At 36.8% G+C, this 144,179-nt stretch overlaps 12 protein-coding genes, 1 long non-coding RNA gene, 1 other non-coding gene and 1 pseudogene across 16 annotated transcripts; 7 read left to right on the plus strand and 8 right to left on the minus strand.

The window, feature by feature from the left end:
- Window positions 1–13,995: 13,995 nt before the first annotated feature.
- LOC147502624 (uncharacterized) lies at window positions 13,996–19,474 on the plus strand. The gene is made up of 9 exons (XM_086607454.1): window positions 13,996–14,430; window positions 15,589–15,669; window positions 16,086–16,577; window positions 17,022–17,157; window positions 17,327–17,489; window positions 17,956–18,084; window positions 18,398–18,592; window positions 18,852–18,974; window positions 19,059–19,474. Exons 1-9 carry the CDS (start codon window positions 14,244–14,246, stop codon window positions 19,164–19,166), a joined length of 1,614 nt encoding a protein of 537 aa, XP_086463580.1. The 5' UTR covers window positions 13,996–14,243; the 3' UTR covers window positions 19,167–19,474.
- Window positions 19,475–23,225: 3,751 nt separating this feature from the next.
- On the plus strand, window positions 23,226–23,790 carry LOC147502625 (uncharacterized). Its single transcript, XM_086604576.1, has 2 exons — window positions 23,226–23,281; window positions 23,325–23,790. The coding sequence occupies exons 1-2, from the start codon at window positions 23,226–23,228 to the stop codon at window positions 23,788–23,790; spliced, it is 522 nt and encodes a 173-aa protein (XP_086460702.1).
- Window positions 23,791–30,452: 6,662 nt separating this feature from the next.
- On the minus strand, window positions 30,453–32,517 carry LOC147502626 (uncharacterized). Of its 2 annotated transcripts, XM_086603885.1 has the most exons (2): window positions 32,017–32,517; window positions 30,453–31,707 (listed from the first exon to the last, which is right to left on the minus strand). In XM_086603885.1, the coding sequence occupies exons 1-2, from the start codon at window positions 32,474–32,476 to the stop codon at window positions 30,554–30,556; spliced, it is 1,614 nt and encodes a 537-aa protein (XP_086460011.1). In that variant the 5' UTR covers window positions 32,477–32,517; the 3' UTR covers window positions 30,453–30,553. The 2 variants fall into 2 exon arrangements, with proteins under 2 accessions (XP_086460011.1, XP_086460010.1); XM_086603884.1 differs by having other exon boundaries at window positions 30,453–32,511.
- A 1,939-nt stretch (window positions 32,518–34,456) lies between these two features.
- LOC147502627 (exocyst complex component EXO84B-like) lies at window positions 34,457–38,786 on the minus strand. Its single transcript, XM_086607455.1, has 7 exons — window positions 38,497–38,786; window positions 38,238–38,335; window positions 36,870–37,923; window positions 36,028–36,543; window positions 35,537–35,725; window positions 35,326–35,462; window positions 34,457–35,188 (listed from the first exon to the last, which is right to left on the minus strand). Exons 1-7 carry the CDS (start codon window positions 38,647–38,649, stop codon window positions 35,026–35,028), a joined length of 2,310 nt encoding a protein of 769 aa, XP_086463581.1. The 5' UTR covers window positions 38,650–38,786; the 3' UTR covers window positions 34,457–35,025.
- A 251-nt stretch (window positions 38,787–39,037) lies between these two features.
- Window positions 39,038–43,096, minus strand: LOC147502628 (putative prolyl 4-hydroxylase 7). Its single transcript, XM_086607460.1, has 8 exons — window positions 42,872–43,096; window positions 42,703–42,789; window positions 42,568–42,625; window positions 42,369–42,473; window positions 40,346–40,403; window positions 40,082–40,257; window positions 39,909–39,969; window positions 39,038–39,447 (listed from the first exon to the last, which is right to left on the minus strand). The coding sequence occupies exons 1-8, from the start codon at window positions 42,973–42,975 to the stop codon at window positions 39,146–39,148; spliced, it is 951 nt and encodes a 316-aa protein (XP_086463586.1). The 5' UTR covers window positions 42,976–43,096; the 3' UTR covers window positions 39,038–39,145.
- Window positions 43,097–48,735: 5,639 nt separating this feature from the next.
- Window positions 48,736–51,816, minus strand: LOC147502629 (Protein kinase superfamily protein). The gene is made up of 2 exons (XM_086607458.1): window positions 50,931–51,816; window positions 48,736–49,708 (listed from the first exon to the last, which is right to left on the minus strand). The coding sequence occupies exons 1-2, from the start codon at window positions 51,674–51,676 to the stop codon at window positions 48,835–48,837; spliced, it is 1,620 nt and encodes a 539-aa protein (XP_086463584.1). The 5' UTR covers window positions 51,677–51,816; the 3' UTR covers window positions 48,736–48,834.
- A 1,680-nt stretch (window positions 51,817–53,496) lies between these two features.
- Window positions 53,497–53,568, minus strand: TRNAM-CAU (transfer RNA methionine (anticodon CAU)). Its single transcript has one exon. It is a non-coding gene; the product is annotated as a tRNA-Met (tRNA).
- Window positions 53,569–54,877: 1,309 nt separating this feature from the next.
- Window positions 54,878–58,087, plus strand: LOC147502631 (hydroxyproline O-galactosyltransferase GALT6-like). The gene is made up of 7 exons (XM_086607456.1): window positions 54,878–55,826; window positions 56,131–56,363; window positions 56,446–56,736; window positions 56,818–56,946; window positions 57,040–57,213; window positions 57,414–57,521; window positions 57,609–58,087. The coding sequence occupies exons 1-7, from the start codon at window positions 55,034–55,036 to the stop codon at window positions 57,816–57,818; spliced, it is 1,938 nt and encodes a 645-aa protein (XP_086463582.1). The 5' UTR covers window positions 54,878–55,033; the 3' UTR covers window positions 57,819–58,087.
- A 62-nt stretch (window positions 58,088–58,149) lies between these two features.
- LOC147502632 (Pentatricopeptide repeat (PPR) superfamily protein) lies at window positions 58,150–60,748 on the plus strand. Its single transcript, XM_086607459.1, has 2 exons — window positions 58,150–59,568; window positions 60,610–60,748. The coding sequence occupies exon 1, from the start codon at window positions 58,170–58,172 to the stop codon at window positions 59,505–59,507; it is 1,338 nt and encodes a 445-aa protein (XP_086463585.1). The 5' UTR covers window positions 58,150–58,169; the 3' UTR covers window positions 59,508–59,568; window positions 60,610–60,748.
- On the plus strand, window positions 60,243–61,419 carry LOC147502633 (Pathogenesis-related thaumatin superfamily protein). Its single transcript, XM_086607461.1, has 2 exons — window positions 60,243–60,429; window positions 60,610–61,419. The coding sequence occupies exons 1-2, from the start codon at window positions 60,366–60,368 to the stop codon at window positions 61,320–61,322; spliced, it is 777 nt and encodes a 258-aa protein (XP_086463587.1). The 5' UTR covers window positions 60,243–60,365; the 3' UTR covers window positions 61,323–61,419.
- An 8,437-nt stretch (window positions 61,420–69,856) lies between these two features.
- Window positions 69,857–71,164, minus strand: LOC147502634 (wall-associated receptor kinase-like 20). The gene is made up of 2 exons (XM_086603886.1): window positions 70,164–71,164; window positions 69,857–70,078 (listed from the first exon to the last, which is right to left on the minus strand). The coding sequence occupies exons 1-2, from the start codon at window positions 71,011–71,013 to the stop codon at window positions 70,029–70,031; spliced, it is 900 nt and encodes a 299-aa protein (XP_086460012.1). The 5' UTR covers window positions 71,014–71,164; the 3' UTR covers window positions 69,857–70,028.
- A 6,132-nt stretch (window positions 71,165–77,296) lies between these two features.
- Window positions 77,297–79,384, plus strand: LOC147502635 (AAA-ATPase At3g28540 pseudogene; annotated as a pseudogene). Its single transcript, XR_015221769.1, has one exon. The product of XR_015221769.1 is annotated as an AAA-ATPase At3g28540 pseudogene (transcript).
- Window positions 79,385–103,235: 23,851 nt separating this feature from the next.
- On the plus strand, window positions 103,236–103,754 carry LOC147502636 (uncharacterized). Its single transcript, XM_086604577.1, has one exon. The coding sequence runs from the start codon at window positions 103,236–103,238 to the stop codon at window positions 103,752–103,754; it is 519 nt and encodes a 172-aa protein (XP_086460703.1).
- A 14,694-nt stretch (window positions 103,755–118,448) lies between these two features.
- Window positions 118,449–120,321, minus strand: LOC147502637 (uncharacterized). The gene is made up of 3 exons (XR_015220030.1): window positions 120,200–120,321; window positions 118,734–119,139; window positions 118,449–118,658 (listed from the first exon to the last, which is right to left on the minus strand). It is a non-coding gene; the product is annotated as an uncharacterized LOC147502637 (long non-coding RNA).
- A 2,943-nt stretch (window positions 120,322–123,264) lies between these two features.
- LOC147502638 (uncharacterized) lies at window positions 123,265–125,774 on the minus strand. The gene is made up of 6 exons (XM_086604578.1): window positions 125,449–125,774; window positions 125,129–125,362; window positions 124,079–124,366; window positions 123,887–123,989; window positions 123,502–123,797; window positions 123,265–123,427 (listed from the first exon to the last, which is right to left on the minus strand). Exons 1-6 carry the CDS (start codon window positions 125,772–125,774, stop codon window positions 123,265–123,267), a joined length of 1,410 nt encoding a protein of 469 aa, XP_086460704.1.
- Between the last annotated feature and the right edge of the window lie 18,405 nt (window positions 125,775–144,179).

A 144,179-nucleotide genomic window follows, 5' to 3' on the forward strand; every position in this document is an offset into this window, starting at 1 on the left:
CCCTCACAATTCTACCGAAATTTCGGCAGAGTTTCCTTTGTTTAATCGACGCCCGTAAGCCCTAAAACTGTCATAAACTGAAATAACACGGAAATCCTAAACTACAAACTTCCAACAACCATATATATACAACCCAACCTTCTAAACAACATTATATACATCCACCCACTGTTTAAGTGTAACTACTACTCGAATACATCAAATAAATACATCAAAAGGAGCTGAGCTCTATAAATATACAACCAAAATGCCTAGACTATCTCTATACAACCCAACTACGAACTTGACTATGTCCTCGTCAAGCATAAGGGAATCCTCCCAAATCGCCATGACCATCATCGCTAGGGTTAGGAAAAACCTCCTCCATTGAATCGGCTCCTCGAGAAATGTTAAGTAGGATGAGCAACAACGATGCCCAATTAGAAACACACATAACCAATAAATAGTCTACTTATAGAAAACATTTAAAACATGCAGGGTTTCTATAATAGTATTCAAATATTGTGACTATGTATATATACATCACTAACTAGCGTAAATCATCTCGACATGCTTCATTGATATACAAAATAGAGTTTTCACAATCATCATACAACTATTGTGCGGCTGCATCCTATTAGAATGGTGAAGTAGGTACTCGACCCGATCCACCGAGGATCTCGATCGATTCAAGACTTTCGGTGTGAACCATACACCGTTGTTTTTCGATTTTTCGTGGGGAGCTAAAATGCCGTTGTTGTGTTCGACACACAAAATCCCCAAAGCTTTTAGGGCTCGGGTGGTGGGCGGGTGACCACGACCCCATACGGGCCGTCACCTAACTTACGGTGGTCGACCGTTCGACGACGCAGACCAGATTTCGGGATCGACACACATCCGGGGAGTGGACTAAACTCTCACTCCTCGCCTAAACCTCATCGAGGTAGCATGTAACCCCCACAAGCTAATCACCATACAAATGACGATTACAAAAGCATGGTTATCTAGAAAAGTAGAAAAGGAATTCCCGGACTACATCCGGTGATGCATCCCTTTAAAGGTGGCCCACCACCTTGAAAGGTGTACACCATGAGTTGGAATCTAGAGCGGCTAAGTCTCGAATTTTCGACACAACAGGTTCCTTCTTTTTAGGAATTCACAATTCCCTTTCTAAATCCCACCGTGATAAGCATAGTAATATCTATATATATACTCATTATTACGCTTGTTTTCCAAATAATTATAGATACATATTTAGTTTTTCTTTTAAAACTGTTGATTCAGATGTGTGAGTTTTGGATTTCCCCATCGATCACATACACCCTATGACTCCCAAACGGCCGGTCATAGTAAATGACAACCGATGATTCCTAAACGGCGAATCATAAAAATAACAACAAACTCTATCCCGGGGACAATCGAACCTCACACCTATTTACAAACAACCGGGTAATCCTCACCCGCATACAAAATCCATCTCTCTGTCTCCTTACTGAGACAAGAGACGCGAATCCTTCCCAAAACCAGTTTTTCTCTTTTAACCAAGAAACCAAATCTACGCTACCCGATTTTACCAAAAACTCATTTCACATTAAAGCTATCTATATATACGGTTTATATCGAGGAAATACAAATGCAAAACATGAATATCATATATACATGCATGGTTAATGCTAACTATCTATTTCCTATTTAAACAATTCAAATCATGCATGAAAATAAGCGGACCATATATTGGTATGTAGGTTCCTACCTTAGCAAGCTCCTTCTCCTCAAGCCCAACTTAACCAAATCGAGCCGCTTAACCGAATCAACTCGAATTCACTCCTATAACTTGGCATATACATAAGCGTCGGTTGTTAGAATTGATCGAACAACGAGGAATTATTATCTAAGCGTAAGCCGAAGAAATCTCGGCGTTAAGAAATTGGTTTTGGTATTTTTTTCTATAACTCATTGTCAGCAGAGCTCTGAGGCCATTTCGGACCTTTGTTACTCGGCCGGTCTCTATGGCTATTCGGGCCATGGCAGCCCTCATATCGACGTCAATCCTATCACATCTCAATTCAAATTCCAAATTTTAACTACAACCAATCCCGCCTTCGATTCATATTAAATCTCGAAATTCACATTAACAGTTATAAATCGACATGAATATCTCGAACTTCACATTAACAGTTGTAAATCGACATGAATCTCTCGAATTTGAAATGAATAACCAAAAAAAATTCTTACCAAGTCGGCAAAATCGCTCCTTAGCTTGCTTCTCCACAATTTCGCAGCTCTCCGTCTCCAAACCAGCTACTGCCGACATTAAACAACCAATTTCAATTATTATTATCATTTTTTTTCCAATACATCACAATCCCATCCAAATTTCAACACTCCAACCATAATAACTTCATCAAACAGAGTATAGAACTAGAGAATATCAAATCTCTTACCAAATCAATAAGAATGCTTCATTCAGCTTTCTTCTCGGCTGATTTCGTTAAGCCATTCCTCTCCAAATAGCTACTATCGAATTATACAACCACCCCATTCAATATCTCTCATCAAATACACCCTCAAGCTATTGAATTTGAATCTAAACATTAATTTGAAACGAATTTAACTTACCTTTCGCGGAACTACGATGAAATTCCACTCAATTTTTCGGCCGCACACTTGGGTTTATAGTTTCTAAGGATTGGGTGTTCTAATTCTTGGTTTGAATCACTGAATTTGGGGAGAAGGGAGTTTCTCTCTCCTAGGGTTTTAAAGAGGTGCGAATTGGGGAAGAAGAGGTGCGATTTGATTTCGCGATTTTTGTTTTTTTTTTTTTTTTCTTTGGTGCGATACGGTCAAGGCCCAAGCCCAATATGACCCAATTGGGCTTAAGGTCCTAAATACTTATAACCCCCACTAATTTGATGTCGCGTCGTAATTATTTTTCCGACCCATCCCGCTAAATTTAATCTTCTATATTCTATCTCACCGCAGGCTATAACAATGACCCACTCATGCGTGTAAGCTGTTAACTTCGTAAAAGCAAGACTTGAAAACCGCTTAACCGCATTTTGTCAAATTTTCGCATATGGGTCGCTTACCTAACGTGACTTATGAGTCGGAGTTAAGTTCCAGTAAGTTACGTACGGTTGAAATATAACCCGACGACCAATTTACATAAACGACCCTAGATTTAATATGAAATTTACGAAATACCCTTAATAATAATTCAGGACTTTACACAACTGCATTGAACTAACCTCAAAAAATAATTAACGAAAAACCAAAAACTGGATGCAACTGCATTAAACTAAAATAAGAAATTAACTAACGGGAAATCAGAAATTAGATGCAAATGCATTGAAATAATCTAAAAAAATAGTTAACTAGAAATCAGAAGTCGGATGTAGCGCATCGCGACCTCAAAGCATAAATGTCAACTTTTTTTAGCCTTCTCACATTAGCAATTCAAAGTAATTAGGAACACAAAACGAAAGTGAGTTTATAAAAACAGACTCTTACATGTATGCAAACAAATTATAAACTATCGAACTAACCTAGAAAAGCAATTAACGGGAAATCAGAAACTGGATGCAGATGTATTGAACTAACCTCAAAGAGTAATTAACGGGAGATTGGAACCTGGATGCAAATGCAATGAACTAATCTCAAAGACTAATTAACGAAACATCGAAAAACTTGATGCAACAGCATCTTGAATTAACCTTAATGGATAACTAACGGGAAATCATAAATAAGTAGATGCAATTGCACTAAACTAACCTCAAATAATAATTAACGGGAAATTGGAAACTTGATGCAATTGCATTAAACTAACCTCAAAGAATAATTAATGAGAAATTGGAAACTGGATGCAACGGACTACATTAAACTAACCTCAAAGAATAATTAATGGAAAATAAAAAACTTGATGCAAATGCATTGAACTAATAATCCTAAAACATATTTGTATTATATGTAGGGAGAATAAATGTCTCAACAAATATAGTTTTGCATTTGAAATAATATTTATTATAATTCTTTTATTGTAATTGGGAATGTCTTGCTATTCAAGTAGCTTCAATATTATCTTCGTCATATTGGACATTCTCACAAAACTTCAATCAAACTTCTATTATTAAACCTAACAATAAAAATAAGTTGATAAGTTTTATCAAGGGCTTGTGTCGACACCAATCACTAATTGCAATTGAGGAAAAACATTATTTGTCCCCGACTCCTTCGATCTCCGAGGTGTGACGCACTCTCCACTTCCAAAAACCCATAAACAGTTTAAAATATGCGGATAATTAAAAACCAATAAAAATTTTAACTTAAACAACAGTCATCTTCATTACCAAAAACAAATTATAAATGAAAATGCAAATAACCTTATCTCAACTGAAAATCTATATCACCTCAAGGGAAAAACAAAACGTATCCGGAGATGTAACGCTAATGCAAACCACAAGCAGCAGCTAACCTTCTTCAACACTAAACCTGTCAAAACTTATCAACTATGTTCATTGAATGAACACACCCGATAAGCAAACATGCAAATCGGGATTGACATTATAAAAATCTTTGGTGTGAGTAGCCCTAAAATACAACATATAATTATACATATACATACACAATCCATACGGCAGTTAGTTCCTCCATCGAGGCGCCTTAACTTTTAACGACTAATAAAACATCCTTAAGTTCAATAATCTAGGCAGGTAGTTCCTCCAATCGAGGCCTTAACTTCCCACTAACCACACAACAAACTATACACATCATAAATAAGGTATGTAGTTCCTCCATCGAGAGGCTTTAGGTTCTAACTAAACAAATAACCAACCAAACATATTACCATAATTAGATTATTTCGGACTTTCTTTGTGTGTCCCTAAAATCACGTCGTATCTATGTCTTACCTAGTTTCACTGGCTACCACAATCGCAGAACCAACGAACATGTACATCCACATGCCTCCCCTTACATAATGAGCCACTCCGTGCGTAACCACCCTGGAGCGGGATGCCGCGACACCGTAAATCCTCACACGGAAGCCAAATCTATGTAAGCACCGCCACTATTCGGCATAAAATATTTGCATCATCGTTCTATTTTGCGAACGGAATAATCAAGCCACTATTCTATTAACTCTGGGCAGAAGGCCGCCGAAGGCCATTCAAATTTTAATCGAACGCCCGGAAGAAGGGAAGGCCATTCAGATTAAGCGAAACGCCGGAAAGGGGGCCCGAAGGCCATTCGGGATAAGCTGAAGCGCCGGAAGGGCCAATCCGGGCCAAGTTGTGGTAGTCGGGGTTCTAGGATTTTCGTTATGTAATTTATTCAGGTGTCATACGTTAATGACTCATAAACATTTCTACTATATCACGTCGCGCAGGTCAATTACCTTATTGCACTAAGCCATAATATCTAGAAACATCTCAATTATATCTCATAGTCACTTTTCGTTTCTTTCACGTGCCAATATATTATTGCACTACACCACACTCCCGTGGGCAAATATTCACCAATACTATATTAGCATCTCACATATAAAATAATGGAGTGTATATACATTTCTCCAAGATATTGCATTAATATAATTATCCCAGCACATTATATCATGTCACAATGCTTCCACGTATCGCATACATCTTTATTATAGCGTATTAGGAATATAATGTCTCCTAACATCTCAATATCGTCACGTGTCAAAAATACACAACATCAAGGTCAAATCTTTCTTAGATAATGACAACCAAATATATACAAGCTTCCACAGCATTTTATTACTACATTTGTCCATATAATATACAATATAAATCGTAGCACAGTTAGACAGTCAAAAGTCCACAATCAAAGCCCAATATATATATGTTTTACACACTACTCACGTCAAATCTAAATTAGATAATGACAAACCAAGTTATACAATATCGACAATATTTTATTACTATATTTGTCCATATAAATCAAATATGTGAAAAACTGGAAAAGTCAACATTCCCAGTCAACGGTCAAAGTCAACGATCAACAGTCAAAGTCAACGGTAAACGGTCAAAGGTCAACACCTCATGGTCAAGGTCAAACTTAACATGTCATGGTCACAGTCAAACTGTCATCGTCAAAGTCAAAGGTAAAAGTCAACCGTCCATGGTCAAAGGTCAAAGGTCAAAGTCAACCTGTCCTAGTCAACGGTCGATGGTCAAAGTCAAACTGTCCTGATCAAAGTCAAACTGTTGTTTCCATGTTCGACAGGTTCATGGGCATAGCCATGGTTCATGGCTAAGGTCAATGTGCACGGCTCATGAGCTCATGGCTCTAAGGTCATGGTTCGGACCCAACTGGCCAAGCCCAAACCTTAGAACCCGAAAGTTTAAACATTTAGAGATCCACTTAGATCTATTTTAAGTCCTATGGACTGGTCCCAAGCAATATTAAAAACTGGCCCAAAAACTTTAGACTGAACTGGCCCAAAACACAACTGAGTTCGGCCCAAAAATTAAAATGAAACCGGTCCATAGGCTAAGCCAAATTGGTCCAAAACTTAATATAAAAACCGGCCCAAACAAAAACTTAATAAACTGGCCCAACTAACAAAACCAAAATAGCCCAACAACCAACCAAGGCCCAAGGCCCAACTAAGATGAACAGTGTCATCTTCACCAAATTCACCAATTTCTTGCACGGTTCGCTTGACAAGACCACCACCCTCACTCCAAACTAATAGAAATAGCTCGGTTTTAAACCCCAAAACAAACCCAACCTTCCAATACCAACAACACCGATTTCCCCTCTCTCACCCCAAGAAGATTAATTTCGCCACCACCACGCTCTCTCTCTGCAGCCACCACTCCCCAATTCATCAAATCGGTTTTACTCCTCTACACAAACCCTACAACTTTCACAAAGCCAATCACTCTCAATCATTCAATTCCGATTATCCCTCGACCTAGATCTAAAATTTTCGCCGCCATTAATGGCTTCTCTCCGAGCTCCAATCGACAGCGCACACCTCACTACACCACTCAATCCTACAACCACCAACCCATAACACAAACAAATCAGTTCACAACAACGAAAAATCCAAACAAAACCCAACCCAAAAAACAATGACCGTGAGCCATTAGCACCTCCAACAAGCTTTGGGCAAAGCACCTCTAATCTCCATCTCGACCACACGATTCCATCCCCACTAACCTCCAACAATACAAACCCACAACAACATAAAAACGAGTTCAAAACAGCCATAGAGCGGGGCCATTGATGCTCACAGCCGAAGCTTCGACGATTTACTAACTCACAAAGTTTGGACGGTTTAATACAAATCGAATTTAATAAAATTTAATAACACAAATAGCACGAATTCCAATACAGCGGGATAATAAAGCAATTATAAAAAGCGAAACAATATCGCGAGATGTGTAAACTACAAATCCGGTGAAATAGCAAAATAGCTACTCACCTGTATGAACAGCTCGACGAATCTCTCCGAGTCCGAGCTGTCGCGCTCCACCCTCCAGAAATCCAGCTTTCATCTCTTCCTCCATTTTTAATTATTTTATTATTCTCTGAACCCTATTTTCTAGAAAAATGTGTTTATATACTTGGGTCCGAAACCCAAGCCCAACACCGACTCGGGCCCAAAACCAGGCCCACGTATCCCGAGTCCAATCCGACGAATTTTGAAAATAAATAATTAAATTAATTAATTAATATAAAAATACGTATTTAAAAATACGGGCGTTACACTTGGTGTTTCCTTTTTATAGAGAGTGGTCAAGAAATTTAAATGAGTAATTAGTATAATTTTCATATCTCATAGCTATGCATAGTTGCTAATATTTTTTAGAATAATTTAATATAATGACACCCGTTCGTAGGACACGTTCATGTGAAAAATCTTTTCAAGTGGGAGTAGTGTATTCTTTGAGGATATGAAAACAATCAATCTGTTTTAGTGATTTGTACACATTACGTAAGCCGAATGGTGATGATTTCCCGCTAAATCACCATAAATCTAATAAAACTATTATACAAGCTAGATAGAGTTTAAAATAATTTTATTTGAAAATTACGGATTAATATTCTAAACCACAATGTGAAAAGGCTATCTCAATTTGATCCCTTAGTTTCCAAGTACTTATGCACTATAATCGTTGCTCACTAACGTATTTCGGTTTATTTTCAATAAAAATATATTCTTATTCGAAAATGTGCCGCTAAATCACCATAAATATAATAAAATTATTATACAAGCTAGATAGAGTTTAAGATAATTATATTTGAAAAATACGGATTAATATCCTAAACCACAAAGTGAAGAGGCTATCTCAATTTGATCCCTTAATTTCCAAGTACTTATGCACCATAATCGCTGGTCATTAACGTATTTATATTTATTTTTAATAAAAATATATTCTGATTCGAAAATTTGTGCGAGACATTTTATAAAGCCTTTTCAGCACACAAAATATTTAATAGATCCCGAGCGTATGCCCGGGTCTAAAATCTAGTCTATATACTAAAGCAGAGACTTCTAATGAAAGATTTTCTCTCTCCTATGTGGCACTCTAATATGAGAGTTAGTTTTTTCTATTTCTTGTGTGGCACTCTAATATGAAAAATAGTCTTTTCTAATAACCTACAATCTCATATACATGGAACCTCTTTGGAGAGTTTAAGTGTATTTATAATTCTTATATTTGGAGAGCTTGAGTGTATTTCCAATTCTTATATATTTTATCAAATAAAAAAAATGACTAAAAAATAGGTGATTTGTAAAAAGTAATTTATTCTTACGAATCAAACACTTTTAGTGTTCCAATTCTTATATATTTGATAAAATAAAAAAAATTACTAAAAAATACGTGATTTGTAGAAACTAATTCTCTATTACAAATGGATGAAAATGCATTAAACTAATCTCACAAAATAATTAACGGGAAATCAGAAACTATATGCAAATGCATCAAACTTACCTCAAAGAACAATTAACATGAAATTGGAAATTAGTTGCAAATGTATTGAACTAACCGAAAAGAGTAATCAACGATAAATCATAAACTAACTGGATGCAACTGCATAAAACTGATCTCAAAAAATAAATAATGGGAATTGAAAATTGGATGCAACTGCATTGAACTAACCTCAAAATATAAATAACGAAAAATCATAAACTAGAAGCAAATGCATTGAACTAACCGGTTTCAAAACATAGTTGAGTTATATGTTGTGGGAATGTCTCGATAAGTATAATTTTGTATTTAAAATGATGTATATCTTATCTCTTTCCGTATGATTGGGAACTCCTTGCTATTCAAGTAGCTTCAATATATATGAACTTCACCTTATTAAGCAATCTTACAAAACTTCAATCAAACTTCTATTATTAAACAACAAAATGAAGTTGAAGGGTTTTATCAAAGGTGAGTTATTTTTTTTTAATGAAGAGTGAGGTTTTCACATTATAAGAAATTTGGTTGAGTGATCAATATAATATTAATATATAATAGTTATGTATATTTGCAAATATTTTTAAGAATAATTAATATAACAACACCCGTTCGTAGATAATCTTTGAAGATTCCACATAGTGAGTCATGCATAATTTAAATAATAATTAATGGAAAATCAAGAACTGGATAATCTTCAATGATCCCACATAGTAAATCAAACATAATTTATTTTTTATATCATGTTTGCAAGGACACTACAGATGGATCAGTAGAAGTTGGTATTACACACCACATTGGATAATTAAAAGAAAATCGGAAACTGGATTCAAATACATAACTGAGCTCAAAAAGTAATTGACGGAAAATCGGAAATTTTATGCAAATGCAATAAACTAAACTCAAAAAGTAATTAACTAGAAATTGGAAACTATATGCAATTGCATTAAACTAACGTCAGATAATAACTAACAGGAAATTATAAATTGGATGCAAATCCTTGAAAAATATTTAACGGAAAATTGGAAACAGTATGCAAATACATCAAACAAACCTCAGATAATTAATTAATGGGAAACCAAAAACTGGATTCAAATGCATTAAACTAAACTCAAAAAATAATTAACATAAAATGAAAAACCGAATGCAACTGCATTGAACTAACCTCGTAGAATAATTGGTGGGAAATCAGAAACTAAATACAAATGTATTGAAATAATCTCAAAGGATAATTAACGGGAAATAAAAAATCGGATATAATTGCATTGAGCTAACCTCAAAGCATAAATAATCAGAAACTAGATGCAAATGTATTGAACTAACTTTAAAGAGTTATTAATGGAAAATCAGAAACTGAATCCAAATGTAACGAACTAATCTCAAAGACCAATTAACGAAACATTAAAAAATGGATGAAACTGCACTGAACTAACCTAAATGAATAATTAACGGAGAATTATAAATTTGATGTAACTGCATTGAACTAACCTCAAAAAATAATTAATGAGAAATTGAAAACTTGATGCAAATGCATTGAACTAACCTCAAAGAACAATTAACATAAAATCGGAAATTGGATGCAACTGCATTGAACTAACCTCCAAGAATAATTAATGAAAAACTAAAAACTATATGCAACTGCATTAAACTAAAATTAGGGATTAACTAACGAGAATTCAGAAATTGGATGCAAATGCATTGAAATAACCTAAAAAAAATAGTTAACTGGAAATCGAAGTCGGATGTAACTACACATCGCACTGACCTCAAAGCATAAATATCCGCTTTTTTAGCCTTCTCACATAAGTAATTATGAGTAATTAGGAACCAAAAACGAAAGTGAGTTTATAAAAACAGACTCTTACATGTATGCAAATTGTATAGAAATTGTAAACTATCGAGCTAACCTAGAAAAACAATTAACTTGAAATCAGAAACTGGATGCAGATGTATTGAACTAACCTCAAAGAGTAATTAATGGGAGATTGGAACCTGGATACAAATGCAATGAACTAATCTCAAATACTAATTAACGAAACATCAAAAACTGGATGCAACTGTACTGAATTAACCTTAATGAATAACTAACGGAAAATCATAAAGTGGATGCAATTGCACTGAACTAACCTCAAACAATAACTAACGCAAAATCAGAAACTTGATGCAACTGTATTAAACTAACCTCAAAGAATAATTAATAATAAATTGGAAACTGGATGCAACGTACTACATTAAACTAAACTCAAAAAATAATTAATGGAAAATTATAAACTTGATGCAAATGCATTGAACTAATAACCCTAAAATATTTTTGTATTATATGTAGGGGGAATAAATGTCTCGACAAATATAGTTTTGCATTTTAAGTAGTGTTTATCACAATTCTTTTATTGTGATTGGGAATGTCTTGCTATTCAAGTAACTTCAATATTATCTTCACCACATTGGACATTCTCACAAAACTTCAATCAAACTTCTATTGTTAAACCTAACAATAAAAAAAAGTCGATGAGTTTTATCAAGGTTTGATGTTTTCTTTTTATAGAGAGTGGTGTAAGAAATTTAAATGAGTAATTAATATAATTTTCATATCTCATAGCTATGTATAGTTGCTAATATTTTTTAGAATAATTTAATATAATGACACCCGTTTGTAGGACACATTCATGTGATAAATCTTTTCAAGTGGGAGTAGTATATTCTTTGAGGATATGAAAACAATCAATCTATTTTAGTGATTTGTACACATTAGTACGTAAGCCGAGCGGTGATGATTTACCGCTAAATCACCATAAATCTAATAAAATTATTATACAAACTAAGCTAGATCGAGTTTAAGAAAATTCCATTTGAAAATTACGGATTAATATCCTAAACCACAAAGTGAATAGGCTATCTCAATTTGATCTATTAGTTTCCAAGTACTTATGCACCATAATCGCTACTCATTAACGTATTTCGGTTTATTTTCAATAAAAATATATTATAATTTGAAAATTTGTCGCTAAATCACCATAAATCTAATAAAACTATTATACAAGCTAGATCGAGTTTAAGATAATTATATTTGAAAATTACGGATTAATATCCTAAACCACAAAGTAAAGAGGCTATCTCAATTTGATCCCTTAGTTTCCAAGTACTTATGCACCATAATCGCTACTCATTAATGTATTTCAGTTTATTTTCAATAAAAATATATTCTGATTCGAAAATTTGCCACTAAATCACCATAAATATAAGAAAACTATTATACAAGCTAGATCGAGTTTAAGATAATTTTATTTGAAAATTATAGATTAATATCCTAAACCACAAAGTGAATATGCTATTTCAATTTGATTAATTAGTTTTCAAGTACTTATGCACCATAATCGATGCTCATTAACGTATTTCGGTTTATTTTAAATAAAAATATATTTTGATTCGAAAATATGTGTGAGACATTTTGTAAAGCCTTTTCAGCATACAAAATATTTAATAGATCCCGAGCGTATGCTGGTCCAAAATCTAGTTTAACAACTAAATTGATGGTTAGTGATTATGGCACCAAATGATTATCAGTCTATATGAACCATGTATAATGAATGTTTACGTACAAATCATTGCTACAAGTTAAACAAACAAGAGTTTTCTTAACAACATATATCAACTTTCTAGATGCTTATTAATATATATGAGAGACAAAAGCTTTTTACTTTAGAATAAGAATAAATAAACAAGTGGAATGAAATATCTTCTTGGAATGACTATATAGTCTACACACTAATTTAAAGTCACAACCACAAAGTTACATTTTCATACAACAAGAAGCAATAATCAACAAGGTGATACCATTATATTGGTCCTACTAGCTCCTACCAGACTTGAAGTGTTCAGTCGACAGTATACATCAGCTTTGTTGGATAATTTGGTTGGTGTAACCATTCCACTCAAGGCCTTGCGTTCTTATTGGACTGCAATATTCACTAAAATTCATAATTTCAACTATTTGGAACCTAATCTTGGTTGAAGTTATCAACTATTTTGGTTGCATTTTGAATGTAAGTTTGTCCTAAACATACGTGTAGTGCACTGTGCACAACAATGCACGCGTTTTCATGTAAAATTAAGATCCGGAAAAATAGATAGAAATGAGTCCGGTTCCTATATAACCGGGTACAGATATTGATCTCTGTACCACACACACATATTTCATATCTCGGCGCACACACACACATCTCGGAACACACATACAGGTATCGAGACACACACACATTTCGGATTCGGATCAACCGCGAAATAACACGGTTATAGAGATGATCTTTGTAACCGGTTGTAGAGATCCCGAATCCGATAGAAATTGTTGTAATAGTCAATACCGTAGAATAAATTATCCCGAAATATTGGTTTGTTTTTATCTGTGTCATTATGTTTTCGAAAGAACCGCGTAGGATTTTTTATTAATCCCAAATCCCAATCTTTGCATCCGAACTACAGAACAAAGTCAATATTAATCCCAAAAAAAAAAAAAAAAATCAAAACAGACTTCCAAATTCGGTACATAGATCGCGTCATATGTACAGAAGACACCAATATTATGAAAATGCTGCAATATCACAAAAACTGGTTTTTGTAGAACTGAAATTCCTCACTAAAACGATATATGTAGTACAATTGTACTATTATGGTTACTACTTTGAGATGAACCCATATCCTTTGCCTTCACCACACGCTCAGTGGACCTGATTTATATAGACGAAAGGTACAGTTATATACACACTGCACTCATCATCATCTTTACACGCGAAGAAACTTCTTAAACATCCAAAACACGCTATTTTGTGACACAAAGATGTTATCGGTCTCTCGTGAGTCGTGACACACAGATATTTCAGTATTTACTATTTAGGATACAGCAAAAAGATGGAGACTGTACACAGGTGCACAATTATATATATATTTTTTTCCAACAAACAGCTTTTAACTCACGCACGTGTGCTACAAAAAACTATGTCTGCTACGACGTGTCAGTCATTAACACGATCTGGTCCCACAAGAAAAATAATAAATAAAAAGAAAAAAAGATGCCGTGTGCAGGCAACTGCCGTCACCCTTGTAGAAGAAAAGAGTTTGTAAACAAAAAACAAAGTCAAATAAATAGGTACATCCTCGTTTTTTTCTTCTCCCATCTCTCTCCCCTGTGCATTACTTACTGTACTCCTTTTTTTTTTTAAAGCTATACTCCCTGTACTCCTTGTTTGTTTAAAAAAAAGTTTTACGTGAGATTGAAAAAACAGGAGGGAGCTAGTTTTTTTGTTACAGAGGACAGAAGGAGAGAAGGGAATGGGAGTTTGTGTTTCAAGGCCAGAAGGGTGCGTTGGAAAAAGACAGAAGAAGAAACATAAATCTGGTGAGAAGAGAAAGAGAGGGATCAGAAGGAAGAAAGTTTCTTCTTCTGTTCAAAAAACTCAGATAACTGCTACATCTGCTGCTGATATTGATCGTTCTTTTAACAACCCCACTTTCCAAGGTAATTTTTTTTAGATTTTTTTGTTTGTTTGTGTGTTATATGAGATGAAATTTTAGTTTGGAATTAAAGTTTTGATTTTTATTAGTGCATTTTGGTTTTTTTGGTGATGGATTGAGTAGTTAGAATTGGTTTTTAACTTGGTACATTGTATTGGATAGAGTTGAATTTACATTTTGTGAGTTATTTTTGTGTGGATGGAATTGTTGTTTATGGTTGTCAGAGGGAGGTGGGCAAGGGGATCTTGACTTGGTTGGTTGTGCAATGGAGTTGACTGTCTAGGCTGTGATCTAAAGGGATCATGAGAATCATCCTTAAATGCCCATGTGAAATTAATTGTTACATTTTATTTAAAATCAGCTGTGACAGATAACATTTTCAAAGATATCACCATATTCAATCTACTCTTTAGATTGACGGATTATAAAACTTCAAATAAGCTGTGTTTGCATTTAGAATTATATTTTTGTTCAAATAAGTAGGGCCACTTTTAGTGTGGTGAGATAAGTCGTGGTGTTTGAATGTGACGAGTTCTCTTGGAATTCTGCTGTTGCAATTTCTACTGGAAAAGAATAATCCTGGTTTTTGTCTTCAGTTGAGGACCTATTAGCTGATTCTGGAACACAAACAACCTTATTATTCATTCATTGATGTAATTATGCCAATTATTCATTCCTTGTGATAATGTGTTAACTTCTGAACTGTCAACCTTTCGCGTTGAAGTGGCTTCCTGCAGAAAGTGGTTCTGATAGTGAAATGTCCGTCATTCTGTTATGCTACAATTGTTCTATTAAATTTTCTAGTTAGGACTTGGAGAACGATGGTAATTACACGAGATGGTAGAATAAAATGAAAAGGACAACTGGAATGGGAAACTTCAGTGTTACCTACTCACTAAATACGAGTATCTTATTGGCCATGGTGATGTTTAATATCTTTCTTAATACAACAATCAAACTCTTCTTTCATGTAATATCCAGTTCGGTTATTTTTTTCTGTAATGCCAGTAACGATTCTCTTTTCCCTTTTTATTTTAAGACTAATTCTATCTTGAAGTTTTTCAGTGAGACATGCGAATGTGGATCAACCATCTTGTGTTCTGAAGAAATTTCTTAGGCTGTTAATGTGATTTCTCTCATTCATGTATTTTGACTATTTCAGGTAGCACAGAAGAGGCATGGTTTGATAGTATTGCAGTCTTTGAGTCCGATTGTGAGGATGATTATCAAAGTGTCCCAGATGGTAAGTAGTATAAACTATATTATTTAAACATGTCATAATAACACTCAACCTTTTTGGGACTTTGTGTTGTTGAACACACAATAGATAGCAGAATCAAAGCCTGGTGTCTAGACTCTAGAACACATTAGACAGTCCAATACTAATTTTGTGAAACCTCTATTTAATATAAGAAAGTTACTATGTTAAGCAAGCCACAATATCTGTTTTACTTTATAAACATTTCCCATCTTTTAATTTTTAAGTTTTAAAAAACATGGCTTTTCTTTTTAAGTACACCTAAGTGACCGTGTCGCGCATCCTGTTAGTAGAATATGAAATCTTTTGGAGTTGGTAGAGCACATGAAACATGATCCTCTGTTTTTATGTTTGATGGTGGATAGATTTACTGTTTTTCACCTAACTAACCTTTTCTACAGATGCTGCATCCCTGAATGGCCTTGAAGGTGCATCAGTGTCTAGTTTATCATCGTCAGTGAGAGATTCTAACCACGGAGAATCTAATGACAACGTTCCATGCATCCCTTCTAGTGAACGAAGAAGCAATGTGGGGCAAGGAAATTCAGCACACAATTCTGTCAGTGAGGGTGTTAAAATTTCTAACACACGGGTCTTTCATTCAAGTGATGCCGATGTACAGTCTAAATCTGATGGTTTACTGAATGGTGCTAAACGTCCTGTATCACTTGATGAAGTATCTAGCGACTCAGTTACTGAAATTGCTGAAAGGGAGAGTGGAGTACTTGAAAATTGTGGCATTCTTCCTAATAATTGCTTGCCTTGTCTTGCCTCTACTGTTCCTTCTCTTGAGAAAAGAAGATCTTTAAGTCCTGGCCCGCCAAGCACAAGGAAAAAGGCAGCTTTAAAGCTCTCTTTCAAATGGAGAGAAGGACAAACAAATTCTTCATTAAGTGAGTGACAGAATTATTTATTTTGAAGCATTGATGGTTCATTAAAATATTAATTTCAGTCCTACATTATGCTTTATAAGGGAAATTTGATCTTGGTTGATAGCTGGTACTGAGGCATCATACTTGCTGGAGAAAATTTATTAGAGTTATTACAAAATTAATACTATGTAAGCTTCTATAAACGATAATTTTTTATCATCATTTTTCTTCATTTCTTAAGGAGTTCATGATATGTGTGGTGCTCACAGGGAAACTTTTTAGGAGATATATTTTATTTCAAATCTTGAGCCATAAAAAAATAATTATATCCTTATCAAGTAATCAATTTGTACTTTCCGCTATATATAATCATTTGTGTGGCACTAAGTACTGTATTAAGCTAGATATGCGTGAAGCAGTTGATCCTGGGAGGTTCGGCTTATTTTATTTTGTTTCCCCCAACAGGTTCTACAAGGATGGTTCTGCAAAGACCCATAGCAGGCTCCCAAGTTCCTTTTTGCCCGTTGGAAAAGAAAATGTTTGATTGTTGGTCGTCTATTGATCCCAGTACTTTCAAAGTTCGTGGAGAGTATTACTTGAGGCAAGCGACTCTGTTTCCAACTATTATATATTCCAATACAAATAAGCTGAAAATAATGATAACATGGAGTTAACTGAATTATCACATGTTTTTTTTTTCTTTGAATGAATTTTTACCTACCTTGCAAAGTTCAATTCTAACTCAGCTCCGTTGTTGATTTTGATGGCAGGGATAAAAAGAAAGAACCTGCCACAAATTTTTCTGCATACTATCCGTTTGGTGTCGACGTTTTCTTATCTCCACGAAAAATTAAACATATTGCTCAGTTTGTGGATCTTCCAGTAATAACTCCATTTGGGAAGTTGCCCACTATTCTTGTTGTAAATGTACAGGTATCTCTCATCTTTATTGTGGCATGTTGAGTTCACTCAAGTTTGATTGAAATCATTTGCTTGTATAAACGTGCAAGAAAATTGTACATGTGACAAGTCATCACACGTTTAGAAGTATGTCTGTAGGTTACCTTCATTTGCTGGAAGTACAAGTGATTTAGTTTGTGTAAAGTTTTTAGTGTTGTTTGAAGACTATTAAGCTTTCCCTCCCTATAGTTAATATGTGGAAAGCAATCTGCTTATCTGAAATATATTAGCACGTATAAAGATTAATGTTTGGGAATATCTATGTTAGGAAATGCGAAATTCATTAGTCTCCGTGTAGGGCTTCTTCCTTCTTTGTTTTTGTTTGTTGAAAATAAGCACCATACACGAAAGGGGGTAGGTCTTTGTGTTCTACATAATATCTGAGTTTTTATGATTTAACATTTGTAAGAGACTTCCTAACGTGCGTATGCTTCTGCAGATTCCACTATATCCTGCCACCATATTTCAGAATGAATTCGATGGGGAAGGGATGAGTTTTGTTTTGTACTTCAGACTTTCTGAAAACTACTCCAAAGAGCTTGCACCTCATTTCCTGGAAAATCTCAGAGTATGATGGAGCCATTGTAAATTTACGTTCTTTGCTTTGTTTGCTTAATATGATATACATAACCAGCAATGATTACTTCTCAAATGGTCGTGTTTGTGTTACTGGATGTTCCAAATGGTTTTCTTTGGTTTCTATCATGTATTCATGTCTTGCATCTCTCTGCTTTGATGATTGTCATCTGTCTGACTTGTATGCATGCAATTAAGGTTACAATGTTCTCTGGGTTTTGAATGTTTCTTCATGTTTAGTTACAGATTTGATTTGTATTCCCTGGTATAATTCTGATTAATGTCCAATTTTCACCCTGGAACAGAGGATTATCGATGATGAAGTTGAAAAGGTCAAGAATTTTCCTGTAGATACAATTCTACCTGTTCGTGACAGGTTAAAGATCTTAGGTCGTGTGGCAAATGTAGATGACCTTGGGTTAAGTGCCCCTGAGAGGAAACTTATGCATGCATACAATGAAAAGCCTGTTCTCTCGCGTCCTCAACATGAGTTTTATTTGGTAAGTTCCTTAACCATTCAACTAAGTGTGTGTTTTCCAGCTTATATACAATTGGTTGTCAATGAGCCGTGGCTTTGAGCCAGCTTGTTTCACTTTTCTTTGGATTTTATAATATATGCAATGTCAGCTCAACCATTAGATGGTTGAGACATTCACCTCAGTTGAGTTGACTTACTTTTTAGAGACGTTAAAAGATCGTATTATCTGTATCCCAAGGCCTATGATCTCAGAAAATGCTAATCATGAGTATTTCTTACAGGGAGAAAATTACCTCGAGATTGATATTGATATGCACAGATTTGGATATATATCTAGGAAAGGATTTGAGGTGTTCCATGACAAATTGAAGCTTTGTGTCTTAGATGTTGGTCTGACTATTCAGGTAATATGTCTTGCAAGAAAATAAAATTGTGCTTGCATATGTGAAACGTGGAAATTAGTAAACCTTGCGTTAATGGTGAAACAGGGAAACAAAGCGGAAGAGTTACCAGAGCAGGTCTTATGTTCCATCCGTTTAAATGGAATTGACTACATGAACTATCATCAACTCGGGCTGAGACAAGATACAGTATGAATGCTTATATGTCATAAGCATTTGATCCAATTGAAGCGGCTTATATGACTACAGGTCTTTTGACCATTTCTCATGAATCATGATTTTTGATTTATAAGAGATAATTATCGAACGGTCACATTATACATGGAGAGGATGGCTTCTATCAAGCTGAAGCTAAAAAGAAGATGAAAGTGTAACATAATTTATGTAACTAGTAACATTCAGCAAAATAAAAAGTCAAGTTCTTTGCTTCATTTATAACTTGGGATCTGTCCTGGTTGTATCATTTCTGAACATGCAAAATATAAAAAAAAGAGATTTTCTGACTTCGTCGTCTACTACGAGTTACTGACAATTTTTTGGTGAGTTAGATGCCCGTAGTATGCTAATTCTTGGGCAACTGTTTAATACTCTTCGTGTTTTGCTTAGCGAATCTGAATCCATTGTATTTCAAAAATTCTACCAGCCAAGGTTACTAGTATCAGTTAACACTGGCACTGGCGTCTTTCATGGGGTCTGGTGTTTCCGAGCATGTTTTTTAGAAATCATCTTCATGACTCCATTGCTTAACCCTTCTCATGACTATGAGTCTATGACCAACAATGAACTGTTCAACATTTTTGTGTCAAAAAGATCCCAAAGTGAGAGGTGTTAGAGCACTTTTATACCGCCTTTTATGGTAGTATATTTGGTAATTGTTTTTTGATATATAAACTTCAGTATTTCAATCCATACATGTCGCTATAATTTTATTTTGCTAAACTCAATTTAGCCAATTTCAATATTTCATTCCTTGCATAGAGAAATGAATTAGAGAATTTCTATGATGAACCTGGGCACTTGGCGTAACTGGTTCGAGGACCAGCAATTTCATCACTAGAGGTTTCGTTTACGACCCATTGGTAGGCCAAAAAAGTCAATGGGGATAATTGGTAGTCATTGAATTGCAAATATGTTAAGGGGTCATGACCCTTACAGTATTATCCAGAACGAAATTTTCTACTTACTGTTGTTGAGGCCAGACTCCAGGCGTATCTGGGCTTATCTCAACTCCATCCAATGATTACAAGATCACACCCACCAAGGCGCCAACTCGGTTGCATGACTTGCATCTATTGAAGAGTTAAAACTAAAAAGAGTAAAAGAAAGATAAAGCTTTGCAGCTACAGCCACTAAATCTAATTAGACGACTCACTGGTTATGAGTTAGTGAATTGTGTTGCAAGCCTATAACTATAACATGTTCATTCTACTTCAAACTTCAAATTTCAAATCACTACTACTGGGACTGCTATTACAATTCATCACTCTATCTCCCTTCTCCTTTCTATCCTAGAGTATTACTCTTCTGGGGGATGTCTTTAATTTTGGTATTTACTTTTGGTTTGGCTGCCCTTTTAGCCCTTTTTTCGTAGATCTACAATCCCCCCCCCCCTCCCCCCCTTCCCTTTCTTCTCTCTCGTCTCCTGGGGCCAACATGGAACCTTTGATAGGAGATTCATCTAGCAGGATGGAGACTAGTGACCCACCAAATTCTAAAATAGAAAAACTGCAAGCTGAAATGCAGAACCTATTCTGCTCCAAGGAAAAACGAGTGAGTGATATTGGATGCAAGAATGAGGATGCCAATGCAGAGGGACAAAACACTTTGTTGGGTAAGTTGTTTGGAGGAAAAACCATACCTCTCTTGCAGATGAGCTGCATCGATGCTGGCAAACGAGTGGCAACACTAAGATAGAATCTTTATCAAAAGGCTTGTACAAGATGGTGTTCGAAAACCCTGTGGAATACGACCATGTAAGAAAGAATGGACCCTGGATGATCCAAGGGTTCATTATCTCGATGAAAAAATGGAAGCCCTCTGAGCTAACAAACGAGGAATGGAAGTTTGATATGGTGGCTTTCTGGGTTCAGATATATGGGCTCCCTAGTAACAGGATAAATGAAGAAAATGTTAATAAGGTGGGGCTGAGTCTGGGTAAAGTCAAGGCTGTTGATTTGCTGTGCTCACCGGAGTTCAACAAACCGGTGGCAAGGGTCAGAGTGAGGATGGATATCAAGGAAAAGCTTCTCAAAGGCATAGATCTTAGAACGGAATTGGGGGAAACTTTCCCAGTCACCTTTAAATATGAGAAGCTGAACATTTTTTGTTATTTATGTGGATGTATTGGGCATGATATTCACTACTGTTACCAACGAGAAAAGTTTATTATGGACATGCGAAGGTATGGAGGTTCGCTCAAAGATGTCAAGAACAATTTCTCCTTTATGATGAGAGCAAATGTGTTCTATAATGGGGCGGCAAGTTCAAGCCATGTGTCAGTTACGTTCTCTGGTACACCAAAAAAACTGAGGTTTGATCAAATTCCAGCCAAAAATAGAGGCTCACCAGTGAGACGGAACTGGAAGGGGGCTAGGCTGCTGACAACACCGACAAGGAGAACATATGAGGGTAAACTAGATGACGTCAGACCTGTGGTTTCGGAGGAGAGAAAACCAGGCTTGAAAGTGATCATAACGGCTCTCTTTGAAACCTATGTGTCGGGGTCAGTGACCGTTACTGTACCTGATTTGGGGGCCCCATCTCTCTCTGAAATGGGGCATGGGTCAGGTCTGGATATCCAAGCCCAAGAGGAACAAGATATAGCAATGGGCCTCCAAAAAAAGATAGGACTTTTTGATGGGGCCTTGATAGGTTGGCACCCGGACAGAGATGGGTTGGGTATGGACCTGGATGGGAACATGGGTGTGGAATGTAGCCCGGAAGCAAGGGGCTTGGGTCAAGGTACTGATACAGATTATGATAGAGTGGAAAAGACCCAATGGATGGTGGGTGGCTTGGTGGACACAGGAGACCTAGGATTGGAGGGTACTAGCTTGGGAACTGAAAAAGCTTTAGGGAATGATTACCTCGCCGAAAAATAGTTCTCCTCACCTTACCGAGGCAATTATTCCTCTCCTTGATTATAATGCACAAGATGGGACTAAGCGTGCCTCAATCCAGACTGGAACTGAGACAACTAATTTTTGTTTCATTGGGCAACCAACACGAGGTAAGGGGGACAGATCCTTGGGAGCTTGAGGAACAAAAAAGAGGAGCTTTTTCAGATGCATTAGAAAGGTTTTAGAAGCGACGGGAGTGGGAAAGAAAAGAAAAGTGTTCAATCGGTCTGGAGAAGAGCTTGCAACAGATAATATGGGTGATCATGGGTGGGGAAGGATTAGCTTAAGACTGGCCATACAGAAATCAAAAAGGGCAAAACTCGAAGCTGATGATCTGAGGGCAAGGGGGCTGGGACATTATTTGATTCCAGACAATGCTCTGATTATCTCAGTCTCTAGTGACTCGATGGAATCAAGTGTACCATCAGAACATTCTTTGGATTCCAGTGAGCCGTCTGAAGCTTCAGGAGGAGACATCCCTGAAGAAGACATTCCTTCGGATGCTTTCTCAGAGGAAGAAGAGGCATATTCATCAGAGGAAGAAGATGATTATTCATCAGACGAGGAAGAAGGGGATCCATCAGAGGAAAATGAGCAAGGTATGGTGGTGTATAATGAGAATCAACAGGAAAAGGTCTCGATAGGGAATGCCCCTCGAGAACTGGTATATGAGTCTGAGGACAGTATCACCCAACCACAACCTCTGGCAGTTGATGACTCATCTGTGGTGAGACGTCTCAACCTCAAGTTCAAAGAACAACAGAAGAAGAAAGATAAGAGAAACAAGAAACAAAGTGGTTTATGTAGCAGGTATGGTGCTGATGCAAGCTCAAGGGTAACAATGGTGAGTCAAGTAGCAGTGGAGGTCTGTGTGGCCCTCCTCCAGGGTTCGCAGTGGCTGTCCCCAAATAGCTGCCTCTTTAGAAATGATACAAGCTTGGAATTGCCGAGGAATAGGTTCCTCCACGGCAATTCAAAATGTAAAGGATCTAGTAAGACAACACCAACCTGATATAGTTTGCTTGTCTGAAACAAAAGTAGGAGAAAATAGGATCAGTCAGTTAAGTAGGGAGATAAAGTATGATAATTCCTTTTGTGTTCCGGCTAATGGGCTGAGGGGTGGTCTGGCTATGTTATGGAAAATGAGAGTCAATCTGGAAGTGATGGGAGCAACGACAAATCAGATAACAGGTAAACTTTCAGATTATAATAGCTCTAATACTTGGTTTTTCAGTTTTGTTTATGGAGAACATAATGCTCATCTTAGACATAAGTTCTGGACTGAACTGAGGGAAATTGCCCCTGCTATACCTGGCCTTTGGATCATTTTTGGGGATTTTAACACTGTAAAATCCCTTGATGAGAAAGTTGGGGGCAAGTCTATTTTTACAAATTGCATGTTTGATTTTAACTCTTTGATAAATGATTTGGGTTTGATAGACCTGGGGTATAAAGGACCCAAGTTTACTTGGAACAACAATAGAAAGGTAAAGGATAACATCCTTGAAAGGCTTGATCATGATTTTTCCACTGCTGAATGGATGGACCAGTTTCCCAACATGGTGGTCAGAAATGTTGCAAATGCCACATCAGACCACCTATCCCTTATGATACATCTCAAGCCAAAAGTGGAGAAAACGGATAGGCCCTTCAGATTCTTTAATATGTGCTTCAAACTGAATCCTGTAAGCCTGTTATAGATCAGGCGTGGAATGAGGTAACTCATGACTTGCCTGATTGGAGAGTTATACTTAGGATAAAGAATACTAAAAAAAGCCTTAAAGCTTGGAATAAAAAAGAGTTTGGTAATATATTCCATAACATAAAGAAGATCCAACAGGATCTAGATAGAGTGCTCCAAAAGGACTTCAACCCTACCAATCATGAGAAAGCAAAGAAGCTGAAAGCTAACTTGTTTGATTGGTATGAAAGGGAAGAAACCTTTTGGAAATAAAAATCTAGCCAACACTGGATAAAAGAAGGAGGGAGGAACACTAAGTTCTTCCACCTATCCAATGTCTACAGAAGAAAAGACAGTGGGGGCAGCTGGAAGGAGGGAAGGCAGGAGGTGGGTATGGCAGTTAAAGAATACTTTGATGATATCTATGCTTCAGAGGAACCTGATATCAACGAAGATATTCTTACACTGTTCTCTCCTTGCATTACTGAGAGAGAAAATGAGATCCTCACTGGATGTCCTACGGGGGCAAAGATTTGGAATGTGGTAAAAAAGATGAGGGCTCTGAAAGCCCCTGGACTTGATGGTTTTCAGGGCTGTTTCTATCAGCAGTGTTGGGATGTTATTGGCAATTCCATTATTGAGTGTGTTAAGAACTTTTTTACTCAAGGCAGCATGAACCCTAGCTTCAATGAAACTTTTATTGCTTTAATTCTTAAGATATCTAACCCTGATCATATGTCTAAGTTCAGACCTATAAGCCTGTATAATTTCTGCTATAAGATTATAGCAAAAATTCTAGCTAATAGGCTCAAAGCTCATATAAATAAGATTGTCTCCCCTTTTTAAGGAGCCTTCATAAAAGGTAGGAGCATAGGGGATAATATTGGCTTAGCTAGTGAGATCTTTTATAATATGAATCATATGAAAACCAAAAAAGGTTTTATGGCCCTTAAGATGGATATGACTAAAGCTTATGATAGAGTAGAATGGACCTTTATAGATAATATCTTTCAAAGGTTGGGTTTTAGTGATAAGTGGAGACTCCTCATCTCCCAATGTATCTCCACAGTTTCTTATAGAGTGTTATTGAATGGTTCTCCCCTTAAGCAGTTTACTCCTGATAGAGGCCTGAGACAAGAAGATCCTCGATCTCTCCCCTTACCTGTTTATTCTTGTGTCTGAAGTGCTATCAAGGATGATAGCCAGAGCAGAAAGTAATAGAGACATCCATGATATTAAGATCAGGAGGAATGCTCCCCATATTACTCATCTCCTGTATGCGGATGATCTAATTTTATTCACTAAAGCTAATCTAGTAGAGAGTGGAAAGCTTAAGATCATCCTTGAGGATTACTGCAAAACTTCGGGACAAAAAATAAATTTTGATAAGTCCAGCATCTTCTGTAGTAAAAATGTCCATAAAATGCATAGTAAGATTTAAAAAAAATTCTGGAAGATGCGAGTCTTTGACAGAAAGGATAAATACTTGGGGGTCCCTATTGTTCTCTCCCAAAAGAAGAAAGAGGACTTTGACTTCCTGGTGGACAAAGTACATAATAAGGTTAAGGGGTGGAGGGCAAAAGTCCTATCTCAAGCTGGAAGGACTACCCTCATTCAAGCTGTAGCTCAGGCTACACCTCTCTTTGCCATGGCCACCTACAAGCTCCCTCGATCTACTTGCAAGAAGATTGATAAAGCTTGTAGGAATTTCTAGTGGCATGGGCAGGAAGATAGCAAAAGTATCCACACCACAGGGTGGGATAGTATATGCAAACCTAAGGCCTTGGGAGGCCTTGGGCTGAGAAAAGCTGGGAATATGAACAAGGCCATGCTTGCAAAGCTGGCATGGAAAGCTCTTACAGATGGCACTTCTATATGGGCTAAGACTTTCCTTGTTGTTTATGGGAACTGTTGGTTTGATGTTAAAGCTGAACCCCCACCTTAGGCCTCTTGGTTCTGGAAGGGAGTTCATAGGACTGCCAGGGACATCCTACCAGGGGTTGTTTGGAGCATTGGCAATGATGACAAGGTCAATATCATGAAACAACCTTGGATCCTCATAAATGATGCCCCAGCTAAACTGGAAGAGATGTTACCTAGCAGACCAGACCTTGAGAGTCTAAAGGTGAGGGACTTGATGGTAGGGGATGATGCTGGGTGGGATAACCAGAAGGTTGACAGGTTGTTCCCACCTAAAATAGCCACCCTCATTAAGCAAGTGGTGATCAGACCCTCCACTCTGGCAAGTGACTCAGCCAGATGGGGGGATACCAGGAATGGTAAACTTTCTGTAAAGTCTGCCTACCACTTCTTGAATAACTCTGACTGGCAAGGAGGCACATCCTCTTTTAACACAAAGAGTATCCTGACTCTCTGGAGAACAAAGTTGCCAACCAACATGCAACTTTTCATATGGAAACTGTAAATGGGCATCCTTCCCACAGGGGAAGTGCTGAATAGACACAATCTTAAGGGAGACTTCACTTGTCCTCTTTGTTGGACTGAACTAGAAGACCCAAACCATTTATTTTTCCAATGTGAATGGATAAAGATGGTATGGTTTACCTCCGAGTAGGGAGCAAGAGTGGAAAAGAGAGCAGCTCTGACTATCAGGGATTGGTTGGATGAATTTCTAGAGTGGACTAAGGGCAAGGATCCTGGTCTTGCTGAAAAGGGGATGCTTGCAATCATTCCCCTACAAGAGATATGGGATATAATAAGGAACAAAACCAAGTTTGAGGGTAAAGCACCCAATAGGGATGGGCTGTTGCGAAGGGTTTATGTTAAGAAGAGTAGATACAACCAAGCTTTTACTGATACTCAGGGAGTGAATACAACTAACTCAGACCCCTCTGCTCACTATTTTTTTTTTCACTAAACACTCCCTGCTCACTCATCAGGTATTCATTTTCCTTCCCCTCAAAACCCCATTTCCCATTCTTCATCTCAAATGTACCTTTTTTAGGGTTTCGATTTCGCTCTTACTTTGTTTAATAATCTCTCTATTTTTTCAGGTCGTTAGCACAATTCGCATCTCATTTTTTTTTTGCTGTCCAAGTAAGAAAACAACTCACTCACATTTCTCTATATATTTTGCTGTGTTGTGTTGTGTTTGTTTATTTCTCTAGTAGTCGTGGGAGTTTTGGAGCAAAACGATGAAAGTGAAGAAGAAGAAGGAAATGTTACCTTTGGAGCTAATTTTCTTGTCAACATCATCGCTTCAACTCAAGTCAAGTGTGAAATTGTGAACGATTCAAGGGAATAATAATGGTTCTGGGCCAATTATTTGGTTCAATAAATCAAAATGGTTTAAGGCCTACTTAATATAAAAAGCCCAAGTTTGTGTGTTGTACACTTGTACTATGGTCTATGGGAGACATAGTTTGGAACATTGTTCAATCCTTACTGCCATTCTAAGTCCCCAGGAAATATGGAAAGTGGTGAACAACCTTGGAAGTCTTAAGGCACCTGGATCAGATGGGTTCCAGGGGGTTTTCTTCAAATCTTTTTGGCCTACTATTTCCCTTGTGGTGTCTGAGGCTATTCATGATTTCTTCAACTTTGGGTGCTTACCTTTAACTCTCAATGAAACTTTCATAACTCTCATTTCCAAAATCCCAAATCCTGAGCACATCTCAAAATTCAGACCTATAAGTTTGAGTAACTTTATATACAAAATTATCTCTAAAATCCTTGTAAATAGGCTTATACCTTTACTTCACAAGCTGTTCCCCCCGCCCCCATCAAGCATCTTTTTTAAGGGCAGATCAATAGGGGATAATACTAGCATGGCCAGTGAGATCTTTCATGGCATGAAAAAGATGAAAAAGAAGAAGCAAGGTTGGATTACTATTAAACTTGACATGGCCAATGCTTTTGATAGAATGGAGTGGAGCTTTATAGACCTTATTCTTGATAAACTTGGTTTTTCTGCAAAGTGTAGGAGTCTGATCCAGAAATGTCTCTCCACTGTCACCTATAATGTGCTCCTCAATGGTTCACCACTCAGCAAAATTTATCCCTTCAGAGGGCTGAGACAAGGAGATCCCATCTCCCCCTATCTTTTCATCCTTGCATCTGAAGCTCTTTAAAAAATGCTCCTTAGAGAGGAAACCTTAGGTAATAACAGTGGCATCAAGCTTAAACCTAGGTCTATCCCCCTCACTCATCTTCTTTATGGAGATGATCTCATAGTTTTCTGCAAAACCACCTTCCAAGAAGCTAGCTCCATGAAAGCCATCATCAAAAGTTACTGTAAGGCATCAGGCCAAGCAGTAAACTGAGATAAATCCAGTGTTTTCTTCAGCACAAATGTCAATACCAAATAACAAAGTTTTATAAAAAAGCTTTGGAGAATAAAGAGCTTCAATGAGAATGAGAAGTACCTAGGTGTCCCTATTGCTCTTTCTGCCAAAAGGAGTAAAATTTTTGATTTTCTGATAGATAAAGTTCAGAGAAAGATGACTGGTTAGAAAGCTAGGGTTTTATCACAAGCTGGAAGGGGAGTTTTAGTTAAGATCGTGGCCCAAGCCATCCCCACCTATACTATGAGTACTTACCATGTCCCCATCAAAATTTGCAATAAGCTGGATCAACTTACAAGAGATTTCTGGTGGAATGGTACTGATTCATCCAAAACCATACACACTATCAACTGGGACAAGTTATGCTCTCCAAAAAGCCATGGAGGTATTGGGTTTAGGAAATCTAGAACTATGAACTCTGCCTTGCTGGGAAAGCAGTATTGGAATATGCTGCAGAATCATGAATCTCTTTGGTCCAATTTCTTCAAGTCCACCTATGGTAATTGGCGGAGAGCAAAGGATACTGAACACATGCCCTATGCCTGCTCCTACTATTGGAGGGGTATATGCAAACACTTGGCTGTCATTCAGGAAAACTCTTGCTTCTCTGTGGGGGCTGGTAATTCCATTTCTTTTTTTAATGATCCATGGATTTCTCTTAACAACAAACCTCTCAATCTACAAGACTTCAAACCACAAGACACTACCTTACATTCTCTTAAAGTCAACCACATCATCCGACCTGAGTCATTGACTTGGGATTTAAATAGGATTGGAGAATTGTTTCCAACCTACATAAAATATATCATCAGCCTTATTCATCTCAGGCCAAGTCATAGCCAGGACCATCTCATCTGGCTAGGACACAAGAAAGGCAAATATACTGTCAAATATGCGTACAATCTCTTATGTCATGAAACTGATATTGCTCACAGCTCTAGTTTCAATCCTAACACTCTGAAAAAGATTTGGAAGCTGAAGATTGAGGCAAATTTCCAAATTTTTCTCTGGAAATTGTACATGCATTATTTGCCTACTGGGGAGCTTCTTGCCCCAAGGAGGTTTAAGGGAGATTTATCTTGTTGTTTTTGTTCTAAGGAGATAGAGTCTGATCTCCACCTCTTTTTCAACTGTGAATGGACTAAATACCTCTGGTATGCCTCTGATGCTTCCATCAGAGTTGATTCCTTTCATTATTTATCTTGTAGACAATGGATTGAATTATTTATACTTTGGAATGAAAATGTTGATGAAGATCTTAGCAAGAGAGGGTTGTTCTGCCTTACTCTTTTATATAAGATATGGAAACATAGGAATTTGGTTAAGTTTAAAAATGGTACTGCAGTACATACTGTTATTTGGAATAATAATCATATTACTTGGAGCAACCATCTGGAGGCTTTCAAGATGGCTGACCAAACAAATCCTGTATACAGGGCTGCACATGTAGTACATAATCAGGATGATATCTAGCCTTCTTTTCATTTTGATGCGGCATATGATAGAAATAGTTCCAGAGGAGCAGCTGGAGTGATTAGTAAGGATGCTGATGGAAACAATCTCACTGCAGCTTTTACAAAGTTCATAGCCAACAATGCCTAGGAGGCTGAATTTTTTTCAGCGGAACTAGAATGCAAACTGCTGCATCATCTCTCTCCACAAGCTGCAAGATTTCTAGGAGACAACAAAGCAGTGATGGAAACTATTGCCCAGGATGGAGAAGCTACAGACTGGAACTGTATGCCAATTGTTCTGAACATTAGAAATTTTGTTAACTCTCTGCATTTTCCTCTTATATGTAATTGGATTAGTAGAACTTTGAATGGGGAGGCTCATATCTTAGCACAGTGGGATATGAAATTCTCAGGTGGAGAGCCTCCACCAAGTTTTTTGAACTGTAACCTTCTATATTTTGAAGTGTAATATATAAGAAGATTGGGTTATCGAAAAAAAAAAAAAAACAACTGGAGATTAGATGCTATTAGGTGCATGATTATGGGCTTATGTCAGCCTTTTACCTTTTGTAATTTTAACTGGATTAACAGAGGTTCAAATTTTGAAACCCGCGACCTAGCTAAGTGGGCCTTCAAAAAGCTTGATGTGAGCCTGCTGCCTAGACATCTTTTAGAGAGTAGCACTGTACTTTTGATGCTATAATATATGACATGTTTCTTTTGTAATTTTAACTGGATTAGCAGAGGTTCAAATTTTGAAACCCGCGACCTAGCTAAGTGGGCCTTCAAAAAGCTTGATGTGAGCCTGCTGCCTGGACATCTTTTAGAGAGTAGCACTGTACTTTTGATGCTATAATATATGACATGTTTCTACCAAAAAAAAAAAAAAAAAAAAAAAAAAAAAAAAAAAAAAAAACATGTTCATTCTGGCAATTAATATGAAATAACTAAAATGTTAATGTTTCATAGTCTTGTACATATAAATTCTGTGTTGTAATGCCAATAAATATGGACATATTCAACTTCAGCCCTTACATGGTGGAAGAGGGTTTCCACACAACCCCTCATTGCCAGAATATGAGCTCACTGGAAAGTCAGACAGAGGTTTTCCAAATGGTATTTCTCCCACCAAAAGATTATCTGATAAATCCAAGTCTCTCAATTTTGTCATCTTCAGAAAACCATTCGGTATCTCACCTGTAAATCTGTTCCTCTGAAGCTTTAAATTCGCTAACGAAGTCACATTGCCCAGAGATTCTGGCAAGTTGAAACTCAATCCATTGTAACTTAAATCTAAGCTTGTCATTGAGCCCAATCTTCCTATAGAAACTGGTAATCTACCTGTTAAATGATTATGGGATAAACTGAGGTACCCGAGCGAACTTTGTAAACCGACGTCAATCACCTCAAGACCACCAGAGAATCTGTTATTAGATAGATCAATGTATGTTAGTGGAAACATGCTTGCAATGTTGAATACCTGATCAATGGGTCCAGTTAACTGATTTGACTGAAGATCAAGCACACCCAAGTATTGCAAGTTTGTGATTGTGTCTGGTATCTTTGAAACAAGTGAGTTCCTTGATAGGTTCAACGAGTAGAGCGAAGTCATACTACCTAGCCATGGCGGTATACTACCAGTTAGATGATTTGCCGACAAGTCTAGGTATTGCAATGGACTATTCCGCAAGAATTCTGGAAATGCTCCAGTCATACCAGACTCTGCCAAAAAAAGCCGGCAGAGGGAAGACATGTTTCCTATCCATTTAGGAATGGACGACAAATTTAAACGATTAAAGGACATATCAAGTATTTGAAGATTTTGAAGGGAAGACATCTCATGTGGTAATGGACCTTCAATTAGATTGTAGGAAATAGTGAGAGATAATAGTTTAGAGAGTTGACTGATCGAAGTTGGTATCTGGCCAGTTAGCTGATTGCCATTGAGGTATAGCTCAGTCACAGACAACAAATTTCCAATGGTAGAAGGGATTGCTCCTTCAAGCATGTTGTTTGCAAGTGAAACTCTTTGGAGAGATGCAAGATTTCCAAATGCAGGAGGAATTGGTCCAGTTAAATGGTTATCGTGCAGCCTAAGGAATCCAAGCGATGGCATGTCACCATATCTTGATGGGAATGTGATCTCTCCCTCCAGCAAATTTGTGTCCAAGTACATTTCTGAAATGGAACTTAAGTTAGTTAAAGACATAGGTAGTTTTCCACTCAAAAGATTGCTTGAAAGATCAAGCTGTTCCAACTTTTGCAACGACCCTATGTCATCGGGTATATGACCTGTAAATGAATTGCTATGAAGATCCAGGTACACCAAACTTGTAAGGTTTGTAAATGAAACAGGTATTGGACCCGAAATTTGATTCGAACACACAAGAAATTTGCTAAGATTCAGTAGCATTCCAAGGCTCCTAGGAAGACGGCCACCTAGGTGATTCTCATATAATCCAAGTTCTTCAAGTTTTGAGAGCTTACCAATGCTTTCAGGTATAGGGCCACTGAGGTTGTTTCCATTTAGATAAAGCTTTCGGAGATTTGGGAGGTGGTAACCAATTAATGGTGGGATAGTTCCAGCAAGACTGATAAGCCCGCCGAGATCTAGAACTTCAAGAGATGTGAGAAGCGTTATCGATGGTGATAAACGGCCCTCCATCTCTGACTGAAAAGGCAAGCCTTCCTCGGTGACAAAGAGTCCTGGAAGTAGCAGCTCTGTCACCCTCCCGGTCTTATTGTTGCAAGAAACACCTTCCCAGTTGCAGCAGTCATGACCAACCCACTTCTTGAGTCTGTCCGAAGTGTCTACATGGATCCCTGCTTTGAAAGCAGTTAAACCCTTCAGGTCTTGGGGGTTGCATACTTCACTTGCTCTTGTCTTCATTTCTCCAACTGTTATGATGATGAACATAACAACAGTCCATGAGACCTTTCTACCCATTTTCTTTTCTATCTAGACAGTGTACTGTGATTGTATATGAATAGAGTTAAAAGTTGGAACACACAGTGAGGAATTTATATAGGAGGGTTTGTAGTTTTGTAGTTCACTGAAAAGAGATAAAAAGTAATGAACTAATTAATGACGGAAAACGATGGTCAAAGATTTTATTCTACTTTCCCTTTTTCTTTTTCCTTATACAGTTTTTAGACTGGACTCTGAACAGAAAAAAACTTGCGCTACTTTTTGTTCGTGGTTGAAAACTTGAAATCAACAGCCTTCTTTTGGAAATGAAACCATTAATAACTCAGTCATCCACTTTTAATGCTATGAAGACCACTCCGGCACTCCCCTCCTCATAGTTCACATTTGGGTTCTTGGTTCTCGTAAGCAATGCTAAACAAGCTATCAGAGTATGATATATGAATATATGATCAAGTGAGATTTGAGAAGCACCGTATCATTAGAGAAAGATTCTCACACTATATGAAAGCTGTATGGAAAATTATCAGAAGTTATATCTGGCTATTACTTTACTGCTGCTCTGCTACAGGCCACATGTCTCTCAGATTTAAACTTTTTCTTTTGCTCCTTTTGCAAAGATTCTACCAATAACATTTGTAAATATTACATGTTCAGAGAACAGGTCGATTCTCTCAGGGAACCTCTGATTAGTTTTGGAATACCAGTAAGGATCCCAAGACACTACACTACTGCTGTTTAATGCAAAACAAGGTTCTTTGTTGGACCCTAGGAACCTGCAAGTGATACAAATTTAAAGATAACATGCAAATTGCAATAATAGCAATGTTAAAAATAAATTTGTAGTTTCGTTTCAATGCCGTTGCATTACACTGATGGATCTGTTATGTGTCACATTTGCTTCCGATAAACATATAGACTGCTGTCCTAAATATAAACCTTAAACTAAGAGTTGTTCTTCACTTTCACCCACTTTACCTGGTTTCACTTTGTGAGCAAATTAAATTCTGTCACCAAGCCTACCCGGCTATACTAAGCAAGGTTTAAAGAGGCCAGTGCAAGTGCAGCAACACTGGAAAACTATGGGTGCATAAGCATTCAAAATAAGTTTTTCTACGCAAAATAAGAAAGGAATATTCGATAGAGTATGACCATGGACAAAACAGAAATATAGGCAATTATGAGGAAGGAAAGGATTGGGTAGAAATGTAGAATTTGACCAAAAAATATTCTCAACCAACAAATGTAACAACCTCAACATGAGCAGTATGGGCAGCCTATATTCCATGTCAATGGTGGCAAAAAAAGAGTTTGTCTACCCCGAGGACATCCTCATAGGGACGAGGTCCGCGACCGTTGGATGTGTAATCTAACGGTCGGAAAATACAAACTCATCTCATTTTCTCTCTCATCCTTTTTGCTTTTGATTTTCTAACCGTTAGATCACACATCCAACGGTCCGCGGACCCTCATCCCTATGAGGATATCCCCGGGATAGCCCAGGCCGCAAAAAATGTTTTGCCTATTTGAGCCAGCCACCTCAGTTGCCATGTCAGTATGTCACAACCAAAGTAATAGCTAGCTACATGGAAGAATGAAACACCAGCAGTATTCACGTGTAACAAAAGAAGCATACTTTTTTTTTTGACAAAGACAAACAAAAGAAGCATACTCAAAACCTTAAACATGAAATTGCAAATACTATGTACTGGTTATCATGGTGGTAAATCATGATACGAGGAGGGTGTTTCGAAACAAATTGTATCACCAGTTTGGAGCTGTCACCTCAACTTCCACATGACACTACGACCTACAGGTGTATCTCGAAAACACCCTTCCACAACCATAGGATACTTAGATGAGTAAAATTTCCGAAACCAGCAGAAATCGCACATAAAAGAAACAACCTCAATCAGTAGTATGGTCCTTTGTCACTGGAAGCTTCGCAATGTCATACAACACTCGTAAGCATACCACAAAAACAAATCGAATAGACATAGAAGAAGAAACAATTCTATTCACAATATCAGTTCAATGAATGGTCGTTAGAGATAACGAAATGTAACGGGACAAGCAGAATTTACAGTCCCAAAGAATAGTTAATAATCAATAGCGACAAACAGCAAAAATAAGATTTACAAAAATGAACTAAAATTGGGAAGACAATGTGGCACATGCAGTAGCCAACATCTGCCATGGGTCGATACCTTGTAGGAGAGCTACATAAGGATCTGGATCGACAATGGCAAAGCAAGAATTGTGGAGTGTGGACTGAGATCTCAATAACTGCCTTGTGGGGGAGTTCTTTTATTCTTCACGAGAAAAAAAGATAGTGTGGATGGGAGAGGGACAGGGCGAGAGAAGCTGCCTGTGTATTGCATAAATAGTGCATGCCCACAAAATCTGCACATACAAATGTTCAGACCTACGCATTCTTTCGGAAAATGAATATACTTATAGGTTATTCACGGATCTGTATGTTCTGGTCTCTGGAAGAAGATAAGTATGAGAGTAATTACTGAAAGATCCTGGCCAGGCCATCCATGTTTTCAACCTCGAAACTGAGTTAACTACGAACTCCCATGAGAGACAATTGAAGATACAGATTGTGCTGATATGGAAGCTGTTGGGCTTGTACTATCTCGATCCATGTTGCCAAACTTACTTTTATTCGACAGCATCTTGATTGCTATTTGAGACACTTCAGAAAACCAGTCATCTTCTGGCAATACACTGTCCAAACGAAATTAAGCAACTAAGTCAAAACTGACAACAGGATCAAGGGATCAGGGGGCTAATGTTAAGGGGAAACCAAAAAAGAAGATTTACTTTTGTCTTTTTTGCATAAAGTGAAGCACGAAAGCGATTACCTGTAGGGATCCATTCCTGTTGCAGCAAATGCATCAATAGCTCTAGCTATGATGTTTTTGATTACTTGGTGCAGATGCCGTGACAAGTAACGCCCTTGGGATGAAAAGAGAATTACAAACTCCATATCCAAATAGAACTACACAAATTAAGTAAATAACCTGTCATTTATTAGTATCAAACTTGAATAGGGTTGAAAAACGTAACAAGTACCTGTTGAAGGCCAAGGGGACCTAAAGGAGTTGGGCCCTCCTCAATATCTTCCCAAAAGCTCTGATCGTTTGAAATCCACATGATAACAGTTTCTGTTAGTCTCATTAAAAGAAGAGTTCCAACCCTTTCCCTTCCTACAAACATATCTGCTGCGATGCTTAACATCCTACTCAGTTTCCCAAAGAGTTCCTGAATAGATTTATCACTGATTAGTACAAGTGTACTAACACTGGATGCACTAACTTGTTCACCATACTTTGCATGGTCAGAGGCTCGGAGCTTAAGACTATGATCAGAATATAATAGACATAAATGATCCCTAAAATGGACACGCTCAAAGAAAAAAAACATGCTGTAAAATAAAATACCACATGCAGACAGAATGTGGTTCCATATATTTCCAACAAGGCACAGAAATGGATCACAGTACAGCACTAAAGAGCAAAACAGAGTTAATGAACATAATTACTATACTGCATTATAGTGAATACCTGAAATATTAAAGAAGGAAACCATTCAGGCTCTTCTACATTGCCATCCATTCTGATGTACATTTCTGCACTCAGTTGGGTATCACCATCTTCTGTGAAAATGAGATCAAGGGCATGCTGTCGACAGAAACTGTCTCTTAACCTATCAACAGCCCGTTGAAGCCTCCTCTTCCATTCTCTTTGTTCTGGAAGGCGGCTTTGTCTATCTGAAGCTCTTCTGTTGGATTCTTCTTTTCTTCCAGCATTGTTCGGCGAGACGAGCTTCATGGCTGCACGTGGGAGCAGCTCATCTGCTAATAAAGTTGTGTTTGCTAACAAACCTATCTGTTGCGCTTCAGTCTCAGCCATCCGAACAATCTTGTTTCCAAAACCTTCCATGTTCCCTTCATCCTCCATTGATCCAGGCAGTGCAGTTATCAGCAAGTTGACATAGGAGGTGAATACTTGTAACAAACCATTCAATGTAGTACCACCAAGTTGCATGCTTAAGAGTGGTCCCACATCCTCAAAGAACTCCTGCAGAAACATTGATAATAAGGATAAACTAAATGAGAAAAACATCAGCAGTTAAATGGATATAGTAGCTAGAGTCATGTATAATGAGATGAGAAATTCTGAAGCACATATTTTACCAAATAGCCCAATGTTTTTATCTTACTACTACTTACAAGATGGTGAATAACCAGACCACTTTTTAAATTGTAACGTCTTTCAATAGTAAAGCAGAAACACCTTTAATAGCTATAAAGTAAATACATTTACACAACGGCCATTAAAAGATATTAGATAATAAGATGATTGGAAACCTTCATGTTCATGTTCAAAGAAGATATGTTGATTACCTGAGCCATATTATTAAATCGATGAGCACTGCTTGAAAGCTTAGGTTGGGAGACAATCACGCTTCCAAGAGACGTAGATGTGGATCTCCCAGATGAGCGTGTACCAAAAGGAGGATAGGTGAGAACCCAATCATCTGCAGCAGCTAGTGCAGCACTGCTCTCTTCAATTCTTTTTAGATTGGCATCTAGTGCCTGTTCAACACAAGGCCTAAATAGTTTTAATAGGACAGGACAGAGGGCCAAGCCACGACTTTCCAACAGAGAACAATGACCCAAGGCTATTTGAACACACTCAGCTGCAGCTCTTAAGCCTCCAGCAGCTGCTGAGGAGGACAATGCATGTCTCTTCACAAGAAGTGCGAAAAATTCTGTCTGCTTAATCGACCAAGTTACAAGCTCTGACGCATATGCAGGCTCATCACCAAAAACAGCCAAGGAATCATCTGCTGCTTGGGCCACTGCAGAGAATACTAGTTGTGAGAGGGTAGCAGTATATGCTCCCCCATATGAAGTACTTGAAGGACGGAGACTTTGTGTGTTACTCTGCAACCTCTTGTAGTGAGCATTAACAAGCAATGAATGGGCACGAGGGCCATCCCCAAGGTTTTTCAGAGCTAAAATAGCAGAGCGGAGCTCAAGACCGCGAGTAGAGGGTTGGCAAGCAGTTTCAGCAAGCTGATCCGCTAAATGTTGTCTATTTTCAGTGATAGTAGTCTGTAAAGACAAGAGCGCAGCAGGGGTCAGAGTTTTCCTCATTTTCGCCTCTTCCACTCTAGATTCTCCATCGTCAAGGGCAGCTAAAGCTTCATCAAATTTCCTCTCAGCTAATAAGACTTCAAGGACATCAGGAAATTCTTCGGACCACTTCTCTATTTCGGATGGTTCTCTGTGCTCGAAGTTATTTATATCCTGTTCTGTTGAACTTTCATCATCCTTAGACAAGGTATCGACACGCACTCCCTCAGCTAAACTATGAACTAAAGCTGCTTTACTAGACATAAGATTTCTTATAGAAAGGAGCTCTCCTTCGAGATCTGAAATCTCCTTCGATGTACTGCAAGTGCAAGTTGTTATATGCCTCCATTTCTAAATAAAATAAAAACTACCCGACACACAATTTGACAAGAAAACAGGTACTAATTGATATCAATTACGTAAACAAGAAAGCTGTACCAAAATCTTATAAACAAAAAAAATGTTTATGTTCAAGTAATAACTTCAAGCAGATGCAACTACCACTATTATGTCGTAGTTGGATAGATATAGGTTTACTTGAAATTTACAAAGATGTAAAAAACAAAATTACCCAACACAAGTACTAGTTAATAGCCCCTAATACTAAAGGATGAAATGGATAGTGACACAAACCGTATGAAAGCTGCATAATTGGAATAAACACTTATACGCAATTCCTCAGCGGAAGCCTTCTTTAAATCACGAAGATGAGAACACAAATGCCTTATTTCCTGTTGAAACGTAAAACTCCACATATGAATTGAGCAAAATGGATAATAAGTAAACAAAAATGCGGATGAAGAGAAATCATATTTATTACATGTGATCAATATTTTTAATGAGACTAGAAACAACAAGTATTGATAAAATTGATAATCATGAGAATTAGAACCTTTTCACTCATGGATTGACATTTAGAGGTAACGTAACCTTCAGGATCAAAACTTGTCGTTTTGAAAACCTTTAGTTTATCACCACCAACATTAATATTATTATTCTCTTCAGCAGACATAAAAAAATCACTTGATTTCTTTGCCGTTGCCATTTTTCTTTTCTAAGATCTCAAAATATTACGTATGTATTTCATTCGAATGTTGACAAGTGGATATAATAGGTTATTTTAACACGTGGATTTTCACTCAAAAATATTTGATCATTATCACATTATTTTTTAGAATTATACACTGAGCCAGCTTAATCAATTGTTCGAGCTTGGTTTGGGTTTGATACAATTCCATACACGGTTAGACCTAATATTTTGACTAACTATTTGGATAACATTGATTTGCATTTCAATACACACAAACACGTATCTCTATGTTAATCAATGATTAAGACTTTTATGTCCAACGAATAAGTCAAATAAATGGGTCGGTCGTTTCCGTTTTGTAAGCATTGTTTGTTGCATGTAATGGAATTCTAAGTGCAACTAATGCTGAAAAAACCCATATTTGATAATTGATACATCCTAGTACAATATAATGTCAACGTATATATACAACTAACGATTCTCTTCTTGTTATTTGGGTCAAATTACATTGTCAACATAAATTACAGCTTTTTCGACAATAACCAATAGCACCTTTAGAGCCGCCCACCATATACACAGGGTTCTTCTGACACTCACCTGAGGCCGCCCACTGAGGGCAGTTTGCATTCTCATCAACACATTTACCTCTTTCTGCACGTGCTGGTTTCTCAAAATTTCTTACATGAATCCATTTCGTGGCAGACCATTTCTCACCCTCAATTACAGGGCAGCTCCCGTGCAAACTACTCGGATCTGTTGTTGCATTGGGGTGAAGACTGAAAAACAAAAGGGCATCACCCTTCCTGGGTTTCACTGCAAGTAAAAACATAAGTTAATTTAAAATTTGACATGAAAATTGAGATACCAATGAGCGTATGACACTTTCGTCTCTACATCAATGATGCACCAAGCTCTAAAACACGGAAACTGCATCCATTTCCCTCTACACAGTATATGATGATGACTATATGGAGATATGGACTCCTGACATCTGAACCATGTGCCAGATCTTTTCTTATTTTTAGTTATTACTTCTAATTTATTACATCTTTTACTTCCGGTAAACAAACATCTGCTCCAAAAGCAGTGAAAGAATGACAGTGAAGGGGGTGCGCACAGGGATAAACTGATAAACATAATTACAGTCACATTTTCAGTCGGACCACACTTAATCATATACAGTAGCTCTAGAAGTACATTACAACTATTAGTTTGCAAGATTTATTGTTCTGTATTACCTCAAAAAGTAACTTAAAAAGATTGCAATGTGATACCTGCATATCCCTTATGGGCACACTCAGACCATGTATCGTCCTTTGGTTGAGTTTCTATTCCCTGCAGAAAATGAGTAATTCTTAACATAAATTTCTATACTTGCAAAAAATTTCCGTAACATAAATTTCTTTTTCACAAAAAAATATACAAGTACAAAATGGAACCATTCTACCTCGAAATCAGGGAAGACTGTTTCCCCGCCCTTCCCAACATCAGAGAGATACATGAGTACTGTTGCAACCCGGTGGCCACCAAGTTTTTGATTCTTTTTGTCATGGAAATAGTCATAATGTGGTTCATACTTTTGACCATTTTCATAGTGCAGAATCTGCATGGCCTCTCCGTTTTCTGATTACAAGTCAAATAATATTAAAAGTGATAATATATTAACAAATTAACAAATAACCATTTAAGATGCTTGATGTTTCATATTTACCGTGAGGAAGGAAAGTCCAAGCAGCTATCCTCGCCTCAATAGTTTCCACAACTTCATCCTTCAAAGCCAGAAAGAAAATGTATAAACTCTCCAGTTATACAAGTTGAACAAAACAAGCTTAAATCACTGTTTGAACAAACAATCAACTTTGGTACAAGTAATTGGGGGAATTATAACTCTAATTCACTTTTACCAAGCAGATAAACGAACAATGTGGTGTAAAACTAAGGTAAACAACAAAATGATAGGCACTTGGAAATTATTCAATTTTGCATTTTATGCATAATCCTCTATTTATAAAGATAAAAGGTGGATTCAAGACATTATAATGAGCTTCAACTAGCTATGTTAAGAGATTCCAACCGTCACTTCCATCAGTCCCCAACACTAAGTTGATTAAAAACTGGGGATCATGGTAAAACATCTACCAATTTTCACCAGATTTGACTACCTAGCTGTAAAACGAATTCCTGAGAAACTGTTGTGTGGCACAGGCCACAGAACAACCAAGCAAATATTGAGTATTATGATGTTTGATTGATCTAACACATACCCAACAAAATTAAACATAAGCAACTACCCTTCGAATGTTGACAATATTTCTATCTTACATGGAAATCCAAAACATAGAAAAGATGATACACATAAAGGACGACCAAACGCAAACCACCTTGAGTGATGTGGTTCGCATTAGGTAGAAGAACCTTTACGGTAATTAGGCAACCACCAATACCTCATTCAGTAAACTTTCCTGTAAAAACCTCTGTCCCACAGCTAATGGATCTAAGAATTGGGATTTAAAAAATGCCAGAATAATTGAAACACTTTGAATTACTGGCTTCTAATTTAAAATCACAAGGTTTGATGGGGCAGTTCAACTGCAAACCAGATGGTCATATCTCCACCGCTGGTCAGATACTGGCAAAGGTTGTAGCTCACGCAGTTACATGGACCATTTGGTTGGAACGCAATCGTTGAACTTTCGATGATGAGTCTAGGGATGTCCAGCAGCTTATTGTCAAATGTAAAACACTTATGTGGGCATGGGTGCCTAATGTTAGAGGTTTGTAACTGGAAGACCTCATTTTTAGATGGGACTCTTTGGTTGAGGTTTAGCCCTCCCAAGGTTCGAACCCTGGGCATATATGTGAATCTGGTAGTGTGAATCTCTCACACTACATTTTCATTATTATTAATATAAAATATTGTTTTGCTGATAAAAAACAAACAAAAAGGGACCTCCTGTAACTTTCCTCACCATGGTAACATAAGATCTAAAAGCAAATAGGGTGGAATGCACGTTCGAAGTATATTTGCACGTATTACTATAATGTATCCTCTTGTAGATATGTTCTCGAGTAAAGCAGAAGCTACTATACGCCAATACTCCATGCAATGTTGTTATGGTAAAAACAATGGTGTTTTAAAGAGTTGTCGTTTTTGGGAATTTTCTCCTTTGTATTTTAGCAAATAAATCCATACATCAAATTAGTGCATCTTCATTGAGTCTGACTGTCTAAGCAATGCACATTGACAGCCTATAATTGAATCTTTTGTTTTTCCGAGTCATCTTTACATTAGTTTATACGGATTCCTATTTTCAGTTCCCTTCTAGTTTGTTACCGCTTTATACTCATAGTTGGGCTTCCTTACTCTAAACTGTTTTTGAAAAATTTCTCTTAATAAAGTAGAACAAACTAGTAATAGATCCTCACAGATATATCCACTAAACATTTAAAAGAAATTAAAGGTACCAAAGTCATAGTTGTGCATGTTATCAATACCTTAAAACTAGGCAATTCCTAACAAAAGCAACTATGCCGAAAGGCTATATATGCCTAAACATTAGCTAAGATCTTTAACTGAAAATAAAACTATCCTAGTCCAATTTTGTTTCAAAATTGATATTCAAAAGCGAATGAATATACATAGCAAAATATTGGTCTATCTCAGTTCTTCATCACAAAATGCAGGATACATAAATGCTAGTTTCCATTTAAGTAAAAATGTTAAACCATCTAACCTGTTTCTTATCAAGAAACATGCCAGAGCTAGTTCGAACTTCGCTCTTTACACTTTTCCCCGAATCATTATCTGCCACCATAGACACCTCCAATTTATCCTTTGCCTACATTCTCACAACAATTCACAAAATGCATCATAAAAAATTCCTAAGAAAAAACACATAAACACCCAAAAAAAAATGAAAGAAAGGGTCTCACCAAATTAATGAGATGATCACATTCCTCATCTGAAAGAAAATTCTTATGCAAAAAAGCCCTGCAAAAACCACAAACAATCAATAAAACACAAAAAACTACAAAAAATGAAATAAACAAAGAGATTGAGACTCAAACCTGGGTTGCCAAGACAACTGAATCACCCTAGTTGGATCAAAACCAGTCCAAAGATCTGATTTTTTCAATCTAATATAAGAATTATCCCTGTAAACAACATAAAGAATGAATTTTTAAGCTAAAATTCACTTAAAAAACATAAATGAGACATTGGGTAAGAGAGAATTACATGTTCTTTTCATTTAAGAATCTTGCAAGAACAGAAGAGTTGGAAAAATTTGGGAAAGAGAGAAGAAAGAATATGAAGAGTGAGAGCAAATGCTGAAAGTCCATTTTTTTTTTACAATGTGTTTTGCCAAACAAGGCCTTAAAAGAAGAGAAGAAGAAACAGTTTTATTTATTTATTATTGAAGTTCGTTATTAGACTCGTCCTAAATTTCAGATTCGTGACTTTCGGGTAATGAGGAGTTTTGTCTTCCTTAAGGTTTATTCTTATGAAGTGGGCCTTTCTTTGGGTTGAATTTTCAGGCATAGGGCCCATTAAAGATCCAGGTTTTTAACGTTTTCATGCTGCTTTGACTTCTTGAAGTCAAGCCGTTCTTGGCTTTTATACTACTTATTAAGTTATTATTCAATACTTGATATGTTGCTGGGTTGTGTTCCATTGAGAGTTTCACAAATGAAGCCGTTTTTGCGCTTGAAAATTTGACAAGTGTCTGACTGCCTGAGACGTGGGTGATAAGTGATAACTGATAACAAGTTTTACACAAGCATGCATGCTATAGATGAAAATTTGTGTTGTAGTTATTGCATGTAAGTTTGCTGCAAAATTGAACTACGACATACAAGCATCCTTATAAATGTCTCAGCAGCGACTCGGCTGAGTGTCACTTGTATAATACATTAATTTTCAGTTGCCATATTCACTTTCTAATAAAAACTTTGACATGGTTTTGCAGGAATTGCAGGTCATTTAAGGTGGTGTAGCCTTGTATGGTTGATGACAGTGTTGGATTTTATGTAATCTCTTAAGATGTCCTACATGAAAAAGTTAATACTCATCTAAAATTACCTCCTCCAACAAGCAAGTTTCAAATTCTCCACAAAGAATTCTGCGCATCACAAACTTAGCGCTCTCCATTCTTAAAAAAAAAATACAAAAGCCTAAGATTGTTAGTCACAGTTTCCAGACAAGTGAATATGTTTTCCTCAACCAAATGGGTTGGGACGAAAGGCATATCTGTGGTGATTCCTCATCGGTCGAAAAATTGCTTTGGGCGGGATAAAAAATGTTCCATATTCATTGATAAAAGTTTCGTTTTTGTTTTGGTAAGAATGTACATGGTATGGTAAGAAGGGATGATTTGCTAAGATAGGTTTAGGGTTCTCGAGGTTATTTATAAAGTACATATTGACACCATCAATTTTACCGAGGATGACCCAACTAACAAGTAGACTACCACTTCAACAAACTATAGTTAGATTTACTAAGGTCCGCCCAAAGTAAAAAATAATATAATATAAAACTCAAAAATAAAAAAATAAAACAAAAACCAAAACAACCACATAGTAAAGATTTTATCAAAAAATCTAACTAGTTCTTATTCATCACAAAAATTAAAAACAATAATAAACCAAAAAAACAATACTAATTCACAGATTTCATTAATAACTTTTGAAATAATAAATTGAGTAACGTAATTTTGAATTTTGTAGTGTGCTTCTCATTTCTCTTTCTATTCTAGAAAAATCAAAGAGGCGAACAAAATCTTTTTTGTTGCTTAATTAAAATTAAAAGAGTACTTTGTCGAGCTTATGTATTTTGTCAACAAAAAAATCAAAGAAATGACAATTTTTAACGTTGACAAAATGCATAAGCTCGACAAAATACTTGGGAATAATTAGTAGGTTTTGAAACCCAACAACTTCAAAATTGTTAAGGTTCGAATAAAAAATCGACAAATCGAGGGGGAATATAGACCTTTGAAAGAACTTCTATGGACAGATTCTAACACCTCGAGTATCTGCCGATATTGTATTAGCAATCTCTGAAATATTGAGAATATTGTTTTTTTTTTGGTAAAATGCATTCTATTTATTCACTTACCTAAAGGTAAGAAAAGTACAAGTAGCACCCGAGTCATTTAACAAAAGACTATTTACAGAGTTAGGTGGCCTATCACACCAAATAGAGGTAACACCCAATTGCATATGTGAAAGTGTATTGGGCAAGTTTTTCGAGTAACCATGGGATTCGACCACCAAGTTTGATCTGATGCCTGATTAGATCCCAATTCTGCGAAAAAATCAGCCACAAAATTTCCTTTTCGATATGTCCAGTAGAGTTTAGAAGTGGAATTTTCTGCAAGCAAATCTTGTATATCCAAAACAATGGCTTTGATGTCCATAGGAATTTGTTGTGCTTCATTCTTCACAAGATTGTAGATAACCTGAGAATCAATTTCAAATTCAACATTGCCCAATTCCATCTGCTTAGCCAACTGCAAACTAGTCCTCAATGCTAGAGCTTCAGCTCTTAAAGTAAAAGCTTGCCTGAGTGGGGTAGCAAAACCCATAACGAATTGCCCAAATACATCTCTAAGAACACCTCCAGCGCCTGCGGGTCCCAGGTTTCCAAGTGAAGAGCCATCAATGTTGAATTTAAAGTAGGAGCTGAAGATAACTGTATTGGAGCCACTTATCTCAACTTCTTAGTAGTATACACTTCTAACAACTCAGCAGTTAATCTATGAACCCAACGAATCAAGGCAATCGGATTTGGTGGACCTGTGATCTGCCGAAATCTATATTTATCCGCTCTAACCATATAGTCCACATAGTAACGGTAAAAAGAGTGCTGAAGTAATTTCTGTTGACTATTGATAATCGAGAAGATATCTGTTAGCCATAATCGAAGAGAGTCCTTCCTTGCGCCATTAATAGCTTCAACAAAGTTAAGACCAAACCAAACAGCTCTCGGAAAAGAACAATTATCAAATAGATGTACCTGCGATTCAGAAGCCTGTGCACATAAATAGCATGTTGGATCAACTACGAAAGATTTAGTTGCTAGGAAATCTGATGTAGGAATGACTCCATGTACGGCTTGCCATAATAAGAATCTCATATTATAAGACACTGGGAGAGACCAAATTTTCCTATATAAAGAGGCATGAAGTATGCTTCAGGTTGTAAATATTCCATTACTTTGGCATAGGCACTTTTCACAGTGTAAATACCGTGTTTATTAGGCGCCCAAATATAGAGTCTTCATGAGGATGGATACGGAGAGAAATTGATAATATTCTCTCAACATATATAGGTGGCCAATACATAGAAAGAAGATCAACATTCTAGCTTTGAAGCACTGGGTCGATAAAATTTGAAACCCTATCAAGGGGGCATCCTGCAGGTTGTGTCTGTAGAGGTAAAGTAAATGGAGTATCCGGAACCCATGAATCCAACCATGTTCTAACTGAAATCCCATTGCCAATGTTCCATCTCAACCCATAAGCTAGAAGATGCTTTAACTTGAAAAGAGACTTCCACACCAGAGATGCATTTTTTGGGCATTTAGCTCTTAGAAATTTGGTAGAAGGAAAATACTTCACTTTCATGTGCGAAGCCCATAAAGAAGATGGTTGTAATAGTGACCAAACATGCTTACCCAATAAGGCCACATTCTGAGCTTTCAAATCTTTGACGCCTAGTCCTCCTAGACGAAAAGGCTTGCAAACTAGATCCCAAGCGAAATAGTGCATCCTCCGTCGGTCATTGTCATGACCCCAAAAGAAATTTCTTCTATACCTATCCAAAATCTCAATAACTTGAACAGGAAGTCTCACACAAGTCATTATATGAGTGGGTAAAGCAGACAAAACAGAGTTTGTAAGAGTTACTCTACCAACTTTTGATAACAAGGCTGATTTCCACCCGGCCAATCTGTTCTGAAATCGTTGAAAAAGCGGAGAAAAAGAGTCCAGAGATGCTCTTCCCAGAATTGATGGAACTCCTAAATAATTAGGAAATGTTGTAGTACACTTAACCTTGTATATGTCATGTAGAACGGAACTAAAACAGTTTGGCAAACCCTTATTGCGAATTAGCTGAGACTTAGAGAGGTTAATCTGTTGACCAGAAGTAGTACAGTATGACTGAAGAGCCTCTTTCAAAATAATGGCTTCATATCAGCCTTGGCAAAACCAATAAATCATCGGCATACATCAAATGAGATAGTGGATTACTCTGTTTTGACAATTTGAGCCCTCTGACCTGATTTGTGTCCAAGAGATCATGCAGCTTCAAAGATAGAACTTCGGCGCACAGAATAAATATATACGGTGACAAAGGGTCATCTTGCCTGATTCCGCAAGAAGATTTGATATAGCTTGATGGGGAGCCATTGACCATGACAGAAAAAGTAGGAGTAGAGATGCAAAACATAATTCTCTGCACCCACTGTTCATTAAAGCCAAATCTCATCAACACCTTTTTGATAAAACACCATTTGATTCGATCATACGCCTTTTGCATATCTAGCTTTAAAGCATAGAAATTATGTTTTCTGTTTGTCTTGCTTCTGATATGGTGAAAAGCCTCATGAGCCAAAAGAACATTATCATGAATAAGTCGCCCAGGTAGGAAAGCACTTTGGTTAGGACTAATAAGAGAGGTTAGGAGAGGCCTCATCCTATTAACCATGATCTTGGATATAATCCTGTATGTGACATTTGTGAGACTAATTGGTCGAAAATGTTCCGCCAAAGAAGGACGATTAATCTTTGGGATCAAACAATAAAAGTATGATTAAGCTCTAAAGTAAAAGTACCATGCTGGAAGAAAATTTTCACCATCGAGATAATTCTTGGTCCAACTTCAGCCCAACATTTCTTGTAGAAATAAGCCTGAAACCCATATGGACCTGGTGATTTGAAAGAGCCGATACTTTTTAATGCTGCCCAAATCTCATCATCAGTCACAGGTCTTAATAACTCATCATTTTCATAATTTGATAACTTGCATGGAATCAAATCTAAGAGAGCAGTATCCATTACAGGTTGAGTGGTGGCAAACATCTTTGTAAAATGATGAACAAGGTGATTACTAATAGCATCATGGGATTGAATTACCTCTCCATCATTATCAAATAATCTATATATGTGATTTCGATGCCGTTGTCGAGTTACAGTAGCATGAAAATACTTGGTATTCAGTTCATGGTAAAGTAACTTATCCACTCTAGCCTTTTGTGCCCAGTGCGTATTTATTCTCTTCAGCAACACATTATACGGTAAGTAGCATATCCTCTTGACACTGCAATTGCACAAGCAAATGATCTGACATCCCCCTTGAACTGATCTGTAATTGTAGTTCACTGGTTTTCTTTCGAATTTCCGCCATTTGGTGATGAATATTGCCGAAATGAGAGATATTCCAGCGTTGAAGGTTCTTTTGACAAATTGATAGAAGCTTACAAAGGGTGTAAGAAGGTGACCCATGAACATCAGAAAGCATTGCCTCACTAATGACCTCTTTACATGTGGGATCAGAAAACCACATCGCTTCGAATCTGAATGGTTTCTTAAATTTACGAACTCCAGGGGAAATGTCCAGCAGTAACAATTTATGATCAGAGTCATTTGTGGGTAAGTGTTTCAGAAGAGCATTTGGAAAAACAGACCTCCATTCAGCAGAACAGAGAGCACGATCAAGCCGCTTAAAAACCTTTCTACAACCTTGTTATTTGTCCAAGTATAATATTACAGTAAGAATCTAGTAAAATTCGTTTTTTAGTATACATGAGCTGTCCATAGCTCCATTTCAAGGGCCAAATGGGAATTGAAGATGAATGCCGAGGTCTCTATTATTGTAATTTTGTTTACGTCCTATGTTACTCATGGAAGAATTCTCGTCAATGATGCCTGCACAAAAGTTGAATATGGAGATACAGATACGAACGATATAGTTTCAGAAAAATCTATCATGGATATAGATTCACTGGTGATTCATACATGCTAATTTTTCTTTTCTTAAACAAATTTTATGCAGAAACCTGGTACCTTCTCCCTGTGTTTTTTATTGTAGAAAAATAAATAAATGGAAACAAAATTTCATTGATGGGGAAAATAATATACATAGCATCTCTACCCACTCACCTAAGGGAAACTACACTATTATTTTTTGTCAATATATCTAAAAGAAATCAAAGTCGAGGTATGGACCTGATGAACAGTCTGAATCACTTGCTCCCTTCTCACTTTGTGGCACAGAACATTTAACACTTTGGTCAACACAATTTAAATCAACTGGTTTTGGAATATCTGGAGGCTGAGTTCCACGAATAAGAGCCCAATTAAGATTTTCAAAGAATGGATGCTGCTTGATTTCTGTAGCACCCCTTTTGTATCCTAATCTTTGTTTTGGATCCTTTGCAAGCAAACCCCTAATCAAATCTTTGGCAGCAAAACTGAAAGTGGATCCATCTGGGAACTTGAGCGGTCGTCCAACAACATTGAACAATGTCTCACGATTACCATTGCCTCTGAATGGCGTCTTCCCGTTAATCAATTCGTATAGAAAAATGCCGAATGTCCACCAATCTACAGCACTTCCATGACCTTCCCCTTTTATTATTTCAGGGGCCAAGTATTCATGAGTCCCTACAAATGACATTGAACGAGCACTGGTCGGTTCTGCTATGAGCATAGGAAGAGAATCCGGATGGCTTAGACTTAAATTTTCATCCTTCCCTTTCTTCGTTTTTGACTTGAAAAAACGGGGAGCAAAGCATGAGGGCTGCAGACAGGCAGGCTCAACACAAACTGGTAATCTGCATGATGGTTCAATACATGCTGGCTGAATGCAGTAGGTTGAAGTCCTTCGAGATGTTTCCGCACCGGATTTCACAAGGGTGGGACTCACACAACATTGCAAAGACAAATCGAAGTCAGAGAGCATGATATGGCCATCCTCTCTGACTAACACATTTTCTGGCTTCAAGTCTCTATAAACCACTCCCATCATGTGTAGATACTCAAGGGCAAGAAGCACTTCTGAAGCATAGAACCTGAAGATAACATCAGAAACTAATAATTAAGTAGTTAATTACACAATCAGCGTGGTTGATTGCCAAGACAGTCTATGCAAAATACACAGAGCACATTCCCACTAAACCATATACACTTGGTAGGAATAGGAAATAAGATTGATAACCCAATGCAAACAAACTGGTTGGAGCAATTGGACATAGAGGCTCGATGTCTCAACATCTCTCCTTGGCTACTAAGTGCAATCATACAATTAGAATGCTCTATTTCACTAAACCAATAAGTGGTCAACAAATAAGAAACCAAGTTATTAGTTACAAGCCTTCTGAGTGGGCAGCTTCAAATGCAAAGAAGCTTTATGGTCCTATTAGTTACTATCAACATTGTAAGCTGCAACATATATTTTGTATTGATCTTCTAAGAAGGGAGCTTGGCAAAGTACTTTTCAATAGAACATACAATGATGGAGACTGGAGAGAAATCGAATCAAGTTTTTCTTCCAAGTACTAATAAGCGATTGAAAAGTCTATAGAGGAAATCTAAGTTATGTGGTGATAGATATAATATCTAGATGTCTGTTCCAGTATCTTAGGTTTTAGTGTTTTACTATTAACTCACGTCATATGATTGACGAGAATGTTGTACGTACTAATTGGCTAATCGCATAAGATGGACTCATATTTTGCTGTGACAAACAGAGCCTAATTATATGGTTGAATCTGTAAGCATCATATCATGTGACACCCATTTAGCAGCAGGAGCATTTGGCCAAGCGGTCACCATAAGAATATGTCCTAACCAACCTTAGATTTTACAGAGCAAATTTCACAAATTCAAGTAATTGTATCCAATACTCCTTGAGTCCTTGTCCTTCTTTGTAATCAAGGTTCCTTGTACTTTCTTACTATGCGTAAATAGGCCTAAACAAGAATACAGCTTGAACTCCAGATGACCTGAGATATGGTGAAGAAGTGACAAGAGGGAAAGCTGTGACTCCAAGTTGGTCCTTTTCATAGATTAGAAAAACCTCAATTATATATACATTTCTTACTACTAGTACTCTCACAATAAAATCACAAGCTGCACTCACGTTTCAAAGTTGGGATTTCTGAAGTTTTTTATACTTTATCTAGTTCTAGCTATTCTCAATCTTCTGAGTATGTGATAATGTATACAGAAAATTAACTTATGTGTAGGAAAAAGATACCAAATTGACAAAAGCTATGTGCATATGGGACTAACCGTGCTGCTTGCTCAGAGAAGTGCTTGCCGGGCTGCCTTTGCCGAAGAGTATGAAGATCCCCACCACTACAAAACTCCATAAGCAAGCAAGAGAACTTCTCAGTTTCAAAATGTGAGTAAAGTGTAGGAAGAAAAGGATGATCTAACAAACCCAAAATCTCTTTCTCCGTTTGTGCCCTTTGTAACTTCCTCCTTCCCTCTAATAACCCTTTATCCATAACCTTCATTGCAAACAAACATCCCATCCCTCTCAACTCAGCTAAATACACACTTCCAATATCTCCACTCCCTAACTTCTTCAAAAGCCTAAAATGGCCTAGCCCCAGAGCCTCATCTTTCGCTATCGCGCATTGAATCGCATCCCATCGAAGATCATTTCCCTTATGAGGCTTATTTGAACAAAAACTTCTACTACTTGTCTCATTTTTATCAACTATACTACTACAGTTGCTATGAGAACTCAAGCTGCTATTCTCACTTTCTGGACATTCTAAAAACTCCCCAATCTTAAAGCCACCCCTATCAACAATACCCTCAATTTGTTTACCAGTACAACAACTATCACTACTCTTACTAGTCACACTATTAGAAGAACCACTAACAATGCAACTACTTAAACTAGTCTTAAAACTAAGCTCCTCTAAACTTGAACTTAAACTAGAAGTTCTTAATGGACCACTTTTCCCAACTGAAATACACTCTATATCACCATTACTACCACTACTACAACTACCATTGTCCACCATTTTTCTCAAAAAAAAGATGAAATGCCTCAAAGAAGGACAAAACAGATATAAGGCTTTGAAAATGGGGTAGTCGAGGTAGTCAAAGTGAGGACGAGAGAGAAGCGGGCGCTAAGTGTAGTAGTAAATGAGGGGGGTGTGGTTTAAAATTCAAATGAGAGGAAGGGATTGATATTGAGAGAATCAAGGACCAATGAGGAAGTAATTGGGTTCTGTTCATGTCTACGTTATCCCAGGAACATGGATGCTTAGAGACAAACATAGCAGAAATGCAGAATACAGACACTGTAGTAGTCATTGGGAGTTACGAGAGAGCATGCACGACAAAGTTATTCTTCAAAGTTTTCTTAACTCTCAAAAGCTTAAACTCACATTAAAATGGTTAAGTCTTGGCTTTACATGCTGACTGCATATGGCCCACTTCTTCATAGTTTTAACTTTGAGTAACCCAATTTTAATCAGATGTTAATATAGAATTATAGAGAATTACGAAGGTATCGGCTTTCGGCAGTCAAACGTCTTGACCAAGGATATTTAACCTCGTTGATTAAAAAATAAGAACACGTATAATTGGGATCATTAGGCAGGTTTTTGAAATTTGAAGTATGGTGCAGACGTGCAGTATTAATAAGTGCTCTTGGTATGAATTATTAGGCCATTGAATATATGGGTCATTGAGTTTAATGGAAGGTGCAGTACATCAGCTCTATGTCCAGGACCCCTGATCCAGGGCTCTGCCATTACTATTTATTATCTTTTTTGGCTAAATGCTAAAAGAACAACTAACTAGATTGCAGATTAGTGTTTCCCATTTTTGTTTTTTGTAAAACCAGGCAGAGAATCTTAAAGATTCTATAAAATATTCCTAGCTTTCTTTATTGTCAATTTCTATATATACTGGTATATGTCTTCATGATTCATGAACTAGTGTGATCGAGTGTGTGACACTGTGGCCTGTGGGCCTGTGAGGGCACAAATTCAAGGCATGGAGTAGGGTATATGTAAGTTTCCAATGGGCTTCACTGCTTCAGTTGCACTTCTAGAGTTCCAGTCACATGCTGACATGCATCTTGATTCTTGATCACTGCCGATCCCCCTTTCTAGTTGTTGTTTGCTGCATACATATACAATTTTAGCAAATTTGAATACTACGTGTTCCCAATGATAACGCATCAAAGGAGGGGAGGGTGTGCTTTATAACCTCACTAAGGAACTATTAGTATTTAATAAATCAATTGCTAGTGGTAAAGAACCAAAGAAGTTGGAAGGAAATATCATGTTTCCCTAAGGGCCCAAGGTAGAGAGTAGTGAGGGTGACAATATAATGCAAATCAAGCTGCAAAAGAGTTTCATCGTGGGAACTTTGTTCAGTTTGTTGTACACAGTTTTGATGGTTCAAGTACGACCTGTCGAGTAAGTAGATGATTTCGTTAGGAAGTTAAACACACGAGAAAGGACAAGGAGAAAAACAAGAGACAAGTCCTGTAATCATCACTAAGCCGTCCTACTGGAGAAAACAATTCCTAAATTTACAAATGCTCAGCTTTGCAAACGGCAAAATGTACTCATGTTGTCATATACTGTGTTGTCACTGTTGTGATCCATCCAACGAAGCAAATATTCCACCATTGCTGGATTACGAAATCTACTGATCATCTACATTGTTTGTGCTTCACTGCTTCTCATTGCTTTATAGATTGTGATAAAAGAGCAGCGAAACTCCATAACTTGCAAATCTTTCTTCTGATGGTTTGATGCTATTATAAAGTGCAAGCACATGTACTGAAAATAAGAAACTAATAAAAAGCCCATTTCATAGTTTATATCAGAGCCAGGTTTCGATCCTGGGACCTGTGGGTTATGGGCCCACCACGCTTCCGCTGCGCCACTCTGATTTCACATCATTACTTAGTTTAATAATTATTTCAGCATTGTTTAAATCGTAAGGAAAATGAAAGCCAAAGATGTCACTGTGTCTTTTACTCTTTTGTATACGTCTATGATGTTGCCATGTTGGCTTATTGCTATGCTTCTGAATTCTGATGACAACTTTACCATCTTATTCCTCCACTTGTGCCTGTATCAAAGAAAAGCAGATTCTCTGAATTCTTTTAACAGAGAAGGTTAAAGGGAAAGATTGATTCCTTAGGCTAAAAGCAATCTTTCCATGTATTTTCCTAGCTAAGTTACTTTACCGGCCTGTTTAGTATGCGCTAGTCACTAATTCTAAACTCTAATGGCATTTCTAATAGCATTAGGAAATAGAAACTTAGGATTCAGTGAGGTCTTACTGTATTACGGATTTTCAAGAGGGTGCCTTATTTAATTCTAACTCTGATAATCCTAATTTTCTATGCAAATATATACTGCAATGTATAGTAGGTGCTAAAATAAAACAACAACAATTGAGTGATTTGTGTCCAATAACTTAAACATGCCCCCATCAACCCACTTTACAATCCAATAATTAACTTAAACATACCACGACCCATTGATCCGTTGGTTGTGTGGTTGACTATAGACGAGTTGGTCATGGGATCTTGTAAAAACAACCAAACAAAATAACAAATAAATAAATAAATAAAGGAAAAAATTATAGTGTATATAACACACGCTAATGAGATGACTCCACGTGGAAAACAACATGCAAAACTGGAAATTAAAAAAAAAACGCCTTCTCTCAATTACCACCACTGCCTCCCCAACAACCACCAAATCGTCTTACTCCGCCGCACCAACTAGAGTGCGGCCACTAATGTTGTTTTCTTTTATCTGTTTTATTGTCTTCCTCTTTCCTTTTTTACTTCTTTGATTATCATATTCTCTTCTTATGACCACCACCAACTAAATATTTTATCATGGAACTTCTCATTAAGATTTTTAATCCAATACAAACATATTTATTAAATTTATAATTTGTTATAACTATTTTGGAATAGTAGGTCTAAAAAATAGGTCCGCATAACAGTGCTCTTTTGGAAAACCGGTTCTTGCGGTAAATATGTCATCTTTATACGTGGTGGTATCTGATTAGGTAATGTTACATGATGATTATCCTAGAAAGGGTAAACAACGACTTATGTTACACTTGAATTTTGATGCAAAGCATACGGCACTTGAAACTTGATATTTGATAAGCATACGGCATAGTGGCAAGCAGAAAAAATGTCACTGTTTATCATATTTTTACATTTTTAAAGTTTTAATTTAATCTGTTATCAATCACAGTCAAATCAGTTTCATTTCAGTTACACTAAAAAACCCTCACTTCCTTCATTTCTAGGCTCACTCTAATTTCCCCAAATTAAAATAAAAAATTATAGGGCTAAAAATTTCCCAACACTAATTCCACAATTAAATATGCGGAAACCCAAATTCGATACACTCTTATCACTAAGCCGTAAAAAACCAATTCAAATTCTCTTCTGTATATCAATTTTCTACCTATTTTTAATGACTTTAGAAATCCCTTTTGTTTTCACTAGTAATTTTGCTGCTGTTCCATCAGATAGTTTCAGTACCACACTCAATAACGAAATTCAAGACATCGGTAAGCTTAAAAATCCAATTTTACATTATACTAGTCCCATTTCGCCTATTTCGCCAAGTAAAATAGTGTCAGGTTTGATTTTTAACACTAGTGGTGATGTAAATAGTGGTTCTGAGGTTCAGAGATTAGCTAAATATGCTTGGGTAATTGGTAAAAAGTATTGGGAAGAGCTAGAATCGGGTAAAGTTCGGATATTAGAAGAGAAAAAGAGGAATGGATCAGAAACATGTTTGCATTCGATATCGTTAACTGGGGAAGAGTTTAGGAATAGGGGCAATGTGTTAGTGTTACCTTGTGGATTAACTTTAGGATCACATATTACTGTTGTTGGGAAACCGTATTTGGCTCATGTTGAGTATAATCCGAAGATAACGATTGTGAGAGATGGGTCGGAGGCAGTTATGGTGTCGCAGTTTAAGTTGGAGTTGCAGGGATTGAAAACGGTTGACGGGGAGGATCCGCCGAGGATACTACATTTTAATCCTAGGTTGAAAGGGGATTGGAGTGGTAAACCAGTTATTGAGCAGAATACTTGTTATCGGATGCAGTGGGGCACTGCGCTTAGGTGCGAAGGGTGGAAATCAAGAGCTGATGAGGAAACTGGTATGTGTTTTAAAGGAACTTCTATGTTTAATTTTTATGATTTTGTCAGCTTCTTGAAGGTCATAGCTTAGCTTAAAAAGAACTCAACCTAGTTGCACTAATTTGGTTGTGTGATTAGTGTTTACCATTGAATGTATTTTATTCTATTCTATAACCAAAGGGAGCATGTATATTGCTAATAGAATAGGAATTTTGGTAATTCTGTGAATGGTATGAACTTTTATCAGTGTCGCGTTCCCTTTCTCTCGAGACTCTTGATGGATGGTGTTCCATTTGTTTTTTGAATAATTTTGGTTTTGCGCAGTTGATGGACATGTGAAGTGTGAAAGATGGATACGTGATGATGACAATCACTCAGAGGAGTCAAAGGCAACTTGGTGGTTGAATCGGTTGATAGGGCGAAAGAAACAAGTTACAGTTGACTGGCCATTCCCTTTTGTAGAGGACAAGTTATTTGTCCTTACAATTGGTGCTGGATTAGAAGGTTACCATGTCAGTGTTGATGGAAGGCATGTTACCTCTTTCCCTTACGGCACTGTGAGTACCTTGCTAACGCCAAGTAGCTATTGTCAACGCATTTGAGTTATTATATCTTAAAGTTTGTTCAAAATGTTTACAGGGATTTGCTCTCGAGGATGCAACTGGGCTATCTGTGAATGGGGACCTTGAAGTCAATTCCCTATTTGCTGCTTCTTTACCCACAGCACATCCGAGTTTTGCTCCTCAGATGCATCTTGAAATGTCATCTAGATGGAGGGCCCCACTTCTTTCTGATGGTCCCGTGGAGCTCTTCATTGGTGTCCTTTCTGCTGGCAACCATTTTACCGAACGAATGGCTGTACGAAAGTCTTGGATGCAGTCGAAATTGATTACATCCTCAATGGTGGTTGCTAGATTTTTTGTAGCCTTGGTAAGTGTGATACTATATGGCAATATGTCATCCCTATGTAAAGGAACTTGTTTAGATGCTTAAGATGTGTAATTTGGACAGCACGGAAGGAAGGAAGTGAATTTTGAGCTGAAGAAAGAAGCAGAGTTTTTTGGTGATGTTGTTATAGTCCCTTTCATGGATAGCTACGATCTTGTGGTTTTAAAGACTGTTGCAATCTGTGATTATGGGGTAAGCATTGAGAAAAGTATTTAAACATTTGAATTCTACATGTTGGGTTGAATCTATAAATAGATCACCTCTGACACTTTTGTTCCTTTACAGATTCACACAGTATCTGCTAAAAATATTATGAAGTGTGACGATGATACGTTCGTTAGAGTGGATGCGGTGATCCAGGAAGTAAATAAGGTCTCTGATGGTAAAAGCTTATACGTGGGGAATATAAACTACTACCATAGACCTTTGCGTTTTGGTAAATGGGCAGTGACATATGAGGTATGGATGATTTTCTCGAAATAAACTAATAAACAGTCTTTCCATTTTGTACTCAAAATAACTAGAATGGATGATGCCCTTGGTAGATAACTAAATGATTCTGATCTTTGTCGTGGCTAGTATGACCAATTGGTGTCTTAGTTATGGGGATTAGTTCTTGTTTGGCTGAGTATTAACAAGAGAGATTTTTGTGGTTGCAGGAATGGCCAGAAGAAAACTATCCGCCCTACGCAAATGGCCCAGGCTACATAGTATCATCTGATATTGCAGAGTTTATTGTGTCTGGTTTTGAGAAACATAAATTAAGAGTTAGTAACAGAAACCTGCTCTCACAGTTTTAGTTTCAACTTCTATAACTTGTAGACTTTTATCTAACAAGTTTATGTCCTAGGCAGTTGTTTAAAATGGAAGATGTCAGCATGGGTATGTGGGTGGAGCAGTTCAGCAACAAGACACGAGTTGAGTACGTGCATAGCTTGAAATTTTGCCAGTTTGGTTGTATTGATGACTACTACACAGCACATTACCAGTCTCCTAGGCAGATGATCTGCATGTGGGAGAAATTGCGACAGCATGGACAACCAGTGTGTTGCAACATGAGATGACAAAATGAGAAACACAGAAAACCAAATTTTGCAGTTGTAGCATCTTTAGATGTATATACTGGACATGGTTAGAGGAGGTGGAGAGACAGATTCATTTATTATTTCCTTATCTGTACTCTTTTGTGGCTGGAGCCTGGAGGTGGATGGGTAAACAGTATAAGGTCTCAGAGTTGTTCACTTATGTTAATACAAGCGTGTAATAACAACTCTGGATTCTGTAATGTAAATGTTATACTACAACAGAGAGAAATCAATAGAGTTTACAATTCCATTCGGTAGTTATTTAAATATCAATATTGCATTAAAAAAATTTAATGTCCTCTGCATCACTTGAGTTCCAACGAACTAAACATGGCAATTGCAAGAAAACTTCCATGTCCATCTCTTCACATATTCCAACACCCATTTTCATCCTCCCCACTTACCAAACAAATACTCACAGCAGTAATACAAAACCGTTCCTTCGACACCCAACTTTCCATTTCCCCATGGACAGTTCACACTGTTTCCCAAGTTTTAAGATCAATCCCCACACTCTTTTTCCAAAGCACTCGTTCCATAGGTAGACAACAATGTTTTAGACACCGGGCACCTCTTAAACAACGAGACATACGAAAAGAACGTTATGATACGCGTAAAGGGGTGCGTGTTTTTGGTCCAGCTTCTTTTAGAGACCCAAACAAGGTAAAACTAGGTTTAGATAAAGCATTAGAGTTTTATTACTGGGTTGAAACTCATTTTGGCTATATTCATGATGATATTACTTGTAAAGAAATGGCATTGGTTTTAGCTAAAGGAAATAGGTTGAATAGATTGTGGGAGTTTTTACTTGAAATGGCGAGAAGACGAGATGGGAAACTTGTGAGTACTAGTACTATAACTTGTTTGATTAAAGTTCTAGGAGAAGAAGGGTTGGTTAATGAGGCATTGGCTTTATTTTATAGGATGAAGCAGTTTCATTGTAAACCTGATGTGTATGCTTATAATACAATTATTTGTGCACTTTGTCGCGTGGGGAAGTTTAAGAAGGCGAGGTTTTTGTTGGAACAGATGGAGTTGCCGGGGTTTAGGTGTCCTCCGGATACTTATACGTATACGATATTTATTAGTTTTTATTGTAAACGTTGTTTACAGACTGGGTGTAGGAAGGCGATTAGGAGGAGGTTATGGGAAGCAAATCATTTGTTTCGGCTTATGGTATTTAAAGGGTTTGTGCCGGATGCTGTGACGTATAACTGTTTGATTGATGCGTGTTGCAAGACATATCGGATAGATAGGGCTTTGGAATTATTTGATGATATGATAAGGAAAGGGTGTTTGCCGAATAGGATTACATACAATTCTTTTATCAGATACTATAGTGCTGTTAATGAGATTGATAAGGCTGTTGAGATGATGCGTAGAATGAAGTCAATGAACCATGGTATACCCACTACGAGCTCTTACACCCCAGTCATTCATGCTTTATGTGAAGCAGGACGAGTGCTGGAAGCAAGAGATTTCCTTGCTGAGTTGGTCAATGAAGGGTCAGTTCCTAGAGAGTACACATATAAATTAGTTTGTAATGCATTGAGTGCTGCAGATGAGGCTAGTTTGCCAGATGAATTACGAAGAAGGATTGAGGATGGGATGGAGAAAAGATATAGGCAAGTGATGCATGTGAAGCCAATGATGTCGGAAAGAACTTAATAGTGAAAATCTGATGCTTTTATGGGAGAATTTTTTCCATTAATAAGTTTTGAATGACAAGGTACCTTTCCTAGATGTGAAAATTTTAACCCAAGTTCCTACCACTTCATTTTTTTTTATGTTTTGTTTTATTTTGTTTTGTTTTAGCATTTTATTCTATTTTATCAGAATCTTGCGTTCGTTTTTGTTACGTTTTGGTCTTTTGCATTTTTTTGACCTGAGAGTTGCTGGTCGGCATTGGTATCAGCAGTTCAGCATCTTATCCGAGTTAGCATATTTGATCCCCAAAATGGGTGGTGCACCCATATTTTGTCAGTGACAGGAACATATGCATACTATAGATAAGAGACTGCCCCCAGCGTGAACTACGAAAAATGTGTTGTGCTTCCTGACCCATTAGTTGGTGATCTAGAGATTTGATGCACAGATTCTGTCATATTTTAAATATGTAGTTTGCACAGGCATTTACTGTTTCTAAATTATTATACAGAGTATACATTTGCTAAATTGCTGATACGAATTTTTATGTTCAAAGTGTGATAGATCTTAGGCGTTACATGATATTCTAAATTTTAACCAAGGTTTTGTTGCTCCTACTTATGCTTAAACCCATTGAATTCGATTTGTCTTAAGTCTTAACAATGCTCGGGGCTTTTCACCTAAGTCATTTTGTTATCTTGATTTTCTTCTAAGACAGTGATGATAGTGGAGGCAGTCCTTGTCATATCCCGGCCCATACTTATTTCTAAAGATACCTTAGCTTAAAGTTTAAAATCTTGAAGTACAAGCCAAAACACATTCCGACTCTCCAACTATAAAAGCCAACCTATCATCCCATCTTCTCCAACTGTAAACCCAATGAAGCAGACCAAGCAGTATTCTGCATATTTTCTCCTTCTGATACTGCATTTTCTGCTATCAGGTAACTGTAAAACATTAAACTACCTGCTATAAACATTTCCTTTTCATACTGCAGTCTCCTGTTAATCATAAAGGAATGTTGAGCTTGTATGATTCTAAGTTTTTTCTTATACAATATATTGTCAAGTATAGGACAAAACATTGTTTTGTTATATTCTTAATCCACAGAATGGTTTTGCAGGATACGCCCGAGGAACATTTGTGACTTTCTACATCAGCAACAAATGTCCCTTCCCCATATGGCCTGCAACCGCTGCTAATGCAGGTCAACCAGTGGTAGCTGAGGGCGGCTTCTTTCTTCCCTCGGGTCAGACCAAGCGCATCGTAGCCCCATATAAATGGAGTGGCCGGGTATGGGCAAGAACTGGGTGCAACTTCACTTCCCACACCAAGCCTATCTGTGAGACTGGTGATTGCGGCGGACGACTTGCATGTAATGGGGTCATTGGTCTGCCCCCAGCTACTCTTGTGCAGGTATCGGTGCAGTCAGATAATAGCAAGCCAAATTACTATGATGTCAGCTTGGTTGATGGATACAACCTCCCTGTCAGTGTTGCAGCAAGATCGTTGGACTCCAAGTGTTCTATTGGAGGGTGCTCAAAAAAGCTCAACAGCTTGTGTCCTCGAGAACTTCAAGTCTTGAATAGTCAAGGAAAGGTAGTGGCATGCAAAAGTGCCTGCTTGGCTTTCAATCATGACTTGTTTTGTTGCATGAATGATTATGGAAGCCCAGACAAGTGTAAACCGAATATGTATTCCAATATGTTCAAGAATGCTTGTCCCTCTTACTATAGTTATGCTTTCGACACTCCGGCGCCGTTGGTTAGTTGTACTTCCTCAGAATACGTCATAACCTTCTGCCCTTCTAAGTGGGGTCAGCACTCACCCATTTAGATGATGTCAGTTATTCCTGGCCTGGCCCTCCTTTCATGCGAAAGATCTGTAACTAGAATATTATAAAGTTTTATTTGTATACATTTACATTTGTCTCGGTGGAAGAGTTTATAATTCTCATCTCTTTTTCATGTCGTCATGTCCTCTTCGCTAGTGGCACCAAGAATGGGGATCATCCTTCAGTGTAACGATCCCTTAGACAAAAAATTTGACCAATCAGACGATGATCACAGTATGTTTATGCTACTCTTGTGGCCTATAGCAGAAACTAGAAATTTCTGAAAAGAATCTACAGAACTGTGGGGTTTGGTCTGGTCGGGTTTTGATCTAGGAGCTGGTTCAGGTTAGCCAATAGGCACATAGGCCTGTATGTCCGTCTGTATATATAAATGAAAATGATGGGTTTCTATTGTTTTGGACAAACTATTCGAATTGATTTACTAGTGTTTAAGAGTTCCGAGTATATTTAGTTGCAGATGGAGTTTACGTACAAGGTAGAGAAGCACAGGGGCACAGATTGTTGTACGTATTTGGCTGCCTTCTTCTGTCTTACGATGCACATGAGTTATCATTAGTGATTTTTTGGGGCTGTCTGGCTTCAAGTTATACAAAGATATCGAATGGTAGTTCACGGTTTTGTTTTTTTTCCTTGTGGTCTTAGAATAGTTGCCGAGAAACAAACAAACGATGGAGGTGGGTCAGGTGAATGTGACCATTAAGATCTACGATGCGGTACCATTTAAAAGAGGCATCTAACAGAATGGAATGTGATGTTAGTTTGCAAGAACAGGACCAGGCACTAATTCTGCAAGTTTTAATTTCCTTGCACTCCACCCCCTGCCCTACCCACTGAGAAAACAAATAGAAGAAAGAAAGGGAACTCCTGCCGTCCTACCTAATTCAACATTCCTCCGTGACTCCATATCTAGGTTCCTGAACTTTACAAGTCCCAGCAATTCACTAACATGTCCATATTGCGCTGGTTCTGACATGTAGAAATATAGCTGGTTTTCACATGTACAGATACAGATTTAACAAAGATTAAAACATTATGTAAAGGAAGATAATTTTACAAGTGCAAAGGCAGTCAGGAGTATGGATTCAGTGGCAAACTCATGCAAGTTAAGATCTCAGCGCCTAACACGACCAGATTTTGGATTCCACGTTTTAGTTACTCCACCTTAACCTGAAAGCATCCTTGAAGTACCAAATAGGATGATCTGAAACGTGTAATTAGCAGTGTCTTCTAAAACTGTGTAAGCACCGATCACCTCTGTTATAATTGGTAACAGGTATTTGTATGTAATGGTGCTTATTAAGCAACGGTATAGTGGCTTAAGCAGTAATGGAAATCATGTAAATATACTTGTACTTGAAGCAAAAGATTGGCGCCATGATTGAAAAGGACGCCATAAGGCCATAAGAAAAAAGCAGTACTCACAAAAACGAAAATTGTTACAAGGCTTTTAACATTAGGCCTATGAGCCCATCAAACGTATAAACGTCTCATACTCTCACCTACTGTTACAAGGCTCTAACATTAGGCCCATGAAGCCTAGAAGAATGGTGTTAGACTCTTAGAGCATCTGTAGGTGGTAGTATCACCTCCCAATTTCTTCAAATTTGCTTCCAAACTCGAAATTTCGCGGAAATCCAACTCTAGGTGGAAGCAAATTCGGTCACATCACCTGTCTAGCCGCATCCTTGTTCGCAAATTTGGGATTTCAAATGTGGATGCAGAGCGACAGTGGTAATGTTGCGTGCCAGTGCAAATGTTGTCCCAATTTTTTTTTTTTTTGCCTTTGACCAGCACACCGCGCCAGTGGTACTATCGGGTGCCATTGCCAATGTCGTGTGGGTTATTTTTTTTTTTACTTTTTCAATTTTGGCTCGACAGTGGGAATGTCGCGTGGGGTTTTTTTTTAAAACTTAGGGCAGTAGTACTGGCGCGCGACATTACCAATGACGCACGTGGTAGACTCTACGTACAGATTTGCATCTAATATTTGCGACCACCTAGAGTTAGTCAAAATTTGCATCCAATTTCTTCGAATTTCACCTTCAAATTTGAATTTAAAGGTGATACTACCACCACCTGGAGATGCTATTAGCTTTATTTGTAAGTTTGTAGGAATAAATACTTTTGAAAGGAAAACACTTTGGAAGAGAACTTGTAATCCTTTAATAGGAAGAATAATTCATGAAAGTTATGTTGAGAAGCTTTATTAGTTTTAGGCAAAACAAGACAGAATAAAACCAGTCCATTGTATAGATTGTATAGATGTATGGATTATGCCATGGAAGTAGAATCATCCTAAGACTGCTCACCAAAAAATCTTAAAGACTATCGAAGCAGCTGGAATAGGTAAAACGATTGCCAAATGGATGATACCATCATTTTTCTAGATGATGTTGCACAGATGAGAATGTCTTTAAATCTTTAATCTTACTAGGAAAGTATACGCTAAGAAACTGATTCTGTCTTAGTGGATTAATACTATATGGAAAAGGAACCTCATTCCATAAAAAGTTTTAGATTTTTTAACCAGATGTTGAATCCTTGAAAATGCTTCCAGGCGTTTTAGCTTATACAGTAAAAACTAGTATGCAAGCTGGATTGCAAGATTTCCCAGTTAAATGGTTTCTAAATAATCTATCTGATCCCGCATCTGTGGTGTATCCTAAACTCCTTATAGAATGAAGCTAGTTAGTACATATAAATGTTGCATTGAGTTGACCCAAAGGCCAATAAATATAAGTAAAAGATTTCCATATGATACAATATCCGGCCTCCTGTTGGAGAATAACGATACCAATCGATCCCTACACAGATAATTTGTAATATAAACTCAACTACTACTCCAGACAAATTCTAAATATTTACTACAACCAACCTAACATACCCAACTCTCTAAACAACTATTAACAACAGATAATAATACAAAAAAGTAAAACACATACCACAACACAAAGATGTAACGTGGTTCGACCAATGGTGCCTACTTCTATAAGAGCTAATCCTTTTATAACGTAGGAATGAAGATTACAATCACTCCTTTCAGTCTCTCACCTTATTAGATCACTCCTCTCTCTTTATAGGTTTTTCTCTCTGCAAATATTATCTCTTAATTTTGATAGCTCTCAAAATTGGGTTTTTTCTCTCTTTTGTGTTGCTTAGTTCGTCTATTAGGTTTTGCCAAAAACCCCTTTCTTATGCTGCAAACTCGCGGTTCTCAGAAATAGAAATTCTGACGAAAATAGACTTGAGCGCGGGCGTGCCCTCAGATAGGCCATTTCAAGCGTGCGCGCGCCCTCTTCGAATTTCAGAAAAAAAAAGTCCAGTAGACTTGTTTCGGAAAAAGCTGAGGAAAAAAACTATCTTATTTTTCTCCAAGGCTCCTGGGGCAATACTAGTTTTGAGCGTTCGCTCGCTCAAACTTCTTTACGCAAATATCATCGAATTCTCTCCTTCTTCCTCATGTGAGGGATAACTCCAACAATCTCCTCCTCCCGAACAGTGAGGGAGAATACCTCCATGAAATTTTCAAATCAACAGGAGAAGTATGCTACCATTCCGGCGGTAGCACAACAAACATCAAACTTACCTTTCGGTAAGACTTTGGTCATCATATGTGACCCGTTCTTGTCATTATGGATCTTCTCAATCCACAAATGCTTGTCTTCGAGTATTTCTCTAATCCAATGATAACGCACATATATGTGCTTGGATTTAGAATGAAAACTTGAATTCTTGCTCAAATGGATGGTGCTCTGATTGTCACATAGAACTACAAACTGTTTATGCTTTAGCCCTAGTTTATCGAAGAACCTCTTCATCCATAGCATCTCTTTGCAACACTCAGTGGCTGCAATATACTCAGCTTCTGTAGTGGAGAGGGCAACACACTTTTGCAACCTAGATTGCCAAGAAACTGCTCCCTCTACAAAAGTAACCAGATAATCGGAGGTGGACTTCATCGAGTTAACATTACCTGCCATGTCTGCATCAGTGTAGCCTTCAAGTAAGGGCTTGCTCCCACCAAAACATAAACACGATTTGGAAGTGCCCTTGAGATATTTCAATATCCACTTAACACCTTCCCAATGCTCCTTACCCGGATTTGACAGAAATCGGCTTACAACAACAACAACGAAAGTAATATCCGATCTTGTACACACCATTGCATACATCAAGCTGCCCACTGCGGATGCATAAGGGATCTTTTCCATCTGATTATGCTCATGCTCGCCCTTTGGACACATCTTTTTGGTTATACAAAATTGGCCACCAAGCGGACAACTGACTGGCTTCGCTTGATCTATATTGAATCTTTTCAACACCTTCTCAATGTAGCTTTCTTGAGAAAGCCACAACTTCTCACTCTTTCTGTCACGAGTGATCCGTATCCCAACTATCTACTTTACTTGACCCAAATCCTTCATCTCAAAGAACTTACTAAAGTCTTTCTTCAGTTTGGATATCTTGTTGATGTTCGGGCCAACTATCAACATATCATCCACATACAACAAGTGCACTATGAAATTTCCATATGGAAATTTCTGAACAAACACACAATGATCGGAAGCAGACTTCTTGTATTCTTGCTTCGCTATAAAGAAATCAAACTTTATGTACTACTGTCTCTGTGCCTATTTCAACTCATACAAGCTCTTTATCAGCTTGCATATTAGGTGCTCCTTGCCTTTGACCTCAAACCCTCTGGCTGGTCTATGTAGACATTTTCTTCAAGGTCTCTATGAAGAAAAGCTGTCTTAACATCTAGCTGCTTCAACCTCTAGGTTCATACTTGCGGTTAGACTTAATACCACCCTGATAGAACTTATCTTAACTACAGGAGAGAAAATTTCATCAGTCAATACCTTTCCTTTGACCGAATCCTTTCATAACAAGGTGAGCTTTATACCTTGGGTGTGGATTATTCTCCTCATGCTTGAGTTTGTAGATCCACTTATTCTTGATAATTTTTTTTTTCGGTTTATCAACTAACTTATAAGTGTGATTCTTATACAAAGAATCCATCTCATCATGCATGACCTTCAACCACTTTTCTTTGTCTGTACCTTCAAAAGCCTCTTGATAGTACATAGGTTCTCCACCATTAGATAGTAAAATATACGCATGTGGTGGATACCTAGTTGAAGCTTGTCTCTCTTTGTCGGACCTCTATGCCCCAATTTCTTGTGTCTCAAGAGGATGCACTTCTGCTTGCTCAGGTGGTGGTTCATGCACTTCATCTGCATCTTCTATATCAATAGGTTCTATCCCATCATGAGCAATAGGATCATCATCATGAGCTTCAAACCCATGGTTCTTTGCATTCTCAATGCCTTCTGCACGTTCCACAGTAGGAACTTCTAGTTCTGAATCAACCAGATAATTGGTGAAAGCTTGTAGCTTCTCACCCTCCTCAAAGTCTGTTATGGTTTGGTCTTCAAAGAACACAACATCTCGACTTCGGATTACCTTCTTATTAATCGGATCATAGAGTTTGTAGCCAAACTTCTCATCCCCATAACCTAGAAAAATGCACTGCTTGGCTTTGTCATCAAGCTTGGATCTCTCATCCTTGGGAATATGAACAAATGCCCTGCACCCAAATACCCTCAAGTATCTATAATCAACATCTCTGCCTGACCATACTCTCTTTGGATAATCACTATTCAGAGACTTTGACGACAATAGATTGATCACATGCACGGCTGTACGCATTGCTTCTACCCAGTAACTTCTAGGTAACTTAGAGTGAGACATTATGCATCTCATCCTCTCTACAATGGTCTGGTTCATTCTCTTGGCAATACCATTCTGTTGCGGTGTCTTAGGAATGGTCTACTCATGACGAATCTCATGACTCTTGCAATACTCTTTAAATAACCCTATGTACTCACCCCCCATGATCTAAGCGAATACATTTCAAAGGCTTCTTTGTCTCTCTTTCCACTATGCTATGGAAAGTCTTGAACACGCCAAATACTTCATCTTTTGTCTTCAGACTATATACCCATATCTTTCTTGACACATCATCAATGAGAGTCAAGAAGTACAAAGCTCTCCCATGGGACTTTACTTTCATAGGACCACATAAGTCAGTGTGAACTAGCTCAAGGACATTGTCCTTTCTGTGAGACGGGAATCTTTGGAAAGACACCCTGTGTTGCTTTCTTACCAAACAATGAGTACATCTATTTAAATGCATACCTCTAATGTCTGGCAAGGCTTTTTGTTTGGCAAAAACTTCCATGCCTTTTTTTGCCTATATGACACAGTCTCTTGTGCCATAGTTCGGAGGAAACTTATTCTTCTACCGCATTTACTTCTGCTTTACACAAACTAGCCTGTGTCTTGTAAAGAGAGCAAATTTTCTTCCCTTTAGCTGCTATAATGGAACCTCTGCTCAGTTTCCATACCCCGTTACCAAACGAGTTTAGAAAGCCATCATCATCTAACTTTCCAGCGGAAATTAAGCTTAGCCAAATGTCAGGGACATGTCTTACATCCTTTAGTGTCAAGGTGTAGCCGACATTGGTTTCTATATGAACATCCCAAATGCCTACAATCTTTGAGACTCCACTGTTACCCATATTTACTTCACCAAACTCACAACAGCTGTAGGTAGTGAAGAATCCCCTGTGCGGTGTGACGTGATAAGATGCTCCTGTATTTATCACCCACTCTGTGTCCTGGCATGAGGTACTAATACAGCACACACCACATTCTGACATAATTCCCACTAGACCATCGTCGACTAGTGCGGTAGTATCTCTGCCTGTGTTTCGTTTCCTTTGTACCATGTTTTCATGTACACAGTTATTCTTCTCATCCCTCTTCAGTGTTCTGCACTCATACCTGAAGTGACCTTTGGTGGCACAATAGTAACATTGTCTCTCTGCCTTAGGAGTTCTAGCTGCGCTTCACCCCTAGATTTGCTTCTGTCATCACCTCTAGAATGAGATGGTTTTCTGCTCTTACCTCTCCCCTGCTTCTATGTGACAAGGATCTTTGAGTGAGAGGAGCTGCTTCTTGAACCCCTTCTTGTCTTCTCATTCAACAATGCCCCGGTAGCCATCTCCATGGAAATAACTCCATCCTTAGCGGCTCCGTTAAGAGAAATTGCTAACATCTTCCAATTGTCGGGTAGAGAGATTAATAGGAACAAAGCCTCAACTTCGTCACCCATATTAATCTTCATCAAATGCAACTAATTGATGGTATTCTGTAGTTCATTAAGATGCTTAGACATTGAAGAACCTTCTTTGTACTTCATGTTGGCAAACTTCTTAATGAGCAGCACTTTGTTTCCGGCCGACTTCCTCTCATAGAGGTCTTCGAGTTTCTTCCACAAGCCAAAAGCAGTAGTCTCTTGAGATACATGGTGAAAGACATTGTCGTCAATCCACTGTCTAATGTACCCTATTGCTTTTCTGTCAAGCTTGCTCCACTCAGCCAAAGGAATCGCTTTCGGTTTTTCTCCCCCATTCTCAATGGGTTGTGCCAAGTCCTTGCAGTATAGCAAGTTTTCCATCTTGGCTTTCCAAATAGTATAGTTTGCTCTATTCTGACTAATCATGCGAGTGTTCATAGAATGGTTAATCTCTACAAGTTATTTTAACTCAAATCTTCTCTCAGGAATTTCGTCAAACACCTTCTGAGCAAAATTCGGATAACAACTTAGGTTAATTTAAACTGGCTCTGATACCACTTGTTGGGGAATAACGATACCAATCGATCCCCACTACACAGATAACTTGTAATATGAACTTAACTACTACTCTAGACAAATTCTAAATATTCACTACAACCAACCTAACATACCCAACTCTCTAAACAACTATTAACAACAGATAATAATGTAAAGAAGTAAAGCATACCACAACACAAAGATGTAACGTGGTTCGGCCAATGATGTCTACTTCCACAAGAGCTAATCCTTTTATAACGTAGGAAGAAAGATTACAATCACTCCTTTCAGTCTCTCACTTTACTAGATCACTCCTCTCTCTTTACAGGCTTTTCTCTCTGCAGATGTTATCTCTCAATTTTGATAGCTCTCAAAATTGGGTTTTTTTTTTCTCTCTCTCTCTTGTGTTGCTTAGTTCGTCTCTTAGGTTTTGCCATAAACCCCTTTCTTATGCTGCAAACTCGCGGTTCTCAGAAATAGAAATTCTGATGAAAATAGACTTGATGCTGGGCGCCCTCGACAAAGCCATTTCAATTGGCAGCCCTCTTTGAATTCAGAAAAAGAAAAAGTCCAGTAGACTTGTTTCAGAAAAGCTAAGGAAAAAAATTATCTTCTTTTTCTCCAAGGCTCCTTGGGCAAGACTAGTTTCGAGCGTTCGCTCGCTCAAACTTCTTTACGCAAATATCATCGAATTCTCTCTTTCTTCCACACTCATGTGAGGGATAACTCCAACACCTCCATTCCTATCCACACACACATCTACTCATTTCTTGAGAAAGCTTAGTGAACCAATACCTGTCCAGAGCTAAGTGATCCATCACAAAGGAAACGAAATGAAAACTGTAAGTGAAAATTTTATTACACCTTGCATTGTAAATCAGTAATGTACATTCAAATTGCACCTACCCGATTATATAGATTATTGGAAAAAAAAAAAAAAAAAAAAAAAAAAAAAAAAAAAAAAAAAAAAACCGATCATATCACGCACAATTTTAGATGATGCAAATTAGAGTGCCCAAATGAGAAAGCATGCCAAGGAAGAAATCATCCAAGTTCCTGCAAAAACGACCATATGATGAAAATTAGAGGTTCCATCAACCACACAACTTCTACATAAGTTATAGTCGACGTTCCAACTTACCAAATTTCCATAGAAGGACTCTCACATTATTGTTCATGGAAGCTGTAAAATAGCAATCTGTTGTTGTATTTAGACCGTCAAAACAATTACATACAAAGGAGTTATAGCTTCCAGTGTATCCACATACTCCATGACTGTTCTCACAATCGCTACAAGCACTTGGAAAATCATTTTTGACATTGAACCTGTACTTGAGAGCTATACCATATTTCCAACTCCCTGGATTGGATTCCCGACCATTGAAGCTATAAAAAGAAGCATATGAAGTACATTGCAGCCTTTGCAGATTCATTTCAAATGCAGGACCCAGATCAATTGGTGTATATACACAACAAGTTGATATAGGAAGATTAAGCCTACTAATGGTTGGGCAGGAGTAAAGAGAACTACAGATTGGCGCTCCTTCATTATCACATAAAGGCACTATGGAGTTATTGAGACCACTTTGTGAGTTATAGAGTGGTGAAGAAGCCGTGGCGCAATCAAGAAGAGCAAAAACATTGTCTTCGAGGAAAGCAAAAGGTGCGTCCCAATCTAGGCTGAATCCTTGACTAGGATGCGTTGATGAACAAGTCGACATGGACGGGTCTTGGATGTATATAACATGGTTGTTATAGTCTATGTTGTCAATAGTATAACAACCACTGTGAGTATTTAAGATGAGGTTTTGTTGATCACAAGTTACATATTGTTGAAACCTTGGATCACCACATCCAGGCCCACTGCCAAAGGGGTATCTGATGAGTTGATTTCCACATGATTTTTTGCAGGCTTGGGATGAGATTAGTGAGGGTAAGAAGATGAAGGAGATGAAGGAAATAAGAGAAGCTGAAGAGGATCTGAACTTCATTTTCTGCTCTTTGTGTGCTATTGTCCTATGGCAAAGAAGAGTGTGCAGGTGTAATATATATTGTTAATTCTTGTAAGTTTGCTAGCTTACAAGAACTTCCTTTAGGAGTTTAGGAGGTAGTACTCTAATAGAGAGAGCCGAGAGGGGGCATGTCCGCATGTGCCTCATGCCCTTATGGTGGTTCCCTTCTATTAACTTCCATGCCTTTTACTCGGATGCTTGGGATTCACGAATATGGTTTATATATTCTCTTTCAGGAGTAGTCTTTTGGTAAAACATAAAAAAATCTCTCTATGCTTCAGGAAATTTGTGGAGATGTACTTTAGAAAACTAACCTTATATCTCTATGACCGCCATACTACTCACTACAATGATATTAAAAAGGATGGTATTAATGTATTATGCTTCAAAAACTCAGAATTACAGTATTTGCAGAACACATCACCCAAAATATGTGATTTTATCAGTGCGTTTGTGTGATTCGGAATTTATAAATGCCTTGAAAGATTTTTGAAGGTCATCCAGGTGGAAGACCTTTAAAAATTTAATAAAGCAACGCGATTTTAAGTCATACATAATATAGACTTAACACTGAGTCACTGACTGATTAAGTGTCAGATAGATTAATTGCTTTGACTACATCATCATATGGAATCTGATTTCACACCTCTGGCATGTGATGGCATCTCAGATTCACATTTTCATCTGAGGAATCTCCAGCGTTTCTCTGTATATTCTCTGTTCTTGTAACTACCCTGCTAGCTAGTAGTCACTATCTGTTCTTGTAAGTACTATTTTTTTACACTTAGAACACAGAACTTAGAAGTTAAGTTTGAGAAGGGGTCCTACAATTTCAAGTATTTACTTAGAAGTTACAAAGAGGGTCTTTAAATTTAAAACTGACCCACTAAGGCTATTTAGTATATATGTGTTGTGACTTGGGGTATTACATGAATTTGTACAAGTTGGCTACTGAGTGGTAGAGATATGAGTACATATTTAGTATTCCTGATTTAGAGGGGAACCATTGAATTGTTTAATGTTCTTAAGGTTGGATCGATCTATGGTCATTATAAAATCTGAAATCCTTTCAAGTTTTAAGTTGATGAACCCTGTATTGCCTTTGAGGAAGTGTGCAATATCTTATAGGCCAAACTGCCATATAATATGATAAAAAGGGTTTTTTAGATTTTGGTCTTCTTAAATATGAGTATTTAGAGTTTGGTCTTTACTAATCGATTTATTAGGTTTTGGTCTTCCTAAATTGTCTTGACTAACAATCAACTAAGTTGACTGTTTGTAACCTGTTAGTCAAAATGATTTAGGAGGACCAAAACCTAATAAATCGATTAGTGAGGACCAAACCCCAAATACCAATTATTTAGGAGGACTAAAACCTAAAAAACCCAATAAATTAAGTTACTCACAATATCACTAGTCGAAATCAAAATCGTGCTGATTATTTGGAGTTCTCATACATTATTGAATTCTTTTTAACAACTAGTGAGAAACAAAAAAACAACAAAATAATGTTTGGAGATACTGAGAACCATAGAAGAATACGTTGGTCTTGGAGAGGAGAATTTTTTTGGAGGTGATGAGATCGATTGGCCTAGCAGACTTGGTTATGGGATTTTTAGCTCATTGGTTTGGAGTGGTAGAGAAAACAATAACAGTAAAGATTAAGGAACTTATCCTAACAGTTTTAACGTTTGCATGCATGGATAAAAAATTTCAAGGAAGTTCCAGTCATTCAAGAAAACCTACCTGATCGTGATAAAATGCTACACACTTTCTTCAAATGGTGAAAGGAGAAAATCATCAAATGGGCATCCACATGATACTTCCTTTCTAATTTCTATATGTGCACTAAGGGAGATGCTAACCTACTAGCTAGCATCCTTTTGAATCCCTGATCATATGAGTTACTTATGTTACTCTCCACCTCAGTACTACTGCGTGTCATGCAATAGGAAAAACGTGTTTTTACTATGAATAAGTTAATAACCACGATTCACAGTGAAGTTGTTAATCATTTATAAGAACTGATTGTGTGCTATTTATTGTAGCTAGTACAAACCCTGATATTATTAGTAAAATTGTTTCAATTATGGAAAAATCCTTTTATCATTAATCTTTTTAGATTGAATCATTAACCTCCAAACAATCATCCCAATGCAAGTAGACATGTAATGCATTCGATAAATATTTAAGTAGGTAGACTAGCCAATCAATGAACTCTCTCTAATATAACTTTAGACATATATAACTGTTACAACTGAAGAGATCAATTGAGGGACATAAATATGACAAATATATAAGTTATGGAACAGATATGAAGTTACTCATAAACATGGGTGGATCCGGGGGGGGGGGGGAGATTCGTCGAAAAAAAATACTAGTTATATAATAGTTTATATTCACCCTAAAAAAAAATATTTGTAGTGTATGTTAGTTGTAGCAGCCCCCCTTGAGTGAGAATCCTAGATCCGCCGCCCATGCTCATAAAGTGGAATCAGGACGAGGTTTTCAGTTGCATATATGCCCTCTTAAAAGTGATAGGTGTTCAACATTCACCATGATCACTAAGAGCATCATCAACGCGTTTTTATATTTTTTTGTAACACCTCAATATTTTTAGTCCATCAAAGTTCCTAAAAACAAGTCAAGCACCAACGCATTTGGACAAAATTTGGGGTTTTTATTTCGAACGGGAATAGTTGTCCTGTTCCAAATTAAATTTGTTTTAAATGGCAAAAGTTATCCCGTCCCTGTTGAGGCCCAACGGTACAAAAATGGTACAAAAGCCCAACGGTACAAAAACCCAACATTACAAAATCTAGCCGTTTTAATTTTTTATTAAAAAAAAAAGGAAAATATGTTGGACGGCAAAACTTGTCCCCTCCAATTGTTGGACGGGACAACTTGTCCTGTGCGGCTCATTTCTATATTTCTCACTAATTTGGTATGGAATTTGAGAATTGTTAGAATAGAAATCGAGTTTTGACAACGCGTTGGGGACGAAAATTGCCAAATTTTTTTGTCAATTGTCACATTAGAAATCGATTTTAACAATGTGTTGAATGTGTTGATGATGCTCTAAGGTAAACAATGTAAGAACTCATTGCTACATTGAGTAAGGTACACTTTCTTATATGCACTCATTCTCTTGTAATCTAGCCGAAAATAAGTGAATAAAGAAACAATTTTCAAATATAATTCATCATTTTTTAGGTTTTGATCATCCTAAATAACGAGTATTTGGGGTTTGGTCCGCACTAATCGACTTATTAGGTTTTGGCCATCCTAAATCATTTTGATTAGCAACCTACTTGGTTAACTGTTAGTGAAGATAATTTAGGAAGACCAAAGCCTAAAAAGTCGAATAATAAGGACCAAACTCCAAATACCTATTATTTAGGAAGAGCAAAACCCATGATAAAAAGGTCATAATTGTTTTTAGAAGTGGTGGGGGTTATTGGCTGGTTTTAATTTGGTAGTGTTGAGTCCACCTTTCATATTTCTGTTTACAAAATGTACTTTAGTTTTATAGAATAAGTTTTGAAAAATGTAGTGTCTAAAGCGAGGTTCAAGCTTGACCCCAATTATTGATGGATAATATAATCATCTAGTGAGCTTGCCTGCTTGGTCGAGTATGGGATGTCAATAAGTTTCTTCACTTGCGTATCTTTTGAGTGGAATTAATTTGAATGTCACAATTTTCTTAAGAGCTATTTGTCTCCACATCGCACGATCTACGCCTCGATATGATATTTACATCTGGATGGATACCTTAGCAGTTAGTACCAGTCCTTCCGAACACTCAAACTCGCAAAGCGTCTCAAGGTAGATATTGTCAAAAACTGTTAGAACCTAGTCCTTAGTATGAACGACCACCAAAAGGTCACTGATATTCTTCGACATAATTTTTGTCTACATGAAATAATATTATATATTTAGTGCTAACACAGTAACACACTAATAATATAAATTTTAGAGGGTGTTTGGATCCTATTTATTTATTGCCAAAAAGTGTTTATTAATGAAAAAAATATTTTTTGAAAAAATAAATGTGTTTGGTTTCTATTTAAAAAAAAAATAGTTTTTCATCTAAAAAACAATTTTTGGTCCCAAAAATTTGTTTTATGATAATTAGGTGAAACTTGTTTTTCAAGTTAAAAAACTATTTTTTTTAAAGGAAACACTTTGGGTGCTAAAGGCAAATGAACTCCCCGAATGTTTTAGACTTTAGTGATTTATGCCACAATATGCCAAAATATATCGAGAAACATAATGTGAAGTCTGATTTGATAAAATAGCTTTTAAGAAAAATCACAACTAAACATGTTTATTGAAAAACTGTTTTTAGAATAAATATTTTTTCATAAAAATATTTTTTTAGAAAAAATGAGAACCAAACACCCACTTAATATATTTCTTTGTTTATTTGTTTTTGCATCTGTTAAGCGTCTCCTGATGAATTAGTTGCATCAACTCATAATGTGTTTAAAATTTTGCTAAGTGGGGACTAGGGACTGTAAGCATGAATTAGTTACATTGTATGGATTGATTTACTAAACTGTTACAAATGCGTAAACTTCTTCTTCCATTTACTCTTTGATGATGGAATTTGCACCTTTGAGTTCAGCAATTGCGCGAGTGCAATTTAGAATCGAGTACAACCCAGTACCGAAGGACAGTATTTCACAGAAAAAATGCCAAAGCAGTCCGGTTGTAAATGGGTTTAGCTTATGTGGAGAGCTTGTCTAATAAGACAGTGATTACGGCTCAAGTACATAGCCCAATAATAATTTCGCCCCAAATTCACTTTGGTTTTTAATTTCGAATTTAAAGAATACAACATCATTTTTTTTATTTATAATTTCAGCCCAAGAATATATTTTCATTGATAATTTCAACTTAAGGACAAACCATGATGATGTCATCATATATAAATTCAAATTTACATATAAAAATTTAAATTTACATAGTATTTTACATATGGAAATTTAAATTTGCATTGATGATGTCAGTTTCTGTGTTTTTGGACTTGGGGGGAAATTAAAATTCTAGTGGACTTATAGCGGAATTTTTAGAATTGCTAATAATTTTGCTAGTATTTTGTGGTTAGTTGGGCCGATTGCTTCTTCTTGGACCTTGGTTGGATCCATGGTCAGCATACATCACTGGTGAAATTTTCACTTTCACAGAAGTGCTGGTCCCTCACTCACTCCTGTCACCTAGATCACATATCTGTATGCTCGATTTAAGGAAGAGATTATGGGCCACGGAAAAAGAAAATGTTTATACGCTAGAATTGTAATAATTTACTTTGTTTTCTTCTTGGTTTTGTTTTGTTTTTTTGTTTTTCTCTTTTCTTTTCGAGGTTACTAAAAGTCTACAAAGCTACTTAATAACATGCCGAAAGTTGAAAATGAGAGCCAAGTTGGACATAATTGAGCCTTAGAATGTTCGATTATATCCAAAATGCAACATAAGCAAATGTACCTCAGAAGTACCTACCAAGTACCAACCACATGTACTAACGTTAAAGATCTTCACACATTCGATAAGACTGACAAAGATTTTTTTCGTTTGTCTGTTTGTATTATTTTTTATTAGTTATTTATTTATTTTTTAAAGCTATGTAGGCATATGTAGTCAATACTAACTTAATATTATTACTGTATTATTATGGTAATCTGAAGTCCTGAAATTGAGTCAAGGTGTTCTATAGGGCCTTGGCTTGATCAGCAAGTTCTGGATGACTGGACTCGAAATATATCTACTTTCTTAACTTACTACTTACTTACTACTCACTACTCACTACTCATTACTGCAAATCCTGATACAGTGATACAGAAATTGAATTGTGATATAGATATGCCTGGTGTTTATTTTATACACTTTAGCAAAAAAAAAGTTTATTTTATACTGGTGGGCTCTTGGGCATTACTATAAAATTTTACAAAATGAAATTTTTATCTTGGTAAAATCTACACAGGCCATTTGCCCCAGAAGGGAAATTGTTTAGTAAAAGCCTAAAAGGTAGATAGGACGAAGCAACAGAGACTCCTACTGGATTGTGGAGCCCTAGATCGACCACACCATCCATGATCCACTAAACGTTGGATTGTTTGCCCAGCTAAGACTCTCGTTGATAAGGGGGTACGTGGCTAGCATATCAATTACTTTATGTCATTATCATATGTTGCATCATGATTTCTGAAACAATCAGGTTAAGTCAATTTGTAGGAAGAAAATAACAACCTATGCTTAACACAAATGAACGTAAACAAGAAGTTCATTTTGCGCCACGTTGAGCTCACTATTCCAAGAATTCAAGATGGTGTCACGGGAGTTGGTGAGGAAAATAGAGTCGTTTCCTCGTCTTACCAGTTACCAGCGCAAATTTGCTTCAGTATAAAACTATAAATAGCTAGCAGTGCTATGTAGCCGAGAATACATTGTGAAACTTTTCTTCCTAGTGTTTTTTCTTCTACAATGGCTCGGATGGGAAACGTGTGGGGTACTAATGGGATTGGGTCATCAATAGCCAACATCATGTTCTTCCATGCAATGTTTCGCCAATACATCCCTCAGCGTCTCCTAGACTTAATCGATAAGTATGTTCAAAAGTGGCTCACCTTTGTTAATTCTGATATCCAAATTACCATTTCCGAATACACTGGTGATCGTTTCAAAAGGAGTGAAGCCTATACAGCCATCCAGGCCTACCTTAGCACCAATTCTTCCAAGCAAGCGAAGCGCCTCAAGGCTGATGTTGGGGAAAACTCTAAGAACTTAGTCCTAAGCATCGATGACTATGAAGAGGTTACCGATGAATATCAAGGTGCACAATTTGTGTGGACCTCAGCGGAGTCACACTCAAACCAATCCAGAACCGACGGCAAGCGGTACTACATGCTCAAGTTTCACAAGAAGTATCGCGGGCTTGTTACTGATACATATCTAAGCCATGTTATGGAAGTAGGCAAGGCAATTGGGTTGAAAAATAATCAGAGAAAGCTTTATACTAACAACCCAAGCATCGACTGGTATAGCTACAAGAAGTCTGTGTGGAGTCATGTTGTCTTCGACCACCCATCGACGTTCCAAACATTGGCTTTGGATGCAGAAAAGAAGAAAGACATCATCGACGATCTTACAGCATTTACCAAAGCAAAAGGCTATTATAGGAAAATTGGCAAGGCATGGAAGCGCGGGTATCTTCTCTATGGACCTCCAGGAACAGGTAAGTCCACCATGATAGCTGCCATTGCTAACTTCTTGGATTATGACATCTATGATCTTGAATTAACTGCTGTGAAGAGTAACACTGAACTGCGAAAGCTATTAATTGAAACTACAAGTAAGTCCATTATTGTGATTGAAGATATCGATTGCTCACTTGATCTTACTGGGCAAAGAAAGAAGAAGAAAGAAACGACAGAAGAACTGGACGATGATGAGGAGGAACTTAATTCAATGAATGCTAAAGAGGAGAAACGTATGGGCGAGAGCCAAGTTACTCTTTCTGGGCTGCTGAATTTCATAGACGGCTTATGGTCTGCTTCCGGTGGAGAGAGACTTATCATCTTCACTACTAACTATAAGGACAAACTTGATCCAGCTCTCATTCGAACAGGTCGAATGGACAAACATATTGAATTGTCATACTGTACTTTTGGTGCATTCACAGTCTTGGCTGAGAATTATTTGAACCTTAAGTCTCACCATTTGTTTGAAACTATTGAACAACTGTTGGGTGAAACTCAAATAACTCCTGCGGATGTCGCGGAAAATTTAATGCCAAAAACTACAAATGGGAATTTCGCTGAAGTTTGTTTGGAGGACTTGATTCAAAGTCTCAAGAATAAGAAAGAAGAAGCCAAGTTGAAAGCTGAGGAAGAAGCCAAGTTGAAAGCTGAGCAAGAAGTCAAGTTGAAAGCTAAGCAAGAAGCTAAGTTGAAAGCTGAGAAAAAAGCCAAGTTGAAAGCTGAGGAAGAAGCGAAAGAGCTCGGAAGGTCCACTATGGATGAACTTGATGTGGACGGATTGTTGAGAAGGAATGAAGTGAAGAAAATGAGGAAACGTATGTTCTACTTTTTTCATGTCTAAAATGAACACTCGTAGTACCTCACGAGACGGCAATAGTATGTATGGTGCATTGGTGCCTAGTAGTGAAGATGAACATCATCTTGTGGATGATTGTGTGAGGTAAAAGAACGTACTTCTGTTTTATATTTTGCTTTCATCAGGCAGTTAATGTATTTGTCATATACTCATATGTCATATATGATATACCTAGTGGGTGAAAGTGATTCATAAGCAATGAACAGAACAAGAAATACGTAATTGTGGAAGCAAACCAATAGCAAATCTATATCATAGATGACAGTACTGTAAATACTGTACTTACAACATTACGCTGTATAGTCTGCTGTCCAATCTTTTACTTTTAGTTAGGAGACTCCAATAATTCATCTCGATTGAAGCATGGACGGTATTTGGTTAAAATGATGAATTATTTGAATAAGATATGCCTAATGTATCTACACTTCTACAGTCATTGAAGCATTCAACACCGTTCAGAACAAGTCTTTGTTTGATGCGGAATATTCAGCACTTTTTAAGTTGTCAACCCCTTCATCAAGCGGTAACCTCATTGTAAACCTCATTGTTTAAGTTTATGTTGGCAATATGATGAATGATTACAATCGGCTCCTAGATGAGAAAAAAACATAAGGTTTGCCTGCTATCTTGCTAAGTCCTAACTCCTAAGTGACAGATGCTCAGGATCAATTTTAAGGGGCATAAAAACACTCAGCACATCAATCAGATCAAACAAAAATAAGTCCATTAAACATACATAAATGGAATCATTACTCAGAGAAAAAAAAATGAAAAAAGAAAAAAAAATGAAAAATCAGATAAATAAAAATACCAATCACCATTCACCAACGTGGGTCAGTTCCCTCAAGACCTGACCAAATCTCAGCACCCGAAAATTATTCAAGTGGAACTGTTGAAGTGTGGAACTTCCTAGAATGGACAACCAGCAATGAAAAATGAAGGCCCTTCACAACTTATAGTCATGTTGAACTGTTGAAGATTGTAATGGCTGAAAATCACCAAAAATATCCAAAAGGTTAGCAGCTTGATTAAGCGGGGAAGTTAGAAGGTTCCACACCGATCGTGGGCTTGGCAAGTCAGACTCAAAAGGATAATTAGGTTGGGCTTCAAAATTCCCAGGACCTGTGTCAGACTTTGGTCAAATGGACCAGACACACAGCAATAATTAGTCCAGTCATGTTGAATTATAGTTCATATATAAGATTATTGGCATGAAAGAGCGTTAAGGATTTAAACCCACAAAGACATCTAAAAGCCCATAATCATGGGAGTGCGGAGTGCCTAGTTGACGTCAAGTACAAGAAGTGGCACTGAAAAAATGCCATCTGCAGTCCGCACAACAGGGACAAGCAACCTGCTTGTACATCAAAGCATGTACCAAAATATCGCCGATATATCCGATATATCGCCGATATATATCGGTATTTTGGTACACCGACATCGATATTTCCGATATATATCCACCGAATATAGAACTTTTTTTTTCCGATATATATCGGAATTTCCGATATGAAACTTTATATCGCCGATATAATCGATATTTCCGATATAATCGATATATATCGGTTGACTTTTTGACTATTTTAAAATATAAATCCGATATTTCCAATATATTTCCGATATATATCCGATATTTCCGATATATCCGATATTTCCGATATTTTAAATAGTTTGGACTGGTTACCAAAAAAATGGATATATCCGAAATATCCGATATATATCGGTTTTTGGGTACACCGATATATTCATCGATGTCGATATTTTGGGCCTTGCATCAAAGTACATCCTAGAACCCAACTTTTTCCAGCTATGGCACATGGGCAGGTACAGCCAGTCATGCCAGAAACCATGCTATTACAGATTTAGAGAATGGAGATCACTCCATTTTCTCTTTTCTTGTTGGTTCCTTTGCAACCCAACCTGCTCTCTCAACATTTTTGTTTGAACCTGCTCTCTCTCTCTAAAGTCTGAGGTAACATTTTCTTCTCATGTTGTTGTTAGTTTGTTGGAGTACTAGTTGTTCTTCTTCAGATAGTACATAACACTAATGGAGCGCAGTCTGCGTCTCGGGCATGACCGATGTCCAGTAGATATAGCGCACTCTGCACTCTACTCCAGTACAAACAGAGCACACCCCACGCCTCGTGTTTCTCAAGCCACACCGACTGTTTTATTTCTATTTAATTTGTAATCTCTATTTATAACTTGTAACATCTATATAAACAATTGTAATCTCTTTAGAAATCAATCAAGTAAATATTCTCAAATCTCTTACTCTCTCTAATTTATCATGGTATCAGCCTAATATTGATCCAAACTCTAACCCTAACCTACATCAGCTTCCGCCTCCTTTCAATTCTCAATGGTCGATGCCTCCACTCCCAATAATGACTCTCCTCCAGATTCTGATGATCATTTATATGTCCACCACTCCGATAGCCCCACGGCTATCCTCGTATCTCCTCTATTATCAGGAGACAATTATCCAACTTGGTTACGGTCTATCTCTAGAGCCCTTCGCGCAAAAAATAAGTTTGGTTTTGTCGATGGCTTTCTGTAACTCCTCCCAGCACTCCCAAAGAAAAATCCAAGTGGTCGCGATGTGATGACCTTGTTACTTCATGGATTCTCAATTCTGTTACTCCAGATATCCGTGGCAGCATCCTCTATGCCGACTCTGCATCCAAAATCTGGAAAAATCTAGGTGATCGTTTTTCACAAACTAATGCACCTAAGGTTTTTCAACTGAAGGATTCCGTCACTCTTCTCAAGCAAGACAATCGTCCGATATCTATTTATTTCACTTTGCTTAAATCTTTCTGGAATGAATTAAGTTCTTTATCTACTATGCCTGCTTGTACTTGTGGTCATGCATCTATTTTTGCCAAAGAGGTTGAAGACGGTCGTTCTATGAAATTCATGCAAGGCCTAGATGCTCGTTTTCAATCCGTCCGCAGTTAAATTCTCTTGATGGATCTTTTTCCTCGTATGTCCAAGATTTATTCTTTAATCCGACAAGAGGAGAAGCAACAAGAGATTCAAGCCCTCTCTCTTCCTTCTGCTCCAGATGTTGCTGCCCTGAGTACTAATTTTCAGAAGACCAACTGGGCTTCTTCTTTGAAATCAGGTTCGTTTAAACCTCCACAGCAGCATGGTGGTTCGCAACAGCCTCAAACACGCTCGCCCTCATATACAGGGCCACCAGAGCGCGCACGCGCTAGTCCATTCTGCAACCATTGTAACCGAGTAGGGCATTATATTGGTATATGTTACAAACTACACGGTTATCCACCCAAGCCTGCTCAGGCTAATTTGGTTGCTACAGACTCCAATTCTCCTGTTTTCTCCATAGAACAATACAACAAACTTCTCAGTTTGCTTGATTCAGATAGTACCTCTTCACAAGCAAACCTGACAGGTATATCTCTCTTGTGTTTTTCTAAATCCATATGGATCATTGACTCTAGTGCTACCAATCATGTCTGTTCATCATTACATCTATTTTCTCATTATCATACTTGTTTAAACATTCTACTCTTAAACTTCTGGATGGAACAGACCATTTAATTACTCATGTTGGTAGTGTTATTCTCTCTCCCCTTTTGCATCTTGACAACGTTCTGTTTGTTCCCACCTTTCATTTTAACTTGCTTTCCATTAGTGAACTAGTCAAATCTCACCCTATCTCTGTCACGTTCACTAATGATTTTTGCCTTTTTTAGGACCAGTTAACGAAGAAGAAGATTGGATTGGGACGACTTAATGGGGGACTCTACCATCTCCAACTAGCTTCCGTTTGCTCATCCCACAACTCCACCACAAATAATTTATGGCATTATCGCCTAGGACATCTATCTTCCACGCCTTTGCAGATTTTAGCTAAGCAGTTTCCTTTCATCTCTAGTTCCAATAATGTTACTTGAATCGTATATTACAATGCTCGTTTCCGTTTGCTCATTTACCATCATATTACAATGCTCGTTTTTTCTTAACTATTGTCGATGATTTTAGTCGTGCTACATGGATTTATCTTATGACTGTCAAATCTAAAACTGCCATGCATTTACAATCATTTTTTGCCATGGTTCATACTCAATTTCATTCTACAATACATTCACTCATATCTGGTCATAACAACATTGATGACCATTTTCATGAAATCCAAGTTCTTCGATCCGACAATGGCTCTGAATTTATATCCCATAACATGTAACAATTCTTTTCAAAACATGGGGTAATCCACCAACATAGTTGTGTTGCTACTCCCCAACAAAACGCTGTTGTTGAACGAAAACATCGTCACTTACTTAACGTTGCACGAGCATTACATTTTCAAGCCCATCTCCCATTATCCTTCTGGAGTGAATGCATTCTCACCGCCGGCTATCTCATTAACAAAATCCCTAACACCTTGTTAAATGAAAAATCACCTCATGAGCTTTTATTTACAACACCTCCCACTCTTGCCCATCTTCGTGTTTTTGGTTGCTTATGTTTTGCTCACAACACTTCCATTAAAAATAAGTTTGATTACCGCAGGAAACCTGACATCGTCATTGGTTATCCTTATGCTCAAAAAGGCTATCGCATTTATGATTTATCTTCCAAGAAAATTTATACTTCCGTGACGTGATTTTCCATGAGACTGTATTTCCCTATCAACATTTATCTTCCCCCCCATCACATCTGCCCGTTTATCCCTTACCCATCCCAGACAATGAAACCTTCGACATTCAATCATCTCATGTAATTCCAATGGACAGAGCACGCCGGCGCCCTGCTCTAGCCCAAATCGAGCTCGACATGCGCTCTCTTCTTCCTGACAATCTTCCCACTCCTACATCTCCGTCACCCGCACTTTTGGAAGACCCTCAGCCATCACACCTCAATCCTCCTACCTCATCTCGATCTACTAGAGTGCGACGACCCCCACCACTCCTCATCAAAGATTATCACTGTCTTACTCTCACCAAGGCACCTACAGTCCCTCGTTCGGCCAACCTCCTCCAATCGGACTCTAAGGTAACACAGTTTTCCACTCTATACCCTATGACTTTCTATGTTTCTGACACTAACTTTTCTACTTGTCATAAAGCTTTTTTGTCTAAAGTGTCTTCTTCAGTTGTTCCTACATCCTTTTCTCAAGATGTCAAAATTCCAAAATGAAGAGCTGTTATGGCTGCTGAAATTGTAGCTTTGGAACAAAATAACACATGGACTCTTGTTCCGTCATCCTCTCATCATAAGTCTATTGGTCGTTGTAAATGGGTTTTCAAGATTAAATATCATTCAGATGGTTTTATTGAACGTTACAAAGCTCGTCTTGTTGCCAAGGGTTACAATCAGATTGACAGCCAAGACTATCATGACACTTTTGCACCCGTTGCAAAATTAATCACTATTCGATTACTTCTCTCCATTGCTGCTATCAGACATTGGACTTTTCATCAGCTGGATGTCCACAATGCCTTTCTCCAAGGCGATTTGGATGAAACTGTTTATATGACATTACCTCCTGGATTCGCCAAACAGGGGGAGAAGAGGATATGTCGCCTTAATAAGTCCTTATATGGACTCAAGCAGGCTTCTCGACAATGGTTTTCCAAACTATCTACCACTCTTATCACTGCCGGCTTCACTCAGTCTAAGTCAGATTATTATCTATTCACTAATATTTGTGGTTATGATTATACATTTGTCCTTGTATATGTGGATGACATTCTGATCACAGGTAACAATCCATCTCTCATTTAGAACTTGAAGAAATTTTTAGAAGCAAAGTTCTATATCAAGGACTTGGGACATCTAAAATATTTCTTGGGTATCGAGGTTGCTCGTTCCAAAGAAGGATTATTTCTTACACAGCGCAAATGTCTTTTGGACATTCCGTCGATTGCGGGTACCACTGGTGGTCGTATTTCTGAGTTCCCTATGGAACAAAACATCAACCTCCATATCGATGATGGCACATTACTTCAGGATCCTACTGTCTATCGTCGCTTGATTGGGCGTCTCTTATATCTTATAGTTACATGTCCAGATATCATTTATTCTGTAAATTATCTCAACCTTTTCATGCAGTCCCCACGGACTCCACATCTAGATGCTGCTCATCGTATACTCCGCTATCTTAAAGGTTCGATCAACAAAGAGATTCTCTTATCCGCTAATAGTTCTTTACACATTTTTGGTTTCTGTGACTCTGATTGGGCTGGCTGCCCTGTCACTCGTCGTTCTACTAATGGTTATTGCACTTTTCTTGGTTCTAGCCCTATATCCTGGAAAACAAAGAAACAAAGCACTGTATCCCGTTCTTCTGCTGAAGCCGAATATCGTTCTATGGCTACTCTGGCATGTGAACTTCAATGGTTGAAGTATCTTCTCTCTAACTTAGACATTTCTCATCCTTCTCTGATGAACATGTTCTGTGACAATCAAGCCGCCCTTCATCTCTCTCAAAATCCAGTTTTTCATGAACGAACGAAGCACATAGAATTGGATTGTCATTTCTTATGCGACAAGATACAGGCCAAGTTACTATCTCCTATGTTCGTTCCATCCTCAGATCAGGTGGCTGACGCCTTTACTAAACCTCTCGGCAAGGACACCTTTCTAAGATTAATTCGCAAGTTAGGAGTTCTTGACATTCACTCTCCACTTGAGGGGGAGTATTAGAAGTTGTTCTTCTTCAGATAGTATAGAGCGCGCCCTGCGCTCTTACATAACACTAATGGAGCGCACCCTGCACCTCGGGAATGATAGATGTCCAGTAGATATAGCGCACCCTGCGCTCTGCTCCAGTGCAAATAGAGCGCACCCCGCGCCTCGTGTTTCTCAAGCCACACCGACTGTTTTGTTTCTATTTAATTTGTAATCTCTATTTAGAACTTGTAACCTCTATATAAACAATTGTAATCTCCTTAGAAATCAATCAAGTAAATATTCTCAAATCTCTCTCTCTCTCTCTAATTTATCAAGTACAGTAGTCTTAACATGTGTTATGGCCTTCATTTTGTTACATTCACATTTTTTGTTGTGTGTATAATAGTGATAACTACGGAACTACCACTTGGAAACATTACATTTGAAAGCTATTTGGACTTTGGAGTGTGCAACTTAGAATATCTGTATATATATGTTCCGTTAGAAAGAGTCAACTACTTGAGAAATTGTTGAAAACTTCAAGTTAGCTAGGTAATGGTGTGAAAAATGACATACAATTTGTAATTTTCAGATATTTGTTTTTTGTGATTTGTGCAAAGTGGAAAAAGCCTAGATAGTATATATAGTTCATGAACTGAAGTTACAGTTGTGAGAGTTCCTAACTTCCTACTTCATAGTTTTGAGTAACTGAAGTTTTGTTAATGTGCCTAGTTCCTAGTTCATTCACTTCATTGAAAGTTTCAACTTACTCTTGTCGCCTTAAAGTTTGATGTTTACTACTTTTGGTCCTTTTACTTTTTCTGTAGGATAAAATGCTATGGATGGGGCAGATGTGGAGTAGTATAGGAATGGGATCAACAATTGGTAGCATTATGTTCATCCATTCAATGTTCAAACAATACTTTCCTTACCATCTCCGAGAGCATATGGTGAACTATATCTTTAATGATTATTTGCTTGGTGCTAATCCTTATGTCCATATTAGCTTTGATGAATACTATGGAGATCTTCTTATGCAAAGCAAATCCTTTATCGCCATTCGGAACTACCTTAGTACCAATTCTTCCAAGCAAGTGAAATGGCTCAAGGTTAACATTTGCAAAAACTCTAAGAGCCTAGTCCTTAGTATTGATGACAATGAAGAGGTTATAGATGACTATCAAGGTGCATGTTGTGAATAGGACAATGCAGAAAGAACGTTATCCACAATAAAGAGACCAACTCTACACAAGGATTGATCCTTCTCACTAGACAAGACTTCAACACCTTCCAAGTGATATCCCAACACTTCTCAATATCAAATAACAAGCATATACAGTAAAGATAATAATGCAAAAGAGAACCAACCACAAGACAAGGATATATTGTGGTTCATCAATTTGCCTACGTCCACATTGGCGAGATCCAAACTTTACTAGATGTCCAGAGTAATAGATTACAAGAGCTCTCAATTCACTCACAAAGAATGAACACTCAACTCACTAGGAATTTCTCTCTTACAATTTCTCTCTTTCTTTCTTTTTGGTTAGGTTAGGTTTTTACAGAAAAAACTTATATTTATAATGTTATAGAAAAAACTTCCGAAACAGTATTTTCATGCTGAAATTCGGTGGAGCGGGGGTCGCGCCCTCAGCCAAGCAAAGTTGAGTGTAGGTCGCGCTTAAGGACTTGGAGGTCGCCAAAGGCATGAGCGTGGGTCGCGCCTTGTCCAGGCATAAATGAAGCGCGGGTCGCGCCCATCACACCAGAGAGAGAAAAACGTGTTTTTTCTCTACATTCTCCACCTCGGTGAGGTTTTAACACATAAAATTGAGCCCAACACATCCAGCAAGAACACATCCATCCAGAACTCGCAGTCAACCGCCCCGAAGGGACATGCCCACAAAGGGCCACCCACAAAGAGTGTCTTGCTCACGAAGAGCCACCCACAAAGAGTGTCATGCTCACGAGGAGCCACCCACAAAGAGTGTCTTGCTCACGAAGAGCCACCCACAAAGAGTCATGCCCACGAAGAGCACGTCGTGCCCACAAAGAGCTTTCTTCACAGAGAGTCATGCTCACAAAGAGCAATCAAGCCCACGAAAGGTCATGCCTACGAAAGACATCAATCAACAATGCATGAGCCTCCACCATTTGTGGAGTACCTCCAACCACTGTTGGAACTCAACTCCATAGAGAACCTTCTATAACCTAAAGCTCTTTTGCCCGTAGGCAATGAAACGAATTCCCAAGTACAAAATTTGTTACGAGCCTCCACCATTTCATGCATATCTACCGACCAATCCATGCAATGACCATCTCTAACTACTTCTTTGAAGTCGTTTGGTTCATCACCCTTGATATTCAATGCGTAGGCAACCGAGTCCGGTTGACTATAATAGTTCACTGGCTTATCATGTCTATATTTCATAACTTGTTTCACACTTCTCTTTGGCTTTGATCTAGCCAAAGCTTGCTGCTCAGGTTGTTGTAGCTCTACTTCTTGTTAAATAGTTCTTTCACGAAGAACCTTACTCTCTTTAGCATCCTCAGACGCTTGATTATATAGAATAACCACTATTTCCAGCCTTCTCCGACTTGCTAAAATGTAGCACCGAAGTCTCATCAAAGGTAACCTCACTGCTGATCAGGAACTTGTGGTTCTCTAGACACCACAATCTGTATCCCTTTCCTCCCTTTGCATAGCCCAAGAATATTGCTTTCTTAGCTTTAGAATCAAGCATACTATCCTTCAGATGGTAGTAAGCACTAGATCCAAACACGCGCAAAGTACCATAATCAGCTGGTTTCCCTGTCCACACCTCATAAAGTGTCTTGCAGTCTATCGTCGGAACTGGTGATCTATTATACAAGTAACACGACATGGCTACTGCATCTGCCCAGAACTCTTTGCCAAGATCAGCATTGGAAAGCAAACACCTAGCTTTCTCAAGCAACATGCGATTTATTCTCTCTGCTAACCCATTCTACTGCGGCATGCCCCTCACTGTCTAGTGTCTGGCGATTCCTTGTTGCACCACAAAACTCTTGGAAAGGCCTATAGGTATACTCAGTACCATTGTCAGACCGTAGAGTCTTCACCTTCCTATCTGTGCAATTCTCAACCCTTGCCTTCCACTTTTTAAATGTCTCGAAAACTTTATCCTTGGACTTCAAGATATATACCCACACATAGCGTGTATAATCATTGATGAAAGAGACATAATACCGGTTACCTCCCTTATAAGCCACTCTAGAAGGTCCCCAAACATCCGTATGCACATAATCCAGGATGCTTTTCGTCTTGTGTTTGCTTGTACTGAACTTGACTCTGCACTGCTTGCCATAGATACAATGCTTGCAAAATTCCATACTTGGTTTATCCAAGTCTTTCAATAGCCCTTGCTTGCACAACTCAGACAATCCCTTTTGGCTCATATGCCCAAGGTGCATATGCCACAATTTTGTGCACTCAGAATCATCATCACATGTACCCACTGCTACATCGCCTATCACTGTACTACCCAACAAAGTATACAAGTTTCCAAGTCTTTGACCTTTCATAATGACTAAAGAGCCACTAAGGATCTTTAGGACTCAACCATTTCCCACAAAATTGTGGCCTTTGGAATCCAAGGTACCAAGAGAAATAATGTTCTTCTTTAACTCAGGAATATGCCTAACATCGGTTAAAGTCCTCGCTATACTATCATGCATTTTGACCCGTATAGTTCTAATTCCTACCGTCTTACAAGCAACATCATTACCCATCAAAACGGAATCTCCACTCAAGTTCTCATTGGTAGCAAACCACTTCCTATTTGAACACATGTGGTAGGAACACCCGGAATCAAGAATCCACGTATCGGTCATGTGGTTGTCTTGTGTAGACACCGAAAGACTTACATCATCCCCATCGAAGCCAGAAGCAAGACTTGCTTCACTAACATCCTCATTCTCAAACTTACCACTCATCTTGTTACTCTTTTTCGAGGTAGGGCAATCACATAGATAATGCCCCTTTTCTTTGCAATTGTAGCACCGTACATGTTTTAAAGGCTTCTTCGAACTACCTTTCCACTTGCTTGTGGAAGTCATCTCATTCGACATTACCCTCGCCATCTTTTATTTTGTTTCTTTATCAAACTTCTCTACTTTAAATCTAGCATTTGACATCTTGGGAACTTTTTTTCAAGTCACACATAATAACCCAAAAAATATCTCACTCAGGAATTTTATCGAACACCTTGTCTATACAAATTTTGAGCACTATGGTTATTTACCAAAACTCAAAATCCTAGGTCGTATACCTCGCTCTGATACCAATTGTTGTGAATAGGACAATACGGAAACAACGTTATCTACAACAAATAGACCAACCCTACACAAGGATTGATCCTTCTCACTAGACAAGACTTCAACACCCTTCAAGTGATATCCCAACACTTCTCAATATCAAATAACAAGCATATACAGTAAAGATAATAATGCAAAAGAGAACCAACCACAAGACAAAGATATATCGTGGTTCGGCAATTTGCCTATGTCCACACTAGCAAGATCCAAACTTTACTACATGTTCAGAGTAACAGATTACAAGAGCTCTCAATTCACTCACAAAGAATAAACACTCAACTCATTAAGAATTTCTCTCTTACAATCTCTCTCTTTCTTTCTTTTTGGTTAGGTTAGGTTTTTACAGAAAAAACCTATATTTATACTGTTACAGAAAAAACTTCCGAAACAGTCTTTTTATGTTGAAATACGGCCAAGCAAAGTTGAGCGCAAATCGCACTTAAGGACCTGGAGGTCGCCAAAGGCATGAGCGCGGTGTTAGAATAGTTGTATGAACACAGCAACTAAAAGTAGAACAGAAGGAACAGTAGCAATGAAGAAACAAGGAAATAATAGCGGGAATAACCAAAGGCGGATTAATCGCCGTCCTTAAGGAAAGATTTTGCCCCTTCCAATGGTGCGAGAAAGGCAACGGTGGCATCTTCCTCCACAGGGATTCAATGGTTAACAATGACTGACTTTGCACTAGAATAGACTACCCTCTAGAGCGGCAATATAACTCTCTCGGCGGGCGGCCGAAGAAGAAGAGAAGAAGAAAAGGACTTGTTTGAGTTTTCTGTTTCTCTGAGTTGAGTTTCTAATCAAGTCTTTTTTCTCTATGGACTCACAGTCCTATTTATAGAGGTTAGGAGAAAGAGAGACCAACTCCTAATAGAACACTGAAACTTCTTTGCCAAGAAAAAGGCAAAACAAGTTTAGGCTATTGGTCAAACCACTACCCACAACAGTAAGCCCAAGCCCAGGCCTGAACCTTACCCGATGTGGTGGATAACCAATGTGGGACTATCTACTATGCACTAAAGTGGAGAGAACACCATTTGTTCATCTCCTCCACTTTGTACACACACACTAGTATTTAGAAATACATAAGAGATTCCAACAATCCCCCACTATTTCAAATTACTAACAGTCCCCCACTATTTTGGAATAGGATATTACAAAAGAAATGGATTAACGAAATGCCAGAGAGAATCGAAAAAACAATGCATAAGATACTGGTGCTTTACGGGCTTGAACAAGTCATAGGGTAACATATCTTATAATACGTGAAAGTGGTGGATTAAAAAATCTTTGAACCAACATTCCCTTGTAGTAAAATAGAGGATATGCACCCACATTGCTCTTTCATTATATGCCTGTTCTGCGGTGTTTTGCTTTTTTGGCCTTCATGCTGCGTGTTATGTGAATGCTCTAGAGTACTTGCCTGAATACTCATAAGAACCGACCCAGTTCTACATTCACGTAGGTGGATATCCATCAAGTGTACATAGCAATTAAAATACACTATCTCATAAAAATAATGGACTATGGATTCCATTAAGAGTAAAATAACTCATCCTTTTCTCATTGCTATTCAAGTTATACAAAGTATACAATAATGCTATCTAGTCATAGGGTGGGACGTCTCAAAGAAAGACAATAGCATACCAGAGCAACGAGGTGACTTGTTTTTCCCTTTGAACCTACTTCATGGGATCTCCAATCACATAGGTGGGGTTGCCGTCAGTGTCGCCCTCTATCTAAGGCAAAAGTCCCATCCCCTCGACGATATAACCACTTGCCTCCAAAGAAGTGGTGCGGTTAGACATGTGGCCAAACTAAGTCCAACCTAACATAATCTCTAGCAAGTTGCTTGATTAAGTTATATCTCAACTTACATGTATTCTTTTCCTATCGCATACATAAGATAACATGTCTTAGCTATTGCAATGAGACGGTTGCAAAGCATATACACGAGGAGGTTGTTTAGAGCCAATGGGAAGATTTGCCAAGAGGTTGCTAACCCATTCAAAGATCATCACATGCCTTTTCTAAGGCGATTAGCTTGGATGATATCCAAGACACTCAATTTCCACCAAAGGTAAACACATAAACATTACTTGGATCAGGTTTTATAACATATTACCCTTCTAACAATGATGGAAATCTACTAAATATCAGTCCATAATCAATGGCTCTGCTATAGTACTTGGATAATCTGACAATATACATCAAAGTTCCTTATAAGGACACAATGGGTTATCAGCTCAGTATGCCATTAATGTAGGCAATGTCATGTCTCACATACATTATCCATCAAGTACAATTGGCTACCATTGATATTGACATATTTAGTATGAGAAAACATAAGGAGATTATTTTTCATAAGATGGATATTTGCCACAAAAGGTGTTAACACATGCTTACTATCATAATACCCATACTTTTCAATGAAAAATATTTCTTCTAAGTGCTATAACAATATAATGAGACCAACATGAGTTTTAATTCCTATATTCACCAGTCATTCAATTCTGTAGTGCCCGAAATTCCCCTATACCATCCTACCGGTCCGGTTTAAAAGATGGTGTGGCTTCAACCATATTCAAACGTCAACATCTTGACAACCTGAATATAGCGATTCTGAGAAATGAGTTTAACAACATAATAAACTATCATTTTCAATGGCGATTTATGATGTGTTTCAAATAGGAATTTCTCTGTCTCATACACATTCTCAATGCTAGCACTCATGATATTAAATCATCTAAACAAAGAGAGATTAACACATATGTCTTGCTTTACTCTAAAGAAAGTACACATTTTTTTATCAACAACGGTACTTTGACATCCATATGACACTAATATGTTGTTGAATTGCTCATGCCATTTATAGGCGCTTGAATCAACTTATACAAAGATTTAACTAAATTGTATACCTTCAGCTCATCACCTGGTACTACTTGGTATTGTAGTTCCGCACAACTACTCAACTAGAGTCTTTAGAATTCTATAGAAAAAATTCTAGTTATATGAGCAAGGTTTCAAAATAGTATAAATCTTGTCTCTGATTGAAACCCCTTGGCTATTATTATTAGCATTGTATTTTGCAATACAACTACCACGTTTTAGTTTTCTCTTGAAGATCCAATTCAATCTATAGATACCCCAATAAATCAAGAGTCCAGGTTTAGAGGAGTTGTATCCTTAAAAAAGGACACTTCATGTAGGCGGACAACTTCCTTATAAGTTAATGAATCTTCCTCAAGAAACATATAAACATCATCACCGTAAATGGTGGAAATACTCATTGATAGTCTTCCAAATTTCTTGTGCGAAATAATGGGATTATCTTATGTAGTTCATTATGAACATTCAACCACTCTATGCCAATTTCAGAAAGCACAACCTCAAATAAAATTAGCATATAGGACATTCAATAATAGTGTGGTATCTACAAAATTGTTATCACTCATGACAACTAAAACAAACATCACTATTATGAGTTTCACCAATGAACATCTACTAGATAGTTCTAAAAAAAAAAAAAAAAAAAAAAAAAATCTTTTAGATTCATTCACAATAGCCTTGGCAAGACACCCCCCACATTTTGAAACATTTTTGGATAGGCCCAAGACCTTTCCATACTTTGTAGTTCAGTGTCTTTCCAATTATCTTGTGAGATGAACTATGGTAAAACAGTGTCATGCATATGGGTCGCCACCCCCCACAGTTCAATAGTTACTCAACCTAATCAAACTTACATGCAAAACACATTATACCGCTACAAACACTAAAAGAAACAACAACAATAAAATGCACTCTTATGACAAGAATATACTTTACTTAAGTCTATGATTCTAGATCATATTAAACATAGTCATATTATGTTCATGTTATCTATATAAAAGGAAATCCACAAAAGATTCTAATGAATCTTAAAGAATAGAAGAATTAGATGAAAAGGGTTTTACCCAAGATAATATCATTATCATCCTTCTTTTCATCTTCAACATTCCAACTGTCATAGGGAGACAATCCACGCACTTGTACATCACCTTGGCTATTTATCCATCGTCATAGGAGGATAATGCCTAATAAGACAATCCACAAGCGTTACATCTCCTTGTCTAAAATAGTTCTTTGGAGGATATTGTCTAAGAAGACAATCCATAACTTTACATCTCCTTGAATAAATTAGGTTTAGGAGGATATGATTGTTTCCCATATTGTTTCCTCTCGTAGACAACGATACTCATTACTTAATAATATATGACATGGTTAAACTTCATGCCTATGTTAAATAATGCATTCATGCTAAACATGGTTAATATCATATCATAGGTTCGGGAAAAGTAAACTTTTAACTACCTTCCTCACAACAAAAAGTATAACGATATTTAAGCAAATCTAGCCACTGAATATGCAAAACAACTGAGGACTCTACCTCATCTTTTTACATGAACTCAAGTAAGATAGAATACCCTATCAACAAGACCTCAAGTACTACCACAACATCTAATGGCTCAACCCATTAATGTCTTCAACTAGAAAAATTTACTAATAAACTATTATCAAGTTTAAAGTAAATCTACGATGATTAATATCCAAAACTAGCATGCTACACAACTTTAACATATGCTATATTGGATATAAACTACAAGTTACTTCATCTAACATGTATTTTCACAACAATAATTACAATTATAACCATCGCCTAACAACACGCTTCACTTAATAAAGGTAAGCAATTATGCATTGAATACATTATAATTACTATCCAAGATTTGAGTGTGGTTGATATTAACTATCTTAAGGTCTCTCTTAGACCATCTACATACATCTACATATGTACAAAGAAAATTAATATCAAACTACTTCTAGTCAAATCAATTAATTCCTCAGTGATAAACACATATAATATGTTGACTAGGTTATTAAAGAAGTTTAAGCTTAGGGATTTCCCTCCTAAGAAAACTAGCATGCAACTCAAGGCAAGAATATCACCATATAATTAAACCAAAAGAATTGCAAAGAGTGAAAGAATACGATACCTAACCGATTGAAAAACCGGATTACCATATTTTCCTCCTTCTAGAAAAACAGCTCAAAAGAACTGTAATTCTAAACCAGCTCAGGACGAATTGGGTATCAAGCCTTATACCACTGGAAAGCTCTTTGAATCAGCTATCCAACACAAGAAGCGGATTGCAAAACCGAGCTCTGAGCTGAAAGTTATAGCAGTTTCCGTAACGAGTGACGCAGCTGTCAAAAAGACGAACTTTGACGTTTTTCTTGATAGAAATCTCATATTTGACTCCCACAAACGTAGGAGAAAGGTCTACAACCATATAGGGTTTGATAAACCACAAAAGATCAATAAATATTCAATCTTTAATTGGTTTCCCTATCAAAAACAAAATTATTAGAAAATTTCTAAAGTCATAACCCAATAACACAAACAATAACTCAAAGTAAAATACTTATCTTTTGATTGTCGATTAAAGCACTCTCTCCTTTGTTCTACTACAAAAATATTTCCTTAAGATTGTTAGAATAGTTGTATGAACACAAAGAACTAAAGTAGAACGTAAGAACAAGAGCAATGAAGAAACAAGGACAAAGAATAACCGGGAATAACCAAGTAGCGGATTAGTCGTCCTTAAGGAAAGATTTAGCCCCTTCCAATGGTGCGAGAAAGGCAACAATGGCGTCTTCCTCACAGGATTCAATGGTTAACAATGCACTGACTTTGCACTAGAACGGACTACCCTCTAGAGCAATGAATATAACTCTCTCTGGCGGCGGGGAAGAAGAAGAAGAAGAAAAAGGACTTGTTTGAGTTTTACGTTTCTCGAGTTGAGTTTCTAATCAAGTCTTTTTTCTATGGACTCACACAGTCCTATTTATAGAGGTTAGGAGAAAGAGAGACCAACTCCTAATAGAACACCGAAACTTGTTGCGCCAAAAAAAGGCAAAACAAGTTTAGGCTATTGGTCAAACCACTACCCACAACAGTAAGCCCAAGCCCAGGCCTGAACCCTACCCGATGTGGTGGATAACCAATGTGGGACTATCTACTATGCACTAAAGTGGAGAAAACACCATTTGTTCATCTCCTCCACTTTGTACACACACACTAGTATTTAGAAATACATAAGAGATTCCAACACGCGGGTCGTGCCTTGTCCAGGCATAAATGAAGTGCGGGTTGCGCCCTTCACACCAAAGAGAAAAACGTGTTTTTTCTCTACAGTGCACAATTTGTGTGGAAGTCGCTTAGGTCCTGCTCCGTTAACCAATCCAAAACTGACGGTAAGCGATGCTACACGGTCAAGTTTCACAAGAAGTACCGAGGGCTTGTTATGGAATCATATCTGAAATATGTTCTTAAAGAAGGAATAGAAATTGGAAGGAAGAATAGGGGAAAAAGCTTTACACCAGCAATCCAAGCTATGAACACTACAAGCAGTCTGTATGGAGTCATGTTGTGTTCAAGCACCCTTCCACATTCCAAACATTGGCGATGGATGCAGAGAAGAAAAAAGAAATTATTGACAATCTTACAACGTTTAGCAAAGCTAAAGATTACTATGCAGAAATTGGCAAGGCATGGAAGCGGGGGTATCTTCTCTATGGACCTCCAGTAACAGGTAAATCTACAATGATAGTTGCCATAGCAAACTTCTTGGAGTATGTTATCTATGACATTGAATTAACTTCCGTTAGAGGGAACAGTGAATTGCGGAAATTGCTGATTGAAACTTCAAATACGTCTGTTATTGTCTCTTACTGGACAAAGGAAGAAGAACAAAGAAAAGGAAGAAGAAAAAGAAATAGAGGATACTAAGGCGAAAGAAGAGAGTAGTTACGGAAGCAGCAAAGTTACTCTTTCGGGGCTGTTGAATTTCATAGATGGATTATGGTCTGCATGCGCTGAAGAGCCAATTATCATCTTCACTACTAACTATGTGGAGAAACTCGATCCAGCTCTTATTCGAAGAGGGCGAATGGACAAACACATTGAAATGTCATACTGTGGCTTTGGAGCATTTAAGGTGTTGGCCAAGAATTACTTGCACCTTGATCCTTGTTTGAAACTGTTGGAAGATTGTTGGATGAGATCCAAATGGCTCCTGGACGAATTTGATGCCAAAATCTACTAATGGGAATTTTGTCGAGGTTTGCTTGGAGAATTTAATTCAAGCTCTTCAAAAATAAAAGAGGAAGACATGCTAAAAGCAGAGAAAGATGCAATAGCGCGGGACTTGTCCGACCAAAAGTGAAGCCAAAGAAACTTATTTAGCTCTATTGGAAGGTTATGAAAGATGCAAGAAGACTACAGTTGAGTGACTTACCACTCTGTGTAGCGCATGAACTATCCTGTCTTTTAGGGAAACTAAGCTAGTTTTACTTATTTGCTCTACTTTCTTTAGCACTAAAAAGGTGCAGATCTCCACCTTTTAGTAACACATGTTCCACCATAGTTAAGCAGGAAATACAGAGTTTAGCTATAATCTGTTGAAAATAAACACTTCAGCGTAGGGTCAATTGAACCTGAACTACTGATTATTACTTGTTTAGGACCAATATAATTGAACACGAGCTACTGATTACTTTGTTAGATATGTAAGCTTTACTGTCTAGAGGAATAGTATAGGAATAACTAAATAAGGGTTTTTAGGCCAATTTCATGCTAATTTAATCATCAGTAGTCACCGCTCACCCGTCCACCTACTTATATGCACATGCTCGTATATATATACTAGTTTTGAGCACGTGGGCTATGCCATGTATAAATAACAATTATTTTTTGCTCTTAAAGTATAGCAATTATTATAATATTATAAAAACAATTATTTTGTAATTTAAGATGCAAAATAGAGACAGAATTGTATAAATAACTTGTATATATATACTAGTTTTGAGCACGTGGGCTATGCCATGTATAAATAACAATTATTTTTTGCTCCTAAAGTATAGCAATTATTATAATATTATAAAAACAATTATTTTGTAATTTAAGATGCAAAATAGAGACAGAATTGTATAAATAACTTGTATTGATAGAGACGACTCAATTCAGAAATTGGCCCACTTCACCAATAAAGTCAGCTTCATCTTTATAATATATTACATATTAACCCCTAAAATACAATAAATATTACAATTGCATTGGCCCACATGCTCGTATATATATACTAGTTTTGAGCACGTGGGCTATGCCATGTATAAATAACAATTATTTTTTGCTCCTAAAATATAGCAATTATTATAATATTATAAAAACAATTATTTTGTAATTTAAGATGCAAAATAGAGACAGAATTGTATAAATAACTTGTATTGATAGAGACGACTCAATTCAGAAATTGGCCCACTTCACCAATAAAGTCAGCTTCATCTTTATAATATATTACATATTAACCCCTAAAATACAATAAATATTACAATTGCATTTAATTGACTCTATTTTTAATTTAAAATGGAAATTGGGGACAAAACCGTCCGAAGTGCTGTGAATGGATTTGCCATGCCCAAACGGCTCATTTCCATGCGCCTCATTGCAAGGTAGAATCTATATTAACAATACACAGCAGTGTGGGGCCCGCAGGGCCTCCATCCTACGGCTACAAACCCATTTTCTCGCTTATGATGTGGATAATCTAAGTAATAAACGCTCGTCTGCTGGTTTACACAGCAATATCCGCCCTCATTAGATTCAATATAACTCCAAGTAATAAACTCTCCCGACCGCCTCTCTCTTCTCGCTCTCTTTTAGTTTTTAGTTGATGCCCTCTCTCACACAACTCTCCCGACCGTCTCTCTCTCTTCTCGCTTTCTTTAGCTTTTACTTCATGCCGATTTGTAGCACTTTTCCAACAGTGGATTCAACCAAAGTTTACGGAATTGTTCAGTAAAGGTTCTTCTTTTAGTTTTAAGGAGTCCTATTTGTACTTTTGGTTTTGATTCCTTTTCCCTTTCTCTCAGTTGAAGTCTAGACTGTGGAAGTGTAGGTTGGGGGAAAGTTAAAATGTACCAGCCATATTAAAGTATTAGAAACACTAAAAGCATGTTTAGTCCCTTTCTTTGTTTAAGGCACAAAAAGCGTGAATGGTGTGCTAATTTCATGTGTTAACTTTCGTCCATTTTTCTTTGTTATGCAGACCCACACTTCAAGAAATTCAAGTGCAGATTACTCAAGTGCAGAAACTCAATAGTGCAGATTACCACTGGTTAGCTAATATTGTCTTTCTTGTCAACATGAATGCTATAGAAAAGTTGTAGTTAAGGAGCCACCAAGAGTTTTATTGCACTACGTTTGAGCCTGTTTTTTCTCATTTCTTCTTCTCAACCCAGTACCTTCATTTCAGCTTATTTTGGGCCTTAATCTTCTCATGATATTTACCCAAGAAAATGTAATATTGCTGTGTTTGGTCACACGTGAGAAAATTCGGAAATTTTACTTGTTAGTGTTGAATCTTTACCATGTTAATGTGGTGTCTATTGTTGTGTCACAATAGTGGAAGCAAGCAGGGCCTACTTTGATACAACATACTTTTTTTTTTTGTATTAAAACCTACCAAATGCAAATCCTTAAAGAAACCTGCCATACTTTTTATTATTCACGGTAACTTGACAATTTTGTGCAACTTTGTAACTTAATTCTTACTGGAGTGACTTACACTTTCTTCATATGGAACAGTTCACCAACTCATTATGCTCTATGGATGTCTGAGAAACTTTTCTGATTTTCTTCTTCTGACTGAATTTCGTGTCATTGTCATGTGCTTCTACGTAGTTAAGGAGTGGATTGAGCGTGTAGCAAGATATTTGGAACTCACTTCCGTAGTTCCACGAGTATACTGGGACTTCACTCTTACATCCAAGTACTTGTAAGAATGCTTCTCTGATTGTGTACCTTAATTTGAATTATGTGATGTAAGCTAGACATATTCATGCGTTCTATGTTCATGCCTTCTTCTTCACAGCCTCCCAAATGGCGGACAGGGGCAAGCGCCCCATGAATCCACGCGAGGATCCTCCGAACCATGAAAACCATAATTCGATCCATTCAAGATAGGTTGACCCTTCAACCACCACCGCCTTTCGGTACTACTTCAACTTCTCACACTTTTCTATTATTTTGTTATGAATTTTACTACCGCCCGACTTGTGTGATGTCCGTTGCTCCTACTTATTAATTTTTTTTTCCTTCTTCTATATTGCTTAGTATTAACTTAATCTTTTCTCGATTTATCTTTATTAAGCAACCCAACCGACCAAATGTGGATAAGGGCAAAAGCCCAATGCACCCGCCTCGAGGAACCTTCAAACCAAAAGACGATTTACATTCCCCTCAAGATAGGTTGAATCTTCAACCACCTCGTGCCTTCGTGTCTTACTTCCACCACCCGTGATTGCAATTAAGTCTATTATTTATTTGTTTATTTTATATTTCTTAATTGTTCGAAGTGCCCAACGGCTGACATTCCTCCCTCTCTTTAGCCGTCGTCTGGTGCTCAGGTCAACTTCGAATTGAACTTCCCATATTATTAATATTGTTGATGTGTTTTATTCTACCATCGTCTACAATTATTTCTCCACCAAACCGTATTATTACTATAGAACTCTTACTTTAAATGCCTTGTTTTTTTATTGATTTTATTTTTGAAATTTCAAATTGTTGTCACTACTCCAACACATTTATAACTATTATTATATAGATTTTCATATTGTTTCCTTTGCTATAGATATTAACAAAAAGAATGATGGCACAACGTGCTAGAAGGGAACGAGAAAAAAACCTTAAAAAAAACAATAACTCGCGTTGTTTGTTCGCACAATCTACCGCACCAGTCTTACCCGGTTTCCAGCGGCTGCCCGGGTCCTCACAAAATATCATTCCTCCAAATCTACGTACTCCTCCTCAAGCTGTGGAGGCGCTTAACTCACCATAGCCCTATTACACCTATTCACGGATTCGAGCTACTCACTTCCTCTGAATCTCTTCAACGAAGTTGTGGGACATCTTAATCCTGTAAGGCTATTTACGATGTCCTCCCATCACGCGCTTTCGACCGATTCTCAGAATGGGTCATCAAAATGCAAGGTATTTAAATAGGCAATTATTTGTTACTGTATGATCTTGACTTTTACAACCAACTCTTACATGTATTCTCTACAAAGATATGCCCCCGAAGTCTTCAACCTTATCATTTCTTCCTGCGATACCACATCCAACAACATCAAATGGTCCTTCAACATCGCATCACCAAAATGCAGGGTATACGCCTGTTCTTATCGAAACATTAATCATTATTTGCATTTTCGTCTAATTTGCTGACGCGTTAACCTTCATCTACTTTGTTGACACATTCGCTATTATGTAGACAACAACAATATGATGGAAATGATGACATGACAGACGATGAAGATGATGTACTTCCTTCTAATGTTCTTAATCGTCCAATTGAACAAGGATGTCACTCTTTAGGGGAAATGAATGTTCAGTGTCCTTTCTGCCATGCACTTTATTGGAAAGACGAATGGTTGAGTAGATCGTCGCTAGCAAATCCTCGGTTTGGGACTTGCTGTTTGCAAGGAAAAATACAAATGCCTCCATTGCAAACATTGCCTGCTGCCCTCAAAGCTTTGTATGAGGGAGATGATCGCAAGTCAAAGTCTTTTCGAAAGTACAGAAGACAATACAATCAGGCATTTGCATTTACAAGTCTAGGTGCTGATGAACGTGTCTTTGTTGGTCGAGGTCCACGACCTTTCACTATACATGGAGAACTACGACACCGAACAGGAGCTCTTATTCCCGATCCAAGCAGACAGGCAACATACTCTCAACTCTATATTTATGATCCAAGTGTAGCATTGGATATTCGACAGCTTCGAAATCCTAATCTGGATGTAGATGTTCTTAGAATTCTGCACGAAACTATGCTCCAATATAACCGTTTCTCTAACACTTTCCTACATGCATATGAGGTTCTTAGATCGGCTTCTGTTGGGAATGATGAAAATCTCAACATCCATGCTTATTTACATTCTGGTCGCGGCCTTGTGACGCCGCTACTACAACTTGCCATCGGTGATGAAATTGCGGTTATTTTACCCGGAGATAGCAAAGAGGGACAAGATCGCGAGACATTGTGCTTTATCTTAAAGGGGAAATGAATTTGTTCATATCGATGAATGTCATCCAAAGATACTTTACCTTTGCACTATGTGTTAATGTTTCCTCGTGGAGAGCTTGGGTGGTCACCGGATCCGGGCGTTCGGACCCTCAACTTCAACCACCATCGCCGACCGCCTCGCCACCGGATGGACTTCTATTCTTATCTGCTTTAACGCCCCAACGAATATTCTTCTATTCTGCGAGGGAAAAAACTGTTTCAGAATTCTTAGTTGATGCATGGGTCGCCAGCGAACGTAAATCCAGATTGGGACGGTATTCTACAGATTTCGGCAAGATGTACCGTCTTTGAATTATATCAAAATCTCACTGATGTCCCAGCAGAAACCTTAAATCCAGATCAAGTTGGAAGGCGCGTAGTTCTACCAGCATCATACGTCGGCAGTCCAAGGCATATGTTTGAGATATTCCAGGACTCAATGGCTATAACTCAGTTCAACAACCATCCAGATATATTCCTCACCATGACTGCAAACCCACATTGGGAGGAAGTTATTAAGGCCTCGCAGAAGAACGAAACTGCTACTAATCGACCGGAAGTGGTAGCCCGTGTGTTTGAACTAAAGCGAAGAGCCTTAATGAGAGAGATCAGAGACAAGGGTGTGCTTGGTATTGCTGTTGCACATGTTTACACAATTGAATTTTAGAAACGTGGTCTACCACATATGCACGCCCTTATATATCTTCGACATCAAGACAAGATTCGCATTATTGCTGCTTTCGGGTTGACCGCATTGTTTGTCTTTGAATTTCACGATCGGATATCGAACCTGAATTGTTTCGCACTGTTATCAAATGTATGGTTCATGGGCCATGTGGCTTAAAAAATCCAAGTTGTCCATGTATGGTAAATAGGCGTTGCAAAAGTCAATATCCCCGTGCTTTCGAAAATGTTACGACCATGGATAATACTGGATATCCTATCTACCGTCGTCATGACACTGGCAAGAAATATAATGTTAGAGGGCATGAAGTTGATAATAGAGATGTTGTTCCATACAATCCTTCTCTTTCTAAGATGTTCGATTGCCATATTAATGTCGAAGTTTGTGCCGAGATACGTTGTGTCAAATACATTCACAAGTACATATTCAAAGGACACGACAGGACAACAGTGGTGTTCAATGACTTGGATGAGATACAACAATATTTAGATGCACGATATATCGGGCCACCTGAAGCGGTTTGGAGGTTGTTTGGGTTTTCTCTTCACCAAGAGAAGCCGGCTGTTGTGAGATTGGCACTTCATCTCCCTGGAATGCACCGAGTAGTTTACAATCCTAATGAATCAACGGATACTATTCTCTTAAGGGCTCAAAGAACAAAAGTCAACTCTAAGCGCATTTTTGAGCGGTGTGCTTCAGATCGATGCACGAGGGCTTACATATCAAGAATTTCAAGAACATTATGTTTGGAGTAAAAGGTGGCATAGATGGACAAAAGGACTCAAGCACCGCTATTGGCGAGAATGTACTTTGCAAGTCCTAACTCGTGAAGCGGTTTTATTTGCGGTTACTTTAAGCTGTTGTAAAAGGTCCGTAGTCCTTTGATGATCTAAAGAGAATTGAAATGGTCCTCCGCCGTACTTTCAAAGAAGCATGTGTTATCGTGGACTTCTTGAAGAGGCGACGTGAATGGGTGCAATGTTTACAAGAGGTCGCAATCATGCAAACCGGGTATCAACTTCGTCGACTTTTCTGTACTATTCTCACGGAGTGCAATCCGGTGCAACCTGAAGCCTTATGGAATGAATTTTGCGAAAGCATTTGTGATGACCTCCCATACAAGCTTCAAACCATGTTCTTCATTCCTCATCCTACAGATGACCAGGTACAAGATTATGGCTTATTTCTCCTAAATGATAATCTCTACGAGTCAGGTGGTCGAACTCTTGCTCATTTTCCTACAATGCCGCTCCCAATTAGAAATTGGAGTTTGGTTGTTGGGAATAGACTTATATGGGAGCAAAGGCAATTTCAGTTTGACCCACACAATGAAGAGGCACATGACAATGCCATCCACTTAAATGCTGAGCAACACTTTGCATATAGTGAAGTGACAGATTCGGTAGCTCCTCAACAATAAATGACGACTATATTTTTCTTGAATGGAGCAGCCGCATGGGGAAAAACTTTTGTTAACAACACCATTGCTGCTACGCGGTCGTACTCAAGGACACATTGCTATTATGGTGGCTTCATCCGAATAGCTTCTTTACTATTGGCGAGGTGGTCGGTTGCTTTCACTCAACCTTTTGCATCCCATTAGATATTATGGATAACTCGTATGTGGGTTGATGAAGCGTTCACCACAAGCTGATTTATTCGGACAAGCTAACCTAATCATATGGGATGAGGTCCCGATGCAAAACAAGTTACGCTTGGAAAGCCGTTGATCGCGACACTTCGTGATATTCGAGACAATGACAACCCATTCGGGGAATCATTGTTGTTCTTGGTGGTGACTTCCGCCAATGCCTCGCCGATTATACCCGTGAGGGTCCCGAGCAAATTGTTCGTAATTCCTTGCGATGCTCTTTTCTTTGGAATCACGTCAATGTTCTCACCCTGGTACAGAACATGCGATTAGAGCGTGACACTTATGAGAATTTACTTTTTGCAGAGTTCTTAACAAAGGTACGAACATTCATGTCCTAATTTATAATATTCCTCTATTAGAATTCTCATAATATTCTATTTCACATTTTATGTCATCAGGTTGGAAACGATCTTGAAGCGGTTATTGAGCTACCCTCAACGATCCATCATTGCACACATATTCAGGACCTGATTTCTGCTACTTATCGTAATTTGGATGATACTTCTACTGTCACCCCTGACTATTTAAATGAGCGGACAATTCTTTCTGCGAGGAATGATGATGTCAATGTCATTAATGCAGCAGCTTTACGTATGTTCCCAGGAGAAACTAGGACTTTTCTGGCTGCTGACAAGTTAGATGAGGCAGATGCAAATAATCCTAGAAATATTAATCAGTATCCAAATGAGTACCTAAACTTACTTGATCCCACGGGTCTGCCACCATTTCGACTCAATCTAAAAGAGGGTTGTCCAATAATGTTGCTGCACAATATTGCCCCCAGAGATGGGTTATGCAACGGGACTCCCTTGATGGTGTTGCAATGTCAACCACACGTTATCTGGGCCAGAATTCTTACAGGTGAAAAGTCAGGTAACCGTGTATTTATTCCAAGGATATCTTTGTCACCATCCTCTTCAGATTTTCCTTTCAATATGACAAGAAGACAATTTCCTATCCGTTTGGCTTATTCCATGACTATAAATAAATCACAAGGACAATCCGTGAAGTTTGTGGGAATCGATCTTGAACCGAAGTTTTCAGCCATGGCCGTTATATGTGGCATTTTTCGTGTGCACTTCCGCAGACCGCATAAGTATTCTTCTACCTCCAAACGGCTGAAAAGCTTACTACAAATGTCGATACCCAAGTCTTGCTTTTAAGCATTTGTCAAGTCGCATAATGTAGTTTCTTTTCCTTATTATTAGTTTTATTTTATTTTCATGGTTGTTTACATTTACTTATTCAACAAGTCGATCTATTTGCACTCACTTTATTATTAATTCTTTTTTCCTTCTTATGTATTAAAGCAATCCAACCAACCAAATGTGGATAAGGGCAAGCGCCCAATGCACCCGTCAATAAAAACGTATTTATATTCCCCCACAAGATAGGCTGATTCTTCAGCCACCTCATGGCTTCTAGGTGTTACTTTAGTTACCTCATGGGTTACTATATGTACAACATTGTTTTCTTGCATTGCAATTACGTCTATTATTTATTTATTTTATCTTTCATAATTGTTCAGCGCCCAACGGATAACATTCCTCCGTCTCTTCTATCGCCGTTTTACCGTAAGAATTTAATTGAACTTTCGCTATTAATATTGTCCAACGTTTTATTCTACCGTTGTCTTTCTTTAAACTTTGTATACCCTTAATTCTTAATATTATTGTTTGTCAAGTTCAAAATGCTCGCCTGAATCAAACCGATTACATCTTGGAACTTCGGTGCTCAGAATTACCATGTGCGGTGATGAAATGAGGAAGAGCAAGCACTCTAGGAGGATCGAGGTACCTGTTCAACGAGGATCAGTATATAGTGGAATGACAAAAGCCCAAGTCTTAGAAGCTCATGATAAAGAGCTTAGGTTGGTGCAGCAGGATCAAATTATGGAACTAACCAAAGACAAAAAGAATGTTTTGGAAGCTTATGTCTATGACATGCGCGTAATAAGGTATACCATTGTAGTAAACAATGTCCGGAAGCTTGATTTAGAAAATAGGACAAAGTGGCCATATAATTGAATTGAAGAACTTAACATAAATAATATTATTTAACACTGCATTACAAATAGCTTTTACATGTGAGTTTATTTTCACGTTAGATGTCATAACAAAATGACATCTAACGTGGACCCTAAACCCTGAACCCTAAACCCGTCAATAAAGACGTATTTATATTCCCCCACAAGATAGGCTAATTCTTTAGCCACCTCATGGCTTATAGGTGTTACTTTAGTCACCTCATGGCTTACTATCTGTACAACATTGTTTGTTGCATTGCAATTACGTCTATTATTTATTTATTTTATCTTTCGTAATTGTTCAGCACCCCACGGATAACATTCCTCCCTCTCTTCTTCTGTCGTCTGGTGCTCAGGTAAGAATTGAATTAAACTTTCGCTATTAATATTGTCTAGCGTTTTATTCTACCGTTGTCTTGCTTTATACTTTGTATACCCTGAAGTCTTGCTTTTTTCGGTTCAGTATGTAATTAAGTACTTTCTTTTCCTAATTATTATTATTTTTTAAATATTGTGTACATCATAAATCTGCTTATTTATTTTGGGTTTTGTAGTTTTCCAAACAACACATTTATTTGCAACTACTAATAATGGTAAGAGTGAAAATATTGTTTAGGCTGAAAATGAATTTCCTTTTCTTAAATTTTAAGCTAATTCACATTTGGTATTTTAAAGAATTAATAAAAAAATCAATATAGGAGCTATTGGCTATTTGTCAATTTGCTCGATGTCATATTCATATTGCTGGATGGGCGGGTTGAGGAGTGTGTTAATCTCCTTAGTGCTTTAAATTGATAGACTATCTTTTCATGATGACTTTTATACTTACATGTGGCATAATGGTATTGCACTTAGTGTTATTTGTTTTGTTGCTGAAGCCATTGCAAAATTCTCTCTATTCTCTTTTTTTTATTTTTTATCCCTGGTTCATAATGACTGGTACGGAAGGGGTGACAAATATGCTTCTTTTGCAGTTGCAGTAAATGATCTAAAGTGGGCGCAATAGTGCCAAGGCATGGAGTTTGATCCAATCAGGCAGCACATACATTTTTGCCCATGGAATATGTCTACGCCATGACCGGGTCTAGGGTGAAAACTAACACTTTCTCGCTTTAGATCGTGAGATGACATCTTTCGCCCATCACTCCCCGTGATTCACCGCCTTCATCCATGTTCGAGGTACGCCATTGTTTTGTGGATGGATACATGCTTAGCTACTGGTTTGTTTCCTTGAACCATCATATACTTGCCTCCTTATTTACACTTCTGAAATTTTCACAGGCCAATGATTCCATTACTTCAGTCCAAAATCATTTCAAGTCTCCATCAAAAAAAATAATCAAGACTACCCACAACTCAAGATAAGTGATTAATGTCCACCAGCTAGAGGTTCGTGCTTGGATGGCTTGGTTGGGTTGTTGAAGAGGTTACTAATTGCATTCTTCACTCTCGATTTGGGAATAGTGTGTTCTCCGGTTCCAAGTTTCAACTACTACTGTCAATGTGCTTGAGACGGAAATTTCATGTGAATGCTACAATCTCTTTATAGCCACATTTTGAATTTCTCATGATGATGATCCCGATGTCCCGCCTGGTTTTGGTTGCTGGATGTTAGAAGTCACTTTGTATGGTGCAATTTACCTTGTCTGGGAAATTTTCAGTGGATTGCTGCTGTCGTGATGAAAAGCTTCCTTAGTATTCATATTCACACATTCCTTAGTTTCCTTTGAAGAGGCACTAGAATCTTTTATTATTATTATTTTTTTATGGTGAAAAAGGCCTAGAATGAAGTTGGTTTTTGGTTTGAACTGTGAGACTTGACAGGTTCTATTTTCATCCATACCCACAATAGGTATGAACATTGATTGTTCATACCTACCCATGCTGAACATCAGCTATGAACATTGATTGTGGCTATAAAAACATGAACCCAAAACAGATATGAACAATAACTATTCATACCCCAAATTATGAACATTACCTATGAACAAAACAGATATGAACAATAAATGTTCACACCCAAAACAGATATGAACATTGATTGTTCATACCTTCTTTAGGTATGAATAATCCGTGTTCATACCCAAAAAAAAACATGAACCTAAAACAAATATGAACATTGATTGTTCATACCCAAAACATATATGAACAATAAATGTTCATACCCAAAACAGACATGAACATTGATTGTTCATACCCAAAACATTTATGAACAATAAATGTTCATACCCAAAACATATATAAATATTGATTGTTCATTTTTTTCGAGGCAGCTGCAGGCGATGATGTCTCGTAATGTGAGGCACGGGCATATCCTAGAACTTGTACCTATTGATTGAAATTTCCGCAAAACCCAAAATCAAGAATTCTAAAACCACATCAAGGAGTTGAGATCTAATAACGACGATCGAAATGAGGAGGCTTAATTTTAGCTAAAAAAAACAAAAATATACTTGAATACTCTAATATGGGTTGGGTTCGAGGGACGATACAAAAGACTTCGTAATTTTAGGAACATTGTAAATATTGCTTGTTCCATTTACAATCTATAAAGCCATTCATTAGTTATCCTTAATTATCTACGATTGTTTAGAGAATTTGAAATAAAGGGAAGGATAGAAAATCAATTATATTAATTTCACAATCGATTGAATGTATCTAGGAGAGGGAGAAGGTTTTGTCGGGTTTTCGCTTGACCAACTTCTTGTGGTCCCAACTCCTCCATCTGTTTCCTCTTCTCCTTGAACAACCATCTTCTGCTCCCGTTAAAATGCTGATTTGAACTACATTTTTCAAGAATCAAGATGGAGAGTATCCTAGCTTGCATTGCATATTGCATACGTTTTAAGGTTGTCAAACGTCAATTGGATTGCGAAAATTACTAAATTTGTAAGCCAAAATGGCTCATGGGTCCTATTAAAATACCACACAATCACTCAATTTCAGCTAGAAGTTGGGAGAAGAATTATCCAGTAAATTTTACTACGATAGTAAGATCACAGCCACCATGTTCTATACTTCTATCTACACTAGGCTAACTAAACACCAGTGAGGCAGTGAGTGTGCATGGAGGTCCACAATCAACACAAACTTTTACGTCTACTGAAATGGTGTCCAGTTCGGTCTCAATTTACATAGGGTAACGTCATTCTGGTGCCAAGCATTACTCTTATTATTATTATTATTATTATTTCACCACATTTGAAGCTCTCTCATCCGTGTAAGAAAATACTTGTCACTTTGAATTAGATCTAGGTTAATCCAACTTTAATTAAATTAAGACAGGTTGCCAGAGGTAGACAACAACATGCATAGTGGTACATATCCACTACCTTATATATATCTCAAGTTCACCGACTCTTATTCCGAACAAATTGTACAAGTCTAACTTTTCAAAAATATTTGTAAGCACATATCAGTTTCGATTGAGTAGTCAAGCTAAACCTTATATCAAGTAATTTGCAATTAGTTAAGAACTTATTAAAACTTTGTGAGCCGAAAGTTAAGCTAAGGTGATCTTAATGCCTTAATGGGGATTGAGGAGGTGACTGATTGACTTGAGAGCCAATGCCAACTTTAGAGATAGTGATAGAGTGCAGATTTTCATACTCTGATACTTTGCTTGTCAAAGTTAACCTGATATTGCTAAATAATTGCTCGGGAGTGCTGAAATTGATCCGAAAGATCAAGATCAAGAATTGCTTTTGGGGGCAGCGAGTGGAGTGTGTGTGAGCAAAATAGATATGAACAATAAATGTTCAGACCCAAAACAGATATGAACATTGATTGTTCATACTTTCTTTATGTATGAACAATCCGTGTTCATACCCAAAAAATACATTAACCCAAAACAAATATGAACATTGATTGTTCATACCCAAAACATATATGAACAATAAATGTTCATACCCAAAACAGACATGAACATTGATTGTTCATATCCAAAACATATATGAACAATAAATGTTCATACCCAAAACATATATAAACATTGATTGTTCATTTTTCGGGATAGCGCCGCAGGCGCGTCGAGGTCTCGTAGGCCGTAGGCACGGGCATACCCTTTTGTATACAAGTCTATTTAACTTTTTTAACCATCCCTGATACGTTTCACTTGAACATGACGTGCACTTCATTTCAGTCTTTCTAATTCCATTGTCTTTTCTCCTTCAAGTTTTTGTAATATTTAAGTCTGTTTAAAAGCACAATCCAAAGCCGTCTTTTCCTACACACTTTACTCGCTAATAAGCCCATAAGAAATATTTGTCGTTGGAAAGCATGGAGTGTGTGACCATTTCTTCATATATTTTATCACAAATATAGCTTCTCAATCAACTATATAGTTATTCTTCATCAACTGCTTATTAAAACAGATATGAACAATAACTGTTCATACTCCAAATTATGAACATTAGCTATGAACTATGTTGCACGGACGCGGACGCGGACGCAGACACTGACGCGGTGACTCGGTTATATCTAAAAAAAGTAGGACATGGACGCGGCAAAGGATGCGGAAATTAATTAATATTTATAATTTTATTTTATATAAATTAAACATTAAAAACTTAATTAAATGTATCAACATTCATAAATTCAAAACTATTAAAGATAAGTAGCTACAAAATTAAGTTTAATATTTCATAATCAAACTTTAAAACATGTTATAAGTCTTAACAAAACAAAAAATGAAAAAAATTGAGTTTTTAATATTATTTTGATTTATTTTTATATTTTTAGGTCAAAATGGCCCGACCATGTTGACCGGTTCGACCGTGGTCTTGACCCCGCGTCCGACCATGTCGACCATGTTGATGTTGACGCCCTCGACCATGTTGACCGTGATCCCATGTTGACCCGTCTTGACCCAAGATCCGACCATGTTGACCACGTCCGACGGGCATCCATGCTTTGCGTCGGTCCAAGAACAATGATTGTTCATAGTTCATACCCAAAACATATATGAACAATAAATGTTTCACACCCAAAATAGATATGAACATTGATTGTTCATACCTTAAAATATATATGAACAATAAATGTTCATGAAACATAATGAACATGATTGTTCATACCCAAAAAAAACATGAAATGTTCATACCAAAAAAAACAAATACAAATATGAACATTGATTGTTCATATCCAAAATATATATGAACAATAAATGTTCATACCCAAAACGCATACATGAACATTGATTGTTCAGTACTAAAAATATATATGAACAATAAATGTTCATACCCAAAACATATATGAACATGATTGTTCATTTTTCGGGGTAGCGCCGCAGGCGCGTCGAGGTCTTGTGGGCCGTAGGCACCGGCATACCCTAGTATATATATATTGCATGCACATTTGCCGTGTTGAATCAGCTTTGAACTAAACCACATCAGCCATTGAGGTGGGATTGAGTGAGTGTGTTAGCAGGAGCTTCAGCAAAGTAATGGTGTCATCTGAGAGCTATTCAAATTCTGAAAAGTGTTGAATCTGCACCATGACATTGCTTAAATGTGATTGCTGCCATCAGGAGATATTCTACGAAGTCTTTCTAATATATTCTTCACCCATGTGTACAGAGAGGTTAATAGAGCTGTTGATCATTTAGCCAAGCTCTCCCTCTTGTCTGATGATTACATTTGTTTCATTCTTTTCCTTTGTAATCTAAGTACTATTGTAGAGAAAGATGTAACTTCAAACAGGTAGGGTCTGCCCAACTCCAGTATCATTAAAAAAAAAAAACACATCAGCCATGTTTTTAGGATTTTTGTGAAATTACAAGCAAAAAGACCTACGCCAGAGCCTTCAGCTCTAAGTTATTGTCTCTCATGCCGGCAATTTTCTTTATAAAGAAGAACTTAAACAATATCTTAAACAACTAAGCTTTCAGAATGTGAACCCACAATTAAAAATGGATTACGGTAAAGTTCTGTGCTCAACAAGATTTGGCACATTATATTGACAAATGACAAGTTATATGTAAGGTCACATACATTATTGCATGCTTGTTTGCATAAGATTGGAATTTTCAAACGTGCATTTTTTTTAATCTAATACAGTAAGGAAAAAATAAAATAAAATAGGACATATAGGAACATGAGCTCTTATTACTTGTTTCGGATCTTCAAACCTGAATTAATTGGATAAGCTACTAATTCAAAATGATATAAGCAATCTCAACCTATTAGAGATGTTAATTGGCTTTAAACTTTAGCGTCTGTCTGTAATCTGTACAGTGTACACTACTGATGTAAGAAGAATGCTTTAGTAGCAATTCATGCAAATTATGTTCCGAGTGCTCAGCTCAACCTCAATAACCGATGAGCTTGGCAGAGAGCAACAAATTGTGCATTGTACAAAATTATTTTTCCGTACTGATAATTTTAGGGAAGTGCTGATTTTCTAAAAGCTGTAAAATAATCTTCTACAGTTATTTCTCATCAATTAGATTATTTTTATTGTTAGTGCTGAAGACAGACAGTGAGAGTTGAGTTGAGTCAAGAGTACAGGAAAAGAGTAAGGGTCATAAAAGTATTATAACGTGTGATTGATCAAGCCATACAAACCGGTCATTTTCTTTTAGAGAGTTTACCTTCTGTCCTAGTGAGATTTGAGAAAGCCTATTTCACCCCTATATCAAAATGGAGGAAGGGTTTACCTATGTGCAATAAGCAGGAGCGGATCTGCCGTCTGCCTTACTAGTTTTAACTTTTAACTAGGCAACGCTAGTCGTGATATGCTAAAACAAATAACTACATTACGGTCAGGAAGCCAAGATTCTTCAAACAAATGTGCTAAATAGTTTTCTTTGTTTTTTTTTAAAGTCAAGCTTGGGCGCTTAGCTTTCAAAACTGTGAACCTACAACTAAAACACAAAAAAAGGATGTGGAAGATTTCACAGAAACGTGCTTGGAGGCACCGTACCGACCGTAAGTAATGATGATCTCGACGTTTGCAGAAAATTGCTAATTGAAAATTGGTCAAAGATACCATCTAATAATCGAATAATGATGTAGATTAGGTGACGATAAAAAAATTTAATTGATCTTAATTTTGAATATTGTAAATGTCTATTTTTATCCCTAAGATTAACATGACATTACACCAAGTGTTTATGACTTAACTCTAACTTACATAAAGAAAGGGGATGGTTTGGAGAATGGAAATAAAATTTCTTCATGAAGTAAAAAGATGCTTACGTATCCAGCACCTTGGAATGGGACTGGGATCAAGTATGTTGGAATCAAGTATGCTGGAATCAAGCCAATGTAGTTATGAGGGTGACTTTTATAAAGGTTGTGAGCAAGTGGTTGGTAGGACACATGTGGTGGTATGGACAGGTGTGCTGCTAGGATGAGTGACAAGTCCTCGTGGGCTACACATGTGCAATAGCTCAATGTATTATGATGTTTGAGTTGGTATAGAAAGAGTGTGGTTAAGGATGTAATAATGACGAGAGTGTGGCTAAATATGGTAATAATTTGAGTGCTGCAGTGGATAAATGTCTGATGCTAATGATAACAATGATGAGAGTAGCAGATGATGATGTCACGAGACAAAATCGGGTGATGATGTCACGAGGGAAAATCGAGCTTGTGTCTTTGGAATTGAGTCGAGCTGGTGGAGTTGTTGTATGTGGATTGCGTGCACATCATGTGCTTGAGAGATAAGATGTCCCTTACATAGCCCTCTCTCATTAAGACGTTATTGGAAAGGACATGCTGATAAGAAATGATTTGGAGTCAGCTTTTAAACTAACATACTTAGATGTTCTTTTGCCAGCGAACTGAATTTGGTGTCGCTCCTAGACTTGTCATACAACGATGATCTGAGATCAGTGAACTAATCTGGATGACAGTTTAAGGGAGTGTCGAACCCGTATGATAGTTTGTGGGGAGTATTAAATTCGTATGACAGTTTACCGTGGAGGTGTCAAATCCATATGATAGTTTAGGGAAGTATCAAACTCGTATGATAGTTTGGCGTGGGGATATCAAACCCGTACGATAGTTTAGGAGAGTATCATACTCGAATGACAGTTTACCATGGGGATGTCGAACTCCCGTATGACAGTTTGGCGTGGAGATATCGAACCCGTATGATAGTTTAATCATACTCATATGACAATTTACCGTGGGGATGTCGAATTCGTATGATAGTTTAGGGGAGTATCAAACTCGAATGACAGTTTACTGTGGGGATGTCGAACCCGTATGATAGTCTAGGGGAGTATCAAACCTGTATGCATTGTGGACCAATTTGTGGTGTTTTAGTCGACTGCATTGGGTGGACTAAATAGCGGTGGCTTGTGTAATATTGCGCTAAGAGCTTATGAATTGCCTTAATAAAATAGAAGTTGGAGAGGGCTTATGAGCTACCTTTATAAGTTTTACTTAATTGCTATGATATAATGTGAATTGGAGAGGGCTTACTTAACCGCCTCGATAGTACATGTACACTACAAACGTATCAGCACTTTTGTGACGGCCGGGAGGTCGAATTATTATTTTTGTGACGCCCGCAAAGGCGTTGGAATTTAGGCGCCCTGTTGGTTGGTGTCGATTATTTGTGACGCCAAGGTGCCGTCACAATTGTTATTTATCGGCCTTTATCGCCCGTCACTAAATATACATTACTAACGCATCGTCACTAAATATGAATTACTAACGCAGATGCGCCGTCACTAAACGTGCATTACTAACGCCTCTACGCCACTATTGAAATTTCAAATCTCCCCAAAACTGGTGCTATAACTTGGCCAAAACAAATTAACGCCTCGATGCATCACAAGAATTATAAATTTGCCTTTTTTAAAATGCTTTATCGACTGTCAGCGTCACAAATTATTATATATTTGAAAAAATAATATTTGTTTTGGTTTCCATCCTAATATTTACCTTATCCCGTTCCCCTCCAATTTAAGCGTACAAGAGAGGAATCTCATCATCTAAAACACAGACCAATATTGTTAACCACAATTAAGCCACAATTGTGCCACAATTAGCTGGAGCGACCACTACAAATTTCCCACAACAGCTTTACTTAATCGGTGGTCATCTACCCTCTGGGCCACCAAAGAGTCCATAGCTTAATCAGCCTTCCATATCACAATGCAGCTCGGTAACCCCAAACAACCCTTCTCTTAAAAGCTCCACTTGATGCAAATTGTTAACCAGAATAGCAATGCTTAAGCTTTTATTGTTGCAGGACTGATGAAAAGTCAAACCACAGCAAGCTTAATCACTCTCCATCCCCCTTTTTGTTCCATGAAGATCCATACGCACTCAGCCCTCTCGGAGGATCAATAGGAAAGCCAGATCCAGATCCTCTTGTGGATTGTATTTTCTCTTTATTGCTTTTGGGTTTGTTTGGTGGTCGCCGCTTCGAAAATGCCATAGAAGTCAAGAGAGAGGTAAAGGAAAGGTAAAATAAGGCTAAGACTTCAATCAAATTGATAAACAAATAAAAAAAAAGGGCCAACTCTAATAACAAGATGAAGACATGGACATACTTGTAATGAGATTTGTAACTCAAGATTCACATTTGGATCTGCTGCAGGCGTTGGAGTTTCTCGAATCCCTCCTCCCATATTCGATTCACGGCCTTTAACGAAGCTGCTCTTTGCCCGCATAAATATCGTCAATTCAAGCTGGCTGGTAGAGAAAATAATTGCATGATAGAAAGAAAATAGTACCACTTTGTGCCTTTTGTGGAAGAGGTTGCGGTTCTCGATTAGTGTTCGGATCTTCCTTTTCATTTTCATATTCAAAACAGGCGTAAGAGCTTCTAGCTACCATCTAAAACCATCTATAGAGGACTCTAGGAGATGCTACAAAAGCCTCACGGTTTACATAAATGGCCTCAAATACAAGAAAAACATTTTGAAAAATGGTTTGCCACCTAAAACAAAGAGCATGAGGGAGTCTCACTCGACACATTAAACCGATAGGTGAATAGCATTTTCCGAACAAAAGAATGACATAAGCTGAAATAAATTAATTATTACATACCTTCTAGCTTCCTCATCCCGAGTTTAGTATCAAACTCCTTGCTCGGTGGATACTTGGGCAAAGTTGATGGATCAAAGTGGGTAATGTATGGCTTTGTTGTAAAGAACTGACCAAACAAATGATCTTGAAGTTAGGAAAAGAAATAGCGGGGAAGTATATATATTAAAACATTACTTCTCAAACCAGATGCTCCACATAGGACATAACTAAGAAGTGAAATTTATTGACCAAGCCTTCGCGAAAAATCAATTTCTTTGGGTTTCGTTAGAACTAGGTGGATTTTATATTAAAAAATTACAGGTAAACGTGTAAAAGCTGAAACAGGTTGGGAGGGAACTAGTTCATTTCTTACGAGAAGCACAAATACACAAAGGAGGACTCGAATATATTTGTCCGAACGAATTTGATTATATACAAAGAGGGTACATATCACATGACCGACCTTGAGAACTTCGTGCAAAAGAAGCGGGCATTCTTTTCGCACACTTTTCAAGGAAGAAATCATGGCATCGGATAACCCGCCACAAAAATATCATTACTAGATGACGGACATTGGTTTGGAACAACAAGTATACAATCCTAAGCTATTAGTCGACACAAGTTTTGCAAGGTAAAGGGGAGGGAGTTATGACCGGCATTTGATAGGAACAAAATCAAACCTCATCTATGCTCTTTGCAGTTTACAATGCATCACATGCCAATTCGGTTCAAGAACACGAAAACAAGAGAAAGTTAAAGTAAATGTGCAAAAACATTGAAAACTCACTTTGATCACCCATTTCTCTATATAAAACAAACACTTTTTTCATGACCGAGCCATGAAGTATGGCTTCACCATAATAGCAAAAAACGGCGGATAAAACCAATCGTCATCGCTTTACCAAATCCAATGAACAACGTGTAAAGATACTTTTTCGACCAACTATAGGTTCTCTGGTGTAATCACTCAAAAACAGCATCTAAAGAGAGAAATAAATCTCACCTCAAAGGTCAAATAGTGGAGAAGACTATTAATAAATTTAAGTATCTTTGCAACAAAGCAGTTGATGACCGGTAATACCAATTCCCGTGTTTTAAAGGGCACGAACTCCTGCAAAATTATAACTATATTAAATACAAACAGATATTAGATCTTCGACCGATTTGAATGATTATGCCGAGCCATACCGATGATTTTTCCATGCCCCACATAGTTGGCGGTTCACATGTTCACAATGGAACAAGAAGTGAAAAATCAACGATATTTTGTGAGGGCCTTTCTTGAGATAGTGAGGGGCGGGGAGCCATTGAACCCGCATCACCATCCAAGAACCATATACACAAAGAAAAAAAAAAATAAGTTAAAATTAAGATCATAAAACTGGAAATTCCAAGTATCATCCGCGAGACTTTAAGAAAGGGTTATGAGACACTATGGTTTACCAAAGGGATAACAGGTTTCCACGATGAAAAAAGACAAGAGAGACTGAAAGATTAATTAAAAACATTGTAAATCAAAGAAAACGTTTCCAGGCCAATAACGCTTATTGGCTCTTCTAAACCATTACTATCCAAAACGAGGTCTATTGACATCAAGATCTTTGAGGGTGCTCAACCTTTTAAGTGAAATGAGGATATTTCCTGCAAAATTAGACGGAAATCAATGAAACTGGATGCCATACCAAACATGCAAAAAATGTTATAGGGTAGTCTTTTACCACACAACACGTGAGGTCCTTGTGACAAGGATCTGCTGCAGCGGAATTTGTGGTCCATAAAAGCAAGTTCCAGAAGAGACTAATTTACCATTTAAAAGAAAAATTAGAACCAAGTTGTCCATTTGATATACAACTGTATTAACAAGAATTGCCTATGAAAACATAATTAACAAAAACGAAGTAAGCCGAACTTGTAACTTCTCGACAGAAATCTCATCAAGCCTTTTAACAAGCTCTTCTCGAGCTATATCCATAAAATGAACCAGAAAATCACCCTGTGAAATAGATGAAAATAACAGTCAAAGGTAGGGAATGGAAATAATAACAACTGAAAAGATATGATAACATACTAAGCTTCCTCATCCCGGAGTTTAGTATCAAACTCCTTGCTCAGTGGATACTTGGGCAAAGTTGATGGATCACAGGGGTATGGCTTTGTTGTAACGAACTGACCAAACAAGAGGATCTTGAAGTTAGGACCAAACAAGAGGATCTTAAATATCGTCAGTTCAGTACGCTAACATCTGTAAATGCATCATCTCTGCATAAACTTAGCCGTTCACACCTTTTCTTCAATGTAAATTTGTAATGTGTGTCAGACAGATTGAGCATACATTGGAACATAAATACATAATAATAATAATAACAAAAAGTCGACCATAGACAAACCAAGTGAACAAGAAGATTTGTCGAAGACACCGCTTTAGCTCATTCATAGTCGTGACCTCAGGATGCGCACTTGAGCATTTGTAGAGCCTGCTGCTTAGAAAATTCAAATGCAAAATAGCATAAAGTAAATGTAAAAAACAGTTGTAGTGCGAGTAACTTTCTAGTATAGAGAAACGAGAGATTCTGTTCAAAAGTAAATTGGTAAAATATAATGGAGTGAATATAATCAGCACAAAAGCAAATAGGTTCCCTGCAATCAACGAAACTTGTATCAAACATCTCCTTCTCTAGCTTAATTAATCTAGTCCAACGAAACTGAGCAAAATTCCTATACATTCTTCCAACAATGCCATTAATCAGTATAGTCATATAAACATTTCTACATCTCCATAAAAGTGTAATGCCTCCTGTTCTTCTTTTCTAACTAACCACAAAAGTCCAAATAAAACCACACATAATTCAAGTTCAAGTCTATAAATTCTCTTCATTTAAAGCCAACTCAACTAACCTTAACCTTCCACTTCTCATTTAGCAAATTCAAAATGTACCCTCTTCTCCATCAACAATACTAACACTCATAATGCTAAAATCAACTCTTAAAAACATGATACTCACTCAAAATTCTTCATTGTTATTCCAAAAACAGCCAAAAAAAAAAACTAAAAACCAATATAGAATGCTAGTCCAAAACAAGACATGGGCACTCTTATTTCAACTCCAGAGAACAAAAAACAACCCAAAATGAAATAAACCATAATAACTTTGCAAGAAAAAAAATGAGAGAAATAGAAGTTACCGGCGATTCCAGCTACATCATTGTAAAATGAGTATGTGGAAAGAAACCCAGAAGAAGAAAACATCAAAAGATTTGATTGTACAAATGAAAACAAAAGTTGCTGGAAAGGTCTCTCCTTAACTTGCACTTCCGCTTAAAAAATTACAAACTTTTTTTTCTTATTTTTAATGTTTCTGTCTCTCATAAAGCTACTCTTATAAACCATATAGAATATTTACTATTGATTTTCATCCATGTACAACACCAATTAGATCTACTCTCATAAAGCTACTCTCATAAAGATAACGGACATATATACTCGAGATCAAAAGCTAGTTCTTGAAATAATACAACGGAAAATATTTCCTTCACCTGAGACAGACTCTAGCTGAGCATCAATGAGATTCAGAGTTTCTTCAACCATGCATGTTAAACTGTCATCAGTAACTTTGCAGTGTCCTTATTGTGTTCTATAGAAACAACTTTTAATATCCCGGCTGTCTACCTTGGCAACAAACAAATAAAAATCTCTTAATCCTTTTCGGTTGAAATAAATAAATAATGGAATCATCGCCAGATTTCTCACCTAAAAGTGGAGCAGCTAGTGGTACTTCAACCTCTCCGCTAGGCGATTCGACACCTAACTTTCCTGTCTAAGTCCATCACCGCAAAGGAGTAATAAGCATTAATAACCCAAATAACAATGAGAAGTGTTTAACAAGATGGAATGAAACCCACCAAAAACTGTGGGAAGCTCGAAACTTCGAACTTGGGCACATGCGATCGTGTCTAGGGGACTTCTCGAAACTAAGAAGAAAACCAAAATGAGTCAATCCATAAAACCCATTTTCGCAATAAGAAGGAATATTGTGAATTTTACCTCTCTTTGAGCATGGGATCATGAATTTTAGGGCAAGGTCCCGACACACGGATGAAATTAATTAAACACAATTATAATTCAAGAAAAAGTAATAAAATGAGTGTAACTCCGACCTAGATCAGTTCCGAGGTGTTGACGAACAATCAATCAATCCATGGTAGTAATACACAATAGTCACCTTTCTCTCTCCTTTTTATCCAGGGCTTGAGACCCGCAATGCAAATTTTTTAGAGTTGCATTGGCGGAGTTAAAAAAGGGTTAGTAAACTTCTCTAAACCCGCAAAAGTAACCACAATACATATGAACAATCAATGGTAAAGAGCATACACACATATATAAACAAAAAGAGTCCATTCACTACTAAACATATCCATGAACAAAAGGTCCATACAAGACGCAAACTAACAATAGATAAAATGTCTGTCCCTCGTGACTTGAGTTCCAAATTAAAACGTAACAAAACAAACGAAATTAATCTTCATATTGCGGCTGCCTCCAAACCCAAATCAAGAAGACTCCAAAGAGCTATATCTCGTAGATACAAAATATCATCCTGGGGACCATCATACACAGGAGCATCACCAACCAAGACATTGGTAATATAGACAACCTTTTCATCTCCCATAATATCTCTAAAATGACATTTTTGGCCGTCAGTCTTAACATACCCATTAGCCACGTGTTCACCTTTCCTCCCCCCAATATCTTCACATTGGGTAAGAAGTCCTAGAAGGAGGGTTCAAAGATCCATTTCGATTAATCAAATTTGGAACTTGCTGAGTACGAGGGACAGGGACATAAGTAGAATCAACTTCAGTTGTAGGTGTAGATGGTTGGCCATTTGTCGATCCATTAAGTTTCACATGTTCAAGAATACCCTATACACAGTGAACAACAACAATTACATAAATAAAAAGAAGTTACAATTATGGGAAAACAAGAAATAGCACACGACACGTCATAACTTACCGCCATCATAGTCTCCATTCTCGTTTGGCTAGCCAAGAGGTTTCCCACTGTAGACTTCACCTCAGCTAATTCATCCTCAAGCTTCGATTTACTTGAGCTCTCCTGTTCAACTAGCTCCTCTGCGATAGCAAACGTTTGCAATTGTTTGTTGGACATGCAAGAGCTCAATCCACGAGTACGACTCCCTTTATCCTTCCCAAAAACTTGAGCCAATGGATCACATGTGATGTCGTAAACCGCTTCACCCCCATGTTCACTTGCTTCTTCAGCCATCTGTTCTTCAACACTTGTAACTCGATCCTAAATTTTTTGGGGCATATACTTGAGTATGGACTGCAAGACTTAATTAAGATAAATTTTTTTACAAACTCACATAGTATTCTTGGGCACGCTCCAAAACAGTCCCATCTCGATGTTTATGACCATATTTCCAACTATCCGTACGTCTATGCTTCTTCTCTGGATTCGCTTCATCCTACACAAACAAGTATACATAGAAAGTTATTAAATAGTAACATAGCAAATGAAAGGAAGATATACAGTAGTGATAATGATACATACAAGTTCCTCCAATATTCTTCCATAAGGTTTCTCGCCACAAGTATGGCCAATTAAGTTCAAGTTCTATTTTCAGCATTCTTAGCATATATCCTTTACTTCTTGTGCATTTCTCATGGATTGCAAATGCTTCCCAATGAATTGGATCAAACCCGTTGGACATGATGAAATAGCTTCTTGCTCAGATTCACAATTCTTCAATATTTTACCTCATAAAGCATATTTCCAATATCGAAACTTAGGAGTGAACCATTTCTCTATATTTTTCCGAGCCCCCATTGTTGGGTTCACATTGAGTTGGAACTCCTCCTACAAATCACATATATACATTTATATATATGCTATGACTAGTATGGTTATGGAAACAAAAATAATAATAAAATAAAATAAATAGTTACCATTAACTTTAACCAAACTTCATCTTTGAAAGAACCATCTACTTTATCCCAACTTGCATAAGAAATTGGGACAATAGCTCAGATCCAATAGCCAACTCTCTATCGCTCCACTTGGCACTATAAACTCCCTGCGGACCCTACCGTCGGTGCGTTCGCTATGATTGGCAGCTTACCATTACTAGATTGCAAAGTATTGTCTCCGCTGATTTAGATGGTTGGGACACATTAGGTTGATGTGAACTGAAGGAGACGATTGGGGCATTATGCGGTGTTGTGAACTGAAGGAGACGGCGGGGGCATATGCGGTGTTGTGAACTTGAAGGAGACGACGGACGACGCCACCTACGCGTTGTGAACTTGAAGCCATTATATTAAAACAACCTAATAATTGAAGAAAATAAAGTAAGTTCATCAAAACTAATATAGCACAAACTTGTTACATGATAAGAGATATTGGCACAACATATAATTAATCAACCAAAACGAAAAAATAATAATAGAAAAATAGAGGTCATGAAGTGTACATTACCAACAACAAAAATAAAGTGCATATTACAACTACTATCATTTGCTTAACTTTCTGCATCGAGGGGGTAGCAAATTAGGGCCGGTCATCAAAAAATAGATTGGACTTAGGTTGGCGCTTCTAGATCATCTACGTTACTACTCAATCGAGGAGGAGGATGTATGACCACCCACCAATCAAGATTTTTCAAATCATTTGAATAGAACACTTGACTAGCCTTGGAAGCAAGAATGACTGGTTCATCAAGTTGATGATGGACACTCTTGAGCCTATTAAAGTTGACCATCACCAAATTAGAATCGGGACAAAGTTTACAACCATTAGTTTTGTCCTCAACCCTCACCCAATCGCAATAAAGACCACTTCATGAAAAGTTGTGTAGTCCAACTCTAAAATTTGCTTGATAACCCCATACCACATGGTTTCTGAGTCGACCGGATTTTTGTCTTTCCTACTTGCCATAAATGATGTAATAGCCTTCATACAAACACCACTGTTTTGAGTGACAACAGTATCATCATGAGACTTGGTAGAAAAGACAAATCCATTAATGCGATACTTCTTATATGATTTAGCCTTGTGCATTGGCCCTTTAACAAACTGCCACAAGTCGCCTTGCGTATCTTTAGCCTTCAACAACTATACAACAAAGAAAAAGAAAATTAACAAAATACAAACAAAACTAAAAGGCTCACCCTAGCTACTAGAAATGTAAAGTAAAAAAATACCTTATTGTATAACCAGACAATGAATTCTGTCTGAATCTCCACTTCTGACTTTGCTATTCCTCTTCCTCTACCACGAGTAGTGGACTGCAAGTTACGATACTCACTGCAATTCATTCATGGAAGTCCATATATACGTGATTATTCATAAATTACCAAAACTAGTCAAATTCAAAGCCAGAATGAACAACCCACTTGTAGAATTCATCAAGTCTTTCAACTTGTAATCGAAAAATAAGCCATCTCCGTATTTGTATCCATTGTGCCGTTTCTAGCATCACAACTTTGAAGTCGAGCAAAGGCCCTTCATCAATGATCTCACCATTTTCGTCAAGGTAGCGCTTACGAGTCAATTTTTTATTTCCTCCACGTGGCATGTACTCCATGGCATATCGGACGGATTCAGAAACTATATAGGACTCTACAATTGACCTTTCAACATATCGTTTATTACTAGGTATGTTTTTACACTCTTTCATCTCCCTGTTAGTATTGAGAAATGCAATGAGTATAAGTGTGTTGTTAATGCCTATCTTTATAAAAGAAATTGAACTAAAATATATGACATTGTTGACTTACTGCTCAAAAGGATACATCCACCTAGGCCACACAGGTCCACAAATCAACGCTTCATTGGCTAGATGCACCATAAGATGGATACTAATATCAAAAAAAGATGGTGGAAGATGCTTTTCCAGGACACACAACGCTTCTACAATCATGACTTTGGCACCTTCCATATCCTTACGACATAAAACCTTCGAACACAAGATTCTAAAGAATAAGCTGATCTGTTGAAAGGCTCTTCGCAAGTCGCGGTTTTTTGGAAAAGCATGTTGAAGCAACATAGGCACCACATATTGCATTATAACATGATGGTCATGAGACTTCATCATGAGCAAAGAAGGTGGGTTGGAACCGACAATGTTGCTCAGGTTAGACGAAAAGCCCGAAGGAAGTTTCAAGTCTTTCAAAATTTGGAAAAATATTTTTCTCATCTGCATCTAAGACATAGGAGGCCTTTGGTTTTTTCTGCCTACCGGTATTTAAGTCCTCTTGCATCCACAAACCATCTGCGGATGCCCTTCATCTTCAAATCCTCTCTAGCAGCCATCAGATCCTTTGTTTTTTCAGGTCTAGGATCGATACAATATATGCTCGTAAACATTCTTCTCATCATGCATCACATCAACACAATGTCAAACTTTATGACTTGGCCAATATAATAGCTTAAACAAAATGGACCTCCTATAAAAAGCATTTGTAACTTCAACATTATCATCGTCGTCGTCGTCGTCATCATCATCATCATCTCTATCAACAACATTTACACTCCCATCAACTCTTGACCGTTTGGAACCTTTTTGGATCTTACCAGGTACATATTTAACGCGGTTAAACAATTTATCAACATCTGTTCCTTTAAGACGTGATGGAGGAAGGTTAAGCTCTTGCTCCCCATTGAAGTGCTTATTATACCTAAAGATAGAAAGTGTTAGAACCGCTTTTATTATACCTAACTTGATTATTTAAAAAAAAAACAATATTTGAAGTGTTTACTATACCTAAATGGGTGATCTAGATCAAGAAACAAACGGTAGTTTGTGTACACAATCTTCTTACTACAAGGTAAACACTCTGAGGGAGTGTTGTCACCACAAATAGGACATGCTTTATAACCATGTGTCACACAACCAGATAAGTTTCCTAGAGCCGGAAAATCGTGTATCCCCCACATCAACATAGCTCTTAGAGTAAAGTGTTCCCTCTTGTGCATGTCAAACGCAGGGACTCCTTCTCTCCAGAGCTGATCCAACTCATCAAATAGTGGTTCAAGGAAAACATCAATGTTTGTAGTTGGCGCCTTCGGTCCAGGTATTAACAAAGACATCATCTGAAAGTCGGATTTCATGCACAATGAAGGTGGGAGATTGTATGGCACTAATATGACAGGCCAACAACTGTAGCCAGTTGATTGAATGCCACGAGGATTGAAGCCATCAGTTGCAACTGCAAACCAAACATTACGCCCCTCGATGCTTAATTCTCGCCATCTCTCTTTAAATTTTGTCCATTGGACTTTGAATCAACAGGATGTTGCATATAATCCCATGAAGGTGTTGCTTTCGAGCATGCCATGTCATTTCCCCGCGTGCTAATGATGGTATCGTATACAATCGTTGGAGTCGTGGACCTAAAAGGAAAATGTCTCAATACTTTTTAGGCACTTTGGATTCCTTCCCTTTTTTACCCTCCACTTTATATCTAGGTGATTCGCAATGAGGACATATCGTCAAATCTTTCTTTGTCCCATAATACAAGATGCAATTATTCTCACATGCATCAATGCGCTTTGCTTTCATCCCTAGGTCTGTCAACATTTTCTTCATTACTGGCCACTTTTCAGGTAAAGTATTTTCTTTTGGCAACCAAGTTCTTAGCATAGACAAGAGTGCACTCACACTATTTCCGGACTAACCATACTATTTCTTCAAGTCATGAAGCTCTACAACTGCAGATAGAGTTGTCACAGGACCCTCACATGAAGGGTATAATTTTTCTTCGGCTTTACTTTTGTATTCAGCATACTTTTTACCCAAATCTGGTTCGGGAACAAAAGGTTGTTCAAAATCAGAAATTTGATCAGTAGCCCTTCCATACACATCACCCCTTACACCTTCATGCACGCCATAACAAGCATCAACAAGATTTCTCCCAAGCCCTCTATCTTCAATGTTTTCATCTTCAACTATGTTTACCACGGGATACTTCAATTGTTTTTCACCATGTAAGGACCATATAGTATAACGTTAGATCAAAACCATTTTGAATTATATGCCTTCGGACTTCGTCAAACACCAATCTTTTTCCCATTCCGACATGTTACACAAGGACAAGGACATGTTGTCAACCCTTCATATTTTTTTGTGCCAAAACAATAAAACTAGCTACCCCTTCCCTATAGGCGGTGCTCACTTTCGGTTTGGTTCATGAATCCACTCTTTCCTCGAATCGGCCGTGACATTCTACCATTATGTAGATACAAAGATAAGAAAGAAAAAGAAAAATAACTCTCGAAGTTAGTTAGTTAATTTGAAGCAATCATAGATGACTTAACACTATTACTACCAAGCTCAATTACTTGTCGGTCTTGAAAGATTTTCAATAGAGAGACTTGACAATTTTTGATCGAGCTACTATTCTACCAACATAAATCACTATTCTACTAATAGAAATCGGGGAGACAATGACTTCAAAGTTCAAAGCACATTCATAATCAAACTATGTCAAACGCCAAAGCATTCACAAAGTAAAATAACACTATCACAAGAAGAAAATTTAAGACCTTTAAGTAAAACATTTAGATCAGAACTTAGACCAACCTAAGTTAGGAAGCCAGAATGTTTGAATTCAAGCTACCATGACTGAAAATGGATACAAAAATGTTGGAACACTAAAGCTTGGGAACAAACACATATTTAGTATTTCAAATAGAGGGTGCTCAAGATTATAGGACCAACACCACCAGTCCACCACTATGCGTCACACAGAAAAAAAAAAAAAAACAATTAACAAAAGCCAAACAAAGCCCCAATGTCCTAAATATATATAAATATTAAACAATTCAGGCACAAATTATGAATTATGAATGGCTAGCTTCAAACAATCAAGAAAAAAAAAACATAACTTTATAACTTCAAATCCTTAAAGCTAGGATTTTTTACGAAAAAACGAACTTTACAATTTCAAATATTTCAAGCTAGGATTTTACACCAAAAAAACATTGCTTAACTTGATATAGAGATGTTATCAAACATAAAAATTTCGTAAACAAAAAAAAAAAAAACAAACAAAAGACCAAATATTAAGAACATACCCCTCCAAAAGCCGAAAAGTTATCCTGTCTAAGAGAGAGACTTCGGAGATAGACTTCAATAACCTTCTCCAAAGAATCCTTTTGCCAATTTATCTATTTCAAAACATAACCCCAACTATATTACAAATAACTCAAACCATTAAAAGCAAAAATATCGTTCTATTATTACTATTATTACTATTAAGAACTCATATTATTATTATTATTATTCCCATTACTCTTTCTTTCTTTTTTCTTCTCTTTCTCTTTGTTGTTTCCTTTTTTATATTCATTTTTCTTCTCACCGATTTTGAATATATCTCTCCAACGTTTAGAAGTTGATGATGACTCAGCTTATGGCCATGGTCAACTCGGTTCTGGCTCAGTTTCTTGTTCTAGCTCTAATGGGACTGAGTTGGGTTTGGGGTCTTGGGAAATGAGGTGTAGAGGTAGAAGCACACCATCTGCTATCAACTCATCAGCCAGAAAGAAGATGGGGCTGTGGATAAGAAGGGTTTCTAACCATCCAAAACTCAAACTCGAGAGTTAGGATCGTTACTTTTTTCACACTTTGTTACTTGAAGATAAGGTTTGGGGGTCGTTTTGTTTCATGTTCTTCTAAGTTTGGTTTGTCTTCCATTGTAGCGAGAAGGAGAGTTTGAGAGAGAAGAAGAGGAAAGAGATTTGGGTGGGTGTGAATTGTTACAATGAAATGAGATATATCGCTGAGACCGCCAAAGTTTGAGGAATTGGCACGATATTTTACCCAAAGATCAAAACTCAAAAGTACAAATTTGAACAATTGAAGATGCTCAAAAGTACAAATAACTCAAACCTAAAATTATAAAAAGCCAACAAATAATCAAACGTGTAAAACTTTGTAATACTAAGTTCGAGACCTTACCTAGCTAGCGAAAGTGAAGTGAGTCCGATTTTTATGTTAGGGTTTTGAGATTGAGACCGAGAGAAAAGACGATCTTGTTTAGAAGAAAGAGAGATAAGGTCGAGAAAAAGAGATGAAATAACTCTAACACGTGTTTTATTTGTGACGGTGTATAAAAATAACTCTAACCCCTATTTGTCGTCACTATTTTTCTATGTATTTTTAAAATAAACTAAAATACATTTATGAATTATAGTGACGCTAAAACCACAAACTGACGCCTACATACTGTCACTTCCTTTCTGACGCCACTTTGGCGTCACAAAACCAAAAAAAACCCTGTCACAAAAACACTGTTATGGTGTAGTGGAACTAACCTAAAAAAAATAACTAAATTGCAAAAAGCAATATTTTCAACCAAAAACGATTTTCCTAAAACCCTTACGCACAAAGAATAGTTTCCACACTAATCTCAGGTGAAGTTTAACATAACAAAGTTTCTTTATAGAAAATGATAATGAAACTACGAAAGAACAAATGAAAAAAATGAATTGAGTTGCTTGAACATTTACTTTATGCATTTGTTAACCACACATGTGACTGGGAAAAAAGGAAAAAAAATATAAACTAATCATAAAATAAGTAATAGTGTACACAAAAAACAAGTAAAATTGTATTGTATGCACTATATATATGGGTCTAACAAATAAAGTTGAATCATTTTGAGGTGTAAAATTTAGTCATAGTTAAGGATTTCAAAAACCACAGGCCACAATAATTACGACATATTGTAATTAAATTTATGAATTTTATAATTTCCAATTTTAGCGGAATAACGCGATTCAGTTAAAACGGACGTTGGCTTAAATAAATTATATAACTATTGATTTAGTTAAAGTAGACATTGGGCTTAAATAAATTATATACCAAACCAAATTACATATGGAAAATTAAATTATACAAAAAAAAAACATCACAAAATATATAATAGCAACTGGAAAAAAAACCCCCCCAATAATAACAAATATTTTCAAATATATATAATACTGCATGAAACTAACGTCAGAGAACAATTAATGAGAAACAGAAAACTAGATACAAATGCATCGAACTAACCTCAAATAATATTAACAGGAAATCGGAAATTGGATGCACATGCAAGCATTAAACTAATCTTAAAAATTAATTAATGGACAATTAGAATATTGATACAACTGCATTAAACTAACCTCAAAGAATAAATAACGGGAAATCAAAACTTGAATGTACATACATCAAACTAACACCAACAAATAATTATCGGGAAAATCGGAAACTGGATGCAAATGCATTGAACTAACCCTCAAATATTAAATTACCGGGAAATCGGAAATTGGATGCAACTGTATTGAACTAACCTAAAAAAATAACTATAAATTGGAAACATGATGCAAAATGCGTGAAACTAATCTTTACAAATAATTAATGGGAAATCGGAAAATGGATGCAACTACACTAAACTAATTTCAAAAAATAAATTTGATGCAAATGCATTGAACTAACCTCAAAAAATAATTAACGGAAAATCAGGAATTATATGCAAATTCATTTAACTTACCTCAAACAATAATTAACGGGAAATTAGAAACTAGTTGCAAATACAACCTCATCGAATAATAAATGAGAAATCAGAAACTGGCCGGATGCAAATGTATTAAACTAATCTAAAAAAATGATTAACGGAAAATCGGAAACTAGTTGCAAATGCATTTAACTGGGCTCGAAGAATAATTAGTAGTAAATTAAAAATTGGATGCAAGTGCATTAAACTACAACAAATAATAATTAACAATAAATCAGAAACTAGATGCAACTACATTGAATTAACCTCAAAAAATAAATAACAGTAAATTATAAATTGGATGCAAATGCATTGAACTAACCTCAAAATATAGTTGTGTTATATGTTGTGAGAATGTCTCGATAAGTATAGTTTTGCATTTAAAACGGTGTTTATCTAATCTTTTTTCGTATAATTGGGAACACTTTGTTATTCAAGTAGCTTCAATATAAACTTTATCTTATTAGACAATTTCATAAAACTTCAATCAAACTTCTATTATTAAACAACAAATGAAGTTGAAGGGTTTTATCAATGGCGAGTTATTTTTTTTTAATAGAGAGTACGTGAGGTTTTCATGTTATTAGAAATTTGGATGAGTGAGCAATATAATATTTGTATATAATAGTTATGCATATACAGTTAAATATATTTTTCAGAATAATTAATATGACAGGACCCGTTCGTAGATAATCTTTGAAGATCCCACATAGTGAGTCAGGTATATAATTTAAAGAATAATTAACGTAAAATCGGAAACTGAATAATGTTTGATGATCCAATATAGTAAATCAAGCATAATTTATTTTTATGTCATGTTTGCAAGGACACTACATATGGATAAGTATAAAGTTGGTATTACACACCACATTGGATAATTAAAAGGAAATCGAAAATTGGATTCAAATACATTGAACTGAGATCAAAGTGTAATTAACGGGAAATTAAAAACTTTATGCAAATGCAATAAACTAAACTAAAAAAGTAATTAATTAGAAATCGGAAACTAGATGCAACTGTATTAAACTAACGTTAGAGAATAACTAATGAAAAATTATAAATTAGATGCAAATACTTGAAAAATATTTAACAGTAAATCGGAAACGGTATGCAAAAATGCATCAAACAAACCTCAAATAATAATTAACGATGAATCAGAAACTGGATGCAAATGCATTGAACTAACCTCAAAATATAATTAACAGGAAATCAAAAACCAAATACAACTGCATTGACCTCATAGAATAATTGACGGGAAATCAGAAACTACATGCAAATACATTAAAATAACCTCAAAGAATAGTTAACGGGAAATCAGAAATCGGATGAAATTGCATCGAACTAATTAAAATCTCAAAGCATAAATAATCATAAATCATAAACTAGATGCAGATGTATTGAACTAACCATAGAGAGTTATTAATGAAAAATCGAAAATTGTATGCAGATATAATGAACTAATCTAAAGACTAATTAACGAATATAGAAACATAACAAAATTGATGCAAATGCACTGAATTAACCTCAACGAATAATTAACGGGAAATCATAAATTTGATGTAACTGCATTGAACAAACCTCAAAAAATAATTAACGGGAAATCGAAAACTTGCTGCAAATGCATTAAACTAACCTCGAAAAATAATTAATGGAAAATCAGAAATTGGATGCAACTGCATTGAACTAACCTCAAAGAATAATTAACGGAAAATAGAAAATTGGATGTAACTGCATTAAACTAAAATTATATATTAACTAACAGGCCGGGAAATCAGAAATTGGATGCAATATTCTTGATGAATATTTAACGGAAAATCAGAAACTAGATGCAAATACATTAAAATAACCTTAAAGAATAGTTAACTAGAAATCGAAAACCGGATGTAACTACATCGAACTACCCTCAAAGCATAAATAATCGGAAATTGATTGGAAACTAGATGCGAACTAACTTCGAAAAGTAATTAATGGGAAATCAGAAACTGGATGCAGATGTATTAAACTAACCTCAAAGAGTAATTAACGAAAAATTGGAACCTTAATGCAAATGCAATTAACTAATCTCAAAGAGTCATTAACGAAACATTGAATACTAGATGGAACTGCACTTAATTAATTTTAATAAATAACTAATGGAAAATCGTAAACTTGGTGCAACTGCACTAAACTAACCTCAAATAATAATTAACTGGAAATCAAAAACTTGATACAACTATATTGAATTAACCTCAAATAATAATTAATGGAAAATTGAAAACTAGATCCAACTACATATATTGAACTAGCCTAAAAGAATAATTAACGTAAAATTATAAACTTTATGCAAATGCATTGAAATAACCTCGAAATATAGTTGTATTATATATAGGGAGAATATAATATCTCGACAAGTATAGTTTTGCATTTTAAGTAGTGTTTATTATAATTATTTTATTATGACTGAGAATGTCTTGCTATTTAAGTAGCTTCAATATCATCTTCGCCATATTAAGTATTCTCACAAAATTTCAATCAAACTTTTATTATTAAACATAACAACCAAAATAAATCGACGGGTTTTACTAAGATTTGGTGCTTTCGTTTGATAGAAAGTGGTGCAAAAAATTTAAACAAGTGATTAATATAATTTTCATATTTCATAGCTATGAATAGTTGCTAATATTTTTTAGAATAATTTTATATAACGACACCCGTTCATAGGACGGGTTCGAAAGCTAGTATATATATATATCTTAATATTAAAGCTCCCATATGGGATATTTTTCGAACTCTATTAAAATTCCACATCATCATCTCCTATTAAAATGGGAATTTCTCTCATATTGTTTTTTTTTAAGCACTTACAATTAAAATAGAAATCATTCTCCTATTAAAACGGAAATTGTTTATCTATTACAAAAATGAAATTTTAGCATTTATGATTAAAACATGAATTATTCTCTTATTAAAATGGTATCTCTCCCCCAGTTAAAAAACGGGTTATCTTCGATAAGTTTTTTAAAAACGGATTTTTAAAACTTAATTAAAATAATTTGTTGAGAAATTAAAACGAGTTAACGACGAAAACATGAATCACAATATAGTTGCGATTGTTGAGCAAGTTTTTAAAAGAGTTGGTGCGTATGCACGGGTCTCCTTTCTAGTCTTAATATTAAATCTTTCACAAATGGTATTTTTCGAGCTCTATTAAAATTTCACGTCATCTCCTATTAAAACGATAATTTCTCTTCTATTTGAAAAACGGTAATTTCTCTTCTATTATAACGAGAATTATTCTCATATTAAAACAAATTCTAACACTTTTAATTAAAGCTGGAATCCTTCTCATATTAAAATGAGAATTCCAATCCTATTGAAAATTAAACGAAAATCTATCGTATCTAATTAAAACGGAAATCATTCTCCTATTAAAACATAATCTCTTAGCGACTAAAACGGTAGTCTCAATTTTCTCCCACAAGGGGTATTTTTCGAGCTTTATTAAAATCTCACGTCATCTCCTATTATAACTAGAATTCTTCTCCTATTAAAACAAATTCTAACACTTCTAATTAAAGTGAGAATCATTCTCATATTAAAATGGAAATTCATCCCCTATTGAAAAGAGAAAAATCTAGTATATCCAATTAAAACGATAATTATTCTCCTATTAAAACAGGATCTCTCTCCCAATTGAAATAATGGGTTTTTAAAATTTAATTAAAACTTCATTTAAAACAATTTGTTAGAAAATTAAAACGGGTTAGCGACTAAAATAGTAGTACCAATTTTCTAAAAAAAATCTAAATGTTTTCAAAAGGATCGATACATATGCACGGGACTACAATCTAGTCTTAATATTAAAGCTCCTACAAGGGGTATTTTTCGAGCTTTATTAAAATTCCACGTAATCTCCTATTAAAACGGAAATTTCTCTCTTATTTGAAAAACGAGAATATTTTTTTTTTACAATGGGAATTCATCTCATATTATAACGGGAATTCCTCTCTTATTAAAACAAATTCTAACACTTCTAATTAAAGCGGGAATTATTTTCCTATTAAAATGGGAATATCTCCCCTATTGAAAAGAGAAAATCTAGCATATCTAATTAAAACGGGAATTGGTCTTCTATTAAAACAGGGTTTCTCTCCCAATTGAAAAAACGGGTTTTTAAAATTTAATTAAAATTTTATTTAAAACAATTAGTGAGAAAATTAAAACTGGTTAGCGACTAAAACGGTAGTCCCAATTTTATAAAAAAAATCTAAATGTTTTCAAAATAGCCGGTGCGTATGCACGGGCCTACAAGCTAGTCTTAATATTAAAGCTCCCACAAGGGGTACTTTTCGAGCTCTATTAAAATTCAATGTTATCAACTTAATAGTTAACTTAAAACAGGAAACTCTTTTTCTGTTAGAATCCAACTTCAAACGGGAATCTCTTTTCCTTTTAAAACCAAAACTCAAATAGTAGCATAAAAACTATTTATTTTCAAATTAAAATGGGATCCCTCCCCCAATTAAAAAAACATGAGTTTTTAAAATTTAATTAAAAAAATTGGTTAAAAAATTAAAACGGAATTTTAAGACTTGATTAAAATAATTTGTTAGAAAATTAAAACATGTTAGCAATGAAAATCGGAATCACAATTTGTTATGATTGTTAAACAAATTTTTAAAAGAACTGGTGCGTATGCACGGGTCAACTTTATAGTCTTAATAATATTAAAGCTCCCACAAGAGGTATTTTTCTAGCTCTCTTAAAATTCTACCTCATCAACTCCTATTAAAACGGGAATTTCTCTTCTATTGAAAAGAGAAATTTTAGCACTTCTAATTAAAACGATAATCTTTATCCTATTGTAATGGGAATTCCTCCCATATAGAAAAAGAAAAATCTAACATTTTTAATTAAAACGGAAATCATTCTCATATTAAAAATAGGAAACACACTTTTAAATTAAAATAGGATCCCTCCTCCAATTAAAAAAATGGGTTTTTAAAACTTAATTAAACCAATTTGTTAGGAAATTAAAATGGGTTAGCGACAAAAACATTAATCACAATTTGTTAAAAAATTTATATATGTATAATTATGATTATTGAGCAAATTTTTAAAATAGCTGGTGCGTATGCACGAGTCAACTTTCTAGTCTTAATATTAAAGCTCCTACAACAAGGGATATTTTTTGAGTTCTATTAAAATTCCACATTATCAACTTAATAGTTAACTTAAAATGGAAAACTCTTTTCCTTTTAGAATCCAACTTCAAACGAAAATCTCTTTTATTTTTAAAACCAAAACTCAAATAGTAGCATAAAAACTCTTTGTTTCCAAATTAAAATGAGATTTCTCCCCCAATTAAAAAACATGGCTTTTTAAAACTTAATTAAAACATTTTTTTAAGAAATTAAAATGGGTTGTTAAGACTTGAGGATCTCTTTCCCAATTGAAAAAATGGGTTTTTAAAACTTAATTAAAACTCCATTTAAAATAATTTGTTAGAAAATTAAAACGGGTTAGCGACTAAAATGGTAGTCCCAATTTTCTAAAAAAAATCTAAATGCTTTCAAGAGAGCCGGTGCGTATGCTCGTGCCTACAAGCTAGTCTTAATATTAAAGCTCCCACAAGGAGTATTTTTCTAGTTCTTCTAAAATTTCACCTCATCAACTCCTATTAAAACGGGAATTCCTCTTCTATTGAAAAGAGAAATTTTAGCACTTCTAATTAAAACGATAATTTTTCTCCTATTATAATTGAAATTTATCCCCTATAGAAAAAGAAAAATCTAACAATTTTAATTAAAACGGAAATCATTCTCATATTAAAAACGGGAATCACATTTTTAAATTAAAACGGGATCCCTCTCCCAATTAAAAAACGGGTTTTTAAAACTTAATTAAACCAATTTGTTAGGAAATTAAAACGGGTTAGCGACAAAAACATGAATCACAATTTGTTATAAAATTTATATATGTATAGTTATGATTATTGAGCAAATTTTTAAAAGAGCCGGTGCATATACATTGGTCTACTTTATAGTCTTATTTATATTTTGTTAAAAAACTATATAATTGTATAAATAGCAAAATGAATATTATGTTTTACATAAATTAATGTTTTGTGTAGACTCCTCCAACGTTACATGAAAAATCTAATTTAAAATAACAAATTGTTTCATTGTCGGGATATGAACCTGGGACACTTTTCTATATATAAACAATAATAAAATATAAATCATAGTGATGTGATATGATCCTTGGTATATGGTAATGAAGTTTTTAATCAACTTTAACTAATCAAACACAAGCAATTCTACAACCTACAACACTACATCATATTTTTGGTCTCATATATATTTTTTATTGATTAATGGAATACATCCACATATAAAACTTAAAACCAAAACTTTTGAATTTTATTAAAATTATTAATTAAGTATATTATATTAACCAAAGTTAAAATTGAGAATATTTATTATTTAAACGTGATAATTATTTTATCGCATATCAATTTAGCAATATTATACTGTAAATAAAGAGTTAAAAAAAGTAATCAAACCCGGCCATCTAGCCTGACCCTCAATTCTCTAAAGAGAGGGCTGAAGCGAAGGTTAAATTAAAGCTTAACAATTTTAGCATCGGCTCTCATAGGCCCGCCCCTCACTACATGAGAGGCCCACCTCCCGCCCGACCCTCAAGTCATACGGGCTTAATGGTTTGAGGATTGGGCCAGCCTGGCTTGCCCCTTTTTACACCCATATATATAGCAACTTCTATAATTTAAGTGAATGACAAATAGTGATTTGTGCTATAAGTTCCCATTTAAGTGTACATACTAAGGGCATCTCCAATGGGGGGTGTAAAATTACACCTCCACATAGGCTCCATATAGGTGCCACTAGGATTTTATACCCCCACTCCACTCTAATATATTCAATCGAAAATATACACACCGAGTAGTTTCCAATGGCAAAAATTAACAAAAGTGTATTCTAAAATACAGACGTTGGTTTTAGTGACGTTTGAGAGAATAGTAGATTAATGTGTTACTTATAGTGACGTCTCGATGTTTTGACATTTCTTTAAGTCACATCGCTCATATTACAGAAGGTACGTTACTTTAAGTAACATTTTTCTCCTTTAAAAAAAATAGAAGAAAAAAATAAAAACAGAGACATTCTAGTAGTAGACTGACACTCCTTCATCTCAACTCCATTCTTCTCTTCCAATGCCTCCTCGCAAACGTATTTTTGGTGGCAGAGAGTTCGTGATGAAGAATCAACAATATCAAGTGTACAAAACATGGGGCAAGAAGATGAATTTGTCACCCAAACATCGGATGAAAACACTATATTTGAACCTATTGTACGTTTTTCCAGAATTTACCAATCCACAGCAACATCCACCACTAATTCAAAGTCCATAAACCCATGTATCTGACAGAGTGCTTGAAAATCAAATAAGGTTTATTGTTTTTCATTATCAATTTGATGTTTTGGTGTTTATAACTAGTTTGATTAAATGTTTGTAAGAAACCATTGTATGTTTAAATTTTACTAAAAACTTGCATATTTAGTAAAACTAAAGGTGGACGTTATTTAGAAATAGTTTGATTAAATAGCCGATGGCATGTAATTGGTGTAATGGGCAGATGGTGGGTTTTTGGTTTTGTTTTAATGGTCGTCCTACTCCTCATTCGAAATTAGTCGTTCCTTCTAGACTAAAGTGAGTCATTTTCTTTATGGTGATGGTTAAAGCAATTTGGATATTCATAGAGAATTTTTACCCACTTTCCTATTACCTGCACAAGTCTAAGAAGCCAAATACAATTTTTAATCCACCAATGAGTTCTTTTCAAACTTGTACTTCTTCCTAGAACTAAATACAATGCAATATCATTTATTTATTTGATAAATTGATATCATTTATTTTGATCCTCATATACTGTTTCGATTAATGAACATTGTTTTTATGTAAATGACTAATTACAGGGTGTAACTGAATGGTTAATTCGTTGTTCTTGGGAATCAGTTCAATTTTTTTTGAAAGCTCTCCATAGTAGAAAGGAGTCGGGGTTCATAAGAATTTGTGATGCCATATTGGTGACTCCGTTTGGTGGTATCATTAACATTCTATATTTGCAAAATGACAAGGCGCTAATGTACGCCTTGATTTAGCGTTGGTGGGATACCGTACATAGCTTCCACTTTCCTTGGGGAGAGGTCACCATCACCCCGTTAGACTTCACCATGCTTACGGGGTTGAGTATAGAGAGAGGAAAACTCTTACAATCTAATCGCAGTTATGAGACTTTTGAAACGACGCACTAGCTATTTCCTGGAAAAGAATTTGAAGATGATGATTCGTTTAAGGCGTTGAGGTTGAGTCCAACTAATTGGACATGCATTGAGATACAATGTAGATGGTTTGAAGATAGGTATGTGAATTACATTTTGGAGCAACCTAAAGGGTGGGAGCCAGGGGCTGATCACGAGAAAGAGTACATACTTGCTTTTTTGTTTTATATGGTTGGTCAAGCATTTTTCAAAACAGGGACAAGTTCCATTCGCCTCTCCCTAGTTACAGATCTTTTGGATAGGTCAGCCATGAATGATATTGACTTTGGTGGTGCTATTTATGCGTATATGTTTAGAGGCATGGATGAGGTTGTACGTACTAAATCCAGTCGTAGGCAAATAGTGGGATTTTGTATTATCTTGCAGGTAATCAAATCTTAAATTTTTATTTTACTTTGTAAAGTAGTCGAATCAAAATATTCATCTTGCAAACTGTGTATATTTGTAATACAGATGAATGAATGCTAACCATTATTTTATTTTTTACTATAGTATTGGTGGTTTGAGTTCGCGCGTACTTTTAACCCCATCCAAGATTCATTGTACAACGCGGATGAAATTCCAAATATAAAGGCCTGGGGAAAATATAGAATTGAGAAACACTATGGAATGGTAAGACACAATATTGATTTGTCTCGTCAGCAGATTGAGATGGCTACTACTAACAAGATTGTATGGACACCATGGAGTACGTCATGCATAATGGTGAGAGAACGTGATCCATTTTCTGAGGATAGTTTGATGCAAAACTATTGGGATATTTGTTGCCATGCCTTAGACTTGAGTAGGAAGAGGGCGATTTTTGTTGCGCCCGGCCCTTTAAAGGCATGGTACCTCAGGGATCGAGTTTGGCGCCAACAATGGAATTGGATGTTTGTTTAGTAGCTAATGTATTGAAAAACAAGAATATTATAGCAACTGTGAGAGGTACTACTTTTAGCAGGTAGTTTCCATCTAGTTTTGAAATATCTTTATTGCTTTCTTGTTACATTGACTTGTATGCTTTTCTCTTACAGAAATGCTATTTGTAATGTTCTCTGTAGATTACAAAAACAGAAATGTTATTGATTCTCTGTAGATTATAACCAGTGGCAAATATAGAAGTGCTCAACATCGAGCTGTCACTAATGCCCAATAGGCACGATTGTTAGTGGCAATGTTCCACGACCCCGCAACCCAGCTTACTAGTGAGGATTGTCCAGCTCGATATCAAGAGGTTTCTTATGGGGACTATGTTTCGTCATGGTATTCTAAGGGGCCAGAAAGCAAAAGAAATCTTGACGCCCTTCTTATTGGGGCACAGAAGAAATTAAAGTCGTGGTGGAATAGAAGCAATCATTGTGATAACTTTTGTGTATATGCTTGTGTCCTCAGTATGGACATATTCCTTGACTTTGGCCTCTTGTCTAATAACATTTAAGTGTTATAAAGATGTGATATGTGTAAGAACAAAAATAAGAGAGGAGTGTGTGCTTATATGATATGTTGACTATTAAAATGAAATTCTGTCGATTTTTTTTAGGTGCTTGTATATGATAAGCTAAATATTCAAAACAAACTCTACCGAATTTTTTTTTAGGTGCTTTATATGATATGTGCTCATATTCAAATGAAACTTTGCCAAATTGTCTTTAGATGTTCAATTGAGATCAACCAATCAAAGTAAGATTAAGGAGATAAATCATATGCTAAAATTCATTATAATTAAAGTAAACCATAGTCCAACACATTAATAACAAATACTAGATTAAGTAAATATTACATCTCAACTTAAACTACCCCTCATTTGTTCAATTGCCTTCTTTCCACTTTTTGTAAATCTCGACTTGTTTTGCTTCAAAATATTCACGCCGAAAATCCGGAAAAACGGAAAGATCCATAACCATAATTTTAGCTTATTCTATTCTTTCCATAGCTTCAATTTTTTTGTTCTCTAACTATCGATCAAGATCCTTAGATTGAAGTTGTGTTTCCAATAGTTTGTCTTGTTTTTTCATCCTCACCTCAACACGGTTAACAAACCCCTCCACCACTTTTGCTGCTTCAGTAGCTCTTCTTTTTCTCTCTTTTTGCTTTTTCACGCCATCCGGTCGTATAAGATCATTAGTCATCATAGTAGACGCATTAACAGCTTCATCTAAGCAAATTAGAGTCTGCGAATCATTAACATTCGTTGACCCCTCACCATGAATTTTCTTCGAAGAAGCTTTTGGTTTTGTCTTTGTTTCCATTGACCTATGCCATTTGGGAGTGTATTTTAAGATAAGATAACAATGGTCATAAGCAAAAGCGCTTCCTTCTTTTTCTTGGTAAAACACCCTTCCTCGTGCCATCTTACAAAAAAAAAAAGAAAAAAAAAAGAAAAATTAAAAGAAAAAATATCATTAAGCGATCATCTAAAAAAATTGTAAATACAAATTTTGACTAACCATATCTTGAACAATAGTTCCACTACGACGATTGTTCTCCACTTGTGCCATATAACCAACAAATTTGCTCACACTCTTGTTAATCATTTGCTAACGCGCTTTGATTGATTCTAAGGTGCGTGGAGTGTCGGGATTGCGCAATTTGAACTCATTTGTTATTCATTAAGTTGCCAATAATTACCCAAAGTTTGACCCATACCTACAATCCCATCTTCTCCAATTGTTATCTAATTTTCACAAAGTTTGACATCTTCATCAATGGCGAAATTCGATAGGTGGTTTTTTTTTTCCCATTGGCGGGTGTTGTAGAAATTTCGTCTTGATGTTGAGAATCCATTAAAATTTCGTCTTGATGTTGAGAATCCATTGACAAGAAAAAAGAAGAATGAATCTTAAGAGTATGAGAGTGAAGTATAATGAAAAATAATGGATATAAAATTGATGTATAGTAATTTAAGAGGTTGAAATTCGTGATTTTAAGAGATGAAACCGAGAAAAAATGGTTTTTGCCCGTTACACCTAGGAACATCACTTTAAGTGACGTATGCGTTCGAATATATATGGGACGTTACTTTAAGTGATGTATGAGTTACAACGGATCAAACGTTACTTTAAGTGGCGTCCATAATTTTATTTGTCTAGATGTTAGTTAAAGTGACGTCTGAGATGTTCATCAACTAATAGCCGTATGGGGAATTCCCCACTCCCCCTATCGACTAATAGTTTATTACCCACACTTTACACCCCACCCAATTAGAAAGAGATTTTTTGACATTTGAGGTGTAAACTTTACACTTTGTACAATTTCTACTCCCATTGGAGATACTCTAATCGACAAACCTACAAAATTGTGTCGTTTGTAATCTTTGTATCGATTTAGTACCTTGAAATTTAAACTTGCATCCCCTAATTATACCAATGGTAATATAAGTGTTAAAATAGTGATGTGGCACCTAGTTGGCAAGCTATTTTGAAACCCCACATTGGACATGCTCATAGTTATGCTCATTGGCTTTGCTTTAAATGACCTCAAAAGTAATAGTGTGTCATTGACGTTTAGTGGAAGCTTTTAACAACATCGGTGAATACACGTCAACGGTCACACACAATTATACTGTCTCATAAGAAAAAATGGCATCACGTGTTGTAAGGAAATTATATTTTCTCTCCTTCCCCTAAATATGGTCATTATAGAAAATCCAATATTTTATAATATATGCTAAATATCTGTTTCTATTTTGCACAATATTGTGCAATATCCTCTGTCTTGATGGACAACTGAAATTAAGGAAATCATAATTGGTAGAATCGGTCTTCTCTCCACCTATAAGTAAAAGCTTTTGTTCATCACAAAAACTACTTCACAAAATTCAACACATTAAGATTTGTAGGCAAAGAGAGATAAATAGATTTATTCTCTGTCGATTAAAGCATTCAATCAATAACAACATCAGACAGCAGGATCGGCAAGCTCTCTACATCAGGATGTCTGGAGGTAACATTTACATTGTTTTTTTTTTATTAATCCTACATGTGATTATTATGTAGTTCACGATCTTAGGATTCATGTTAAAAAATATCTAACATGTGGTATCAGAGTCAGGTTTTAGAACACGTGATAGTCCATTAGTTAGGATTACTTTGGATCGCCATAATCGGCATATGTAGATCCGTTTCTAACTCTGTTTTGCAGCAATTTATCGATCCAACTATTATGGTATGCATAAACGGTTTATGTTTAATCTATTCCGCAATTTTAATTAATGCACGACTGTTTGATCGTGAGAAATCAATGTAATAGTTTAATGATAATATCGTGATAACAGTAAGTAACAAAGCATGTTCTTTATCCAGTAGCACATGCATATTAAAGTCTTCCATTTTGATGATGAGCATATATTTTGCAAAGTTGAAAGTCTGTTCGTACTAGGGGTGGAAATTTGGCCCTAACGACCCTAACCCAGCCCTGACCGACCCGACCCTAAACCCTATAAAGCCCTTACAGAGTTTAGGACAGGGCCGACCCGGCCCTAATGCCTTCTAAGGCAGGGTCAGGGCTAATGTTCTGAAACATAGGCCCGACCCTAACCAAGCCCTAGTTATAATTTCACTATAAAATACACAACTAAAACTATCCAACTCCTTGTTACATATTTTCAATTAAAATAACACTGTCCTTTGTAATTGATCACTTACCGTATGAGTACTTCTAATAACTTGTCTTATATCATAAAAACTTATAAACCTAATTGTTTCTATCTCACAACTCACGTACACCTCACAACTCCCCGTCTAATCTAGTCGCCAAGAACAATAATGAGCAATGGGCACTAGCCTAATGAAAAATAGGTTAACGTCATTCCATACTCTTATTTGTCTTTGTGTTCTTCAATGTTAAATGTAATTTTGGTGAGATTTGAGTACAAGAAATAACGGATTTATGTCAGTGAAAGCTCATTCCAAAATGTGTCTTGTGCATTTTAACTGTAATTTTGAAATATAAATATAAGTCTAAATGTACTTCAGTTTATTAGATTGTGGATATGCATTTTAAATTGTTGGACTTATCAATAATTATTACTAGATTGGTTGTTATTTAAATTTCAAAGTGGTGGGACTTTGAGTTTGCAAATCTTTGAAATTTTTTTGTAATAAAAATGAGTTTTAAAACTGATGCAGTAAAAAGAATAAAATATATAGGCCCGGCCCTAAACTGTTAAAGAGGGCTTAGGGTAGGGTCAGGGCATGAAATTTAGACTTATGACCCGGCCCTATGGGGACTTTAGGGCCGGACTGGCCCGGCCCTAATAACTGAAAGACTTTAAATATTTAGGGCTGGGCTAGCCCGACCCAACCCATTGCCCACTCCTAGTTCGTACCTATTGATTGAGGAAGGAGATGACATGACGTCATCACCTATTAAGATGGGCTTTAAGTTTATTTACTTTGGGCCTAACGTTTTATAAAAGTTACTGGTCACATTATCAAATTTTTTTTTTTCTATTTGTGAATACGGTAAAATTTCTCGGTTTCCCCACGGTTAGGTTTCACCACAGTGACCCTAACTATTAAACATTGGATTTTTGCCCTAGTAGTACCATCATGATGTTTACACTACATATTGTTCAAACGCATGAAGCTTTTAATCGCCCACAGACGGATTATATTCATGCGTCCAAACAATAA

The sequence above is a fragment of the Coptis chinensis genome, chromosome 4, assembly GCF_015680905.1.
Source record: "Coptis chinensis isolate HL-2020 chromosome 4, ASM1568090v1, whole genome shotgun sequence".
Taxonomy (NCBI): Eukaryota; Viridiplantae; Streptophyta; class Magnoliopsida; order Ranunculales; family Ranunculaceae; genus Coptis; species Coptis chinensis.

Excerpts from the sequence above, each read along its gene's own strand:
- LOC147502624 (XM_086607454.1), top strand. The coding sequence starts at position 14,244 with ATGGGAGTTTGTGTTTCAAGGCCAGAAGGGTGCGTTGGAAAAAGACAG. Across the intron at positions 18,085-18,397 it reads ATTTCCTGGAAAATCTCAGA|AGGATTATCGATGATGAAGT; the intron begins GTATGATGGAGC and ends ACCCTGGAACAG. Across the intron at positions 18,593-18,851 it reads CTCAACATGAGTTTTATTTG|GGAGAAAATTACCTCGAGAT; the intron begins GTAAGTTCCTTA and ends TATTTCTTACAG.
- LOC147502625 (XM_086604576.1), top strand. The coding sequence starts at position 23,226 with ATGGAAAATGAGAGTCAATCTGGAAGTGATGGGAGCAACGACAAATCA. Across the intron at positions 23,282-23,324 it reads AACGACAAATCAGATAACAG|TTTTGTTTATGGAGAACATA; the intron begins GTAAACTTTCAG and ends TTGGTTTTTCAG.
- LOC147502626 (XM_086603884.1), bottom strand. The coding sequence starts at position 32,476 with ATGGGTAGAAAGGTCTCATGGACTGTTGTTATGTTCATCATCATAACA.
- LOC147502627 (XM_086607455.1), bottom strand. The coding sequence starts at position 38,649 with ATGGCAACGGCAAAGAAATCAAGTGATTTTTTTATGTCTGCTGAAGAG. Across the intron at positions 35,726-36,027 it reads TTCCTTCTTTAATATTTCAG|GAACTCTTTGGGAAACTGAG; the intron begins GTATTCACTATA and ends AAATCTATTCAG. Across the intron at positions 35,463-35,536 it reads GTCCCCTTGGCCTTCAACAG|TTCTATTTGGATATGGAGTT; the intron begins GTACTTGTTACG and ends TAATTTGTGTAG.
- LOC147502628 (XM_086607460.1), bottom strand. The coding sequence starts at position 42,975 with ATGGACTTTCAGCATTTGCTCTCACTCTTCATATTCTTTCTTCTCTCT. Across the intron at positions 40,258-40,345 it reads TTGGACTTTCCTTCCTCACG|AAAACGGAGAGGCCATGCAG; the intron begins GTAAATATGAAA and ends ACTTGTAATCAG. Across the intron at positions 39,448-39,908 it reads TGCCCATAAGGGATATGCAG|TGAAACCCAGGAAGGGTGAT; the intron begins GTATCACATTGC and ends TTTTACTTGCAG.
- LOC147502629 (XM_086607458.1), bottom strand. The coding sequence starts at position 51,676 with ATGGTGGACAATGGTAGTTGTAGTAGTGGTAGTAATGGTGATATAGAG. Across the intron at positions 49,709-50,930 it reads TTCTCTGAGCAAGCAGCACG|GTTCTATGCTTCAGAAGTGC; the intron begins GTTAGTCCCATA and ends TGTTATCTTCAG.
- LOC147502631 (XM_086607456.1), top strand. The coding sequence starts at position 55,034 with ATGCGGAAACCCAAATTCGATACACTCTTATCACTAAGCCGTAAAAAA. Across the intron at positions 56,364-56,445 it reads CCTCTTTCCCTTACGGCACT|GGATTTGCTCTCGAGGATGC; the intron begins GTGAGTACCTTG and ends AAATGTTTACAG. Across the intron at positions 56,947-57,039 it reads TTGCAATCTGTGATTATGGG|ATTCACACAGTATCTGCTAA; the intron begins GTAAGCATTGAG and ends GTTCCTTTACAG.
- LOC147502632 (XM_086607459.1), top strand. The coding sequence starts at position 58,170 with ATGGCAATTGCAAGAAAACTTCCATGTCCATCTCTTCACATATTCCAA.
- LOC147502633 (XM_086607461.1), top strand. The coding sequence starts at position 60,366 with ATGAAGCAGACCAAGCAGTATTCTGCATATTTTCTCCTTCTGATACTG. Across the intron at positions 60,430-60,609 it reads ACTGCATTTTCTGCTATCAG|GATACGCCCGAGGAACATTT; the intron begins GTAACTGTAAAA and ends ATGGTTTTGCAG.
- LOC147502634 (XM_086603886.1), bottom strand. The coding sequence starts at position 71,013 with ATGAAGTTCAGATCCTCTTCAGCTTCTCTTATTTCCTTCATCTCCTTC. Across the intron at positions 70,079-70,163 it reads AGTCCTTCTATGGAAATTTG|GAACTTGGATGATTTCTTCC; the intron begins GTAAGTTGGAAC and ends TCGTTTTTGCAG.
- LOC147502636 (XM_086604577.1), top strand. The coding sequence starts at position 103,236 with ATGGATAATACTGGATATCCTATCTACCGTCGTCATGACACTGGCAAG.
- LOC147502638 (XM_086604578.1), bottom strand. The coding sequence starts at position 125,774 with ATGTCTTTGTTAATACCTGGACCGAAGGCGCCAACTACAAACATTGAT. Across the intron at positions 123,990-124,078 it reads AGACTTGATGAATTCTACAA|TGAGTATCGTAACTTGCAGT; the intron begins GTGGGTTGTTCA and ends AATGAATTGCAG. Across the intron at positions 123,428-123,501 it reads GTGGTCTTTATTGCGATTGG|GCTCAAGAGTGTCCATCATC; the intron begins GTGAGGGTTGAG and ends CAACTTTAATAG.